Genomic DNA, 144,179 nt, shown 5'->3' on the forward strand with positions numbered 1-144,179 from the left:
ATTTAAAATAAATACAACCTTCACTTACATTTTAGAACTTGGTAACAATTTTGGACACCAACATTCAATAATTCTTTAAATCTTGCTGTTGTAACATATTGGAAGCACTGATAGGTGAGAAAGCAATATCGTTCCTGAAATCCTGTATTCTATTATCACATTGGGCAAGGATTTTTCTTTTAGATTTTTTTTCAATTGAAAAGAAAAAAAAAAATCTAAAAGCAATTATTCTCACTACCAATACCAAACACTTTCCATTGGTTTCATACCAAACTCAGTAAAGTAGGTAAAGAATGAACACTTCAATTCACAGTTGCAGATTTTAGTATTATTTACTTTCCATTGTTTATTCTTACTTTACTTCATAATATATTCATTGGGATTTCCATAGTGATTTCACAAGGATTCACTATGATCATTATTCCCAAGAAATTGCACTAGCCAAAGGTGAACAGTTAGCACTCTGAAAGACCTCCCAAACTTCTCTGACTACTTAGTCTGTATTTTTATGTAATATGCACATATTCTTCTAAATATCCATTCTTCTTCTATTGTGAAAATTCAATACTAGTACCTAATAGCCATAAGCTGGGATATAGAATAAGAACCCTCTGCCGCACAATTGGTCATTTATTTTTGCACTTAACAGATTGATTCTTATGGTGTCTACTTCATGAAAATGCTTTAGACCCCACACCCACGACCAAGTATCTTACTGTAAAGCACTTTGTCACACGGATTTTTAAACACATCAAATAACACCCTAGACAGTTCTCTGTTTGCTACCATTTTACTGACGAGGAGTTATAGAACATTAGAAACAAGGGTAGATGTTTTTCTATGATAATTATCTTTAAGAGGTCTTCCAGAGAGAGAAAAATCCTAAATGCAGAAGTGTCCATTTCTAAAGTATTATGATTTAGACTTAGAAACAATGTTTAAAAAAAATGATAAAGAATGTAAGACAAAAATTTGAATTCCTTTCACAAACATGTTGTACATGTATCCTCTTTTCTTCATATGGATATCAGTTCCTAGTAACTGCAACTAGGGCAGAAACATTTATATAAATTTGCGGTGAATGCAGTATTCAGAAAGACAATAAACAGTGAACTCTAGTTATATAAAAACATCTTATTTAAAATGTTTATTGTATTCAGCACCAGAATTATGACTGATGTCAATTTAAATATATGCATCACACGTACACAAAACAATTGCTAATTCTAGTCTTTGGGCGTTGCATTTATCTTATCCAGTATATTCCTGACATTTTGTATGCAAACCTCTTCGTTCTGTTGTTTCATACAGGCTTGCTTCCATATCTCTTCAAATCTTTCATCTGAAACATTCATACCAAGGTTGCGGAGAATTTGTGCAACCTACAAAATAATACAACTCCAGTAATTCCGGTTGGCATTTTCTTTAAACTATAGAGTCCAGCTTTTACATATATTGGCAATCTATTTGCCAAAAAATATTCTTCCTCTCTTAATTAAAAAGTACAGACCACATCCTGCATCCTTAACAAAAGGAGTTCCCCCCATTTAAGTGAAACAATCTTATTGGGATGAAAGCTGTAGTATACAAAACTGAGTTCACTTAATAATGTTGAAACAACTTCAACATTGAAAAATAAAATATAGATAACACTGTAGGGACCATAAAGAACTACATGTTCTTGTAACTCATTACTACTATATTAAAATACAACTCTGTCCCAGCTCATCAACAGCCATAAAATAATCACTAAGCCACTGACGATTGAGTGCACAGTCAGCTTAATCTGACCCTTACCTATTATCAACATGATCATGTTGAATATAAATTACACGCTACTACTCAGTTAAATAACTTCTATTCTCTTCAATAGAGTACGATGAATTCCACTGAAGAAAACAGAAGGCTGTTCAGACACCCTGACTACAAAGCAGTTTCTTTAAGCACTCTATAAAGCATCTCTTCATAATACAAAAGAAAAGAGTTCTCATTCATTTCTACAGGTCATTTCAAAAACTGATAGTATGACATGATGTTGGATTTTCAAATAATTTAGTTAGCTATTACACATTTGAAAACATTTAGTTAGCTACTACATATTTGAAAATATTAATGTTCCATATCAAAATACTTCAGTGTCAGCGATAGTCTTTTGATTTAATCTATTTCATGAGTATTGGGTGATTTAACACACTCAAAGATGGTTCAGTACTGCACGCTGTATAGCCTATATAGTCTACAATAGAGTATGACATCTCAGGCCACACTATAACTTCAGAGAAGAGCTCTATCTAATGCTTGACAGGTATAATGGGCTTCTCAATGAAGCATGAATTCTATTTACTGTTAGCTATTTTCTGCATGCATGGATTTCCTGCTTCAGAGCTGGGTTATAAAATGGTAAGTGCTCACGTTCACGACATTCTGACAAGCCATTTTACAGATATTTATAGAACATGACAATACAACTTTTACTTCTTCAGCCACTAATTAGCAACACTCTTCTGTAAAACATATACACAAGTTTCAGACCCATTTCCTTATGACTGAATGTTTATCTAATAAAATGACTAGTAGAGATGGAGAGGTTGTCACGGCTTCTTTTTTCATTTTAGGTTGGAATTTATTTTTTTTTAGCGTTGTCTCATAAATCATATTTCAAATGATGAATCTTATAAATCTTATATATCTTCAAATAATGAAATCTCTTAGTATTTTTTTTTCATTAAAAAGCATAGAAATAAAGAAGTCAAGCAGTAAACAATACTGAATAAGGAGCAAAGTTCCTTCCACTTATGATTGAAGAACTCTGGGCTGTGAGATAAGAGTGGTAGCAGCCCACAGAGATATCAGATGGAAAAAATTTAGTAATTCGCCATCAACAAAACTTGGGAGTTTGAGGGAAGACAGCCTGGGTAAAATTTTCCACTGAACATTCCTGTGTGATAGAAACTAGTTTTATACAGGTGTAAAATTCTTCCTTTGGGGCTTTTTTTTTTTTTTTTTTTTTTTTTTTAAGACTATGTATTCTATCTACTTGTAGAATCATACAATAATGTCTGTTGAAAGAGATCTCTGGAGTTAATCTGTCCAACCATATAATCAAAACAGGACTAACTTCACCATTAAACTATATTACTTAGGTCATTGCTCAGAAATTTGAATATATCCAAGGATGGAAATTTCACAGCTGCTCTGTTCTTCTCACATTGCAAAAATAATGGAAGACAGGCTGTGAAGCCCTAGATTAATTACCAACCCTCATTCAACACAGCATTTGAGCATGTGAGTAACAACTCAACATACTTCCTTCTATTACTTAAGGAAGTCTGATCTCAATAAAATGAAGATCAACCATCTTTATGAATAACTTCAAATGTGAAGAGTATATATTTTTCAAGTGTCTGAATGGGTATAAAGAAAGATGGCAATGTTGGAACAACAAGTTTTACAACTTATTTAATAATACAGCTTTCCACTCCCACATAGCTAGTATTACATTTGTCTTGGAAGAACATTCTGAAGAAAAGTACCATACCTCTACCTTTGGTCTTGTTTTAAAAAAGTCTTTTTCATACATTCCCTTTTGACTGAAGACAGAAGGGAACAATAATGCATAAGCATTTGCCTCATCACCATGATTAGTTCTGTCACTGATGCGACAAATTCGAGGAGCAGGAATATCTGAACGAATAATTGGAATGCCACACACTGGATAATCTATGGAAATCAATCAATAGATAATATGGAAAAGCCTATATGTAAAAATACTAACAGGGAGGATATAACATTTTGCATTAGATGAGAGCAAATTTGATGCTTTGTCTACATAGCTTCAAGAGTTTCCTCCTCTTCTCTTTTTTCTTATTTTTAGAATTCCTATCTCAAACTACATCATGTAGCTTGAGAACAGGAAATACTGCAATAATATTGGAGTACTTCAGTGAGAAACATTTTTAGATGATTCCAAGATGATCTTATCCTAAAATTACCACCTTAATTTCTCAAAAGCATAGAATCATGGAATGGTTTGAGTTGGAAAGGAGTTTAAAGATCATCTAATTCCGCACATACACACAACGGGCAGAGGCACCTTCTCCTAAGTCACACTGCTCAAAACTTCATCCAACCTGGCCTTGAACACCTCCAGGGATGGGGCATCCACAACGTCTCTGGGCAGCCTGTTCCAGTACCTCACCACCCTCATAGTAGAGAATTTCTTCCTAATGTCTGATCTAAATCTACCCTCTTTTAGTTTAAAGCCCTTTGTCCTGTCACTACTCTCCCCATCTTTCCTATAGGCCACCTTTAGGTAGTGGAAGGCTGCTGTAAGATCCCCCCAGAGCCTTCTCTTCTCTAGGCTGAACACCCCCAGCGCCTTCAGCCTGTCTTCATGATCAGAGGGCTAGAGCACCTCTCCTATCTTTGTGGCCTTCCTCTGGACTTGCTCAAACAGGTCTACATCTTTCCTACATTGGGGGCCCCAGAATTGAATACAATACTACAGGTGAGGTCTTATAAGAGCAGAGTAGAGGGGAAGAATCATTTCCCTTGACCTACTGGCCACACTTCTTCTGATGCAGCCTAATATACAGTTGGCTTTCTGGGCTGCAAGCATACATTACCAGCTCACATTCAGTTTTTCAATCAGTCAACACCCCAAAGTCCTTTTCTGCCAGGCTGCTCTCAACTCACTCATTGCCAAGCCTGTTCTAGTGCTTGGGATTGCCCTGACCCAGGTCAACTTCAAGAAGGCCAAGTAAAATGTCCTGCATAAGGTTCATATGGGCCCACTTCTCAAGCCTGTCAAAGCTCTAAATCCTACTGTCCTTGTCACCAACAAAGATGTTAAATAATACTGGTCCCAGTACTGATCCTCTAGGAACACCTCTTGTCTCTGGTCTCCACCTGGTCAGAGTCATCGACTGCATCTCTCTCAATGTGACCAATTTCTTATCCACTGAGCGTTCTATCCAAACCCATGTCTCTCCAACATAGAGACAAAAGATGTCGTGTGGGACCGTGTCAGAGGTTTTGCACATCTAGACTAAATTTCAAATTTTGAATGGATTATCCATGCCAAACATACATACCATGGCAACTTCCAAGCCACAATCCTAAACAAACCTAGATTAGATAAACTATTTCATTATTGTGCATTAGTAGTACCAGCACCAGCATACTCTTCAAACCTGTTCCTGATTTTGCCTTAAATAACGCTTAGAAGTGAGAGGTACAGTCCACTGTACTTACAGGTTGTTGGGAGACCACCTACTACAGCATTATACTGAGAAGTTGTTTGATAATCTGCAAATACACTGTCTGTTGGTCTTGTAAGTGTTTTTGGTGTCTTCTCTGAGCTTCCTGGTTCTTTTAATACAAGATCTTCCTGCTTCAGCAGTGGTTCATCATCTGCATTTGTGCCAGCCAGAGCAGGAACATTTATTTTTTTCCCTGTAAGCAAAAATTATGGAACAGCCAGGATTTACTATCAGCACATTATAAAGGAACAGATAAAAACAAACAAATAAAAAAAACAACTTTGCTTGAATCCTTGAGAAACTATAAAGTAGATGACATAAAATAATTAATCTGCATATTTTATAATGATTCTTGGAAATCTTTACTTTTTCCAAATGCAACAAAACTCCTGGGTTCTGAAATACATTTATATCTAAGGTTCTCCTATCTCCTGCTACCACTGGCTGGCAGGAAAGGACTCTCAAAATCCTATTCTTCTAAAGGAGCACCTACTCTACTTCAGCAGGGTCCTTTCAATAGCTGTTGTAGGAACAAGATCATCCACACAGTTTTCCAGTATTAACTCACCTACCTTTTGTAATTATTTTTTCTTCAAATTCTTTAACAGCCATTTTGTCTTTCCAGTTAAGAAAGTTTGCAAACTCCAGATAACTGATCAGACCATCTTTATCCAAATCACAATAGTCAAGTAAGGAATCCAAGAGCTCATCATCTAGGTTCAGATTAAGCTGAAAACAGGACTTCCGCAGGTCATCTTTGTCTATCATTCCATCACCATTCTATTATAAATAAAACAGTTGTTATAACAGCTATTATAAAAATGTTCCAACATACATATCCAGCTACATTATTTTAGACGAGTAACATTGCTGGTTTTTTTACACTGTCACACTAACTTCTTTTTAATCTCAAATCACTATTTGCATTGAAAATTATTAATTATTCTTGTGTTCAGATTTTGAATTTAAATTTACTCATGGTTTCTTTTTGTGCTCAGCAATCTAATCGTACATCTTGAGGCAAAACCAAGATTCCTTTTGAAAGTCAGGCATCAACCATTCCATTATTACTATGTTTCTTCATGTCTGTATCTCCACGACACAGAAGAGCTAATGTCAAACTTTTTTTTTTTTTTAAAAAGCACTAACCTTATCATAATGCCTAAATGCTTCTAGCAACATATCAAAATTTTCATAGTTAGCTTTCTTCAAACTTTGCCGAACTGCAGCTAGCACAGCTCTCTCTCTGTCTTTACCACGGAGGCACTCACTTGGAGCCCGACAGTGAAGAAGATCGCCAACTCCTATAAAAAATACTTCCTCAATTAGTTGCACACATACAGAAAATGGACATTTTTTAAAATGGCTTGGAGTCTTGAGGAGAAGAACTTCAGTTTCAAGACGCTGATTTTCAACACTGAACATTTGATATGGCCATCCAAAGATCAAATGGTCCACATGATGATTTCACTACTCACATGCAGTTAACCTTGAACATTTTGAAACATCTTGATATAGCTTCACAAATCCATTCATTGCTTCCAAAAGTTTCTGAGAGAAGTAAGAGTTATTCTATGTCCAGGTAGCTGAGAGCAAAAGAATATATATTATTAATCTACCATTTCAAACGTGTCATGTTACAAGATACTTGCATGAACCAATGAAAAATTCAATGTAATATTTCAAGTACTTATATATCAGTGATTTCTAAAAAGACAAGGTACTATTTTTGTGTTATTCTTCCCATTTCGTATGTATCCTAATACTGTTAGGTACTTTCAAACACTTTGATACACTGATCTACAGTTTTTATCCAAGTCCTCACCATTACATTGAAGTCACTTTCCGGAGCACAATAAGTTAATTCAGAGTCCAGTTATTATATAGTAGTAGTTCATCTAATCCCATGCAAACAGGAATATGCATGCATTATTTTCTACTTGTTAAGAATGAATTTTAGCTGTCATTCTGCCTTCTTTTAACTTTGTTTGATCAGTTCTTCTGAAGGTCCTTATAGGGCAAGCATACGTACATATTCAACGTATTTAACTTTATTACCCTGCATAGTAAAGCATGTACACAGGCTTATGTAGAATTTAAACAAAGTTCTTTGGACTTGACTAATTAAATAATTTTGAGCCACTTACATTTTTTGCTTCTTAAGTATTCACTGCAATTTCCAAGTCATTAGTAGTTACATTAAAATATCATCAATTCCAACAATTGCTATTTGAGTTGAGTAGCTTTCAAAGTTTCACCATAATGAAAATGAATCTTTTTTATTGTTTTGTCTCTCTACCACCTTCAATAAACTCTTATTTTTTTCATTCATTGCTTGTTATTTTTACTCTTTTTGTAGAAGTACTAGAAAAATCATTATGAGGAAAGACACAATTTAACTTTGTCACTTAAATGTCAATATGAGCTTCCTGCCTTCTTCTTTGCTTCCTGTTTCATTTCCATTCAGATACAGGGGCTTTAAAAAAAAAAAAAAATCCCCACACCAAATTTTCTTTATTCCTTCTCAAATTGCCCCTCCAAAAATTTAGTGTTACCTCTAAGATTTTAGGAAAATTATTCACTACAGAATTAACAGTAATTACTTCAACATCATTTCATCAACAAGACAAGATTTTATTCTGCCACTACAAGACTTACCACATTCATCTGGATGGAGTAACATTCCAAATGTATTGCCTGAGGGAACATTCATAGTTTCTGCTATACTGTCAACATGCACATTTCTTTGTTAATTGTAAAGTAATTTATTAACAGTAAAAATAAACCTTAAGCTATTAGTAATGTGATTATCTGTTATATAATTAGGAATGATACATATAGTTCACCTGAAATTTTTTCATCACTACTTGAAGTTGCAACTGCAGAAAAGCATCCCTTTATAAACCTACTTAGAACATTTGCTGCTAAACACAACCAAATGTAAACATTATTAATTAGAAATGTTTAAAAAAGCAAAAAGCAAAAAAAGAAAAAACATTCTACTGCTAAAATATTTTTTCTATGAAAATGGCAGAAATGAGGAAAAACCCTTACAACACACCTGTCACATATTAATAATGTTTAGGACAAACCAGATCTCCAACTGAAGCAATGCCTCCAAATAAACTACTTTTGGCTCCAGTGGGAATGTTTAATCACATCTCTGCTTTTTCATATGCAAGGTTGTATCTACAAAGAATAGCAACCAAGCCAATTTCCCCTAGAAAATTTGGCCCCATCTTTTTTAAACAGAAAATTAAAATGCTGCTGTTAACATTAAAAACTTATTCCTTAATTTGAAAAAGATTCAATATTCATTTTTTTCTGCATGTTTAATAATTAAAGCTTTGTTACATGAATCAGAAACCACCATCAAATTTGAAAAGTGTTCTTGCTTACAAAAAAAAAAACCCTACTGAGAGATGGAAGCACAGTAATCTAAATACTACTAGGTACAATCTTCTCTTATCATTATACATTATATCATGATGTAAAACTCACAAAACAAACTGAGCTTTGTATCTAACTGGTAATATTAGTGCTGGATTTGAGCTTGCACTGCAACCTAGATTCCCTGACTGATTACACTGCCTCACGTTGCTCACAATCCAGATCTCCTTCACATTAAGCACACCATGAAGGACACGGGAGAAAGTGACTCTCCCTACAGAAAGGGGAAACATTCACCTTCTATAGGTACCAAGGGCATAGTCTCCAGAGTCACTTAAGCCTGTGATCTTGAGCTTAAAATTAAATTTGGCTACCAAAGTCAGTAACGTTTTTTGTGGGTCCCAACTATACAGAAATACCAAGCAACTGCAAAGACAGCCTTTGTATACATTCAGTATACATTCAGCAGTACAGATACAGACAGATGGTATACATTCAGGAACCCCAGACTTATAGCACTGCTGGATCCTGACCACCATTTGCCTTAAGACAACTGCAATGCTCCATAAACACTGTTTTGTGAGCTTAAAAAACTGTTACAGATCACCTGAGGTTCATGAAGCGTTGTAATGACTCAACTGAGATTAAGACATGCTGCTAAAGTTACAATTTAGCGTCATGTCCTTTTCCATATGAATACAGGTGATCTAACATAGATCACCAAATCTTCTATCAGAGTAAGGAAAATGGTCAAGTCTCCAAGCAATACATGAGACATTTCAGTTCTTTCAAACCTTCCTAACTGCAAAAGACAAAAGTGTTATGGAAGGTTTGCACTGGTGCAAATCTGAAAAATTCAGATATAGACCATTTAAACACTAAAACAACTTTAACACAATACAGCCTTTGTTAGTAACTTCCACACTTACTGGTCTACTTTGGGCAAGAAGAGTCCCCTCCTGTAACTGAGTGCTGCATTGGAAGCTCTGAACACAGTTATATTGTTTATCTAAGATCAAAAAAAAGACATTGGAGACCTCACATATGGGAGTGAAATTTTGTTCTTGGAAGGTATCTTTGCTTACTTACGGATCAAGGACTTTTCCAACCTGAGGCTGAAATTTTTCCTTGAAATCATCACTTCTTTTGGATACAATTTTTGCTGCTTTTTTCCTATGAAATTTGAAAATAATTCTCAAACAGTTGTTTAATAGTACTCAATAACTGCTCAATAACATTCAAAAATACTATATGCTAGAAGAAAACAGCAACTCTTTCACATGAAAAGCAACCTGAGTAATTGAGAAGTTTTGCTATTTCAAAAATCAAAGAGTCCTTTAAGTAATGTTAAAGAAATGCCAACTATTGTGCTGCCATACTATGGTAGAACTGATTTGGATAAATTATTCTGAAAAATACTTCTTGCATTTTCTATTCAGCTCAATATGGCTAACAAACCAAAGGACAGGATTGCAAGATGTAAAATTATATTCAAATATGAAGACTATTCTTTAAAACTCACACCTCTAACTAGTTAACTCATGGCGACTTACCATTGCAGATCACAGAGCCAATTTAAGGATTTGGATACATTTCGTCCATCTTTAAAGTGAGGGGTTTCTATTCCATACACAAAAGACTTGCTGAAGTTTGGTGAGTCATACTTCCTATTTATTGCTTCCCCTGTGGTGAGGCGGTGCGGGGGGGGGGAAGCGGAAGGGAAACATTTTGATTTGTTTAAAATACTTCAGCAATAAAAATATACTAATACACTAAAATAGATACCTTCATTCATAAAACAATAAATAAAAGCAAAAAACTAATTAACAATTGTTTTCAAAGACATAAAATTTGTGTAACACATGCAATACTTATTAAGTATTTAAGATTAATTTCATTGTCAAAAGAGAGGACAAAAGGCAACAAAAAAGCCTCAAAAACTATCCAAGTTATAAAATAGCTGGATATCCATTACACCTTCTTTTATGTCTGAATAAAAGCTAAAGACAAGTCCAACAGAATTAATGAAAAAATACCAGGTTGCCTAATCGTGCAAACAAAAGCACCTTATCATGTCTGTACTCAGGCAGAAACATACATATATCATCAAATTTATTATTTGTTAAAAAAATAATACTAAAAGGAAAAAATATTTTTGATCTGCTGCACTTTTAGATATACTCTTGTTATATTGATTTCAATAGGAATATTTCCACTGACTTCACAGTAAACAAGACGTTGCCCTACTTGCTTATGAATCTATTAACACAGCTTTGCCTGTAAAATGAAGTTTCACGTACTAGAATGTCACGTGCTTGTAGCTTGCTTACACGAAGTACTTATTTTTCCTATTCTTTCAATCAACTTTTGAAAAGAATTGCAATTAAAACTTTCAAAAAAATATTATTCATGCACACTTTTTAATAAAGGCTTCTTCTGGCTGGATTTCAGCATGGGATTTTATGTTATTGTTCAAAACTGGAACACATAGTTGAGGTATTTTTTCCTTCTACATAAACAGTCTTTCAGCTGCTCAGTTGGCTTGACCTCTCCATGATCCTGTGCGTAGAAGTTATGAAGGAGTCAGAAACAGATAATTCCACTAGAACACCTAATAAAGTTGGGGAGGAGGAGGGGAAATAACATTACAAGTTTCACCAATTTAGAGCAATAGTACCATATTCTGCACGAGCAGAATTTCTCAGTGAGAGAACAACGTACCATAAATTCACTTCTCCATAAGAACCTCCATATGAAGTTTACATTATTACTACTGAAAGATTTGCATCACAGTTTCTTACTGGTTGGGCCACCACCTACAAAATTGTTGATAATAGCAACAATGGGCAATTTTATTGTAATGCCAATTTTATAGACCAGCATCATAAGTCTAGCAGTGTAAGTGGAAAAGATGGAAGTGGGAAAAATAGAAGTGGCAGCAAAAGTAACACGTCCTGCATATTTGTCACTGTGTTCCCGTGTAGACCTATGAGATAAAGGGTAACCTATAGTGAGCAGACCACTTCAAGTAAGTATAGCCTCCGAAGTCTGAAGCAGTGGAGGTAAAGACCGCTGGAAGGGCAGAGACCAAGACTGCAGGACAGATGTGCAGGCACTATACTGCAAGCTGAGGAACTTGCATTCCAGAGAGACAGGCAGCAGCCTGAAATTCCTTGTTGTAAACAGAGCTTGATGCTGAGCTCCCTGTCAAGAAGTCTAGGTGACCTGAAATTTTGTTTGGAACCTAATAAAACACAAAGGTATAAAGTACTGGGATGAGTTGGTCTTACAGTCTGTGGTCTAAACCTCAGATTGCTCTCCAAGGCATAGACAATGGCAAACTCACTAACCAACTAGAGCATAGAGTTTCTTCTTTCTTGGAAATAGTCTGCTTTTCAAATTGCACCCAAAAGAAATCAGTATTTCAACTCCACTATTAATCTCTTACACTACCTACTAGACCCACAATGAAGTGACCTACCATTACAGAAACAAGTAGCATTCTTTCAGCTATATATCTGACTTTTTTCACATCATTACTTTTAAAAATAATTTATATTATATTAGCAAAGAAGTAAAAAGTAATAGCTTATATCTCAAAAAAAAGTAATGTCCAATAAGTTTTGAAGACACAAAGAGGTTCAATTAACATTATTCATATTAGGTCTTTTTATAGGACTTCCTACTAGCCTTTGACCATACCTGCATAATAATCATTGTGCGACACAATGTACAGGTCATGTCCTTTTCTGGTTTCTTTATCTACTTCCTCAAAAGTTTTTGGTGGATTTATAAGCTCTCCAGCTGGTGCATCTGAAAAGCAAGGAACATATATATATGGGCTTGTTTGTTTTTAAATTTTAAACAATATCCTGTTAGAGAAGATGCTAATAATGTGGAAGTATGATGCTTCCACCAAACTAGAAAAGCAGTATGAATCTCACAGCATGATGACATGGGACTAGGTGTAGAATCAGAGAAACTGAGAGCCTAACTGTTGCGAGGAGACTACATGGTCAACACATCCGTTACTAGCTCCTATCTGTGGAGGAAAGTTTCGCAGGTCAAGGTAATATCTTTTATTAGACTCAGAAAAAAGCCCTACTAGTTACAAAATGTTTTCAGTAGCCTGTTTGTTCATCATTACTGAAAGATACTAGTATATTTTTATCCATTTCAATACCTGTTATAATAAGCTTTCTATTAAACCAGAACTGTTGGAAGCATACAATAACCTGCCATTTAATATTTAGCATATATCTCATACTTAGGAGAACCATTTTTAACACTAAGTTTTCCTACCTTGGATGATTTTTGTTCCAAATGTGGTATTAGTTATATCTAAGCCCTTAGGTAACATAGGAGATTGATCATGTGATTTGCCCAAGGGTGCTTCACGGTTACTAAAGTAGATTGCTTCTTTTCTATCTTGTATTTTTTGTTGAAAATTAGTTTTAGGAAGTGGATTTATCAATGAAGCTGCCTAAAGAGGTCACAAACAACACAAAAGGCAGAAAAACAAATTTTAATTGTTCACACATCAGTACGGCTACCCCCTCAAACACACACAAGAACAGCAGTTTGATATTAAGAGCTGCAATGAGATCTTAGATGATCAGACTGACCTAATTTTATCTACCAATTTGCAAAACAGAACTACATTGTGAGGTAAGGTCACTAATAATCAATGCTATGTTAAATCTCCAGAAATAAAGTACATATTATAAAACAGAACTTTTTGATTTTGTGCAAGTTTTTTCCCCTTGTTGATAAACAAAATTTCAGACTGCAGCCTCTCAGAAAAAAAAGCGTTTAAAAAATGTCAAAACAGGGAACTTTGATCTTCTCAAGTCATTTTATTTTTCAGACTACCCATCAAAGTAATGGGGATCCAAAAGAGGGTTTATTATTAACCTGCCAAAATGAATCAGCAAACTGTATTTACTAACACAATTGTTATTTTTAGAGATCAATTATTTGAACAATAATTATGAGATAAAAATCATCAATGAGCTCTTTGGTTGTTTGATTACATCTTAGAAAAATAATTTGTGTGGACTACACACAAAATTGGCTGCCATATCCAAAATGGCACTTTTTATCTAACAAAATCATTTTCAACCCAAAAGTTAGAGAATACAGAAAAATTATGCTGAACTATAAGTATATTCTCAGATCATAGTTCTCTTGCTAATAGCTCAACAGATTTTACCTCTGTTGTTAGGAAAGAGGGAAGCAGAAAAATTGTGGGTAGAAGACAGTTAAATGCTGAAATGAAATGAATAATTCAGTAGTCATTGCAAAATTTATTCAACAAAAGTGATTGAACTTCAACTACTTTCCTTTTTCAATTATACTAACTAAATCTTATGAATTGACCTCAGACTTCAGATAATTCACAGCAGCAGTGAAATACCACAAAGTGATCACTCAGCTACAAACCTTTGTCCCTGATCACAAAGAAATCAGTTGCTTTTACTAAGTACATTCTTAAGCAGTTCATTCTCAAACAAAAGGAAACAAGACACATTCTTACACCAAGTGAAGAACATGACTGTATGCCATGTGTCAAGTGAGCTGCAATGTCAGGATCATCTGCTCTGCCACAGAATATTCTTTCAACACCAGGAGCTGGATTTGTCGTATTTCAAAACTTTCGCACAATAGTTGGAGTAACGGGCTATATATAAGGCAAGAAAAAACAGTTTTACAGCAGTTTTCCATAAAATATTAATGAAAAGAAAACATACCACAGCCAATTCAGTGTGATTCCACAGACGTAAGAGCAAAATAGAAAGACATTTTAAGACAATAAAACATGCCTGCATCCGTGCAGATGTTAATATTCTGAACACAAGGTCTACACAGCCCAGCTTAAATTTAATCACACCACCAACAGAAGTCATGAGAGAATGCCTAGGCTTCACATTTCTGGTTTAGGCTTTAAGACCAATAACAGCTTCTTTACACGTGTTATGTTACAAACTTCAGAAACATTCAATATAATTCACAACAAGTCCCTCATCAGCGAGTCAATTTCAGAAATGTTTTAGAAATGTTTGTTTATTAAGCACGTTTAAAGGGAGAGCTGACACCAAGGGGATATTTGTGTTTCAAAGGCCTCTAACTCTTCAGGGACACCAGGAGGGCCAGTGGGGATCACAACTCTAACAGGGCAGCCTTTGTAAAGCAGAAGGTACTCCATCAGAAGTCATATATATATATATACTATACTATATATCATATACTATAATTGTATGAACAGCAAAAAAACAGTAAAATAATTCTCTTTAATCCTGCCTAAGGAGGCATGTTGAATTTTGTAAAACATGCAGATGGAAAAATAACTATCAGAAACATTTTAGAATCCTACTAGCTTCTTTAACTAGTAGCTTCTTCCCTTTAAACAAAAACTATTAACATCTAAAAAAAAAATGAAATTAGCAGTTTCTAAAGAGAAGGGAAAAAATTGCCGAGATTTCACTGATTAGTTATAAAGACAGCACAAACAGAAGTAACAGATTTAGGGCCTGTCTGTCATATAGGCACAATTAGTCATATGAAATCATTACAGAAGCTTAACAAGGAGCATCTGAAAAGCAAACTCACCCTGGGTACAATCTCAGTGAGGCAATGCGCAGCCGTATCGCCAGTTGGAAGCAACTTCCCAGCCTAAGCAAAACAACCGAAAAATAAGGTGTAACCAAGTCAAACTGGTCAAACTGGGTTGTGACACCTCACACGAGGTGTTGGCGAGCATGATGACAGAAAGGAGCCCGTGGCTTTATTTTGGGGGCAAGCCGGGACCGCAGTGAGTGCAGCCCACCGGCTGCCCCCGCTGCAGCCCTTTCCCTCAGCCCACAGCCAGACCGTGGTCCTGGCAAGCCGCAGAAAGCGGGCGGGGGGGGCAGCAGCTAGGGACCCCCCAGCCCGGCGCTGGCACTCACGGCCGAGATGTGTGGAAACCTGTCTGTGAACCGCCCCTCGTAGACCGGCCCCAGCGGCCCCGCCATGGCGGCGCGGGGCCCTCACCGCTGGCCTGGTAACGGCCGCGCCCTGGGCAGTACCGCCAGCTGCTACCGAACCTCCCTCACGGCCAGCGCCCGCCAGCGGCCTCCTGGCCCCGGCCCCTCAGGGGGAACGCTAATGCGAGTGTTAATTTGCCTTGTGGAAACGGACAGGGATTAGCTCAGAAAAGCAGCTTTGGTAAACCCGACCAACTTTCACTGTCGCTTAGAAGCCCAGCTGCTTTCAGAAAGCCTAGCTCGCTCTCAGGTGACGCTTAGTAAGTGCTCACTTCCCTCCCAGCAAAACATCTAAATTTAATCACATCCTGTTCCATTCTCCATCCTCCTACGATGGCAAAGCTGATTTCAGGTAAACATACAGATCTTACCCGTAATTAATTAACAAACATTACCAGCTGTTGCCATTTTAGTCGCAGCTCTAACATTTGTTTGATCAGGATTTTACACGAAGGCGGCTCAATGACTGCTGAACTCCCTGGAACCTGCCCTACAAACACAAGATTGGAGGCCAGTGATGACTGCTTTCTGGTGAGCTGCCTACCAGACGTTAGGGACACTTGACAACCTGCTGCAACGGTCAGGGGTATCAGCAATACGTGCCTGTGGTGTGATCAGCTTGCACATGTGAGAATTGTTTTATCTTCTCCAGGTAACATACGTTATCTTCAGCTCTTATTTAGCTCTGACCATTGCTGGTGCCCTTTTTCATTAATAGAAACCACTAACATAGAATATACACAATCACTTGGGAAATAAGCTTCAGCAAATTCTTAAAATGTTTGGTTCATTTATATTTCCTTCAATCATTTTTGTTGCTACCTTTAAGTTTAGAGTGCTCCTGCCAAATAATATAGTAATTATTTGTAATTCATTAAGTAAAAGAAAGTGATTGGTTATGTCTTTGCTTGTGACCTGTTATTCTGTCAGGTACCATTCTGTCTTGTAAAGGCTAAATTGTTAGTTGAACAAAACTGCAGGTGTTAGAAATCAGGGACAAATTTGATATGACTGAAAGGAATAATTTGGCACAGGTAAAGCTGCCAGCAGAGGAAGGTACTTCTTCTGAGGAAGAGCAGTGTAATATCACAAAAATTATATGGCGGCAAGGGGAGGGAATAAGATAAAGCTGAAGCCAGGACTTGAGCTTTTATTGTCTTGTTTGTTGAATTTTTACCTAGCTATTTGCCTGTACTCAAGGTATACCACTTTGTACATTATTTGTGACTTTATTTTAGTGTTTTTCCCCAGTAGGTGGCCGCACTTGCTAATTGAAAGAATCCACCCAGCCCTGCTGGAGTGGGTTGTATCAAAGTCAGAAAAACAGCACCTGGCAATGTGAAAGCAATACTTACTGCAGTAACAAGTCAAGCTTTTTCTGTTTTGTTCCCCTGTGTTTTTCAACAGAGATGAGGATTCCTATGAATCAATTTGAAACCTACTAGCAATATACATGCTTCGCTGAGCTATCTTACCTGATCTTAAAAATGCGCTCACTTGCTAGCCAATTTGTGGAAGAGGATGATGCCTCACTGGCTGTTTTCCATAGGGATACAACCATTTGCCAAAGAAAGCAGGAAAACATTTTTATCTGCAGGAGCTGCTTCTATCATAAATTATTATTGCAGAGTCTATGCTATAGAAAACTCACTTCTGAAAAGGTAGAGATGAGTACATCCCTTTCCCCTCCTACAACTAAAAGAAAAAAGTCTTCACTATTAAGTTGAAATAAGTGCATAGATATTTTAATTCCCTGTTAGGAAACACGTATATATATTCCTTAAAATGTGAACCTTGAGGTAACAGAAATGAAACCAAAATAGTTCTAGATGAATATGGAGACAGTTTGCCTTCATATGAAATTAATTCAAGATTCATCCAGGTAGAAGCCAGGTTGAGTGCATTCTCAGCATAATATGGTGAGAATTATGAGTAGATACACAATAGGAGAAAGATGCTTTTAAAAGTGTGTGTGTGTTTTTTTTTTAACCTGTATTTTCTTAAGTTCATTATGCAGATACAAACTGTGAACTCAAAAATTTATGCATATGTATCCAATAAAAGAGGTGCCCCTTCTGCCTATAATTCTGCTTATTTTAGGAATCAGTGTCATATTCATACTTTCATAGATTGAAAGTTAATTGGTGTGTAGGAAGAACATTTGCAGGGTAGGAAAGATCTATAATTTTTAAAGACAAGCTAACAAATTAACAAAAAATTATACTCCATTTTAGGAAAAAAAAAAAAGATTAAATCTTTCTTGAGTCAAATTAGCTTCAGTGTGAAGTTGTCATCTCCTGTGTTAAAAAAAATCTGATCTCCAGAGAACTGTTTTGAAAGAAAGTTGAAAAATATTCCTTTCTATAGAAGTACTTCTTGATAAATAGTGTTTGTCATCTGAATGTTACCACTATTTTCTGACATCCAATACCCACAGTACAGTGCCATCTTGCACCGGCTGAAACTAAGGAATGGAAACTACATAATATGTGTATTTTTCTTTATGAAGCAGAAAGAGCCAACGTTCTGCAACACAGTTCTCATTCTGTGGTCCTGATGTAGATGGCCAACACAGTACTCTCTAAGTTCGTAAATTCTTTGAAGTCTCTTAAGATCAGAGAACTTGATGTAAAATGCTTTAAATTTTGTGAAACTCTTGATGGACACTATCTGTGCTGATATTCTTCGTTGTTGTTAGTGCGTGGTTACTTTCAGTTTGTTTTTATTCAACTCATTTACAGATAGAAAATTATGGCTTTTTGTGTGCTGCATACATTCTATATGCTATGATATGACCAAACCAATGGATGATACGATTAAAGAAAATGCACACAAATAGTGATAGAGGAAAGACAGAAGGGAGGATATTGGAACAGATGGATGCATGAGGGGGAAAAAAAAATGGAGAAGTGAAACCAATAAGAAAATTCAAACAGAATAAAGAGATTCTGCACATCTTCTAAAGACAACTTCATTTATTATTACACATCTATATTTAGATTTAAATACAAAGAGATTGAACAGAACATATTATGAAATTCTCTGAGAAATGCTGAAAAATACAGAAACCCATCTGGTGAAATCATGACCTACTGACATAATATTTTTTTTTAACATGATCCAATGCAAAGTTTCACTTTGGTAGTTTAACAATGACATATGACCCCAGATGATATAAAATATGAAAACATGATCACTGGAATGGCTGCCCTGGTGATTTCAGGCCTTTTTTTACATGGCTATTAATCCAGACTACAACAGAAGAAACTCGTCTTCACTGCTAACGTTCATGGACTCACTGAGCCTGAAATATGGTAAATGAAACTTACTCATTTAATTACTGCTGCATGCTCTCCTGCCTCTATTTCATACATTCACAGTGAATCTCTGCTGTTTTCTGACCAGCTGGCTGACAGCAATTCCTGCTGTCAGTTTCAACCAGCTGTGAATGATTTGGAGTTTCACAGAGCAGGAGAGAGACTGTAGCTCTGTGTTACAGTCATAGGGTTATCCAGCAGGCACCTGCAGCCACATAAGTATTTGCTCTCTAAATTCTATTTAAGTTCATGTCATTCTAAAGATTTACTGTGTAATATTTTGTTTTCATCCAAAACTGTTTATGTGCATGCTGGGTCTGCCTAGGATGAAAAGAACTTTTTCTCCCGTGGTTGAACTAAAGTGTATTTTAAGAGGGCAATAGTATCAAATTTTGATTCAATATTCCAGTGATGGATTATCTAGACAACTTTCATTTAATGATACTTAATCATTGGTACAATTTTGATAAACTTATTAAATTTCTTATAAATTTTGCTTTGGGTTTCCTTCAAGATCTCACAGTTGGCTTTTATTAAATGTACTTGATTGAAGAATATTTATTGCTGCTGTTTTGCTTCTAACACAGAAATCCAATGCGTGGCACCACACCATGCATACCCTTCTCTCTGACAAGGTCAGCAGGTCTTTGCCTCTTCCACTGTGAGGCAAGTTTTCCAGACATTTTCGCCATCCCTACAGGCCTTCCCTGAATCACCTTCTAACCTTTCAACATTCCTCCTGAGCTAGACACCGAAAAGGCACGCAGGACTGCCGAGGCGCCACACAACGCCCCAGTAGCGCGGAACATGGATGATGCGTGCCCAACGCTCTGTTGAGCAGGGTGCGTCACCCAACATCACCCAACGTGTGCGTGTATTACTAGCAGGGGAGACTTGTCTGCATCGGCACCGTGCTCGCTTCAGCTTTAGCACTCGATATTGAGCCTATCTGTGAAGCTTTATTGGCGAGGGCTCAATTTAGAGGAGCTAAATTCCCCGTTGTGATTAGGCATGCCCTGGGTAGCCGCTGGAGAGGAGGCAGGGCCGATGCGTACCCGCCTCCTCAGCGGGCAGGGGGGAGAGAAAATGGAGGGGGGGGGGGGGGGGGAGAGACAGACAGGGAGGGCGGGGCCACGGGACGCGCCGCGAGCCGGAAGCGCACGCGGCGTGCGGGCCGTGACGTGAAGGCGGCGGCGGAAATACGTGTGAGTGTGCGTGCGTGCGGGTGTTTGGGTCGGGGCGCAGGAGGCGGTGGCAGTCGGCGGCGGGCTCTGGGTGAGGCCCGGCTGCGCCCCCGCCCCTCGCCCCCCACCGCGGGGCCGCCTCCCCGCCTCCCCCTGCCCTCGCACCCTCCTCCTCCTCCAGCCCAGTCGGCCGGACAGACAGAGGGACGGGCAGACAGACGCCGTGCGTGGCCGGGTGAGGTGGGGGGGGTGGCTGCGGCGGCGGCTGAGGAGGGGCCGGGCTGGGCTGGGCTCGGAGGGTGCTCCCCTGCCGGTGTGAGGAGCCGCGGGGCGGCTGGGCCGCTGAGGTGGGCCTGCGGGCAGCGGAGGCCGCTCTCGCTTCTCGCCGTCTCAAAATGGCGCCCCCGGTTCTCCCACTTCCCCTTATCCCTGTGCCTGGAAGGGAGCCGCGGGGGAGGGGAGGCGGCGGCAGGGCCCCGAGGAGTGGGGAGGGGGCTCCTCGGCTGCGGGTTGTCGCCGGCCGGGCTGCCTGCCAAGGCAGGGTCGTGTCCCGTGAGTCCCTTGTGCGGTGTGCAGGGGGAGGTGGGGTGATGGGGCCTTCGCTTTCCCTTTCGCTTGTGGCTGGAGAAGGGGGCGATGAGTAAGATGGGAAGGAAAAGATAGTACGTCGCCATCCAGGGGACACCGGCGGGCCTAGTGTACGGTGTGTGCTCTGCCTAAGGCTTAGCTGGAACTAGAGGTAAAGGTATCCTGTAGGAACACACCTCTGTCCTTATGCGTTTTCAAGGAGAGCTGAATTGTTTAAAGGCTATCAAAATGTTGTTTCAAACAATAGGCCCATAAAAGGCCACTATTTTCTCAACATCTTCCATGGGTTTTTTTTCCTACCTTTGTCTCTTTTATAGCCTGGGGATGGAAGACAGACTGACCTGCTAACTAAATTGAAATTACAGAGCTCTTTCCACATATTATTAAGACTGAATAAAAAGCATGACATCTTTTTTTTTTTTTTTTTCAATTTGGTGGTGATCTCTCAGTGTTGCAGGCAGGATAGATGGCCTGCCTAGGTGGTATTTTTATCTTGTAATAAGAAATGTCAGTAAAAAGTAGATATTAGCTGAAGCAAGGTGGCTAGAAACAATGATAGGACAGTCATCATTGCTTATGTTTCCTGTATAATAAACCAGTTTATCACAAAGCAATTAGTACTATACTTCATTCATATGAGCTGATGAGGTGGCTATTACATTTAATTGGAAAGCTATGAATTTCTTGTAGTGACTGTGTTGATTCAGTTCTGTAATTTACTATCTCATTACGTTTCAATATAAACTGTTTTAAATACAACAAATATTTAGATAGTGACATGTACAGCTATCTTGAATGTTGCAGTAAGATGCCACATTAATTTTGTCAACCCTGGAAGGGAATAACAGAAAACTTCATTAGTGCGAGTGTTTAATAAATAATTTTATTTAGATACCTTCTTTTTTAAAACAGTGAAGGTAGTTAGTATAAAGAAATTATTCAGTGGTTGACACCTCCCTGTTACATGATCTTTCTCTGTTCATGAATTAGAAATTACTACAATATTACTTATGCTCACGATAAGAAACATTGTTATTTGCTCTGAAATATGAAGTCTTTTCAAGTGGTTGAATGTTCCAGTTTTAAATCTATCATGATTTTTTTCTTGTGGTCTTTGTGTTTAATTATGCACTTAATCACATTCATTGTAGGAACAGTGTTAGCTGTCTTAATCCCTTTAGTAGGTTGGCTTTTGACACAAGTGTTGTTTTGATACTTCTCTATTAGCTTTCTTGTTGTTTAAAATAGGCACTGATCTGAATGCTTAAATGGCTGTGAATTATTCCATTAAGTTGTGAGTTTGTAGGTATTGGCTAGGACTGATGGAATTCTACTCACAGACTCAAATGTAAGAAATCTTATGGGATGTTCTATGAATATAATTATGATCCTTCTCTCTCTACAATAAATAAAAATCATTAACAAGGAAGGATTACCTAGCAGAATAGAAATTTCTCTTCTAAAGGGATGAGAGTACACAGCATCTGGTAAATTGCTTGGTAGGAGTACTCGGTAACAGAAGTATGTTCCTAATCGTATGCTGTAAATTTTGTTATTTTGGCATTTCATCACGGAGATGCTATCCCAGTGGGGGATATTCAGGAGAAGAGTGAAAGTTCCTACTCACCAGAAGGAGCTATATATTTGTAGTACCCATGACTGCAAAATGGTCCTTGCCTACTAGTATATGATGGAGTTCTCGCATTAAACTCCATACAAGTAAGACAATCTGTTCCATTTCTATTCATATGAGGACATACATTTAAAAACTTTCATAGTATTTTCCTCAGCAGATTCTTATGTAAAAGTAACTTCCTTACATCCAGATGTACCGGTTGAAGTCAAACTGTTGTATACTTTTTGTGTAGATGAATGAAAATGTCTTATGGTTTTCTTTCTTCAGATATTCCAAACACATCAGTAGATTACGAAATTTACTCAGTATACAAAACTGGCAGGGGCAGGGTTGGATGGGGGCAGTTTGGTGGATCTTTTCCTGGAGACTTTGACTGAAGCTAAGAGTAAGAAATAGGTACAGCTGCTGAGCTCTTGAAGGAAGTGTTCAGAGTTGCCTTGAAAGCAATTTGTCAAAAAAGAATTAAATTTGTAGTTTGTGTTTGTAGGGTACTGAAAGTAGTATTCCTGTCTTCTGCGTGGTGCTTTCTTATGCCTCCTAAAGCCAGTATTTTACAGATGACTTGAACTGGAAAATAAGTGTGGCCTGAGGCTTGGAGCATACGTGGGGTCTGTAGTATTGAAGTCTGCTTTTACATCCTATTTCCTAGTACATTCAGCACACCAGTCTAAAAAGAAAGGTCAATATCATTCTGTAATGGCTATGTCATACCTGTGCCACGTCTCTTCAGATTAAGAAAGTATTCCTCATTTTTCATGTTTGTATGATGATTTTGAATTTACTGAACAGTTTCAATATAATTTGAAACTTTAAAAGGTGATGACTTCATGCACTCCTATAGAAGATGATAGTGACTTTTATATACTGAAGTCAGTTGGGTATGCTCTGTCCGATTTTCAGTCTTTTTTTTTATCCTGAGCTGTTAAAAACTGTGTGGTACAACTGTGGTAGGTACGTTTTATTGTTAATTTACTAGACATATTGATGCACCTATTGAATGAAGAATGTTTGCAGTATGTTTTCAGGACTCAATGGCCTTGAAGTAGTGTGATGTCTGTCAGCTTGACAAGTGGATATTTTTGCACAATACCTGAGTGTCCAGAATGATTTCTGGTAAAGGGGGGAGGGGTGTGTGAACTTTGAAGATTTCTGGTTGAACATCCATAAAAATTCAGTATTTGTCTTGACAACTTGTTTCATCTCTAGGTCCTGAAAGAGTTTTGCAAGGGGTAGTAAAAACTGCTTTGTAAGTGTAAGATGCATAGTCAGAGTAACGAAGGGCTTTAAGTGACCAGTTGAAACAAATGTGAGTTAAATCAGTCTTGCCTGTTTTGTCATGTCTCCTTTTCTTCCTAATGTGCAAGGCAATGAGCAAAAAAGTCATCAGAGAGAGTAACCAGTGTGGTAGGTTGATTTCCTCACTGTATGTCATCTAGAAATCATTCGCTCCAAAGAGTAACTCAGTCGGTCACTGGATTTAGCCCTTATGTCTTAGTCAATGCTCCAGAGTCTAGAAAACATGAATTAAGATTAAAGGTTTAAAATTATTTGATGGTTACCTAAACATACTAGAATGCTACAGTGCAAACAGTTTCATCTTAAAACAGAAAAAAACTTAATTGTCTTCATTACTTTTCCAAAGGAAAGGATAAGCAAATCACTAACAGGATTCTGGGCTACCTATTTGTTGGCCATGCCTTGCTGCTTCCTGTTGTACCTAATTTGGGAGAGATTAACTCCTTGTTACTGGTCCACTTTTATCCAAGTTGCTCCACAACTTGGAAAAAAAATCTTGCCTGAGAACCAACACACCAGCTGTGCATGATTTTTTTAATGTTATAAGGATGAAAGGTCTGATATTGTTTTGAAAATAACTAGATCCATTCCTGTATTCTAAAATATTAAATCAATACTAATTTAATGACAAAATTTTAATGTGTAATTATAGGGGTTAATAGTAATGATGGTGGAATATGCAGGGGGTTTTTTGCTTACTATAAAATTTTTCAATGTGGCACACTTCTTCTGTGTGTTTGAGAAAATGTATATCTAAAAGTAGATAGTTAAGTTGTGCAACCAAAATAAAAACCTGTTGATTTAAGGATATCATAACTGTCAAACAGGTCACAAACTCAAGGCAGACAGGGATGAATACAAGATTGGAATATCCTACCTGGAAGAAGTTAAATTATTTCGAGGTATGGGAAAAGTATGGGAAAAGGAACAACATGACCAAACAGGAGCATCTTAAAGATGTTGAAAAATATTTTGTTTTAGGACCTATATTCAAGTTCTGTTTACAATGATAAATAAAATCAGTTTATTTTAAATGTTATGTTAGTGAAGAAATTATGCTTTGATTTCTTACATAATGCTTGTGAAACTTGGGTATAAGGGAATATTTAGTGGAGGATGGGGTTCTGCTAGAGCTGTGAAGAAGTCTATTCCTCAGAACTTGTCCTGAGTTTTCAGAAGGAGAGTTAGGAAGGAGAATGAAGGCTTATTGTCTGAGGTAGGTGTATAGCAAACCGGAATCCTCAGCTGCCTGATACAGAATTGTTTTAGCTGTCCTTGATGTTTTGAAATGGGAAGATAGCTAATGATTAAGGCTACTACTTGGTTCAAAATGTAGTAGCTTTACCATAACAAAGAAGGAGGAAGACTTTTTTGAAGGTAGTAAATTTGCTTCATTTTGCAATATTAAAACCATTCTCTGCACTGGGAGAATATGCTCCAAACTAACTTGCTTGTATCCTAGACGCTAGAAAAGCTGTATCTTCAACATGTGTATCCAGTTCAAATATGTAACCATCTACAGTAGGACAAAGTTGTAGGCCAAGGGGTTTTTAATAAATGAAGAAGCTTTTTTTTTTTCTCCTGAGAGTTGAGTAACCATCGCTTGAGTATTCTTCCTGCAGGCTTGCTTGGAATTTTGTTTTGGGAAGTGAGAAGAAAGGGAATATAGAAAATATTATTCCAGTCTTTCATACGTTAGTGTCTACATGTGAAAAGATTTAATCTCCACTATTAAGTGTGTAAAAGCATATGTCTTTGGCTTGGAAGCGAGAACAGCAGAGACTAAAGGCTTCTTTGTCCATATGAATAAATACTGTGATTTTTTTTGAAGAAATTTACAAGGAGAGCAGATACACTAAGGAATACACTGTTAACACATGTTCTTAACAAAGATCTCTTATACATATCAATTGGCTAGGATGTAGAAATTAGTTCTGGAAATTTCAGTTTATTACCACTTGATGCTTCTCTGGCTTGCACAAAGTAATCTGGATTTCTTAGTGGTCAAAAGACTAAATTTTTCTGCATGTGCAAAGCGTTGTGGTTTTACTTCTAAAAGTACATTTTTAACTAGGAAAGGTATTAAAAAGTACAGATCTTGATGTTCAAAGCATTATCTAAGGAAATTGCATTCGTTATAAATTATAAATATGAATTGATAAAGTGTACTTGCAGAGAACTTGGTGCAGTGATTGGGATTTCCATAGTCTCCTCACTTTTTTTTTGCATTCTTTACTGTTACTGACTTCTGAGTATTGCTTAGCATTAGTAAAATGTTATATGTAATCCTTGGTGCATTTGGTGAATTAGATTTTTCTTGCTTGTTAATACCACTCACTGTCTTTTCATAACCAGGCTGTTACCAGCAGAAGCACCACTGAGATCTGAATCCTGGACTTGCTTTCAAGAACTTGAAACAAAGGACTTCTTTCTAGTTTGGGCATGGCTAATCGAGGAGCAACAAGACCCAATGGGCCAAATGCTGGAAATAAAATTTGCCAATTCAAATTAGTACTTCTAGGAGAGTCTGCAGTTGGTAAATCAAGTTTGGTGCTTCGTTTTGTAAAAGGACAGTTTCATGAGTTTCAAGAAAGTACAATTGGAGGTGAGAATTTACCCTTTTTATTTTTTTCACATTGAATTTATATTCTTGGCATTGACAACCTTGAATGCAGTGGCACTTCGAGAATGGGTCATTGACAGCAAGGATCAAATCTGAGCCCTACACCTCTTTATTGAGAACTGTAACTTACCAAGATAAAAACTGTAGTTGGCACAAGGCTGTAGGAAACATGCATGTCAAAGTGGAGAAAGTAAACGTGTGCTTGAACTGCATAGTTCTGAGAAGTGGACTTTTATGTTGAATTTTGTTTGTATGTGGCTCTTTTAATTGTTCTGTATGCATTTTTTCAAAAGATTCTGGTGGTATTTATGCAGCCTGGCTTTGCTTTTGAATTGGGAGAACTTGCTATCTGTCTACATACACATTTCTTTGTCATCAATCACAGGATTTAATGTGCTATTTTTACATTTTACGACATGAAAAAAACCTTGTGCTGACTGTAAGAAGTCAAAAAAAAAAGATTGTTTAACTGTGAGCCGTTTTCATTTTTTTCCCCGTTTTCTTCTGCTAACTTATGTATTGAAGTTGTTTGTGCTTACTGAGCTTCCTTTGATAAGTTTAAACATATTCTTAAAATGGCATAATGGCATACAGATTAAACAAAATATGGATTGGTCAGTATTGTCCTGTAGCTCCTGTTGCTGCTTGCATGAATCAGGTTGTTTCACTATAATATTAATGGCAAGCCCTTTCAGTCATCCATGTCTTTACATATGAACAGTTGTCAAAATGTTAAAATCTACAAAACTTAGAAAAATGAAGACAAGCTAAATTTCATTACATCACCTTTTTACCCTGTTTCTAGGTGTTAGATGTATTTATTTTGTATATCTGTCAGCATAAATGGAGAACCACTTTTTTCTCCTTTAGCAGCCTTACTAATGCTCAATTTTGTCTTTGTACTTTTTATGATGGTTTGGGGATGGGTGTTAGTGTGAAAGACTTATGTATTATTTTATATATTATGTGGTAGTATAGAGAGCATTCCCAATGATATATTGACAAGCTAATTCATTATATCAGTTTTTTTAAAATGGAAAAAAAAAACCCAACACTATATTCAGTGAAAAGTTCAGTAATGTTTAATTCATTTAACCTCCTTTTTTTGTTTTCTCTTGTTTTAGTGTCTTGGTAGAATTAGAGAGAACTCAAATTCTATTTCGCTGTTTAAAAGCTATACAAAGGTTAAACAAGACTGAACTCCAAGCTCAAATATGTGCACGTTAGTGTAATTTCTGTATTAACTTATTCCTCTTCTGCACGAAACAGAAGCAAGGAAATGCTGAAATACAGTTGAGAGATACAAAGTGCAGCCATGTTGGGATTTAGAAAGTTTTCTATAGAGAAAGCTGTGCAACTGTAGCCTGTATTTGCTTTAGGCATAGTTTTCTTTGTATACAGAAGGGCCTTTTAACAAAGGGAGGCTTAGGTGCATTGAGAGTCTGAATAAGAACTTCTGAAGGAGTGCAGTTCAAGGCAGACATGTTGGACGGTGGTCGTGTTTGATAACTGGACTTCTCCACTTCAGACTAGTGTAGCGGTGCCTGTTAGCTGCTTAAGACGAAAGTATTGATGTTAATTATCTTGAAAGCCTTATCATCCTTAACACAGTTGATTATCAATTAAGTATGGCCTTGCAATATAGAAGAAAGATACCTTGTTTGCTGAAATTAATTGACATTTTTGTGGTGGTTGAAAGCTTCCTTTCAACAAAAGCAAGAGGGTGGTCCAGAATAAAACCGGTGTTTTAATTCTCTTCCTGAATACATCCCTTCATTTGTGGAGTGTAAGTACATTCTTATGTTGAAGAGAATACCTTTAAGAACGTCAAATTTCACTCATTTAGCATTCCTGTCTCTGCCTTGGAGAAATATAACATTCAGCTGGTTGAGGAGAAAACCCTTAGTATGGTGCAGCGTGTTTTGGTTGTGGTTTTTTGGTCTGTCTTCTGGTTCTAGGCTGCTTGGGGAGCTACCAAGAGGAGCCTGTTTTACCAGTGCTTGGATATTTAGCCCTTAGAAACTTAGTGATTTAACATCGGAACATCAAAGCCTTTCCCTTCTCCAACCTGCTTGCTCATCTCCAATGGATGCTAATGCCCCTGAAGCAGGAGCATCTGACCACTGACTTGTCAGCTTCTCTATGGTAGTTAGTGTCCTTTGTGAAGCAAGACTGACTTGCTTTTGTTTTATTGTAACAAGTTGAGTCAAAAGTTGCAGCAGTTCCGGAGTGATTCATAGGCTACAATGGCTTGGAGTGCTTGGGACAGGCTAACATCTGTTGGTCCATGCCACTTCAGGCATTTGGTTTAAACTGGCTGCACTCTGTGAGTATGATTAGTGATGAGTCCCCCATTTCTGCCAAGTAGGGGGCTTCCCTTAGCGTTTCATTGAGGTACTAGCTTAATTTCGTTAATGCGGTTTCTGTAGCATGTGTGTATTCACCCTTGTATTTGTAATATGTAACTGTAATCTGAATGGAAAATACTGCTAGGAGTAACTGCTTGAAGACTTGGTATCCGTTACGCACTGTTTTCTGTAAATAGAAGACCGTTATTTAGGGGCAATGACAGATCCAGGTTTTAGGTATACAAATATATTCAGCTGTAGTGGCAATGGATATAAGCTTCCCTGAAAGTGAAGGCTGTGAAAATTGTGCTTTGAAAGTAGTTCTTGAGATGGCTTGGTGAAAAATACACCTGTATGGCTGCTTTACGAACAAGGACTTCTCAGAAGTGATTTTTTTCCACAATCATTAGCAAAGGTGGAGTTGTCAGAGCTGCAAATCAAGGTTTTAACATGCTATTCAAATAATGTAAATGGAGTGTAGAACTGTAAATATCTGAGCTGTTGGAATATATCATGAAGGAGTGCTGTCTGTTGTATCAAGATGAAATGTACCTAGAAGATATGAGTAACCATGACTTCTCTCATATTCACTATTAGAAAAAAAATCTTTCGAATTATTGCTTTCTTATGTCTTTAATGTGAAGAAAGGCTGGTTGTTTAAGGAACTGTTCTCTGTTGATCAGTTCCAATCTACCAGCTTCAGAGCTGTTATATTTTAATAATAGGCTTGAACTGTCAAGGAAATCATGCCTGATGCATCTCTGTGAGTAATATAATTTTATATGAATATGTAGATAGAAGCAAATTTATGGTTTCAGCACCTCTATCTTTTTTGTAGCTGCTTTTCTAACACAGACTGTGTGTCTTGATGATACAACGGTAAAATTTGAAATTTGGGATACAGCTGGGCAAGAGCGGTATCACAGTTTAGCACCCATGTACTACAGAGGAGCACAAGCAGCTATAGTTGTATACGACATTACAAATGAGGTAAGTACAATTTTATATTGTACAAGAGGGATTTGGAAGTTTAGTGCTCTTGAGTTTCTTTCCTTGTTTGTTTTTTTTTTAACTGACTTGTCTGTATCAATTGATCATGTAATGTTGGGCTATGTAATGTTAAATTGTCTGGAAATTTTTCTTGCCAAAAGACCATTTCTAGCATTTTTACATGAAAAAAACCTTGCAGAGGTTTCTCAAACCTACTTTTACATCATTTCATCTGACTCGAACTGTTACCCTCACCACACTGCTAGTGACAATTTATTTGTGAAAGAAGTTTTAATATATTATTCTGGCAAGTAATATGTAAGGGTTGGAAAGGCAGCACAAACCATTGAGACCATAACCTCACATTATTTGATTTCTTTTTATCTGAACTTAGATCAGATATGCTTCATTTGCTTTTGGTAAAATGAGACTTAAAAAACCGAAACCCTCAAAAACCTGGCATCCTGTTATTGTAGTAGCCAGTTCTTATTAGTTAGAAAATGTTTGAGACTCTTCAAATATATTCATAAACCTGAATCTTTCAGAGGAGAAATTAAAATTCCTATTTTCTCGCTTAACTAGTTCTTTCCTTACTTGGGCTACATAAATCTTCCTATCTTTACTTACTTTTTCAGCATTGTCCCATATAAGCATATTTGAGAACTAAGCTAGGAGTATATTTTTTAAAAAAATGTGACTGTTGGCAAATTGGAGTTTGCCTATTTGGACAAAGGTAGCAGCCTTGCATCAGTTGGCATTTTGCTGGAAGTAGAGATAACAGATTAGGATAATGGGTGAGTACAAAAGGATGATAATACTCAAGCTACATCATTTTGCAATCATTTACAGGAGTCCTTTGCCAGAGCGAAAAATTGGGTCAAGGAACTTCAGCGACAAGCAAGTCCTAACATTGTAATAGCTTTAGCAGGAAACAAAGCTGATCTAGCTAACAAAAGAGCTGTGGATTTTCAGGTATGTACGTAACTTCTGTTTATAGAAATAGCATTTTGTTGGAGTGGAAAGTAAATAAGCCTGCTGAGGAGCTTATTTGCATAGGCTAGCTAGTTGTTACAGAGGTCATGCTGTTAAATATAAGCGTCAGCTGAGACTAATTGAATTCTACATACTATTGAAAAGTCTATTTCTGTACGAGTGATATGTACCAATAGACTTATTCTTTTAAATAAGCAAAGTTTGATTTTGAGGAATAACTAATTTATCTGCGTATCTTTAAAGGCTAGTTGAATTTCTATTCTCCTGCCTTCTATCCAAAATTACCAGTAACTAGAGTGTCAATGGATGAGATAGTTTAGGAACAAACTCTATATGCAAACCAATTCTCTCTGTCTTGTCAGCAGGGGAATTTTGATTATTGTATGATACAAAGGTGATTGACACACTTAACTTGTTTAGGGCATATTGTTGAAGCAGTGTTTCAACTTCTAATTGTGCTTTTTATGGTATTCTTTTTTGTTACAGCTGATATACCTGTGCACTCTCTTCCATATTTGTTTCCTAAAAAGTTTAACCAAGTCATCAGAAAATGGCTTGCAAAGCAAATAAAAACTCACTAGAGATGTTCTGGTTTATTCATGACTGATTGAATTTGAATCAATTTTTTTGAATCAATTTTCTTAAGATCATATTTATTAGTCATTAATTCTCTTACTGTTTTAATCCTTATTTGGTGTCATTGTGTGAGATACTGCTGTGTACAGTAATGAATCCTTTCATAACTTTAGAATTATTATTAATGAAGATTAGCAGCAATTTTAGGTATTTTTTGGCCAGAGTTTAACATCTAGGGTTTTCTAATTTTATACTTCCATGTCAATTGTACCATAAAACTAAATCATGGAAAAATTTGGTGAAAAATTGTGGTATGTAACAAATCATGTACGTGTACAGTCCAAAAAAGTAATCAAATTTAGTTATCAACATAGAACTACCTTTACTGTTTTTTATTCTTAGTTGCATTCTTAATGTTTTTTGAATGTTAGGTTTTTTTGTTAACATGGATTCATAGTCTTCTCATGGGCTTGATAATGTTTTCTCACTGCACGACACAATGCAGATTTCTAGGTGTTGGTCAATGTGTTACTTCAGATACAGCTACATGGGTCTTAGCAGATGTTACTTAATTGGATATAGAAGCCTGCAGATGTTGTTCTCTTTTTTCATCGTAGGTATTCTAGTTTGGCTTTTTACAGATTTCCTGATGAATTCAAAGGCAATTACATAATCATAAGACACTAGGGATTCATAGTTGAACTGGCTAACAGGAAGTGGCAAAAATAGGGAACTGAAATACAGAGTGAGTAGATGAAAATCAGACTAGAGAAAGAGATAACGTGGCAAGACACTTGACATTCCTAACTTGTTTTATTATAGTGAATTTCTGTCAGGTTAAAGAAACTGTTCTGATCAGTCTGCCTCGGCTGAAAGATTCAAGGTGCTTCAGAAACTGCGTTCTTTCTAGGGGTGATAATAGACTTCTTGACATTTGATGGCCCTTCCTAGAGCGTATTCATTCTTGCTATCACAGCTAGTGTCTTGAATCGGGGCTGTCTTTTTAATAAATACTTCTATTATTATGTTTTGCGGTAGGTTTAGTCTGGGATGTTTTTAAGACAGGTAGGGTTTTTTAAGATTGCTTTTCTGAATGCTTAATTGTTTGATGGGGTCATAACTTCTTCGTAGCTAACGAATAAATTATCATGAGTGTTTCAACAAACCTTCTTTCAAAAATGGAATAGAAATTGTCCCTTATTAGAAGTAAAAGTACAGTGTGTAGTAACTGAGTTTCGTTTTTTAATTAACTAATGCATTCTTATGCATTCTTTCTACATCCACCGATAAGGAAGTTGTGGTGAGCTGGGGGTCAGCCTTTTCTCGAAAATAACTAGTGATAGGACAAGAGGGAATGTACTCAAGCTGCACTGGGGGGGGAGGGGTGTGCAGGCTGGAAATTGAGAAGAAATTTATCTTAGAGAGAGAGGTTAGGCATTGGAACAGGCTTCCCAGGGAGGTGGTGGTGTCACCGTCCCTTGGCGTGTTTAAAGAAAGGAACATGGTTTAGTGGGTAATATTGGTGGCAGGGGGACAGTTGGATCAGGATCTTGGAGGTCTTTTCCAAACTTAATTATTCTATGATTCTTATTTTATCTTTCAGGAAGCACAGGCTTATGCAGATGACAACAGTTTATTGTTCATGGAGACATCTGCCAAAACATCTATGAATGTAAATGAAATATTTATGGCAATTGGTGAGTTTATGAACACACTGAGAATTTAAGGGAATTGTTTTCTTGAGATTTGTATCATCACAAGCTCCTTCAGTCTTCCATGTAAATCATTTTTCTTTGTGTTACTGAAGTTTCCTTAGTCCCCTTCAGCTCCTTCATGATGCTGATAAGTCAGAAAAATTTACTTGAAGCGCGTTTGCAGAAGTCTTCTGTCAAGCACCTCAACATTTGGATTAACTTGCAATAGCTACGCAAGGTTACATTGATTTTAATTCTGTCAGCAAGTTTCGTATAACTGTCTTGACTCCACAATTGGTGGTACTGCTTCAAGTTTGAGCAAAATTAAGTTGTAGTTGCTATTACAGACAAAAAAGAAAGCCAAATATACCTTTCTCATGGTATACTTAACCACTGAAAGTTTCAAATACCTTGTCTTAATCATAAAATGTACCTAGGATTTGTTTATCAAATTAGTATAAGAATGTAAGAGCAAATATACAAACGTGCCTCTTAATGTTACATTTTTTGCAGCGGGTTGCATACTGCCTTGGGAAGGTGTGGAACTTAGAATAACATACCTCTTATGCGACAATGATAATTGAATCTGGAAGCTAGAATCTAATGCTGCAGTGTTGTGAAGGCATTTTTCTACTGATGCAATGTCTGCATACTGTTTCTGCAGCTTAATGTCACGTGAACTCTTGGGTTCTGTTAACTGAGTTTATCTCATTTGATGTGCTAATTTTCTTACTGCTGCCTGTTCTTATAGTTGTATTTCATTCCTTTTAGGAAAAAGTTCTTTAAAAAGCTGGCCGCAGCCAAATTGTAGAACAGGAATGGTGATTGGGTCCTGATAACACGGGCAAAACAGCCCCATTTAAGTCCTCTTAAGTAGAACTTACCTTTCTGTCAGAAAATTGCTAGAAAGACCTGCTGCTTATAAGGGTAGTGCTTGTCAGCAATATTTTTCATGACTGACTGGGAAGGTGCACTTGAGCTACAAGGACAGAAAAGAAGTTGGCACAGTCAACTGACTCCTAAGAACAGAAGATAGGGCACAGCTTGGGGGGGGGTCAGGGGAAGGGGGAACACAACTTGGTTTAGTGCTGAGGACTACTTATGTTGTAAGCAATACTTACTCTGTCTAGTTAGCTGAGCAGTAGCTTGACCAATTTCTGTCTGTTTTATCCCTTTTCAGTCTTTCTGTATCTTTCAGCCCTAACATCCTGATCTTAAAGCAAGAGCCATCGTTTACTGGCATAGCATACCTGGGCAAATATTTTTTACTGCTCAAGGTACTAAAGCATTTCACTTCTAAATATCAGATAAGGTAGTTAATCATTAAGAAGTTAAGTGTCTTAGCTTCTTTTATTACCAAAACGCTGAATCAAATCAGATTTTATAGTGATTATATTGATATGCTTATAGAGTAATAAAGTGCTGACTATTCGTGTACTCAAATGATTTAACATCAGAACAATCTCAGCTTTACCTATTATTTCTTGTTGATTTTATAGCAAAAAAATTGCCAAAGAATGAACCACAGAGTACAGGAGCCAACTCTGCCAGAGGAAGAGGAGTAGACCTTACTGAACCCACACAACAACCCAAGAGTCAATGTTGTAGTAACTAAAACATCAATTGCTTTAAACTGTTCTGAATATTCTTCTGCTTCCTAACTGTTAATAACCATGGAATTGGAGTGCTTAACCTGGCCCAATACAGCTTCCAAACAGTGAAGAGACTTACAATAATAGTCAAGTTTATGATACAGAATTTCCTTTTGACCTAAAATTTTAACATGCATGTATCCGCCACTGTCTGTAATGTTTCAGCAGTAGAGGAGTGATGGAAGCGGAATAAACTTGCTTCAGTTGAAAGGTTTTAAAAATCACTCACCATTAGGGATATAGAAGAACTACTTTCGATGGACCTAATTGGCCAGTTCCTGTAGCTTCAATACTGATTACTGTTAAAATGAATAGAATTTGAACTTTTCATAATTCTCAATTGTGCTTTAAAACAGTTCTAGAAACAGGATCTAAAAATTAAACTTATTCACAGTATTGATGCAACCAGTTGTTTTTGCAGGTATCTACTGTTTAGTTATACATTCCATAGTTTAATAATTTAATTACAAATACTTGCATTAACAATTTTAAGAACCCTATGCTTGCAGGAAAGTGGAGTTTTAGTTGGTACACTGTATGTAAATTATATCAACCCAGTTAGTTGTCTAAAGAGGATAGTGATAAATCAAGTTTAACTTCATTTCTAATCTGTTCAGAAGGTACAAACCAGTAAATTCAACTTCACAACATAGGATTTTTTTTCCTTTGCAAACTGTAAAGAGCTCTTCAAGTAAAACCACAACAAACTTGGTGTCTGTGACTTCTTTCTTGTTTTTGATCATTGCTGGCCATTACAGTTTGTTTTTCCCCTAAGGAAAAAAATAGTGCACTAACAATTATGGACGTCCAACTTGATTTTGAATTTGGATATTAATGTACTGTAAATAGGTACTCTGCATTGTAGTCTACATTTGTTTAATACTTTCTGTAATATTTAAGAGTTGCTTAAAGGTATACAGAATGTACAGTTACTTTAAAGCTAACTTTTTTCCTCTCTAATCAAAGGGGGTTCTAAGTTCTTCCTTTACGGCTAGAACAGTAATAAATGATGCTCCTGTATCTGTAACATAAGTACTGCTCTCTGTCAGTAATGAACTTTGCAACTTTGTTTTCCAAAGTACATTTTATTTTGATCTGTCCAGTATATTGCACTAATTCTTTTAGTTATTTTCATTATATGAAATCTACCAAGTGTGTCAGAAGAGATGAATTAGTCTATTTAAATGTTGAACTGATAGCAGAAACTTGTGCAGATTTTAAATTTGCAGTAATCTGGGTTTAGCAAGGAAAATGACAGTTCACCAGTGTTTAGTTTTATATTGAGGTGCTCAGGTTTGAATAAAGTGGTTAAAAAAAAAAATTTGATTACTCTTTTTTACTGTGAATTTCAGAAGCTTTTATTGTATTTGTACAGTTTGAGAGAAGATGTATGATTAATTCCCCTGGTCAGCAGTTAAGATGATTTTGTGTAACTTCATGGCTCAGCTAAATGTAAGCTTGTGCTGTATGTACTGTGAAACTCCACTTACCATATGATAAATCTTCAAATGTTGAGGTAGGTAGGTATCTTATCGCATCCATTTAGAAGTACAATCAGAATAGTAATATCTCTTGAACCTGCAGCTAATGCAGTCTTTACCAGTTGTTCACTGATGTAGCTTGCTGCTTTCTCATAGAGCCTCTCAGAGGTGACCCAGCCTCTTCCTGCAGCTTGTGATTCACAATCAGACATACATTTTTGTGTCTTGTTCAAAATTTGTTGGTGCTTTACAATCCACTGGCAATGTGGTCTTTAACAGTTGCTGGCTAGTATAACTTGCAGGTTTGTCACAGAGTATCTTGGAGTCCATTTTTTCTGTCAGGTGTGGGTCTGAGTCATAATTAGATAGGTATGCTTCTGTATCTTTCTGAGGCTGTTTCATGTTTGTAGATCCTATTGTTGGTGCATTCTTTTGCAGCTGTTTATGAATGTGACTTGGATTGGTTGCACAGTGTCAGTGTCTGTTTCTTCTTGAGCTGCAGTATGTGAATGTGGCTGAAAACTGTTACATAGACAAATTGTTCTGTTCTCTGACTGTGTCAGTTCTTCAGAGTCACCTTGTGTGCTAATATGACTGTTTTGTCCATCTGTTCTGTGGACCTATTTCATCATTACTGAAGAGAGACAGCTCTGGATCAGCTTGGTTTTTGTGGTCATCAGTTTCCTTAGGAACTTTGTCTTCACTTTGCAAATAGCTACTCCTAGAACATTTTGGCTTGCTTTGTGTGAAGTTGCCTTTTGACATGCTGAGAAAAATGTCTTGATTGGAGTACAGCGTCTCTGTTCCATCTTGCAGACCATCAGTGACCTCTGAACCATTTAAGTCCTCTTCAGAGAGGGTCATCAAATACTGACACTTATACAGAGAGGCCCTGTTTCGGTGAACATATTCATACATTCTCAAATAATGAGTGAATGTTGTTAGTGTTAATGCACATACTTAATTATAATCCAAAACCTCCCAAAGCCCATTAGAAGCTAAAACAAGAAATTGGCAAGAATTATCAATAGGGACAGAGATGCTATGAGGTACAGGTATAACAGATTTTTTTCAGTACTGGATCTCCATGATGTCCAAGACCCCTTGTAGTTCTGAGGTGACCCTCTACTAATCCATCTGGTTCATTAGTGCTGATGTTTTCCACCATTCTGAAGTATGCGTTTTCTCTCACATACATTAGATGTGCTGTGCTCTTCTGAGAGGCAGTAACTCTTGCCATTTTTACATAAAACTGCATGCACATTCCCTAAAAGTGAAATAAATACTTTGAGTTATAGCGCACTGGGTTTTTGGTGCTATTATATCAATGATTAGTATTTTGCTAAGGACTGGGGGGGGAGAGGAAAAATAGAAGCTGAGATTGTTCTATTTTTACTATCACAGGTAGCAATATGACTATCAATCCAGTTCCATTTTTACAGCAAGGTTTTCTATGGTGTCTTTCTCCCAGTGTCCAGAAGACTATACCAGATTCTTGTTCTTCTGACTACAGCTAAACTTCTGTGAGGAATCTGACATTTCATTCTGCCTGAAGTACAGTCTGATGGAAATGTTGTACCTTGGCTGGTGTTTAAGCAAGGGTGCATATGGATGATGTCTAGTGCTCTTTCTCAAATACTCTTCTAGGAGAGTGTGTGCTCTCTAAATATTACATCTGAACTAACCCATCAAAAAGCTTCAGGTTCAGACTACATTTAGCAATACATAGTTTCTAGTATTCTGAAAAATAATTTGGATGTTATTTAGGATTTACGGTTTACTAACATGCCTTAAATCTATTCCTTGCATAGGGAACCCAAGGGAGCAGGAGTTCTTGCAGTCTTTTTAGACTAACTTCTTTCCTTTAGTAGGAATAGGTACTTTACCTTTCCATCAACACTCCTGAAATCCAAAGGGTATGAGTGGAAAAAGTGTTGCAAATTACAACACTGTGGGTGACTAGCCTCATCAGTCTTGAATGCAGACCATAAAGGAAAGCGTCTCTGAAAGGCAGTATTTGAGATCCCCTGTGGCTTCACTGGGAGGAGACCATTTTTGTATTGGGGAATCTGTTGGTCTGTTCCCATGTGTTAGCAAAAGTGTTGTGTTAAAGAGAACTTGGGTGGGATGGCTGCATTGCAGATGCTAAGCTGGCTACAGTGTGTTCATTTGTATTGCATAATTAATATTTTCTGACTAGAGCAGGGCACAGATTTACTTTGAAAATTGTTTAAGTAGGCAGTGCTTACATAGTTGTATTCCTTGGAAAGTATTGGCATTATCTCGTGTAGGGGACAGCTCCAAGTATAGTCCATGTGAAGGCATATTTCTCTAGAAGGTTATTCAGACTATCAAACTGAAGAACGCATCTTTTTTTATTGATTATATAATGTAAATATCTTAAGTTATCTGTAGTGTGAATGTATTCTTGCTCCCTCCCCCTTACTCTGATTTCCATGGAGAGCGAGTTGATTGTCTAAAACTTCCTTTGATCCCTCAGTAAGACCCCCAACTGAAACCCTAACAAAGGGCATAATATAACCCGTGTGAAACATTTTGCAAGGAAGAGTAAAATCTAGTTTGCTTTTGGATGATGCAAGTTCATCTGCAAACCAGAGACAGGGCAGAAAAGTCAACAAGAACCAGCTGACCTATTTACATGGTATGAAATAAAGCAATGCTGCCATCTCCTGCTCTGCAAATCTGATCATTCTCTTAGTTCCTTATCTGTTTCTGAAGGAACATGTTTATGCTGCTGTAAGAACACATTCCTGGGGGAAAAAATGAAGTTTGTGCAAATCTTTTTTCTTCAATATAATGCATTGGGTTGAAAATGAATGTATTAGTTCAAATGAATGTTTATTTAGAAGTGGTTCAAAAATGTGGGCTTAATCATAAAAGGCTTGAAGCATCTCTGATCAGTTTCATGCATTACCTCATTTACAGGGCTTGAGCTTACAGTATCCTTAAATGAGGCCAGCATAAAATTTCATCTTGGAGGGCAGGATGCAGGCAGGTAATTACAGCTAGAAAACTTAAGTTGGGCAAATTCTCTAATAAATCTAATAAAAATTCTCTAATAATTTTTATGTTCATCCTATGTCTCAAGCTTATTGTAAAAAAAAAAAAAAAAAAGGGGGGGGGGAGGTGTCTTCCCTGATGTGAAAACATGCATTTGTTAAATCTGAAAACATTACAACTTTTATCTGAGTTGCTGCTATACTCAGTTAAAGGTAAGAGTGCATCTCCTGCAAGAATGTGATCTGGCACTAGATTACAGTTCTATTACAAGTAACAGCGAAGTGCAGGTGACAGCAAAAAATCTCTGTTGAAGGTAGAGAAAGTATGGATATAGCAACAAGTGTTGGGAGAACTGAGGAGAGGAAAGGGACTGCAGTTAAATATTTCAGTGTCAGTGCAGGTTCAAGTTGTTTTATAGCATTCCATAGATTTGTGGAGAATAGCATATATTTGCTATATTTTTAAAATATGGGTCAGTTTTATCCAAATGTGGATTTTTTTTTGCCTCATAAAGAAGCATCTCAAAGCATTGTCCCTTTCCTGTTGATCTTTGTGGCAAAATATAGTGGCACTTAAGTCTGACTGAAAAGAACAGAAAATATTTTAAGCATGTTCCAGTGACACAAGGAACTTATCAGATCTAGGATAAAGTTCGTGATTGCCTGTCCTAAAATGATGACATCTTAAGCCTCCTAATGACTTTAAATAAATAAAAATTTCTACTTTTACACAGATCACTTGCATAATATGCAGTGTTTCCTAATTGTCTTTCACATTAGTAAATTTACTACCTTAACTCAAATATCATATTGAGGATTCTCATCCAATAAGCGTCATACTTATTGCCTGATGCTGGTATCAATTACAAGGGAATTTGTGCCTCCTTCACACTGTCAATTTAAAGCAATTGCAGCTTTGTATTTCTAAATCTTTACTGCCAGTAAACCTCTGAATTAGCTTGTTTTTCTCTCTTTATTAGGTGGAGAAAAAAAAATCCAATGTGAGATGTACATACCTATGTTAGCAATGTGCAGTAACCCAGCAACATCCTCAGCTGTCCTGGTTAATGGACTATGTGTGCTGTTTTCAAAGTGTTTTCTTCTTCATTACTGTCTGTATTTTTGCTGGGGAGTCTTTCCATCAAACAGGTAACAGCTGAGCAGCTGCTCCATCGAACTTTGGAAACTTCATTCCTTCCCAGTCGTAAAAGTTTATCCATTCTCCAGAAGGATTTGGCATATGCTTTGTGAATCCATTCGTAATTATTGGTCTTGTTGATCTCACCATTGTCCTGTTTATCAGAAAAAATCATCTCCTTTTTCCTGTAGTCTGCCTCGATTACCGTGGCAAAAGAATTTAGAATTTGCTCAGTCTTTTTGTAGGAGGAATCTGTTTGAGCAAGCTGATCAAGAAATGAAAGTGGAAGCTCTGCTGCAACCATTTCTGCAGCTGTCACACCGTGATAGCCATCAACTAGCCCCAGAAAACACGTATCTGACCTGTTTCTATAGTTGTCCACCACAAAAAATCTGTCTTCCATGTCTCCCTGCCATGTGGAATTTTTATCTTGGCAAACTGATAGTGCTTTTATTGACAAATTTTTTATTTTTTTAAGAATACTGGGACTGGTGTTGAGATCACAATATGATGTAGGACTGTGATTGTCCATAAGGAACTCAAATGAAAAATGAATAATCAATCTTTTGCTTATGTCTTTCAGAATATTTAGGAAGCTTGGTCAATTTTGAAATTAGCTTCTGCCTCTGAGCTAAAAGTGTTTCATTGTCCATCTCTGTTTGTGAGCTATTGTAGCCCAGCAAAGTTAGGGCTTTGTGGTTTTTATTATGGTAAAAAAGATGGTGTGGATATACTGCTTGTTGACATGCTGAGCAAAAAATTGAAGTGCACTCGGCATCTTCATTCTCAGGTGCAATTGTGACCCCAGCAGTGGTGATACCTGACAGCCACGTTGAAGTGTGGCAAGACCATCCTGCTTTGACCTTGTCCATCGAGTACTGTGTTCAGTTTTGGGCCCCTCGCTACAAGAAGGACATGGAGGTGCTCGAGAGAGTCCAGAGAAGGGCGACAAGGCTGGTGAGGGGTCTGGAGAACAAGTCTTATGAGGAGCGGCTGAGGGAGCTGGGGTTGTTTAGCCTGGAGAAGAGGAGGCTCAGGGGCGACCTTATCGCTCTCTATAGGTACCTTAAAGGAGGCTGTAGAGAGGTGGGGGTTGGTCTATTCTCCCATGTGCCTGGTGACAGGACGAGGGGGAATGGGCTAAAGTTGTGCCAGGGGAGGTTTAGGTTGGATATGAGGAAGAACTTCTTTACTGAAAGGGTTGTTAGGCATTGGAATGGACTGCCCAGGGAAGTGGTTGAGTCGCCATCCCTGGAGGTCTTTAAAAGACGTTTAGATGTAGTCCTTGGTGATATGGTTTAGTGGAGGTTTTGTTAGTGTTAGGACAGAGGTTGGACTAGATGATCTTGGAGGTCTCTTGCAACCTAGACGATTCTGTGATTTTCTGGGGCTCTGTCTTTAAACTTGATACAGACACACCTTAAAGCAGTTACTGTGCAACTGTTGCCTCTTTGAGGACTTCAGCTGGGAAGGACACTTCCTTCTTTCTTACTCGTGTCCATCACCTCTGGGCTTTAAGAATCTTAAAGAATCCAAGTACCTGTGAGCAGCTGTGGTAGAGCAATATAAAATTGTAAAGAGGAAAATCTCTTCTGTAGAGAGTGATACCTGCTGAAGTATTAGTAGAACTATTTAAAAACAACAACAAAAAACAAAACTTTTGATGCCATCGTATACGTTGTCCTTACCGAGGTTTGCTTGCAAGCAGCTACAGCTCTCATCTGCTGTAGGACCAGTTTAGAGGAAAGTCCTTCTCTCAACTAGAGGTGAGCATCAGAAATCCTCCAGATGTGCTGCACCATTCAGTGGGGCAAAATAAGTAGGTGCATGGTTGAACTATCAGCAGAAGACAAGCTTGCACGGATCTCTCTTCCTTTACTTTGCAGTCTGAATTTGAGCACAAGCCTTTTCACTGCTGTCTTCGTAATGACGCATTCATGTCTGAGAAGAGTTAGGGCTAATATATACAGAAAATCTGGCAAGCTGTTTTCAGTCAGCCTTTTAAATATGAACCCATTTTACATGTGGTGTATATAAAAGCCCTTAGAATTACAGCCAGGAAGTTGAAAGTTTTCAACAAAATGTTAATTTGGCCTCAGGAAACTTAATTCTTAACACTTGCACACTCTGTAGATGTATATATCTCTGTAAGTGGGTGTAAGTGTTAATAAATCACTGTTTTGGAGCACAAAAATGGTCCTAGTTTATTACAATTTGTAAATAACCAGGACGATGTATATAATAATTCATGTAGAATAACAAGATATACTACAACTCTTCAGTTGAAATCATTTTGCTCATAGTTGTTAAAAGGACAGCCTTGATGTTAGATCTGTTTATAGTATGCATGCATTATTTATGCATGCTTCATATATTTTACAAGCTAAAAACATGGTAAAAACAAATTTAAAAAAAAAAAAATCCCTTTAACTTTTCATGAATTGAAAGATTAGTTTGCATTTCCTTCTCTTCTTGCATCTCCCTCATCAGGAACAGATAAAGACTTGCAAGTGTTTTGCTGTAGGGTTAAAGGATAACAGTGAAATATTGCCATCACAATATATGAAGCCAAAGCTCTCAGAAAGGGAAAAAGAAAATGCAGCTTTCTAGCTCAGTGCAATTTTCCTGTGCCTATTTAGGGAGCCTAAACCTGGTACCATTTAATGTTCTGAGCTAAAAATAGAGGTGCAGGAAAAAAAAAAGTTGGAGAAGAATGGGGAAGGAACCACTGTTTGAGATTACATGTGTTTTCAAGGGCAAAAAAATCTTATTTACTGTTTATATCCCAGCAAAGAGCCATTTGATCAGCTCTCAATCTTGCACCTATGGAAGGGAGGCTGCTGTGCCATGCCCATCCGCTGCCCTACTTGTGAGAGCAGCAGAACAGAGGCAGACCACATAGCTGTGGGCCAGGGGCTTGTGTGGCTGAGAATACCATTATCTCAGTAAATCGGGTATCTCTGGCACTTGGTACTGCTTGCTGTTCATATAGCAAGGAGGGGTTATTTTCTGTTTCTGCAGTTTGTCTCCACAGTATGTTTTTTTTTTAAGTAGTGAAGATGTCACTCATGGAGTTTTAACAATCCAGGATTTGATTTGTGGCCAAACAGAAGTCCCACATGCCCTCATCTCCCTCTGACACATGCCGTTCCTGTCTCCACCCAGAGCGTGCTTCTTCCTCTCTTACCTTTGGCAGTCAGCAATTAAATTGTACAATCTCCAGTCCAGAACACCTTCCTCCTTGAGTTTTGTATTATTATTATTTGCTACATGTTAGTGGTCTTAGAAAACTCACTATTTGAAATGCTGAGAGCAGCACCAGGAAGGTGCCTGCCTGCCTGCAGGTGACAGGAGGAGGTAGGGAAGGGATGAGCGATGTAAAATGGAGGTCACAGTCTTGCTGAGCTTACCGTCACAATATTACCAGCTAATATGTATAAACAGGCTGCACTACTGCAAATTCTTGCCGAACAAGCAAATGTGTCATACCTGTATACAGAAATGGTGACAGGGACTCAACATTGCTGGGACTGCCCTTCCCTGAGCATGATGTGCCTTGTGCTGCAGGTCCCTGCCAAGGAGGCAGGGGTGGCCAGTGCCTTCCACCAGTGTTAGGAGTGCTGGGCCTCCCAACCCACCTGCAGAGAGGATGGTGCAGAAGGAGCATGACATCTTCTCCCAGGTGAGTCAGCCTAAGTCAGCATAGCACCTGACTTACTGTATTCCCAGCAGCAACAACACAGCTGCAAGGAAGTCCTGTTGCGAAAGGTGTGGGAAGAGATACAGGTGAACCTGGTGAGTCATGAGCTGTGCCACGGGCAGCTCCTGCCTCCGGGACTTGGGAACACTCCCAGCACTGGCCTGATAATAGGCAAGGAAGGAGGAACTGATTAATAATTAAAATAATTGCGGAATAAATTAAGATAATTAGACTCCTCATTTATCTTCCTAAGCGTTGTCCAAAACTGGAATCATGAGATTCCTGGCCTATTGGTTTCATGTCATCTTGAAATTGTCTCTGTCATTAGGTCGTCTTAGTCAGAGCTGTAATTTGGGACGCTGTCCACCTGAAAAGAGGCACAGCTCCTCAACCAAGAAGAAGCACTTGAACTGGGAAATGGGAGAAAAAAAAAAAAGGGCAGAGTAGTTCTTCATACACCACAACTATTTTGCACCTGGTGCTAGCTGCTGGGTCTGTGTGGTGGGGCAGAAGCACTGGTTTGTAATCCACTAAGGACCTGCGCAGGGTGATCATCTTACAAAATAAAAGGGATTTTTTCTGTGTGGCTTTATTGTCTAAATCAATGTGGTATCAAGAGTGTAGGCTGGCGATGGCTTGAGCACAGCTAGGAGGTGTGAGGCTGCTTGGCACCCACCTGCTGCTACTGGGGCTGTGAAAAACCCTCCCCGTATGATTGAAATATGCCGAGTGGGGTACCAGGGAACTGTGGAGATCTCTGCCATGTATCCGGTAGCAGGAAGGAACAAAAAGGATGTTAGAGGATGGAGTACACAAACACTGGGGAGGCAGAAGGAGGAGGAGGTAAACGAAAAATAGGTGATATGTCCTATGTCTACATGAAGCAATGGAGAGCTCTCACCACTTCGAAACTACACAGTGTAAGGCTACACAGTGACTGCAGGTGAGTAAACAACATCAACAGCTTCCAAACTTGGTTTGTGTGTACTTCGTGTTGTATTGGTGAAGGCAGTGCAGCGCCCCTGCTGCCTGAGTCCAGCCACCAGCTTCTCGCTTGGTTTTGGTCCCTCAAAACTGTGACTGCAGTCGTAAGTAGCATGCTCGGGGTAAGAAGTGGAAAAAAATGGCAAATTGCTTTGGCACTTGCAAGAAGTTTGTGTTGCTACAACAGTCTTGAGTGTTGCAATGACATTTTCTCCATTTTTTTCTCTTTTTTTTTTCTTTAAAAATGGGGTGACTGGGGTGTGAGATTCTCTGTAACAAAGGCCTACTGGTAAGGTTTGCCATCTACATTATTAATATTGCATGTAAGCAGCATGGGAAGCTGACAAGGTGTTAGAGAGGGCATAAGGAACAAAACTTTTGTACTCTTAATACTTCCAGTGGTTCATAAAATATTGATAGCAGCCCTGAATGCCTGGTGGCCAAGAGGGAGGCCACTTAACCCACAAGGAATGTGCTAATGAAAGAACACAATGGGATTTTATACTTGGAGAAATTCCCCAGAGGGGGAAGAGCTCTGCTTTCTCCATTTGCATTGAATGGCATGAATAAAAACAGGTGGGAGAGCAGGAAGAGTCCTATCTTGAACAAAAGGAGAGGGAGAGAGGTGTGGGGTCGGGCACAGAGCCCTGCCTGGGCTGGGAGATGGGGTCAGATGGGCTTGTGGAGCTGGGCAGCAGGCAGGGAGGCTGCTCTCGGAGAGGCAGCATAGTTCAGCGTCAGGCTGTTATTAGCTGAGTCACTCTTTGCGTGGCCAAGATAGGCCCCAAAAGCTCCTGATGACAACTGGGTAATAAGCAGACACCAGACACACCCTAAATTGCATTTTAATTTTCCTCTTTTGTTGCATCAAGTGCAACCGTCTCCTTTGCTGGAATACTGTGCAGGTTTTTGCATTTAAGCTTGCCTGGTGTTTGGGGTGAATTCAGGCAATGGCAGCAAACCTGGATGTGGTGGCTTCTGGGAGCACCAGCTGCGAGCAGCAGCCTCATCAGGGCCACCAGCAGCCTGAGAGAGACCTGAGAAGCACAGGAGCTGGCACGATGTCTCATTCAGCTCCTGGCTGGCTGTGGGGCAGATGAGCAGGTTTCCTGGGATCAGAGGCTGCTCACCTGAGCTCGGGAGCCAGGCATCAGGGGCAGGAGGCAGCTGGGTTCACCCTCAGTTCTTGCTAAGCACTGCTTTTGGACTCAGTTCCTCTTGTGCAAACCCAGTGACGTGCCCCGAAGGACAGAAACTGAAAGATGTGGTGAGGGCTTTTCAGACAATGCTTTGAGTTTGATTCTAATTTAGTATCTTCATAATGCATACTTAATGATAGAAAATAAGCACTGGAGTGATTCTGTTGTGCTCAAACTGAGTTATGCATGCATTACAATTAGAAAATGAATATATGCTAGCTGGTAAATTCAGCCAACAGAAAAACTCAGCTTAACTATATGAAGCTGCGAATGACATCTACACAGTCATATTTTTCTGCTTTCCGAATGTAGTATAACCTGTAATGGCCAAATTAAATTCACTGAAGCTACCACAAGTCAACATAACCCAAGTTATAGTTGTAAGTTTCTGGCCAGCAAATGAACTATTCCTTGTTTACTCTTGCCAAAAGTGCAAATGTAGTATTTTAGCTGTCACTGGAGCAGTTTCAGACAAAGTAAATCCTTGGAATTTGTTTTGTTTTAAATGATAATAGTAGCACAAGTTAAAATGAGAACAATGATTTTAAACTTGCTAAAAATATAAGCATAAAAAATAAGAGCAAGTCTTACCTATTTTCAGTTTGAGTGATTTCTTTTTAAGTTGTTCCTCCGTGATAGCAGGCAGTACTGCATTTGGAGTGAAATTAGTGTTTATAAATGTTACTATAGTAACTGTACCCGTAGCCACAGGCTGGCAGACTTACTGTTCTGGCTACCTAGTGAGCAGCAAGGTAAAAAGGAAAGAGAAGAGGCAGTGTTGTAAAACAGCCATGATCCTGAGGCTTCTAGAGGGAAGTGTTGGAGAAGTGTTTTTTGCCTTTACAGTAACCAGTGTGCTGCTTTACGCTATGCCTAGAGCACAATCTTGTGAACTCTGCCTGTACGGTTGCAGACATAGAAGAGCACTGAGTAGCCCTAATAAACCTCAGTGGGGTTACTCAGCCGGTAAAAATTGTAACAGTTTTTTCAGCATTGAAACTTGTAATTCATTTGTATATAGGTATGTAACTGATTCTGGGTTAAACAGCATTAGCTTACCCTTTAGAGGTAATTATTTACCTTTAAATAATTTACCTATCTGGGGCTGGTGATTAAAAATATATATATATATATATAAAAGAGAGAGAGAGGAAAATGACACAATAGGAGAACGGAATGGCTACAGGAACTCCAAGCAAAGCAAGGAGCCTGTGTCTGAGATGGGACACCCATAGGAGCCCATATACTGTTTCAGACGGGCTATTCGCTGGTAACATTTGCTGCCGAAGCGGAGCGGTGGGGAAGCTGAAAGTGAAACCAAGTGATTACAGTTTCGTTTTCAGGTCCGGGAGGAAAGTGGAAGCCTCCCCGGCACAAAGCAATGCAAGCGCAGAGGTGCAGAGAATTATTCTTACACGGTTGTTACCACACGGCGGCTATTTGCTATTCCAAAACGTCATCCTGCCACTTCCACTAATAATACCAAAGAGTTCTCCAGCAAATGTAAAGGAAACTATATTATCCCCATGCCGTTAATTCTCGCAAAGCCGGCGGCTGAGGCAGGGTTGCCTTCCCCGCCGCCTCCCGGGGCAGCGGCTCCTCCACCTTAACAGTCCGTCTTAAGGCACCGGGGATGGCAGCAGCCATCTTACGGGTCACTGTCACAGTTGCTCGGAAGCCCTGCACCGGCCCCAGCCTCTGCCACGGCCTCCCCAGAGCCGGGGTCCCCATGGGGAGGCTGGGGTGTGGGCAGGTGCTGTGCCCCCCCCCCTCAAGTTTTCCTAAAGTGGATGAGGGAACAGAGTGGTCCCCATCAATCTTTTGTTGATTTTAAAAGCTCAGCCAATAATAACAATAATAATTTTAAAATCGCCCTTTCCCACAAAAATACCCCAGTGTTTCATTCTGAAAGGGAGCTTGGTGTGTCCTCCAGGTTTTGTTGTTTGTTTCATTTTTTTTGTTTTCCCTCATTTAATGAAAATGTCAACTCACCATATAACCTAATTCTTCAGAATATCGCCAGTAGCAGGGAAAATGGGGGCAAGGGAAGGAGGAGACCACAGGGAAAGTGTTTTCTCACTCCTCCTGCCCCCTATATGCCCCCTATACATCTCCCCTAACTTTGCAGAAGTCCAGAGTCATTTTTGCCTGCTCTGTGCAAGGCACCAAGGCCTTGCTGCTGCAGGAGCTCCTCATGCCCTGGGATTCCCCTTGCTCTTAATATTGCTGCCTCGGGTTTACACATCAAAGAGCTGCAGATCCCACACAAACGCCCAACCTCTCAAACCGTGGTGCCCTCCTATAGAACTGCCATTTGTGGTTTCTCACAGCTCGGCCGCATTTTTACATGTGTGCGGCAGAGCGCAGCTTCCTCTGAGCCGCACATCTACCTCCACGCACCGAGCACGCTTGCTGTGGTGGGACCATTTGCTTAATTTTTGCCCTCCGTTAGAAGGCAATCCTTTCGAGACATAGGCTGACTGCTGTCAACACTCCTTCCGGGACGAGGTGAGGCATCGAGCAGCCTCCCCAGGAATTATCCCGTTTTTAAAACTGACATTTTTACGCTGCCTCAATCAGAAACCACCTAAAAAACCCCGAGCCGCTCAAAACCGGCGGCACTACAGGGGTGCTGAGGCGGCTCTAGCACCCCCCGTTCTCCCCCCCAGCCCGGCTGTCTCCCGCGGGCGCTCAGGGCGCCGCCCGCACCCCCTCGCCCCCCTCACCCGGCGCGGGCGGGAGGCGGGTGCCGGCTCCCCCCTGCCGGCGGGGCCGGAGCCGCCCGCGGAGCGCCGGGGCCCTCCTCCCGCCTCCCCCCCCGGGGAGCAGCCGGCGGCGGCGGCGCGGCGGAGGGGAGGGCCTAGGGCCGGGCGCAGGGCGCCGGCCGGCCGGACGGGCGGCTGCCGCCGCGCCGCGGGCATGGCGGAGCCTGGCGGCGGCGCCGGACCCGGAGCCGGAGCCGGGCCCGGGGCGGCGGGGGGCGGTCCGCAGCAGGGCTCCCCGGCCGCCGGGGGGGTGGCGGCCGCCGCGGGTCCGGCCCGTACCGCCGCCGACAGCCCCGCGGGGCCCGGCTCGGCGCGCACGGCCGGGAAGAAGGCGCAGCTGCGCGCCGCGCCGCGGGCCAAGAAGCTGGAGAAGCTGGGTGTCTACTCCGCCTGCAAGGTACCCGGCCGCGGCGCCCACCCGCCCACGGAGGGTGGGGATTGACGGCGGGGAGGGGAAGGGCCGTGCCGGGGCGAACCGAGCCGGGCCGGGCGGGGACGGCGGCCCGGTGCTCCCCGCGGAAGTGGCGGCTCCTTCACCCCTCCCCGGGGCTCTCTAGCCGCGGGTCGCGAGGATAAACCCTGAGCCTGCCGATGGACGGGGCGCCCCCACCCCCGGTGTCGCCCCCTCCGGTGCCCGCGGCACGGCGGCAGCCCCGGCTGGCACCAGCCGCCCCGGCGGGGCGCGGCCTCCGGGCTCCGGCAAGCCCTGGCCTCGCCAGTCACGTAGCTGTGACTGCCTGCCTCGCCCTGCCCCTGCCCCTGCCCCTGCCCCGGGCATCCATCCCTCCCTCCGCACGCTCCTGCCCCGGGCATCCCTCCCTTTCCACGCTCCTGCCCTCCACCTGCAGCTCGCTGCTGGGTGGGATGAGCAGGGCTCGCCCCCGGTGGTTTTGGAGGTGGAGGGAGCGTGGTCAGAGCGGCTGCTCCTGCCCTCGAAGGCTGGTGACAGCCGGTGGTGTCGTCCGTGCGTGTACACGTGCAGTGCAGGATGCGTGTGGTCAAAGCTCGGGCTGCTGGCCGCTCTGCTGCTGCTGCTGCATGGGTGACTTCTGGATGCATGGGGAGACCGACAGGTTCAGGCTGGCAGTGCTGAGGTAAAACCCTCTAATAACGCTCTCTGTGTTGGAAATAATTGGGCTGTTTGTGAGAAAAGTGGTTTTTACTCCCTCTATTCCCTTACTTTGGAACCCCCAAAAAGGCACACATTGGGTCTAAGTTGGGACTAAAAGCTGACAGACACGAGGAAGCATCTTAGTTTGGGTCCGTAACCCATTCTGGTGATCTGAGGAGCTTGAACCGTCTGCTGAAGGCATGTCGCAATGCCGTCATGTGAAGGCAAGTTAAGCAAGCTGCACGCTTCAGTTTCTTTGCTGTTTACAAATGTGCAGGCATCTCTGCTTCAGCTTTGTTGCACTTGTGGGATGTGCAAGATTACACAAGTGTCAGGAAGATAAAAGAGCAGCTAGTGCACATGGAGCTGGTGGCCCTTGTTGAAGGCTGGGAGACGAGGTTTGAAGCTTTCCTAGTGCTGATTCCACTTTGCATCCCCAATACTTTATTGCTACCAAGACGTGCTGTTAAATGATGCTGGATGCGGGGCATGTGAAGCCTTCATGGGTGTGTCTGTGTGTATGAATCACTTTTTCTCTTCCCTGTTTAGTTCTTTTTCCTTCCCTTGATGTACCTCCAGCTGATCTTCATGAGGGTTGAAGCCTTTTCCCCAGGTGCTTTGTCCTGCAGAGGTGGCTGCGCCATGAAGGAGTGCAGGCAGCCTTGTCTCTACCAAACCACTCTGCTTTTCTGGGGACTCGTCAGCCCCAGATGTGCACTGTCATGGGTGCTTGGTGGCAGGGAGGTGAGAGCTGTGAGGGAGGGGAGGCAGCCTGCTGCCAGCCCTTCTGTCCCTCCCGCAGGGCTCCGGTGGTGGGGCGCAGCATGGTGACAGCTCACGCCGCCTGTGCCCTGCTGGGGTGTCCTTGTCGGCCCTCGAGGTCCCGCTCTTCTGCGGGAGTCCCAGCTGGCTGTGTCCCTCTTGGCACTCCAGTGATGGGGCCAGACATATGGCTGGGGGCACCGCGGGACTTCATCCCCCTCCCCTGCCGGGAGCAAGACGCAGCCACAGCACTCAGTGCCGCTACAAGAAGATTAAAATGCAAAACCAGCCTTTTCTACCTGATTTTTCTGAAGTAATTCAGCAGCAGGCAGCATTCTTTCAGGTCTCAAAACATCAGCAAGTGGACATCCTTGTAAGCTAATCAGGCGCTGTCTCCTGTGGGGTACGGCGGAAGGATGCAGCTGGGTGGAAGGATGTGCTATATTTCTTCCTGAGCACCTGGCAGGAGCTTCAAAACTACACTGCTTGGGTCGGAACATTAGCGGTCTGCAAGGAGCTGTAGCGGTGCGGAGAACTTTGAACTTTTTCTTGCTCCGGATTGCAACTTCTGTGCCATTTGTTTTGTGTGTTCCTGTGTGTGAGTGCGAGAGCTCAAACACTCGCACCATCTCCGAAGGAGGCTTCTGTTTTCATTCAAGTGGCAGCCATATGCTAATCTTGTGTAGATCCACGTAGAGCTGTATGAGTTGGAGTGCAGAAAATACGTGACGACATCCTTAAGTGCTGATAACTTTTTCCCATATAAAATTCACCGCAAAATCCTACTGCTTCAGCACACAGAACTTATTGGAAACTTAACCCCAGAGATGCTGGGAGTAGTAGAGGTTTACTAAAGCTGAAGAGCAGAAGTCAGAGGCTGTGTAGAGTGCAGGTCCGTCTGGTGACAGCAAAAATATGCTGTGCTGGAGAGGGCACTGTGAGCGGAAAGGGGTGTGAGGCACTGCTCTGTGGTAGGACATCCAGTCCCCAAGAGGGAACACTCTTGTCCTTCTTTAGCTGTCTCTCCGCTTCATCCCTTGGGAAATATGGGCAAAGATGTCTTCATTGTGCACATATTCTAAGCAGAATGAGAGCTGAGTTTAGGGTGCTCTTGCCCTGGCCTGGGACTAAAGAAATATGTGTACTTGTGTTTTTTAATGGTTTGGTTTTGTTTTTCTGGTAAAGAATTGAGACAGGAGAGTTGCCACCGTGGAGCTGCACCACTTGACTTTTTCTCCTGTAAAATGAAAAGGGGTGGAAGGGCAAGAGCAGGCTCTTCTGTGTAAAACAGCTTTTTAAACTCCTGGGTTTGTGTGTGGGGAATGCATATTCTGAACAATAAGATATATATTAGCTGGCGCAGTTTTCATGATTTTCAGAAGTACACAGTAGTGCTGTATTTGTGGAGTGTTTTGTATTTGGCACTTACAGCTGTGTATGTATGAATGGCTGCATACATCGTTTTGGTTTTGTCCAGTGTGAAACTGAGTATTAGGCACATGAGCGTGCCGCACTTTAATATAAAAGCAGCACTGTGTGACTTCATCCTCCATCTTCATTAAATATATTTATGTGTGTAAGTCTTCTAGGCTTTCTTTTTTTCTCCCTACTGGTTTACAGTATGTAAAAATACAACTCTCTCTCCAGCCCATAGGGAGTTTTTCTTAAAAAAATATGTTGAAATGTGTACTATTTTAGTAAACTAATTTTTCTGTAAAATTGCTTGTTTCTAACTGTATGCGTTACAGTAATGCCTGGATGCTGGCTGATAAATGTAATTTGAGCCCTGTAGCTTAAGGCATTTGCACAAGTAGTGGAGAATAACACCTCCTTGAAGACCCCGTGCTTTAAATAACCAAAACAAACAGCATGAGCAGGGCTAGATGAGAAGATTTGGCTGAGACCCCACGGCAGGTGAGTGGCAGAGTCTGAAGTAAAATCTGGGTCTCCCAGGCTCCAGAGCAGCTGCTGACCCTTGGTACGGGCATTTTCCCCCGCATCTGATCCAGCAGTGAACTCTGTAGTGTTTTCGTGCTCCCACACATTAAAAATAGTTCGTGGTATGATTATGTACTGTGGTTTCCACAATTACTTTTTTTTTTTTTTCCCTGACTTGTATAAGGCAGATTAAGATGAGGCAGACTTGACTGCCTTACTTGTTTCAACTCTGTATTGTAGGAGTACAGCTCCTTGAAGCTCCACTGAAAATGTATGAATGTTTTCTGGAGAAATTGAGGAGGTATATAGGAGACATACAGGACATTAAACCTTTCTTACAATCATTTTCATAGTGGGGTGAATCTGTTTTGCTATGTGTTGCAGGCCTAATTAAGACATCTTTCTTTAAATTAAATAAGAAATCTACCATTAACATCACAAGGTGGGAATTGGATCCCTGCTTTTAATAACAAATATTATGTGGTAGCCTACATCTATTCTGTAGTTGAGAGAAACCTGGGGGTGGGGTGGGGTAGGGGGAATACAATACTTGGATTGACTAATAAAGGAAGAACACGTCCTTAGAGCTGAACATTAAATTGATTTCATATTGTTAAAGACAAATGGGTCAGATCCCTTCCTGGTACGTATGAGTAGATCTCCAAGCAGTATCTGACTGCCTGGTTGCTGGGTACTGGGTGTTTGAGTAGGAAAAACATGCATTTTAAATTCATCAATGTTTTTGTTATGCCTTGTTTGATGTTCTTTGTTAAAAGCATCATTCTGAGATTATTGCTTGCAGGAGAAAACTTTACAGTAGGGTTTTTTACTTGGCTTTTCTGTTGGGAGGGAAAGTAATTTTTCTGGAGTAATTACACTTGTCAGAAACAAGACCTGTGGTGCTGTGTGTCTATGATCTGTTGAGTCTGCTTGGTGTTGCAGTTATGAGACAGGGCAGACTGTATGGCTTTGAGTTGAAAAGAGCCCAGTGAAACAGCTGTTTTGAAAGTCAGCTTTAAGTCTGTTGAGGTCTTTTGCTTTGTAATCAAGTTGCATTGAAACTTACCTGTTCCTATGCCCATTTCACCACCGGAAAGGGGAAGGAATGGTTTAGGCAGTATGACATTGTAACAGTATTTACTTAGTCATTATAATTTAGACCTGAAACCCACTTAACGGGCATAAATATAACTAAAAATGTATGTTAAAATGTGCTGTTATTACACTGTAGTACCATACATGTAGTACATGGAAGGTGTCAAAAATTTGATCGAAAATATACCACGCAGTGCGGAATGTATGTAATTTCTGCACTGGTTTTGAGGGGAGACTAGGCATTGGTGTGTAATTGTTGTGTTTGATTACATTACACTCATCAGTTTTATTAAAAAAACATCCTTTAAGGTACAATGTCTGTGATCCTTGGGCCTGGAAAGATGGCATTTGTGGCCTTGCAGGGTTCAATAAAGCAGAAGTCCCCAGCTTTCTGCAGTGGCTTTATCAAAGCTCCACAGATGTCCCAGAAAACTAGACCCCAAGGACTGGATGTGCTAGTTTAAATGCTTCTTTTCCTCCCTCCCCTCCAAACTGTTTTGAACTTAAATTAAGTTTTTGTGGAGGTGAAGTCATATTTTATTTTCTAATGAAAAGCAGATGACTGACATTAAAAAAAAAAAAAAAGAAAAAAGAAAAGAAATAAAGGAAAAAGCTGAAGATGGCCAAGGAAAGGACTGAATGAACAAAACAAAGACAATTGAAGACTTGTAACAAGTAGGCAATTTAAGCCACTGAGTAATGCACATTGCACATTCAGCACAAAATACTTGCACTATCAACATCGACAATGAAAGCTTAGTTTTTAAGAGGACCTTTTCGGGCTGTGTTTCCCCTTGGTTAACAGAACTTTTATGCTGATTCTGGTGTTCTATAGAAAGAATTAAAAAAAAAAAAAAAAACGAAAAGAAAAAGAAAAAAGACCCACCCTTAATAGTTGCTTGAGAAAGGTCTCTAGAATATTTTGAACAATACAAATTAACATCTGCTTTAAAAAGATCTGGCAAGCAAGTACTACAGAGGGCTGACAAAAATCTGCCACTGAACACACTGTTTTTATTCTGCTGTGGGTGGGTTGATATTTATTTTTGGCAGTTTAACCGAGCTGTTATCACAATTCATACATCTGTTTGTTTGCATCTTTGCTGTTAATTATTGTGTGACACGAAAGTTTGTGTAGTTACTCACTGTTTATAGCTTTCTAGGCTTGATTGTAAACATTGTGTGGTGAGCTTCTGTGAAATGCTGGTTCCACTCAGAGAAAGATATTCTGTAAATGCTTTTGGCCTAGTTTATTTTATTTTTTTTGTCATCTTCCACGGTGGTATGATTTAAGGCAATTAATAATAAGCATTATGTTATGTCTGTAATTTACAAAGTTGAACATTTGTCCAGACGACTGAGTGGGAAGAATCAGACCCTAATTCCCTAACCTAATAGTCAGTTATTTTCTTGCTGTTGCTGTTCGAGAACTTCTTTACGATTCTATCTTGAATTTTCTTTGGCAATAATCTCATTTTCTGACAGTCTCTTCTTGTTTTAACTGCAAAAGCTCTCATGGCAACATTCTCTCCTCTGTGAAGCAATTGCGAATAGCTTATTTGGCGTTGTTTTTGTCTAGCTTGAGGTCAAATCATCCTGCAGATGTCCGCAGTCTCCACAACAGGGCAATCCTTGGTTCGCAGGTGCCACTCAATCACTGGCTTCTCTTTCTAGTCAACAAACTTTACTAGGTCCTGTAGGTTTGGATAGCAAACAAAAATAAAACTGGCTCAATGCCTGTGAAATTGTAAGAGACAGTTTCTACTGCAGAATAACATCAGGCCTGCTTGACTTCTCTGCCAATCATATTACTCATAGAAAACATGATAGAAAAATAACATGCAATTCACTGTAAGTCCTTCCAGGTTGCATTTTCTGAGACTGTATGTATATAAATCTTCCCCAGATTTCCTGTGTTTCATATAGAAATCTCCCTGGTGCTACACTACAGACACATGTTGTGGTAGACAGCCACAGCACAGTGGCCTACACCCACACAGTGCTTGGAGAGCTGGTGGGTCCAGGGGATGCAGCTGGCCCCCTTTCCAAGGGAAGTATATGTGGAAGTGGTTTTGCTGGGCACTTGCAGGTGGGTTTCTGAGTCATCCTGCTGGTTTTGGCTGCTGAAAACACCACTTGCCCCTTCCAGCATGCCAGACCGCCCCGAATGTCGTCTGACCCCATGGCCGGGAGTCCAGCTGGATAAACACTTAAGCAGAAGAGATGGTAAAAGCATCATGTGGCGCTCAGCAAAATGCAGGCAGCAGTTGTCGCAGTGCTCAGGTTGCTGAATATTGAAATTAGAGTGGAAGAACAATTTACCATCAATCTACGAAGCTGTCAGTCATAGGCACTGTCGAGCTGTGATCTTTTCTGCCTCTCTTGGGTGCTTCTTCCGTAGGTGAGATGAGATTTGGAAACATAAAAGGAAAATGAAATAGGTTCCTGAAATAGATTGCATTAAATATATTCAGAATCAGTTTGAAAAAATGACACATTAGTGCTGGATATATTAACACCACATTTTTCCTACTAAGGTTGTTTCAGTCATAAATATTATGCAGCAGTTGGCATACTTTCCTCACAGAGGTCTTGGCACTGCAAATTCATGAGTATCTCATTACAGCCCAGTGCACAGATATCTCTGAATAGCAGAAAAGTATGCTTTTCTTCTAACAGAATTCATATTCTCATTTGAAGATCTAATCAGAACTTTGCCATCAAAATAAGTAAGAACTTTTGGATGTGCAGAAAAAAAATATCACTCCTATAAAGCTGCTCTTTGGATAACAGGAATTGGTACTTTGAACTTCTAAATGGTTTGAAATGGGATTACCTGGATCACCACCTCCCCCTTCATGATCTTCTTTGTTAGCTGTAAACCACTGGTGTTGTTTCTCTGTCAGTGACTATAACTACATTTTCCATGCTGTGTGACACATTTCTGTTGGCAGGGTTGCTGTCGTTGGCATTCACTGCTGTTGGTGATGTGGCCAAGCCTTGCTTTGGACAACTTTCTTGACCAGTGCAGTTATTGTTTGCTTATTTCAGTGTTTGGTTAACTTTGCTTGGCTGGATGTGTGCTTATTTTTAGTTGCGCGATTTCTTGTTGTAAGTGTAGCTGATAAGGTAGTGATAAACACATTGCCTGTTGGATGGCCTGTTTGTGTTTAAATCATTAAAACTGTCTTGGTGGATCTGTACGTGTTGATAGGATCCGTATGTGCTGATATAAATGTTTGAATGCTTCTTTCATGCAGGACCTAGAGTGAGGGCTTACTGTAAAAGAATTAGCCAGAATTTGTGTATTTATTTTTTTTCTGAGCACAGCTTGCATACCAGAACCAGGATAATCTCTCTATTTGCGGTACTATTCTATTTCTGATCATATCTAGAAAATAAGCTCTAGCAGTGTGGTAGATTTAAAAATAAATAAATAAAAATCAACAGCTTGTTAATAATGCTACTTGTTATTGCTTTTGAAATAAGGCAGATTCAGTAAATTTCTGTGGTTTTGTTGTTTGTTTGTTGTTCACGCTATTGATTGCTATTCCTTTACTTTGGTTTCAGGCTGAGGAATCTTGTAAATGCAATGGCTGGAAGAACCCCAACCCACCTCCCACTCCCCCTCGGGCAGATCTGCAGCAGGCAGTTGTCAGCCTTACTGAACCATGCCGCAGCTGCAGCCATACACTAGGTAAGATTTTGGCTTTCTCCTAGTATCCACGTGCTTATACCCAGAAGTCTGTACTCTTGCAAGATGAAATTCAGGATGCTATGCTAGAAAAGGTGTTACAGTGGGACATAAAAGTCAGTTAACTTGGATGAAAATATGTTAGAAGTTCCCCAAAATGAATTTCAAAGAAATTGAATGAGGTACGACTTCTAATAATCCAGACATTTTAAGTTGTTAAAATATAAAAGCTACCCATAACAATTTTAATACTTTGTATAACATGTGAATTAATATCACATTATTTTATCTTTCAGCAGCCTTATTTACAACATGAATGATTCTTTCTTACAATTAAATAAACTGTATTCTTGAACATTGATAAAGCAGGAACTCTCACCTACAAAAATAACCTTGCCTTCTCTCTGACACACAAAATAATGCTGGAGCTGTACATCTCATATATATCTCATGTATATATATATGATCCAATGGTAAATATTTTTTCTGCAAATTAATTATTTTTTACACACACCTCCTGAAAAAAGACATGAAGCACTAATTTTTATTTAAAAAATTGTGCTTATCCAAACTGAAATCTGGATAATAAAAATTGAAATATAATAAAGTTCAGAACTAATTAAAAAAAATAGTTGTTTTTTAATTTTTTTTGGTGTGACCCATAACATAGGACAGTGTAATACAAAAAAGGAAACCTAAAACCTTCACAATTAATCATTTATTTATTTTTGGAAATATGTATTTGGTGGTTTGTATGGTACACTTTTTTTTTTTTTGGACATAGTTTTTTTTGTTCCCTTTTTTATGTCTTCATTACTTTGATCTATTTCTGGGCTTTCCAATGTATTCCTTTCCTAATACCCCAAATCTCTGGTTTTGTTTGCAGGAGAAGATTAGCATGGTATCACAGAACTTTTGGTCTCTTTAGCCAAGTTAGTTTCAACCTTTCATCATCCTGCTTATTTGTGCCAACTTTAGTTATTCAGCCAGGGTAGCTTATATTACCCATCCCTTTCATTCCATCTGAAGAAAGAGGCTTTTCATTTTTTTTTTAATTTTTTTAATCTTTTGAGATGTTTTGCCTGTCAGCTCCCTGTTCTTCACTGGAATTTGTGGATGCTATGTATTTGGTAGAAAAACTCAGCTCTTCCAAAGGCTGAGCGTGATTTTGTTCTTTTAAAAATCTTAAATGGCTCATTAACTAGGGAACCAGGGAAAACTAGTACTGTAAAACCAGTACCAGTGACAGATACTTTATGAAATAAAGTGTATTTTTATTTATTACTGCTTTTAGAAAAGGTAAAGTTTTTTTTCTTTTTTTTTTTCTTTCTGCCAGCTGGAGCTAATGAGGACAATGTTTCATTTGAAATAACTGAAATGAGTTGCCGTCTGCTTCCTCAGAACACTAGTCAAAATCTGTCTTTCAGTGGTGTTTTCCAAGATAATTTTCCTATTCATCTCCTCTAAATTAGCGTGTTCCTGCTGAATGCCTTTAAAACCAGACTGACCACAAGATGTGCAGGCTTCAGATTATCATCTGTGTTGCATTTTCTTTTCCTCAGGGAGCTGTTGAAATAGAAGTGTATAAATTTCTCTGTTGGTTAAAGCCATACCTGATCTAAGATACATTTTTTGATGTTGTTTGATATTTTTTTTTCCCTTTTTTTTTTTTCTTCGGAAGATTATCCTAGGCATTAGTCTTGTTTCAGGCATTTTAATTTTTTTTGGAGGGGTGGGGTGGGGTGTGGGGAGGAGGGTATTCAGTCTTCAAACCAGTCCAGATATTGGTGCACAAGTCTGTTTGACAGTAAGTGATTTAATTTATGGTTATTTTTGTCTATTTACCTACAGCATGTATTTTTTTGTTTTCACCAAAGCAGCTAAAATGGTTTAGATGCACATCTCTTGTTGCATTGTCCACGAGTACCAGTCCTACTTCTGACTTAAGGCTTTAAATTTGTCATGGCATCAATATATTTTGGCTGCTGATTTGCCATTTTGCTGTTGTTCTTCACCTTGTCTGACTCCCCATGACCCCCATGACCCTCATCTACACTTTTTGCTTTGGTGTGCCACGGTTTGCCACCAGCCACTCTGCTTCTCATTTCCCTTTATTCAGGGTTGGAACTGGCTCAGACACTCAGCTTGGCTCATGCCTGTATTTTTAATGAATATTTCTTTTGTTTGGGCAATGTGTTGAGTCACTGATGTAAAACTGTGAACTTGTGACTGAATTGTGTGCCAGGAGACTTCACTGTCCACCAGCCTCAAGAGCAGGTGTTACATAGTCAGAGGTTCTCTTCTCGTTTAAATTTAATTGGTTTCTCCCATATAACAGTGTATTTTCCTGTTGGTAAACATTTTGTGTCTTGAGAGTAATGCGCTTTTAAAACTGATTAAATAATGTGTTAGTACACTATGTACACAATCAGGAACCCTTTTTTCCCAGTCTTGTCTTTAGTTCCTTCTATGTACCGTCACGTAATGTATTTGGATATTTCTTGGTTTGCCTGCCTTATATACATCACTTGTGTTTTTAGATAAACATTGATTTTGAGATAGATTGTAGACATATTCCTCCTTAGTCTGTTTTCTAAGAGCTTCTAATTCATGCATTTGAGTGTTTTCATAATGAACTTGCATAACTAATTTAATTAACTTGTTATTTTTCAGGTCTTCAAATCATTGAAATCATTACATTGGCCTTGTTCTTTCTGTTTGCTTTCTTCTCATGTGCTGTACCAACATATAGTCATGATATTTTTTCTTTTTTTGTAAGCATAATAGCAACTGAGGTACCAGTAGGGTAATGCAAATGAATGGGACTGTAAAACTCTAGTCAGGAGAAACACAGAATTTGATGTCAGTGTACTAAAGCTTTGATTTTTAAACTATTTTAAAAGTATTTTTACTATTGACCACAAGAATTTGTGAACAGGCTGTTGAACATCCAAAGCCAGTTGGCTGGATTGATGTGCAAACATTGGATGATTCTGTAGTAAATGATTTACTATAGTAAATACAATCTAAAGTTCCTTTTTAAATTCAGTGTATGGGTAATAGTTCTGTAATATAATATTTTCAAATCCTAAGTAATCAAGAAGACTTTAGGTACTGTCACTGAAGATAGGTGGAAATGGCTTCTTATGCTGATTTTCTTTATTCCATTTATTAGTTGAGTCTGAGGTTTCTGTACTCCGTTATCAATTTCTAATGCAGTGCTCATCTATGAGAGAATTTGTTACTTTTACAAGATCAGAACAGACATCTGCGAATATTATACTATTGAATCTGGCTCAAGGACAGAAATGAAATCCCTTTATTCTACCTAGATTGCTGAATGTTTTTCCTTAAAGAAAGCCTGTGGTGGTCACCTCACCTTTAGTTAGAATTTGCTCAGGACTTAAGACGCTCTATTATAAATGTTCATTTAAGTGGAAATGAATGCTGGCATCTTTTTAATGTTCTGAGCCAAGGTGTCCTTTTTACTTGAAGCTGCACAAATTTGTTGAATTTAAATGTTTTGACAGCTGTCATACTGAACTACAACTTTGCTTGGTGGCCAATAAATATGATAGTTTTTGAGTCAAGTGTTATTTCTGCCCACTTCCTCTCTCCTTAAGGTATTGGATTTATGTTCAAAATTTCCTACCAGTCCAATAAGTAAATATTGACAAAAGTTACTAAAAGACGTAAAAAATATGCTCAACATTTTAAATGGTTTTCCTTTCCATTTGAAAGGTATCTTGTCCTTTCAGAGGAAAGGATATGCATACCTTTCAGGTACATTGGCCTGGAGTCAGCTAAGATTGTTTCTTTTTGTAATGCAAATACCTTCTCTTTTGGGAATTGACTTTTTGTTTTAAATTGCTCTTCCTGGAGCCAGTTGTTTAAACCAGCTTTACATGAGTGTTACACATAGAAACATCAAGCTTTCAAAAATTACAAATGTGGAACTATATTTACCTTTGGAGATGATAAAGGAATTTTGTCACTTGAAGATTATGATGTTGAAAGGTGTTTTTTTGCACACTTCTGAACAAATGAGCACGTGCAATCTGCAAAATCTTTGTTAAAATAGTGCACAAAAATCATAGCTTGAATTTACATGATATAAAATTATGAGATTTGGCCAGTATTATTCAGTTTAAAACAAAAAGCCTGTTTATGGAGTCGATATGTTTTTATCTTCACAAAATAAGGTGCTACCTGTATCAACACCTGGTTACCTAATTTAAGGGTATTTTTTCATGAAACTTTCTCAAAAGCACAGTTCTTGGACAAAAATGTATGTAATACTTCTATATTGCAACAGATTAATACAGACAGACAGGACTTGTGTGGTCTGTTTTAAGTGCTAACACAGACTGTGATTCCAGTCAGCTGTCTTCCCTCTGCTTGTGGGAATTACCAGCGAGGGGCTCCGATGTGGCCTATATTTCAGTAGGCTCTGATAAGAAATTCTGTTTAAATAAGGTTATTGCAGGATCTTTGCCTTCACAAGCAAAGCTTAGTTTGAGACATCTTGGGGAATACTTTTGCTATCTCTCAATAGGCTTTTCACAGATTTGGATTTTTATTTCATTTAGCTGCTCATGTTTCTCACCTGGAGAATGTGTCTGAAGAAGAAATGAATAGGCTACTGGGGATTGTACTGGATGTGGAGTATCTGTTCACCTGTGTCCACAAAGAAGAAGATGCAGACACCAAGCAAGTTTATTTCTACCTGTTCAAAGTAAGCTGAATTTATGCAGGATTTTGTCATTTTTTTTTCACACTCACACATAAGCCAGTTTCACTGTTCAAAATGCCGCTCACACATGTATTGACTTTTCTGGTGAGAATCCAGATGATTCAGGAGCTGACCCCAACTCCCATCTATAAACTGCTTCCACGTGCAATTCTTACCATCTTCACTTACACGTTGGGAAAAAGCAGTTGACATAAATGCTAATTACGCAGCCTACACATAGTCAGAGAAGCTTTTTATGTGCATTTCAAAGAAGATACGAAGCAATTCACAGTGAAGTTAAGTAGCTATAAATTTAGATGACTGAGTAAGCACATACATAGACAGGGGATTTTCAACACTGCTTGCAATGTGTTGTGTTCCAGTGAGTTCCATTGACCCTATATAAATTTGCAAATTTATTATTTTTCTTAAATTTATGTTTTAACAGCTTTTGAGGAAGTGCATATTACAGATGGGAAAACCTGTAGTAGAAGGATCTTTGGAAAGTCCCCCATTTGAGAAACCTAGCATTGAACAGGTAAACAATCAACTTTTTTAAATTTTATTTCTTTTATAAACACAGACACTTTTTTGAAAATCTGGCATTTCATGCAGTTTACAAATGCTTCTGTGTATCACTTTAGGAGAAGGGCTGAATCTGTAGGAGACTTCTGCAGCTTCTTCTCCTTTAGCATTGGTATAATAGCTACTTCATTTAACTTCCCTCATCATTCATCTTATGCTTTACTGAAACTGACAGTTTTTTTGTGGGTTTAGAGAATGAAACTTAAAATACTACTTTTATGTGTGGCAGTTCTAATCTTTCTCTGTCTTGAGTGATGAAAAATACTGTCAAAGTTTTGAAATCCAATATTAAAATGACTTTTGTCTTCAGTAAATCAATGAAAATGCTACGATCCAATTCAGTGAGATCATAGTCTTCTCTTTCAAAGGGCACACAACAAAAAACAGCCCAAAACAAAGAATAACTGAGGCTTTTATAATTCCTAGTGGATAAAGAACATATGACAAATTCAGATTTTGGTTTAGCAAGCTCCTCAGAATGAACTTTTGGCACAAAAGTGGGCCCATTAACTCCAGTGAGACTATGCAGAGGCTTACATACCTCACTCAATCAGGAGCTGAATGTGTTCCCACTGGTGGATGAATGGCTGCTCTATTGTTAAACAGGACATTTTAAATGTGAAGAGCATTATGTGTAGTAAGTATTTCCTTACAACTCTTGCTTTTTACAGTTTAGTAAAGTCAGAGTTCTTTATTGTTGAATTTCTTGGAAGATTTCACCTTAGGTTCTCCTTTAGTTTGAGTATAAACAAGAATAAGCATATGTAAGGCAGATACACTACTAGACAGGTTTTGCAAAATGTATTTTTTTCACATTCTTCATACTATTCAATTTGCTTAAGAAGGTAAAGCACAGTAACTCTTTTTACAGCTTATTTTGAAAGAACTTCCCCTTAAAATAGAGCAATAATTTCACCTTTTTGTTTTTAGCAGTTCAGCAACTCAATCACACAATTATTTGCTAAGCAGCAGTATTATAATTGATTTTTACTATATATGTATTGCAGCAGTTATAGTCACACATTTTAACTATTCTCAATATATATTTTTAAAAAGTAGACAGGTATACAAAGTGCACTGAAGTGACATACTTGTGAAATGCTGGCACTTCTTGAAGAAATAATATGCCATGTAGACAAAAACTTGAATAGAAGTCCTCAAGCCCAATTTTACTATTTTAGGTGATGAAGAAATATATACTTTTTTATAGAGGAAATACATAAATCATGCAACATGGTTATCAGCAAAATTGTGCATGTATTAAGGAACAGAAGAAAGCTCTCTTGATCTTTCTCTGTTCCTTGACTTCTTTTTTTTTTTTTTTTTTTTTTAACTTTGAAAAGCAAGGAAAGCAAGGTCTCCCTCTAAGTCAGCAAGTCAGCTGCTGGAGAGCAATAGAATAAAAACACGTGGATGCACCTGATTCTCTGCACAGGAGAATCAGTTTGTGGAATCTGACTCAGCAAGGAGTTCATGGTCTCTGGTATTTGTTTTCTTTCCTGTACCTTTTCTCTTGTACATGGTTAATAAACTTAAAGCGAAAAGTGTTTGAGGACAATCCTACAAAAAAAAAAAGGGTAAATAATTAAACATTCTTCTTCTGTTTCAAGGGTGTGAATAATTTTGTGCAGTACAAATTTAGCCACTTACCTTCAAAGGAAAGGCAGACAATAGTGGAACTGGCTAAAATGTTTCTGAACCGCATTAACTACTGGCACCTGGAGACACCTTCTCAGCGGAGACTAAGATCACCCAATGATGATATTGCGGGATATAAAGTGAATTACACCAGGTAATTGTGCTTTTGCTTATTTAACGACTTGCTTACAAAAACATGTACACATAGCACACATACATCATAGGTTCACCATGTGAATTCCTGCAGTCACTAAGCTTATTGAAAACATGATGACCTTAGAGAAATTATATCAGAGTTGCATACACATCATTGTGTTTTGGAAGGAGTGCTTTATCAGCCAAGAACAGGGATTAGTGACCTGTGAGCAGCTGTATCTAACAACCCTTTTACAACTCTTGTATGTGCAAAGTTGCTCTCAGTCTGATTAAGATAAGAGCCTTCTATAAGTTCCTTATTTCGTGTACTAAAAATTCAGGCAAGTTATTCAGCTTTTTTTTTTTTTTCCCTGAAAAACCTCAGCTCCATAAAAGAGAAGAGCAAAAACCCGTGTAAGTCCAGACTGTGGCTGGTGATGCTGCTCTGTGTCTGATGTGATGCTTTCAGATGACAAGTCCTGAGATCGTGTGAGGCAGGGCACTGATCCGTATTCTGTCCCTCTGCCAGTTCACACCTCTCCCACAAAATTGGAAGGGTTTTAATTGTTTACTAGCATTGTTATGCCACAATTGGTAGACCCTGACCTGCCATAAAGCCTGTCCATGAAGAGTTCTCTCGTCAAGATTTGTCTATGCACCGCAACATGAAGTTGCCTTCCATTTAGTAGCAGAGTGTCCTAGTTGGTTTGACTGAGACATTATTTTGCCCAGATCACACCTGTACCACTGGGAGACTTGACAGTTTACCGTCTCGTCTCCTTGAACAACTACCTGACATAAAGGAGAGGTGCTGATGATCCATGGGGCTCTTAAGGTTGTATTTGGCACATCTTCACCCTCAGTTTGTTTCTGATAAAGATGTAGTAACCATGGTTGGCTGGAGTCAACATTTTCGGGAATCAATAGCTAGCATTGGCTCTGGTTGGTGACTTATATTGTTAATCGTTTTGTCAATGGCAATTTCTCAAACCTTCCTGTCCACAGTCCCTAAGGCTTTCTCAGACCCAAAGTGATGGCTCTTTCCATCTAGTTCCAACTTCTCAGATTAATTTTCTCCCTTCCTCTAGGCTCACTCCCTGCCCTGTCGCTAGAGACACTGCTATGGGTGCTGAGCAAGCAGAACCTGTACACCAAAGGCACACCATGTGAATTCTTGCACTGAATTGAAAATGGGACGATTTTAGTGTACCGTTATCAGTTTCACACATGTCCTTGTGCTTTGAGAAGAGTGCTTTATCAGCCATGAACATAGAGCAGAGGTGTGTGAACAACTATATCTAACAACCCTTATGCATCTCTTATGTTTGCAAAGTTGTTCTCAGTCTGACTAAGATACGAGAGCTTGGCAGAGGGTTTTGCAAGAAGCTGTACTTTAGAGAATGAGACAAGCAATGTAGAAGCCAGCACAATCTGTTTATGGCCATATATCCAGTTCTTGACTTTTTTGTTTTCGTTGTTGGAGTTTTCATAATGGTTGTGGTCTGATTCTGTTAAAGGTACAGATACAATTGGCTGTGTTCACTTACGCGCAGATATTGAAGCCTTGATTATAAAATTAAAATTATAAAATCATGATCTACATAGTAGGTGTGGTCCTGAATTATCTTTTCAGTACCGTAATCCCTTTTTCCAAGAACAGTAACATGACAAGCTATATTTTAATATGTACTTCTTAATGCAAAACTCTTTATGGAGAGAGTTACTGGTAAATGAGAGTATTGAGTCAGGGCTAGTGCAAAGAAGCCAGCTGGTGGGAGACCAGGATGGGAGTGCAGTTGGTTTGGGGTGGAACTGGTTAGAAATGTCACCTCTTTTGTGTATATGTAGGGAAATGTAGAAGTTTAAAGAAGGAAAAATGGGACAGGCTAACGGTGAAATCTTTGGAGTCACAGGCAAGAGATGCAAGAAGTTTCATTAATGACTTGTGGAAAGAATCCCTGACATCAACACAAATTTTATGTGATATATGGGTATTGTCTGGCACAAGCACTTTGTGGAAACTGGGGCACAGACAAAAAGAATATATGGAGACTTAAGAGGACTTGGCTGTCATTTTTCTTAAATAAAAAAAAAAGGAGAAAAAAAAAAGGAAAAAAAAAGGCAATATAAATGCTGATTAACTCTGTCCAGACTTGATGTGGAACTGATTTATACCTTCATATAGCTCTCGGATGCATTATAAATGATGTAGGTAGTGGTTTTATTGCATTAAGTTATTAATTCATATGTTAGATGGTGGTAATTATCTGGCTTTTTCCCCCTTACAGGTGGCTTTGTTATTGCAATGTCCCTCAGTTCTGTGACAGTCTACCTCGGTATGAAACCACACAGGTTTTCGGTAGGACGTTGCTTCGCTCCGTTTTTACTGTAATGAGACGGCAGCTGCTGGAGCAGGCCAGGCAAGAAAAAGACAAGCTTCCTCAAGAGAAACGAACACTAATCCTCACCCATTTCCCGAAGTAAGGGGTCATAGTTTAACTGTGTTCAAGGCTAACTGCTAGCATGCAACTTTGACATGGAAATGGAAGAGTGTGAATAGGTTTCTTATCTGCAGCTTAAAATCATTTATTCTTTTATTCAGTAACAAATAGATGCTGCAGCTTTTTTCCTGCCATAGCTCGAACTAGTGTATTTTATTTACACAACAATTTGCTTTAGTTTGTTCTAGAGCTTTTCTTTTTAAGTAGGATTATTCATCTTGCCAGGGGACTGAATTCACTATTAGAATTTATTGTTGGTCACTTACCTTCTTTTTTGTAGACCTTGGAAGCAACATAGGTCCAGCTCTCCAAAAACACATGCTTGCTTCTACTTTTGTGATGGAGCAGTAAAACAGTGGGGTGTGGCACTGGAGTTTATTTACAGTTAAGCATTTCAGTTTAATGCAAGATAGTAGCAGGGAAGAAAGTAGTCACCTCACCTTCAGAAGAGATGAAAAGAAAAGATAAAACATAAAAGATGAAATATAAAAAAAGAAAAGAGCAGATGGTAGTCAATGTAAAGCTGCATCAGTGAATCTTAAACTCATAAATTTAATATTGATCACTTGTTCCTGTACTGGAGTATTGATGACAATCTCTTATAATTAAACAACAACAATTGGATTTGGGTGTATGTGGGAGAATGAGTTTTCCTGAAGCACACTCAACTTTGTTAGTCCTTTTTTGGTCCATTTCAAATGAGCTTTTTAGTCCATTTGAAAAGTTTTACTGGTGGGTAAGGGTGGTGGTTTCTGGATCATTCATCACTTAAAAGCATCCTTATTCTGCCAAAGTTGGCTTGGATCTGCATCCCATATTTAAAAATCCTGTCCTTCCCTACAAGTAAGGAGCTGAATATACCAGCAAGCTGGTGGCACTGATGTTGTGCAGGCTACTTGTCTGGGGCTTAAGAAGTTTAGTGCTCAGGGGATTGAAAAACAACATGAGCTTTCCAAACCTGGGTAGATCCCTGTTTTTTTTTTTTTGCCCCTACTATTTTTAGTAGTGCCTTTTACTGCTCCGGAGAGTATAAATTGTCTCTGGGTTAAACTGTTACAGGAGTGCTTGGGTATATCTGAGAATAGGCTCATAATCTGGCCCTGAAATAGGTGTAAAAAGGATTTTACACCACATTGGTACAAGGAGCAGATACGTGGAGAAGTATGCTGTGCTTACAGCCCTAAGTTTCCAATGCTTTTTGCAGCATAGAAAAGTAATTTGGACGGCATTATTATTCACTTTAGTTCTTCTTAATATTCAGCTCTGAAAAAGAAGGAAGAAAAGGACTGTCTAGTGATGGCCTGGATGAAACGAATAGTGTTTTAAATCTTTTACAGGCTGTACGTGTCTGAAGCATTTGCCTCTCCCATGGCTGGTGTTATGCAGCATGGAGCACCTTCAAAGGGTCTTCCTTGCTTGCAGGAGAGTCGAGCAGCTGCAGTTTAAAATAAATATTTTTAGGAACTTGTGTTATGATACAACTGTGAGTGTGCAGGTGACCAGCAGCCAACAAATAAGAATGAGAAATGTTAACTGAGGGGGCTTTCCAGGACTGCAGTTTTCTGAGTCCCTTTGGTACAGCAATGCTGATGTGAGCACATGCAGACTGCGTCTGTATGAGCCTAGGAAACAGTCAACGCAGGGGTTGAGTGCAGCGTTGCTGTGCTGCCTGTAAATGCAACCTTTGCCGAAGTGTAATTTGTGCTTCTGCTCTGTCACGGATGGTCAAGTAGCTTTTTAGCCATTATCAGTTGTATAGATAGCAGCTAGCACCACATATTGCTGTGCTTAGATATAAATGTGCTACATATAAAATACATCAGCAGGACTTGATCCTGAAAATCCTTACCCTGTTCAAGAAGGTCTTACTCAGCAGTCCTGTAGCTTTCAGCTGGACAGTTTCTTTACATACAGAGAGTGAAAAAGTGTCAGGTAAACTTCTGGTCTGAAAACCCCTTTTGTGCAAGATAGGATAAGCGGCTATCTTGCTTCAGAAAGGGAATTGATGTATCAGCCACGTGAAGGTAGGATTTCTGGGTACTCTGCTCTGTGGAATTTCTCTCTTGCAATAGTACTGAGAGAGGTTTAAAGTCGCATAATTTCTATAAGCGTACTGAAGTAAGATCAAAAATACTGTTACGCAAGCACAAACATGCAATTAAATGTTTCAGTAACACACTTAAAGAAATGGAAATGTCTTCCTAAGAGCATTGTTAGTAATTAACACTGGGATTTTATAAATCTGTATGAGGCAGGAGGTAAGTGCTTCTGCAAAACACCAGTTTATCAAGCTAGACATGATTTGTCATCACTGTATAACATCAGTATCTTAGCATCTGTCGACTTATAGTTCTTTTATTAGTGCTTAATTTTGTTCTGGAAAAATAGTTTCCTCCTGTTTCTTTCTGCATTTTCAAATTATATGCGTATTGCTTATAATTAAAGATAAATTTTCATAGGTAAAATCTCTCTACTGAATTAAGATACTAATGTCTGTTCTGGTTTGTGACTGTGTGTGTGGTTTAAAGGAGTTGGCCAACATTTTCTTACAGAATCATTAAATATTTTTAATTTTAAAAAGTTGCAAATGCTTATTCTGAAAAGTAACCTGTTTTGAATGCTCCTATTAAGTTAATATTTTGTCTATTTTTGTGCTTAGGTTTCTGTCAATGCTGGAAGAAGAAGTATACAGCCCAAATTCGCCTATTTGGGATCAGGATTTCATGGTGTCTACTTCCCGAACTGGCCAACTGGGAATCCAGACAGGTAAGACGCATTTAGTGATGGGATTAGGCAGCACTTGGTATAAAGTACAATATACCCATGCAGTTGATGAATTCTAAAGAGTCACAATTAGATATGCAACTTTATCAATAGCAGGCTATACCAAAATCAGTCTGCCTTGAGTAAGCACAGGTAAAGTTTGACTCTCTGGTGCTTCTTCATATAAAGATCCCATCCTGATGATGGAATCTGGCTAGTCCAAGGTGCCTGTGGAGCAGGCTGGATGCTGAGGCATGTCTCCTGGGTATGCAAGTGGCAGAAGTGCTCTCATGATGAGCGAGTATGAATGGTTGGTGGGTAAATGGCTGCAGAACAGCTGTCTCCTTGCATGAGGACCCCACACCGGTCCTCTGGCTCCTTAGCAATATCTTACCTTCTGTATCAGATGTCCCATTGCCTTTGCACATATGCACATGATTTTCAGGGTTTTGTATAGCCTTTCCTTGCTTTGTTTCCTTTTCATGTGGCCAATCAGCTATTCTGCAGCTTTATGCACCCCTTCTCTGTTAGGGTGCCTCAGAGGTCCCTTAAAATTGCAGGAAGACATTGACAGTTTTCTTTCGCTTTCCCCTTCTCCCTCTCTTCTCTGCTCAACACTATTTAAAATCTGTTTATGCAGTTTAGGGGTTGATTTGAATTTTCAGTCTTGTGAAGTGAAGTGAAGACTGGAATTATTTAATTCAGTATTTTGTAACCATTGCTGATTATCAGTTGATGAAACCATCGTGTCAGGATCTGATAATGAATTTCTGAGAGTAATAGGGAAAATTCCACTGTGACAGAGGCAGACTTTTTTTTTTTATTTTTTTTTGTTCAGAAATTCCTAGTTTGCTTCATGAACTGGAGAATTATGCCTTAGGCACAAGTTCATTACAAACCTAAAATCGTCTTGCTCTCAGAGTTCATTCTGTCATGTACATTTCTGCAGTGCTTCGTTTTAATTTGCACCTCTTAAGCACTGGATTCTTGGCATGAATATGGCACAAAAGAGCTGTTGCCGGTGATGACACCAGGATAAAGGCATGCAGAGAGAAAGACTGCAGGTGTCCAGATTATGAGCTGGCACCTCATTCCCCCTTCCCCCTCCCCTGTTGGCTTTTCTGCCAAAAATCCTGACACAGATGAACGTTGAGTGATTTGACACGGATGCTTTTTTATTGTTGTTGTTGGCCGTGGTATTTTTTATTTTTCATTTAGAGAGAGGTTATTCTGTGGCTTTCTGAAAGAGTAGTTTCATTCTCTAAACTGGTGCCACAAGTTCTCCCTTCACTGAGTTTGATTTGTCCCACCAGCCTTTGAATGCTGTTAGAGTGGACAGCTGAAGTTGAATGATGAGTTTTTACTTTTCAATAGACCCCTACAAAAAGCCTTTTCATGAGGCTGAATGCCAGCAGCCTTGGCAGGTATGTGAAGGAAGCTTGTTTTCTTAACTTGTGCTCAGCACTGCGGAATAATAAAGCCTGATATTTGCAATGAAGTAAAACTAATGCTGTCATCCAGCATTGATACAGTTCCTCATTAAGGAGAAGTTCAGAAAAATACGTTGAGGTAAAGTTCTAACACCTCTGCTTGCCCACCAGTGTCATTGGTCTGTTGCGTGTTGTTAGTGTTATTTTGCAGGTTGGTCACTGTGAAGCTGGGTCTGTCATCATGACAGTCATTTGGTCAGCACCATAATGAATTTCAGGTCCTGATTTTATTTATTTATTTATTTGTGTGTGTGTGTTTGTGTCTTTTATACCATTGCAGTTATTAATCCTCCTCCCGTTGCAAGATCTGTTTCATACAGTGCAAGTCCTTCATCTCTGGACCAACCCAACAGTGGAAACATGAGTCCTGCTTGCAAAGTTTCTTCTGTCCTTGACCCAAACCTAGGTAATGAAGAGGGAGACTCGCTTTTTTTCTTTCGTTGATGTTATCAATAGTTGTAGTATATGATGACCATTGCCTTCACCCTGCAATAGTGACCTTGAGGTGTTCTTGCTAAAAGACACACACATGCAGACACACAAGGTTTTTCTCCACTATGGTAATGTTTAACTAGCAGAAATGGCAACTGTATTTGGAAAAGCAACAACAACAACAATCTGTTTAAATTCTATTTAAAATGGGAAGAGTTCTATAGGTGACAAAGGTTGTTGAAAATACTTGGCTTTACTTGGAGTACATGTATTACAACCCATAAAGATTTTATTTAAACAGAAAAGGCAGAGTAGAAGGGGCCATTGCTTCTTATTTATTTATTTATTTATTTATTTATTTTTAGTCTTTCAAGGTACTGAAATTGCAACTGAGTGATAAAAGTAAAGAACACACACATGCGAGGTTAAACATAAGAACTGAATGAGGTCAGATTAAAAAAAGTTTTCTGGGGAAAAAAAAATGATGAAGGATGCATAAATTCTCCTTTTTCAAACACCTCAGGATTAATGAGCCTGTCAAGAGTTTGTAGGTCAGAGGGATGATCGGGAGCTCATGTAAAGTAAGTCCTTAAGGAAGCTGAAGAAGCTAAATGAATCGTTAGCCTCAGTGTTTGCTACAGAGGAACTTAAAGAGGCTCCTGAACTGCAGCTTCCTTTCTGAAGGACGAGTTGGGAAATGGCCATAAAAGTGGGAATGAGAAGATTTTTCTATTACAGATCAGTAAAATAAGTAGTAAGTAGTCACCAGAAAAAGAATAATATATTTATCTATATATTATTTTCATTTTGTGAAACGAAATATGCAATTAGCAAACTAATTAAATTGTGCAGCTGAGCTGTCATTTGATTTGCCCTCAACACTACAGAGCTGAAACACCACAGATGCAAAATTGTTTTTTTAAAGGCCTTGCAAGAGAATTCAGGAAACTGTAAATTGTAAAACTCCTATTTCAAACAGTTAGAAGAGATGATAATATGTGAGTAATATGATGTGGAAATTTGGTATGCATTTTGTAGAACTCATGAATTGTACATATCTATGAAGGAGTTGGTGAGCATTTGGAAAGTGTTTTGAATGACCTTGTGTACCTGGATTTCCAGAAAGCTTTTGATAAATTACTTAAATAAATAAATAAATCTGATAACCTGACTTGAGACAATAAATTAATCTGTTAGGATAATTAAGAAAAGTTCATTCACATGAATAATTGTTTAAAAAATAGGAAATAATAGGAATTAAAGTTTCCACAATGAAAGGAGGTTAACAATAAAATTATATCACTAAGGAAATACTGCTTGAAAGTGAAAAAGGGAATGAACAACTTGATCCTCGTATACTTAAAGCACTGTGTCTGTTGCAAAACAGTCTGTACAATATCTGAAAAATACTGGACCCTAAATTATCTGGCTGTTTCAGAAAGGAGATCTCAACATTATTTTGGATTTTGCTAAGGAGAAAACAATAAAATAGCTCACTAAGTGCTGTTCACAAAGTCAAAATTAGGTGTGCTGGCTCTGACAAGGACCAGTAGCAGATCTTTAGGGGAAAAAAATGAGGAAAAAGGTAACCATAGAGTGATACTCCTGTTTGTGTGCTTTCCTATATTTGACGGTCTGCTGCTTCGATAAATCTGGATCTAGCAGATGGCTTTTTGAGTATTATTGTATCTATTAGTCCTTGGCGGATGTTTTTTCACAAATTTGTTTAGTTAGTTGCTTTTGCTATATTACATGTTGGTTTGCAGTTCGTAGTGCAGTTAATAATTAACATGGTATATTTTGATTTGGAAACTTCATATGGATTTTCTAAGTCAAACATGTATGATGTCAGACTGTATATGCTTCTTGGTATACAAAAACGATGAAAAAAACCCTATAATGGATACTTAATTCCAGTGAATCAAAAAATGGGATTTCATATTATCTGAAAGTACGTGCTGTAATATGTATTGATCCCTGATCCTCCAGTGCTAATTTTGCCTGATAGACTATACATGTTATGCATGTGTTGAGTTCTAAGTGTTATCAGTAGCTAGTTATGTATTATAACCGCTCAAGGTAACAGTAGAAGGATGACACTTTATTAATATAGGGCAGTTTGATGGAAAGGCAAAGGTTTTCTGTATTGTGTGTGCAGCAGTAACATTGATCTTGCCCCAGCATTCATCATAACAAAGAAATGGAGTCTGAAATGACTTATGTATTGCTTAGCGCAGTACTTCTTCACCCATGATGCTTGCCTTGTTTAAGACTTTGAACAGCTGATGCTGTTCAGGTGTTCTGCAGATATGTACTAGCAGACTTCCTGGCATATTAGTATTTAAGATGCAAATTTCTCTCCTACCCATAAAAAAGAACTGTAAATCCTAGCTCCTTATCAGAAAACAAATAATTAGGAAAGCAATTAACCTTCTGCTTATGTCTGAGAACATCTAAACTGGTCCACAGTTGTCCTCTGCTTCCTCATTGCTGGTTTCACAAATACAATGATTAAGCTGTCTGTGACAGTTTGGTCATTTCTAATTTGTCCTGGTTTTGTTTTATAGGGGAAAAAAGAAAAAATAATGAACCTTATTCTCTGGAGGATTCAAAAAGACCAAGAATTGTAGGAGATATTCCTATTGAGTTAATCAATGAAGTCATGTCAACAATTACAGATCCAGCGGCAATGCTTGGGCCAGAGGTGAGGAATGCAGAGATCTGGTCTGTCTGTAAATGGTCTATTTAAAATAAATGTTCCATGTGAATAAAATATGAAAAGCTAAAAGTCCACAAAACTTACCATGCTGTCAGTAAGAGAAATACAGACTTTGAGAGGATATGTTTAGGTAAGCAAGAAGTATTGATGAAATGTATCGTTAACATGAAGAATAATTCTACATTTTTTTTAATGCTTTGTTACTGTTTTTAAAGAGACTTGGAAACTAGTGATACTGTTTAGCTGATCCCAGTTTATTCTGTAAGGTACTTTTGTTGCAGGACAATTCTAGAGTATGCTTTTTGTTGTTAATCATAGATGTAGCTCATCAGACAAGGTAAGTTAGGTTCAAATCTTGCAGAAGAATGAAAGACACAAATTCAAATCTTCTGTCTAGTGCGGGAGAGCCAAGCTAAACAGTTATTTGCTCTTTCTTCCACAGTTGCTCTTTTTTTTTTTTCTGCTGGAAGAGAAAAACAGAATTGCAGAATTGTGCCATGTACAGAATTGCTTGCTTTTTTTTTTTTTTGGCTGGCTTTTCCTCCTTCTGTTCCCTTTGCCAGACTGTTTTGCCAGCAGCTCTTGTTTGCCAAGGTTTAGCTAGTGTGATGAAGATTTGGATCCACCTACATTTCTTGCTCAAACTATATAACGTGACTTATGGCTCTGCATATTTACAAGTGCTATGCCAGTCTGGATGTTGAGACTGGCAGTGACTAGAAACCCAGCAGCCAAACTTTGCTCTAAAAAGTAAACAGTATGTGCATGCGGAGATGTTTTGGCATTCTAAAATGATCTTGAAAAAAAGTTAAATAAGTTGTCTGTATGAATTTAATCTCCATGCAAATATATGTATGCAATTGCCAGATATGTAACAACAAGATCAGTAGGAATTAAAATGTTCCTTTTTGTTGTTGTTGTTCTTATGACAGTGGTGTAGGTAGTGGAAAGCTCTGCTGAAAGGAAAAGGAAATACTATGCCTGCACTGCTGTTAAAATCTGTGATTTGCAATATGTGTAGGCAAGTCCATTACTACTTCTGTCCAAGCTAGCTAGGCTAAAGAAAATGTGAAGACGTAGTAGCGTAGGCTTCAACTGGATGAGTTCTCTCCCCCATCAAGGTTTGGAACTTGTTGAGATATAACCATCACTTTTGCTAAATAATCATGAAAAGAAGCTTAAATAAGCTTTTGTATGCTGTAGTGAAGACTTTATATCAGGCTTATTTGGTGGTGTCACTTCTGCTGCTAAAAAAAAAAAAAAGTAATCGTTGGCAGCTCTATTTTTGTAAAAAGACGGCTTGGGAAAAGAGGGGTTTTGTTTGTTCCTTAAGGCTTTTCCATGAGAGGATGTGAAATCTACAAAATGTGATTGTGTTCCTCTTTCATGTCATATAGACCAACTTCCTCTCAGCACATTCGGCCCGGGATGAGGCGGCGAGGCTGGAGGAGCGCAGGGGAGTGATTGAGTTCCACGTGGTTGGGAACTCCCTGAACCAGAAGCCAAACAAGAAGATCATGATGTGGCTGGTTGGTTTGCAGAATGTATTTTCTCATCAGCTGCCTCGAATGCCCAAGGAGTACATCACGCGCTTGGTCTTTGATCCGTGAGTACCACTGGAGAGGAGTTTTGTGGGTGAGATGGAGAGAGCACGGTGCTTGTTGAAGGCAGCAGTGTAGGAATAGGCCAGTCCAGGTGATGTGGAGGGGACCTTTTCCCCATTACACTTGTCCCACCTCTTCAAGCCACAGTAAGTCCTGGCTAGTCTAGTTGGTCCCTAAATACCATTTTGGTGGCTGTATTAATGACAAGTGGTGTGTCGTTGTGGGAAGTGGACTCCTACATATGTTGTACTTATGAACGTTAGAACTGAAAGTCAGAAAATAGTTGTGGTGTTCATTAGTGGTTTCTGGGTCCATACTAATTTGCAGACTGCTCCATCCTCTGTCTTTGGAGATTGTGAACCAAATGGCAGAGAGATTGAAGGCTTTTCAATGAGAAGAACATAAGGGATTTATGAAGAACAGCATTTATGGCAACATGGGAGAAAGATTAGAATCACTTCTCACAAGAGTGCTTTGCTTTTCTCTTTATTAGTGCAAGCTTCCCATCTTGCTTTGGGTACAGCTCTACACCACAGGCACTTGAAAAGAGATGCATTGGCTGTAGCAGCATCCACAGGTTGCATGGGGTCCTTCACCTACCCTAGTGTTCTGATGAATTGTGCTCAAGGAGGAAAGGGAGTATCTTTTCCAGGTTCTTGGCTATTTAAGCTCTGCCCCTTCTGATTTTTATATTCCATTTAGTTTTTGCCTTATGTGTTTTTTCTTTTTTTTTTCTGTTTACAACATTCTTTTGCTATTGATTTTAACCCTTTGCAGTCTCAAGACGGTCAGGTATCAATCCTCTTCTTTTTGCTCAACACACTGAGGATCTTTCTTGCCCTGCCATTTACTTCACCTTCTCTTCACAAGTGTCCACTTTTTCACTATTGTGTTTCTTGCAGAGCCTATGTCTATTTACTCCCAGTCAGTTTGTTTTCCCAGAATTTCTGAGTGTGAGTGATCCATGTCCAACAATAGCCAAGGGGCCCGCTGTGCTGACTGCAGCACTTTGCAGTGGAGCATGCCTGTAGGCTCATTGTTGTATGTCAGCAGGCACCTCAGGAGGAGCTCTGCCTGAGCCGATCTCAGCCAGCTGCCCAGCCTGGTTGTTGGTAGAGCCTGCCTCCACCACCAGTGATATCAGCTGCTGTCTCTGTGCCCAATATTGTAGCTGCAGCAGTTATGAAAACATTTCTGGAACCATTTCCTTTACTTTTAGGCTTGATAGCATTTCCCTCTGCGTTATTCTCTCAGTGCCAACAAACCGCTGCTGCGGGCTCCATGCAGTCCCTGAAGCCTAGGCAGCCCAGTGCTGGGGACTGTTGGCCAGGACTTCAGTCTCCAAGCACAGGAGGCCAATCCTGGGGCCTTCTCCTGGGCTCCTCAGACAGGAACAGCACTGTCCTTGTGAGGGCCAGTGCCAGTCCAGATTCTTTTCCCCTCTCCTATGTTGGGGTAAGTGTTGCTCAGCTGTGAGGCAGAGACAGCACTGGGATCTTAGTTTAGGAATCTTATTAGCACTGTGATCTCAAGCAGAGGCTACTGGTTGAAGAATACAGGTTTCCCAATGACTAAATGTCAAGACAAATTGTGAAGTAATGGTGTAGAGCCATGACCTTCTCCCATATTTCTCTAGCTCCTCCTTTATTGGGAAAGACTCTTCTCCTAGACTGAGAGGAACTGCTGGCAATTAAAGTGCTCTTCAGTACAGATATGTCTGGAGAGCAGTCTGTGCTTGAGAAAGAGTTATGGATATTGCTACAGCAAGAAAATGCCATATGTGCCTTTGGTAAACAGTTGACCCAAAGGAAGCAAAGCACAGCCTGGACACCTTAGAAACCCATTAGCTGCCAAGATGTTCAGGGACACATGCTGGAGAGCTATACTAAGTAGTGGGTACACACAAACCTGCATCAGGTACGAGGTACTGGAGTCCAACAGTTCTCTTCCCACATTAATGTACTTATAGTAATTAATAAATAATAGGTAATAAATAATTAATTACTTAATTACTATATTTATTATTATATCTTATTATTTATTACTTATATATTTTACTACATACTATTATATTATAATAATTATGTATTTATTATCAGTTGTTAGTGTACTTACTATTGCTTTTGTTCTTATTTCCAAAGTGGCCATCCTTACTGAATCTTGCTGCTTAAAAATTCAAACAGGAAGAAACAAAATTAAAAGCACAAGCTCCTATATTGCTGCTGTCATTCCGCAAATAAATAGCACTAAATAAGTACAAGAAGAATGTATACAGTGTATAAAATCTGCTTCAACAGTGGCTTACTGTTGAAAATATAACTACTTTTCAGACTACTGTTTTTTGGTGCCAACACCCCTCTCCCCCCCCCCCAAGATGTCTTCTCTAAATTTGCTGTATTGATTATATAATTTATATGATACTGTGTACTGTGTCTTGAATAAGCTGGAGAACAGGTGCCATGTAAATCTTTCCAGACCTTGATGATGACACTAAAATTCTTGACCCTTGACATAAGAGTTCAGATTGCACCTTGTATCTTTCCTGGCAGTAAGCGTAAGTGCAACAGAAATGGATATTTATTCTGGTCTCGATTCCACTAGGAATGGGTGATTAGAAATATGAAATATAATTTCTTGCTTGATTAGCTGTGTTAGAAACTGATAGCTTTGCTATACAGACTTCATGCAAGGAAACAAGAATCCCTTAGAAAGGACTTGCTGTCCTGTAACTCCATTAATTTCTAATTTAGTCAGGCTAAAAATCATCCTGAGAACAGCTCAATGGCACAACTGTCAGGAATAGAGTCAATGAAAGCAATGCAACTCATATTTATTGGCATTATCCTAGTACCTAGGAGTACTTGGCAAGACTAGGGGACCTTGCTACATGAATGATGAATTTTATGGTAAACTCAAAGCGTGATATTAAATTAGAAACTCTTTTTTAGATACAAACAGCTAATGTAAAGGTGACATATACAATTACAGTATCATCATGGAAAGAAGTGAATCAAGTTTCTGAAAAAAAGGACGGTAATGGCACATGATGTACTATGTACATGAATTAAAGAGACTGTTATTTTTGTCTCCTCAGGAAACACAAGACCCTTGCATTAATAAAAGATGGTCGTGTTATTGGTGGTATCTGCTTCCGAATGTTCCCCTCCCAAGGATTTACAGAGATTGTTTTCTGTGCTGTGACTTCCAATGAACAAGTTAAGGTAATAATAACCCTCCACTACAGTTTATTAAATACATTTGAGTTCCATTCACCACTGCATATTCTCCTAATTTTGCTAGTCACATTGGATATACTGAGCTACCAAACAGAAATAGGATTTGAAAGATATAGTGATTTTGAATATACTATGGAAAACCTAAACAAATGTGCAGATTTAGAATCATTACAATAATAGTAGGATTATTTGCTAAGAAAAAACACAAATAAAATCTTCCTCAAAACAGAAATAGTGTTAGTTTTTCTGACATTCTTGGACTATTCACTCCTTTGTCTTCAGCAATTGTCTCTCAGTGTAGAGTAACACCTCATGGTTGGCTGAAATAAGTGCAGTTTGTATGCGATTGTAATTTCTGTTCAATCACTTTATTGGGTTACACAACTTCGATGAAAATGTGATATATCAAAGAAATTAGGTATAGTTATGCACCTCAAAATAAAATCACGCTATTCTGTAGGCTCTTTTTTGAGTCAATTTCACAAAATATTCTCAGAGCTGAGCGTTAGCTGTTACGTTGAAAGAATGTAGAGCACTATAAATATATAGGAGATTAAACTCCATTTCCCTAGGGCTACAGATAGATCTACTGTAAGTATCTCATTGAGGATTTTGCCTTTAGATGGTGCTGTAGCTACATGTTTTTCAGTTGAAACCATTACAGCTGAGATATGGATTAATTTAGATTTTGTGGCACTTGAACAGGTGGAAACTGTGTGCAAGCCTGACAACTTTTAGTTCTTGGGTTATATTTGATTTTATACAACTCTAGTGTTAGAGAGGAACATTCCCATGTACATAGCAATCACCTGTCATAAACATATTTGAAGTGTTTTAGCAAATATGAACAATAACAGATCTTGCTTTAGGTATGTCTATTCAATGCTTAAATAATTCGTAAAAGGTGTTTTCATTAAATTAAAACAATGAAACACGCTATACAAGTTAAGCTGCCAAAGCTGTATTTTGATTCTCAAGGGCTAACTTTTCAGAATATAATGGAACAAAAAATCTGATTCCTCAGAGTGCCTGGCTAGGTTGCAGATGCACACATAATTCACAATTTCTTCTGTTACCTTTTGGGTGCCTCATGGTTTGTGAAGTTCAGTTGATTACTTCTGAAAATTGGCCTTCTCACATTCCTTTCTGAGCAAGATGACCCCCACCAGCAGAAAACTGAAAAGAACAACAAAACAAACAAACATGTTCACCCATGGGTGTCACTGCAAATTCTTGGGAAAAATAAACTCATACTTTAATTTCTTTTGAGTCTGGAGCAAGAAATATGGATCAAGTTTTGCTTTATATGTAATCTTTAAAAGTCAAATTGGTTTTGAGAAAGTCTGGTATCATGTTATAAAATTGTTTTAAATTTTACCATACCTGACTTAGTTTCCCTTTAAAATTGTTAGATTTTGGCAAGCATTTGTGAGAATGAATAAATCCTGTGAAGGTTGTGGAAATAATAGATCAATTGAAAATATTTGAGTTAATTGTCTTTGTAATTGCTGGAATTTCTTAGAGGTAAAAATATGACATTTGCTGTTAGAGCTTAGCAGTCTTAGAATTACTGAAATAAATTGCAGTGGTTCAGGTGTAAATAAAAGGTCAGTCTCATACACTGTTCCTTTCATCCTGTTGATGAGAAGGGAAGTGAAATGCTTGAATGGTTCAGGAACTTGCATTTAAGGAAAACATTTTTCATTAAAATTTTTCATTCAGACTTTGTCCTCTTTGAGTTCTCAAATTTGCAGTTAGAAAGCCTGTTCATTGTCTTGAGCACTTCTGAGTTCTAAGAAAAGCTGTGCCATTTAACATGTCATCAGTCATCAAAACACTTCTTTGTATTTGATGCATAACTTCTGCCACTTTAACAAATGAGCATATGACTGTAAGAACTTCCTCAAATTCAGAAGAACTTATTTTTACACACACGAGGCTTCATTTTGAATATGAGGTCTGAACACCAGACGTTCCAGACACTACCTGGATTAACACACCAATTTTGTACCTAGAGAGGTAGGCTTTTCAAAAATATGTAATTATGAAATTTTTGTACTGAGCTTCAGCACTTACCTAACTTGCTTTTATCTGGCTGTTTCCATGTTTGAAGCTATTAAATTGTTAATTGGAAGCATGTATTTTCTAATTTATTTTTCTGTTTTACATGCAGAAGTAAAAATTTCATACAAAGCATTCCATGTATATTTGTATAAATATCCAGTCATTCTCCATGATGTTAAAATTTGAATATATGCAGGAACAACACATTATTATGCGTTTTCCTGTCTGTCTTACATTTCTTAACACACAGCAGAAGGGCAACACTATAGCTTACTTGGAACTGTGAATAAAAGGAACCTTTTGTTTACTTTGGGTTGAATGAAAATGGAAATTATTCTTGTGTACAGTCAGAAGGTATAGCTATTTATTTGATTGGGGACTCAATAAATTTCTGCTGCTTATTATGGTAATAACTGTTTCACAATTTCATTTTATATGATCCATTCAGATGATGAAATCTTTGAGGCAGAAGCTTTTTCTGCAGGTGCACATAACTCAGAAAAATAGAGACCTCATGTCAGAATGGGTTCCCTAAGAAGGACTCATTCTGACAGTCCCACTGCTTTGTGAATTTGAAGTGATGTGGCAAAGAAAGGATGCTTTGTTATTACAACATACACAGTCCTGTTATTGGTGAAATATGTCTATTAGTAGATGATAAATAACTTAAGAAAAAAATTATGCACATTGAGTTGCACCTCCCAGGGCAATGCATCCCTTTAGATGCACACTTTACCCCTAGAGAGAGTCTAGGTTTTGGTCTCTCTTATATTAAAAGTGAGTCAGGCAGTAGAAGCTGTGATATTTTGTTCCTTGTTGGGTCACAAAGATACCTTTACAAGGCTGAAAACAGTTTGATCCTGAGTATAGCTTACCAAGTTACTTATGACAAAATCTTTACAACAGGATCTAGAGGAAATGCTGCATTTTGAAAACCAGTCTGTAATAACTTAGTCCACAGTTTCTAATATGTGCAGTCTTCAAAGGCTTCATGATGGATTTTTGCTCATATGTTTCACACAGGGTTATGGAACTCACCTAATGAACCATCTGAAGGAGTACCACATCAAACATAACATCCTCAACTTCCTCACATATGCAGATGAATATGCTATTGGCTACTTCAAAAAACAAGTAAGTCAATCTAAGAAATTACTTGGCACAAGAAGTCAACATCTAGCAGTGACTGAACTGAACAAATAGATACAGTAACGTAGTTGATTAAAAATTCATAGTGTGATTTTAAGTGTATATTTTAAGTCTATAAAATGTACGTGTTCATTTTCTATAATCATATTGGCATATAATGCACTTCATTTTGAAGGAATCATCTGAATATAAGAGTATTGTATCACTACATGATGTAGTCTATCATTTGTCAATAAAAACTTAGAAACAGTCAGATATAGGTTAGCTGCTTCTGGACTTCATTCACTTTCTTCACTGATTCTAGAAGTATAAAGAAGGACCATACATACCCTCAACAAACTAGAATTTACCCGAACTCATGCTCATAGCTGCTCCTGCTGGTATGAAGCATGACGTTCAAGTGCAAGAAAGATTGTGATGTCTAATCTGTCAAATAGGTTTGATAGATAAAACAAGCATCAACTGTCTAGTCAGAGGATAAAGCAAAGTTGGAGTAAGATTTTTCTCAGAGAGAAAATCTTACAGCAGTAGGACTAGGGGCAACAGACACAAGATAGATCGTGGGAAATTGCAACTAGAAATAAGGATTTTTATCCTTACCTTTTATACCATAAGGATGGTGAAATGGAAAATGCTGCCTAGAGAGATTGTGGAACTTCCATTCTTGGAAAGTCTTCAAAACTGAACACAGACCTGAGCACGCAGATCTGATGAGACCTGCTCTGACCAGGAGTGGGGCTAGATGACCTCCACAAGTCCCTTCCAGTCTGAGCCATTCTATGATTCTGTTCACAAAACTGGTACAATTCATTCTTTACACATTCAACATGAATTAAAGGATGGTTTTTGATTCTATTATCATACCTGTGCAGACAGACTCCTTTTAACCTGTGAAATGTCCCTTCACAAATTTGAAGTTGCTTAGTCTCCGAGTAAGTCTGAAGCCTCTGATTATAAACAGTGAGGCAGAAATCCTGGTTGGGTTCCTTTTATTATTATTATTATTTGTTGCTGTTGTTTTTTAAAACGGAGGTTTCATAGATATCACTGCAACAGAAGAATAAAATGTAGCCCAAGTGAGAGTCTTACTATGTATTTTAGTGTCTTGATTAACACTTTTGTCTCTTTCTTATTCTAGAATTGTATGAAGACTCTAATAAAACTTTGGAACTTTTAATAGGATGTGTTATTTTTTTCCATTTGGAATACAAAAGTGAAAATTATATATATATATATATATATATATTTTTCTGACACTTTGAAGTTACTGTGATCTTTGGACAAAGGTTTCATTGACTTCAACATTGACTTTCCTTGCTTAATGACTTACAGGACTGGCATACTTTAATATTAAAATGCCAAAGTTTTGGAAATGCGTCTGCAGTAAAAATATTTTTCTTCATCTCTTTATCTCCCATACCTCCCTCTTCTTCCTATATATATGTGTATATATATATAAGCAATTAACTGTTCTTGTATAAAGTAACTTCCATAAGGAGGTGTTTGCAGCACTGTGAGCCTTGATCTGTAACTCTTTCCAGTATATTGTCTGTATTTTATTTTAACATTATGATGAATTTAGTTCTAAATCATCATAGCTTTCTAATTAAAAAAATTTTAAAAGAAAATGGCATAATAATAACTTAAGTTTATTTCTTCTTCAGGGTTTCTCCAAAGATATTAAAGTACCAAAAGCAAAATATGTTGGCTACATCAAGGATTATGAAGGTGCCACATTAATGGGATGTGAATTAAATCCAAGGATCCCCTACACGGAATTCTCTGTTATTATTAAAAAGCAAAAGGAGGTAAAGGCTGAAATGAAGCACTGAACATAATCATCTGTTTAGATGTTTAGAAATACTGTTTAGAAACAGTGTAGCTAGTGTCAGGTTTTCTCTATTCTTCTCTTAGGTGCTGTAAACATTGGAGTGCATATTTTAAATTTTAGTAATACTTTTAATCAAGTCTCAATGCCACAATTTTGCAGTTTAAGAATTACATTCTACCTTACTAGCTTGGGGTAAGAAATGTTGAAAAGTAATGATATTTTGAGTAGTATTTAATAGCTAATTTTATTCATTATAGATAACAGATTTTTTCTGAGACTTCTTATATTTGTTCTGCAGTTTTCTGATATTGTTGACTTCTTCCTGTCCCCCCACCCTCTGAATCACACTAATGTTCACGAGGGTAACTTTTGAACAAGGTGTTTGTACTATGTCCTGTATTTACTTGAAAGAAAGTCCCTCCCCCCCCCCCCCAAAAAAAAAAAAAAAAGTTCCAGGTTGTCCCTTTGAAGCTAATGTGGGGTGTCTTTTATTTATTCTGTCATAATTTTTCATATAATAACATAATTTTCTAGCAAAATAATTATGACATTTCCAGTTGTGTTTAAATACCTTCCTGTTTAAATACCTTCTTGGGTATTTAAAGAAATTGAAATTACAAGTTTAACTTTATTCTTTCAAAGGTTATTAAAATTCATTTTTTTTTTCCTGTGAAAATGTTTATTTATATAACAATCATTGTCCAGTAGAACTATTCAGCCCATGTTAGCAGAAAGAAAGTATCTGAGGGCTATGCGTTTAGTTTGCTTCTCTCTGGTGACCAAGGATAGGACACAATGGAATGGCATGAAGCTGTATCTGTGGAAGGTCACACTGGGTATTAGGACAAGATTCTTCATTGAGAGGGTGGTCAGGCATTGGAACAGGCTTTCTAGGGAAGTGATCGTGGCGCTGAGCTTGCCAGAGTTCACAAAGTGTTTGGACAATGCTCTCAGAAATATGGTTTAATTTTAAGGTAGTCCTGTGCTGAGCCAGGAGTTGGACTTGATGATCCTGATAGGTCCCTTCCAACTCAGGATATTCTATGATTTTAGTTTACAAGTTTTTTTTTTTAACTTATTAGGTTGGCTTTAATAACTAAAGTCCATATAGCACAGATCATGATTTTTACCTCTCATTTCTGCTTGGTTGTGTTACTCTTCAGATCCCAGTCTTCTTCCAGACCTATCACGTTCCCTTCAGGGATGGGATGTTGTTGGGTGGGCACGTAGTGGACTAGTAGTCTTTTAAAGTGGCTTGTCTGAGGCATACCTAATGGCAGTGGAAGCATGTAGCTTCCAAAAACTGAAGTTAGTTTTGAAGTTACAACACATTCTTCACTCTCTTATTTGGTGTGCATTCCATGTTGTCCCAATCAGTTGGAGACATTCTCCTTGGAGATGAAGTGCCTTGATCCTCTGGACATCCCATGTCTACTATTATCAGAAAGCAAGCTGTTATACAGTGGTCTATGACTGCTATTGTATCTTCTCTGAGAATAACTATACAGTCCTCTGAATTGTATTTTAGGATTGCTTGTTTGATACTCAAAACACAGATCAGGCTTTATTATTCTTTCTGTTCCAAGGAAATTTAGAAATAGCCCTCATAGTGTGCAGTTTTATCATGTTCACCTTTCTAGTCAAATCAAAAGCAATGAAGATGATTTGTGGACATACAAGTTTTGAATGTTCCCAGTCTGGATTATGCATTGATTTGTTTGGTTGGTGGTATTGGCCAGTACTGGACATTGGACTTTATTAGTCATGTCTCTTTTAAAAATCAAACTTTTCATGGGTTCTAAGCTTTTATTTAAAGAATTAGAGTATATGCCTATGGCTGCTATGGCTGCCATTGGTAAGTTTGCCCTGTCTGATTTGTAGCTAATTTACATTCATTCTGAAAAATATGAAAAATCCCTTTACACAAAGCTTTGTGACCTGCTGACTTTTAAGTAATCAATGTTACTGACTGAACAGTGCATTTTAATCAGGAAGAGCAAGGAGTTCTTAAATTATAAGATGAGTTTAAGCTGCATTTTACAACTAGTTTGAAGGTATTTTTATGTTATGCTAGAATGTGGCCATGGTGCTGCTGTATGCTGTAGGCCCTTAACATTTGTTACTTCTATTACTTCTGTTGAAGGTCTGATTTTTTCTTTTCATCTTCTTTGAGAGAATATACTATGTGTATGTGAGTAAAGGTGCTTAACAATACATCCATCTTTACTATTTCCTAAGAAAGAATTCTCTCAGACTCTGTGGTGGTCTGGACAATTTTGCATTTGTTTACTCAGTTTTAAAGTAAACTATATTGAAAATGACATTTTCAGGATACACAAAACTTAGGTAGATGTCTAAGTGTATATCAAAAGCACCATCTCAATGTGCTTAAAATTGAGGTAATGAGATTGCAGAGCCGAACAGAGTTTACCTCAGGACTGGGGAAGCCTTTTCTGTCATTTACAAGTAGAATATTGGTTACAAAGAGTGACATTGATTTTGACTTTCTAAAGATAAAATCTTCAGTAAGAGTATCTCTGACTGATATCTAAGCAGCTCCTACGATTATATAGAGGCTTTGAAACCAACAGTTATTTCTAAAACTTCACAATATGAGCATATATGCTATTGAAATATGTGCATTCAGTATGTTGCCTTGAAACTTCAGACCAGGAGGTGCAGAAGCAGTCCAAAAGTATCAGCTGTTGCAATTAAAGCCAGTTCCCCAAACCGCTTTCAGGAAATTTCCTTCCCTACATGTGCTGGCACCTGCAGTTTGTGATCAGTACAGCAAGCCATGACTCCTTTTCTTCCTGATCTGTGCCTACGTAGGCATCTGGGAGACTTGCTAACCTCACCTACAGAATCAGTGTTTGGCCAGGTAGCTTGCCCCTGTTACCAGCTTGGATTTATAAGGGACTATAAGTTCGGGATGTGAATGTTTTCCATTACAGTTTTGCTTTAATCCTCTGGGTTGCTTCTGAACGAATCAACTCCTTTGTGTTTTCTCTACTGCTTTTTTACAGATCATTAAAAAGCTCATAGAAAGGAAACAAGCTCAGATTCGAAAAGTTTATCCTGGCCTTTCTTGCTTCAAAGATGGAGTACGACAGATTCCTATAGAAAGCATTCCTGGAATTAGTATGTATTAACCTCTTTTAATGTAGAACAGAAGCAGAACAACCCAAGAAAGGTTAAAAATAGAAATACTAATATAGTCACATATTTCTTTTTGATTAATATGTAATTGTTTTTTAGTCTGTCAATTTGATACCTGTGAAGGTTGTTGCATTTTCATCACATTTGCTGTCTTCAGTACTCCTGTAGGCATCCCAGGGTGATGATTCTTTATGTACATGTGTTTAATTTTATTTACATAAGATCCCTCTTTGATTTGTATCACAATATAGTCAGCAATTTCCCTCTGTCACCACTGATGTGCTGCACTCCTGTACAAGAATGAATTCTGTGCTAAACATGGACGTAGAACAGGACAAAACAGAAATAGAACATCTAAGTATCTCTTCTTTTTTCCTCAGCTGTGTTTTTTCTGCAGTTTTTTCTGTGTCCATAGGGAATCAAATGGAATAACTTTGCCATCTTTATTCTTTATAGAGGTTGTGGTAAAATACATGTTGAATTACTTCTAAAAATGGGTGTTTCATATAGGAATATTTTAGAAACTTTTCTGCAGTGTGGAGGGAGGGCCATGCAGGAAACTGAATGGGGCTGTAAGCTAGATTGTAGTGTTTTTTATTAGGACTACCTTTTGTGAAAACAAACCCAATTGACTTTGTCAATGCTGAAATGGCTTATATTTTTAGAGTTGCTATAACTCAGTTAATGTTTTGGCCTACTGTAGTTCTCATGTAATCTCTCATGCTGTTGGTATACAGGAGAGACTGGCTGGAAACCAAGTGGAAAAGAAAGAGGGTAAGTGCTGAACGGTGAAAAATGGTGAAGTGGACTTGATATTCTTTTTAGAAAAGTTGTTAAACAAAGTCATTTGAAATTTCCTCCCATCTGTTGGAAAATAGATATACAATCTGCCAGGGATGTGTTCTTAAGTGTTTTGTTTATTTTATATATTTTTTTTCCATGAAATGCTTGAGTTATGGAATTGCTTTTAGTTAAGATGTATATCCCAGGAATGAAGATGAGGGATTCAAGCTAATCTTTTTGTATTAATATTTTCTTTCAAGTAAAGAGCCCAAGGATCCAGATCAACTTTACAGCACATTAAAAACTATCCTGCAACAGGTGAAGGTGAGTGTTCTGGTTTATCTTCTGTAAAGATTTTAAAATGATTTCTAATATAGAGTTTCCATATTAGATACCTTACTTTTTTCTTTACCAAAGAGCCATCAAAGCGCTTGGCCCTTCATGGAACCTGTGAAGAGAACAGAAGCTCCTGGATATTATGAAGTTATAAGGTTTCCCATGGGTAATTCCATTAACATTTTTTAAGTATAGAGTTTAAAAATCTTTATAACTAGAGACATAGCAGTCAAATTGTAGTCTGATTGTTTTATGTTAAAAGATATATTACTTGCAGCTGGGTAGCTTGCAGCACCGAAGTGCCAAGAATACAATGCTGTCATTTAAAAATTTATGACTAGTTTGTGACCTTTGTGAAGCATTCTTGGTGTATGCATGTGAAATCTCAGTATACCCTAGAAAGTCCCTAGCGAGCTCTTAAATGATGTAGTCAGCTCAAACTCTCTGGTATTTAGCTGGTTTATGAGTTGTACAAATATGTGGGGTAACTGGTGATTGCATTAACTACTGGTATGTTAAAAAGTCTCTTGGCAAACTTTCAGGAACATCTGAGTGTTTGAATTGCTTTGAAAAATAGATTAAAACTTTCTAAATCACATAAAGAACGCCTTTTCAAAAGTACCAGGGTTTTCTATTTAACCCTTAACAAAGGTCTTGCTTCAATTTAAGTTCAGGAGAATATTTTGTTCAACAGATTATATGAATCATTTCTTGTAACTTTTATCTTTGTATTTTAGATATGCCAAAGTTGTCTGTATTCTTTTTTTTTTTTTCATACAGCTATTTTTTATGCAAGGTTACTTGCAAAGAGAAGTACACAAATGCTGATAGCGTTTTTCTTTGCTTTTGATGTCTGTCATGTAATTTCTGTAACAATTCAGTGCTGTTCTAAACAGATACTTGTTTTGATTGTTATTGCAGCAGGTTTAAAACTGAATCCTGGTGTACCTGCATTGTTTATAAAATACCTCCATCTTTCTGATTGCTTTTAATGTTATTAGAGAAGGAAACACAAGTTCATTGCAGACTTCTATCAATCTATTTTGTGAAGGAGTGTTCACGTTGCTTTGTATAGACTCCTACCCTGCATATACCCATTTATGTACTTCATAAAATAGCAGTTGGCTTCCTGTATCCCTGACACAAACATATTTTCTAGCAATGAAGAAAAAGAATGTTGATTACCATCCCTTGGCAGAGTTTTCTTTCTCTGCTTTCCTGAGCAGAGACTAGATCTAGATGGCAATTTAATCTGAATGTATCTTTCAGTAACCACTGGAAAAAATACAAAGAAATTGCTGCCTGGATTGACAAATTCGAAGTAGGAATGCTATCTATCCTATTCTGGCTCAGATTTATTACATTGGATGTGGGGGAAGCAGCTCTCATTTTAGAATTAAGTTGAGGTCGTTGGGTTTAGTTTTCCTTTGTTTCTTTTCCAGCTAAGGAACCCAGCACAACCTGCATTTTGATTCATGATCAACTTCTGCTTTCTTTCTGCTATCACTGCCAGCATACAGATATTGTACAAAAATCACTCAGACATAATTTCAAATAGGAAAACAAACAAACAAAAAGAAAAAACCACAACACACTGTATTTAAGTGTTCTTTTAGCTGCTTATTTTCAATAAGTACTGTGGGGTTTGTTTTTTTTTTTACTTGTCCATATGCAATATGAAAGTTGTATTTGAGAGGAGGAGCCATACTTTACAGTAAGTAAAGGAGAGTGGCATAACTGATCAGCCAGGCAATGTCTGCTTTAGGGTGGGCTGAACAGCCTTTTTGGTTCAAGACTATGGGCATACAGTTTAGATGTAGGCACCTACATTTCAGACTTAATGGCAGCTGATTAAACCCTTGCTTTTGCAAAAAAAACATGCATCACTAAGTGGCAAGTAAGTGGCAAGTTATATATCATTCAAAGAGGTATCTGAAAGCATTCAGCAAACTTTTAATAAAAGCTCTTTTGTCAGAGGTATTGCAGAGCATCCAGCAAGCTCTTTTGTCAGTATGACAGGGTTTTCTCTATTTTACCAAAGTGAAATCTCCTTTTAAAAAAAACAAAACCACACCTCATGGGAAATAATCAGGACATCATAATAACTCAATAGATCACTTTTATAACTTTACTAAGTTGTAAGGTTTAATTCCTTTGCACTGGAGGTCTTTAGTCTCTGCTTCCTAGCAGTATCTGTTGGCAGAAATTCTCTGTTTCAGCTGTTTCTGTACTGCTTGTAGTACAGACAGATGTCTGTTCTCTCCTGTGTTCGCACAGAAACAGTTAACACATGTTTTGCGATGTCTAAATTCTTTGCTTACATATTCCTCCAGCCTCTTCCAACAGAGTTCACAACAGCTTTGCCTCACAAAGCAGTTAGAGGAGAGTTAGGGACACCTGATACCCACAGGAAACTCAAGACAAATATGAGAACAGAAAAGAATGAGTCTTTAATCTTTTAAAGAAGGAAAAATAAGCTCTACACAAAATCATTTTTATAGTAAAATATTACTTAGTTCCAGGGGCTCAACTGATGTTTTTGAAGCTAAAACAGTGACCAAACCATTAAAGCAATTAGAAATTCTAAACCGTAGCTTTGCCATTTTATGTCAAGTGACAAATCTATATAAAGGGATATTGCATACAAGAATATTTGAATCAAACATTGTTAATCTATTTTTTTCCTGTACAGATCTCAAAACAATGAGTGAGCGACTCAAGAATAGGTACTACGTGTCTAAGAAATTATTCATGGCAGACTTGCAGCGAGTCTTTACAAATTGCAGAGAGTACAACCCCCCTGAGAGTGAATACTACAAATGTGCCAATATACTGGAGAAATTCTTCTATACAAAAATTAAAGAAGCTGGATTAATTGACAAGTGACACTGTCTTTTTTTTTTTTTTTTTTTTTTTACAACTAATCAGTGTGCCTACATCATGGGCAGAGGAAACCATTATATATCAGTTTTGGGACTACTTTTTTTCAAAAAGTTTCAAAAAACTTCTGTTTAATAATTAGCACTTTTAAAAACCCTTTCAGTTTTGCAAACATGTATTATACTGAAGTTACAAAAATTATTTTATTAAAATGCTTTTTAATATATTTAATTTTTGAAAATTTTTTGTGTGTCCATTATCATATGTTCATATGTTTACCAGCCACAGCCTCAGAAAAATCCTTAAAGTATGGGAAATTGCAAATGTTTGGGAATATGAAGAAAATTCCAGGGCAATGAATGTTATAGCTTACCTAATGCAGTACCTGTTTGAAAAGTTTTATTATTTTTTTTTCCAGTAAAAAAGAAAACAGTCAGAAAGAACAACAGTGGGGGGAGGGGGAGGGAACATCTGAAACACTCTTTTCATTATAGAGTCTTTTTATAATATATTATTTTTTAAAATAAAATACTCAGCTGGTTGAGCAGCTGTGAGATAAAAGTAGCCAGTTCTGAAAAAAAGAACCTTTGATAGATGCAAGTTTTTCTATTTCTTTCTTTTTTTTTCTTTTTTTGATAAATATATAACCTGCAAATTGTAATCTCATAACCACTATTTAAAAACTAAATAAAAATATCTGGCTAGAAACATAATGTCATAATGACTTGGCTTATGCAGGACATAAGTACGCAAAATAACTTCAGAGACTCCAATGTAATTATACTAGATTTAATTTTAATTGGTTTAAGAAGATTTAGATTATGATGCACTTCATGATCCACCCCATTTACTACTCTTCACTGATAAATTCTTTAGGTTATTCAACAAAGATAAGACTATTGTACACAAAAGTCAGTGTATGACAGCTTCTATCCTATATACTTGCTTCTGTGGTAAACTGGATTTTCTACCAAGCTTTATTGTAAATACTTATTAACTGTGATTATTTAGACCCAGGAGCATATTAACATTTTACAATTCATGTTAGCATCTCTTCAAATTGGGCACGTTATATATATATATATATATATATAAAATATATATATATTTTGCTGCTTACACTACATTTTAAGAGGTACACCTAACTTCCTAATGAAGATCGTCAATATAGGCCAAAAAGTTGTCACTTGACATTTTCTAATTAGAGTTTGTAACTATAACCTATAACTGTTTTTGTGAAAAACAAAATTAATTCTCATTCTTGGTGTTTTATATTTACAGATGATACACTGGTAAAACTCAATAATTATAAGGCTGAAAAACAAAACATCTATGCTGCATCAAGGAATTTATTCCTGCAAAAGGCCTGTGCAATGTCAAGTCATAAATCAATACAGCGAGTAGATGTCAGAAACTACCTGGAAGTAGTAAATGTAGTATATAAGGTATTCAAAAATGTTAACACTAGAATTGCAACAGTGTTTCACATGAGATTAGTCTGACCTACATTTGGATCTATAACTAAGGTACAGTGAGTTTTTTTTTTAATAGCCAGTACCAGATGCTATGATCCTTTTTTTGTAGATTGGGCCTACAGATGCACCTGTTAAGCTTGGTATCCTGTGAAATTTTGTTATTTTCAGAGTAGATTTTCTTATTGTCTTTCAATCAGATTGTCTCTTCTATATTGAAACGTTTTCTAATTTAAGAGTTAATATTTTCATAGATACTGTGCAATAAAGTTACAGTAGGATATGTGGTTTTGCAAATGCTTTTAACAGCTGATGAATTTTACATTTGTAAAATTAATATATTGTATTGGTACAGAATAGTTTTAAATTATATATGTACAAAACCCTACTTTATTTTGGTCTCTTTTTTTTTCCCATTAGTTCTTCCATTATAAATATATACACTCAAACAATTTCACAGTGGAGCACCATGAAGCTGTAAGACTGCAATCAATCATTTTCCACACACCCTTGAAATTATTCCATAAGTTCATTGGGAGCACTTAACTGGCTACGGTGTACCACGCTGAGCTGGCAAAGTAGGGAAAGCTGTGAAGATTCCAAATATTGCAAGCAGTCCCACCTTCACGTTAATTGAACTACAGTGCTGTTATTCCAGTCTCCTTAACAACTCAAGCAATTTGGGGATTTATCTGTTCAAAAAGTCTCAATGCCCTTTGCTTAGTTTTTGTCCAGTAGGGCCTTTTATTACCAACATACGATACATACAGAAGCAAACAGTCTGTTTTGAACATGTACTTACCTACTGTGACCATTAGTTTACTCAGACGGTAGAATTTTGCATATTGCAATTAAAACCTGCATCTGTCTACTACTTGACAAACAATTAGAAAATGAAAAATTTTTCTTTCCAGTAAGACTGAGTCTTGTGCCACGTCACAAAGTGTACAGTCCAGAGGACAGAAAGTAGCATTCAGAAAAGGCAGTCTTTTTCTTAGAGACTTCCAGGAATATTAGTTAACAGATAGGAGCTAGACTCAGAATCCTTTCTACAATTGTGATTCTTCAAAACTTATCCAAAAATAAATACATTTGCTTTGGGCTGCTTAGCCTATCATTTTTTTTTAATGCCTAGTAAACAGCTGTTGCAGACATTTGTTAAAAAAAAAACAACTGATGTTATTATCATTCTGCTTAAGTTTCGGTAATGGCAGTTTCAGAATGATGATAGTAACAACAATAACTAGAATTTTAGGGTATCAGTAGGAGGTTAAATTTTAATACCAACCTCCAAAGGCTGTTTATTACTTGATTTTTACTGGATGTTCTCAAGCTGCAAGTAGATGCAGCTTTTATTAGAGCTGCTGAGCCAGTCATCTAAAAAGTTACCAGTAAACCAGTAAATCATTATATTTTTATTATAGAAAAGAGCTCTTATACCTATTGAAGTAGGACAGGTGAGACAGGCAGTCTTGCAAAACAAATGAGCAACATCTATTTTCGTACTTCCCCATTTATTTTGAATGCAGTTTTCCTCTTTCTATTGATGCATCCATTAACACTCACTCCTGTTTCTGAAGTGAAAGAAAGCGCCAGTTTAAGTGCTATGCAACCTTGAAATGTTGTTGGATGGTTTCTAATAGTGTTTTTCTAGCTCACTGCCAACTGTTGTACCAAGTGGTATCAGATGTGGCAGGTATTCCTCTTGTAAAGGCACTTGCACATGAAGTCCAGAATTATGAAGTTCCTAACAGCAAAGAGGTCAAGAAGTGTTTGCAGTTTACTTCCTCACTCACCACAACTGAGCAGTCTTTACAACATTCACAGATAACTTACTTTGCTTTGTTCCTATCTAGTTAGCTTATGTTCATAGCAGTACCAGCCAACCCTCATTGATACTTTTGAGAGTCCTAGCTACGTAATCAGATTACAACTGACAATCTTGCTTCCAATCATGCTTATACTGCGTAAGATGAGGAGTACCTTAGCTCACAGTATGCCCACAGTTGACTCTACTACCAACTACGGAAACCCTGCAAAAAGAACAGCCAATTCTGACTTTCCAACAGAAACGCATTTATTATGAGCTTCAGTATGAAACTAGAACCATTACATAAATAAGATCTGTACAAACGTGGTTATTAAAAAAAATTTAGATCTTTAGTGCCTGAGGTTCACACCTGTGCCAGCCAGTCAGATGAAGCAGGATATAAGTCATAAAATTTCATTCACCATCTTTTCCATCACATTTCTGACAATCACAGATTCAGGATGTAGGAATGTTTCCTCCCCAAACAGTTTAAATGGAATCAGCTTAGTTATTATAAAAGGTAATCTGTCTCTCCTACATCACCAAAAACAAAGTTATTGGATTAAAAGCAAAAAGCTTCGTTTTATATTCTTACTATTAGACAACTAGACATAGTTGCATGGTATAATTGTTTCTTGGATGAAAGTGTTCCTTTCTTCATAGTTTTGTGAGCATGACAAAAAATCTCAACAACCAACAAATTTCTCGTTGTATTTTGATAGAGATCTCTTCCTAATAGAGCTGCTTTTAGAATCTTTTTTCTGCTTGAAAATTGGTGAATTCAGAAAATACACATCTGTAAATGGATCTCCTCTTCTAAGTTTCCTGTAAAAAAAAAAAAAAACACGAGTTCTGTTCCCTCCTTTATTAGGAGCATTATCTTCTAACTAGTAAATTCAATGTTTCAATGTCACACAAACTACTTCACTACTACTAATCAGGACTCCTCTTTGAATGTTTTAATAAGAACTTACTTCCAATATTTAAGTAATCCTTTCAAATCCCTCATTTGATCATGAACTTTATATCAAACTGGAAAGTAAGACACCTACCCTGAAATACTTGGTTCTTTATAGCTCACGATAAGAGTACAGCTACGCTTGCGTTTTGGAGATGGTGGTCTTTCACCTTCAGGGACAATAGGTACACTCCCACTGCTAGGGAGTGATGAAGCAGTATTGGTAACATCAGAGAGATGACCACGAGATGGCTCAGAAGATTGCTCTGAAAAAAAAAAAAGTGAGGCATACTGTATCAATAGTTGCTTAAGACAACTCAGACAAATATCCTAAAAGAGAATGTCAATGAACATACTAGATATGAAGAAACTCTCAGCTATAACTATCATCTCCATCTTTTCATTTCTCTCAAATTATACTTTTGATCTCCCTCCTCCCCCCCCAGCTTCAATCCATCTTGAAACACATCTGAAATACAATATTGAGTAATTGTTGAGCAATTTCTTAAACAAAACTTATCTTTAATTCCTGCTTCTGTTGTGAGGAAAAAGAGATGGTCAGAATGAACCAAATGACTTTTTTAATAAATAGAAACAGCATAACATTGCAAAAATAAAAACGAAGAAAGCCTACCCTCCCCAACAATGGTTTATATAAGTGAAACAATTACAGAACACTTTCCATACTTACTAACAGACTTGTCACTTGATTTATTGCTTTCAGTCTCTTTTTCATTGAAGAGTTTCTGCTCATGCTGTACCAAACATCTTTTAGACCTTGGCCTTACATGGACCGGTGACATATCTGTCTTGTCCACTGAACTTTTCCTTTTTTTGCATTTACTCTTATAAGGTACATAAAGGCTATCATCTGAATCTTCTTCAATATCACTTGACTCCATGGTATTAGTTACAGATGAATTTTCTTTGTCATCTACAACAGTATCTGTGTCATTGACCTTATTTTGTCGAAAAGGTGTAACGTGGACACTCTCTTCAAAATTGAAGTCATAAGCATCACTGGAGCCACCCAAGAAATCCAGTTTTTCTTTGGAATTCTCTTTACCCTGTCTTTTCTTTTGTCTTGGTCTGGAAGTATTTTTAGTCCCTTCCACTTTTACCTTCTGATGCTTCTCTCTTATTAGTTGAGAGCCATCTCTGCTTTTATATTTATGTTCCTTAAGATCAACACTGTTGGCTGAATTGACTTTTGCAGTTTCAGAATCCAACTGCCTCAACACCAGCTCTGAACCTACCTCGTTTACATGAGAAATATCTGAATTTGTGTTTTTTATAGTACACGTATATAGACTTTCAAGTCCAATTTCATCCTGTTTAGAAGGCATTCTTGTTGAATCAGGTGCTTCCAAACAGTCCAAGATACCCATGCAAAGTTCATCTTGATTTCTCATCTTTGAACAGCGACGCCTGGTGGACACATTTTTTGGTAACACGATACTAAATCCATCTCCATTTGAAGAATCCAGCTCTGACACTATGTTGTCCACATGAAAATCAGATGTTTTTCCTTGTAATTGAAAGGGAAATCATATTAATGCTAAGTAATAACAATTTGGAGAACTTTTTTTCAAGTTCTAAATGTGTCAAAAATTAAGACCATCTTAGAATTTTCTCCAGAGATTTGATAAGTGATGTTTACTACAGCCTCCAAACAGAAAGCAGTTATACTACACTACATCAGGATTTTCCTTTAAACTGTTTTGTTTGGAGAGGTTATCCCCAGGTCATTTATTTTAAGCGTTTTTCTTTGTTAACAGTTGTTGATTTCTTAAATAATGCATGACTCAAGATTAATTTCTGATCTCTGATTAACAGTTTGGTAGATAAATGAAGCTAGATTGCAGGTATAGAAGAAAAACCATTTTCACATTGCTCCCCCATTGTTATGCATCTTCATTCAAAACGTTTGCCAGTTGCCAATATTAATACCTAAGCTTTACAACATATGAAAATGATTTCACAATTACTTCAAAAGCAGTACTTTTGTTTTAAACTTACACTCACACATTTTTTCCCTGCTTCTGAATAAAGTAATGTCAGACGCTTTGATCTAATTACCTTTGTCTAGAATTACTTCGATTGAAGAAATGGCATTGCCAGGTAACTGACAAGTATCTGTCACAGAATGAGACGGCTCGTTTGTTTCACTATCAGCCATCAGTCTACTTGGAAGTACTTGATCACCTCCATCAGCACACTGTGGAAGCTCTCTAAAGAAAATACCAGAGGTAGTATTTACTGAATAACAATATATTTTATAACAATGTGAACTACTTCTATTACACTGTATTTCCTCCATTTTTCCAGTCAGGAGAATAAGTTTACTGTAACAGGATTTTCAAATATAAATATGTATCTGCAAAAGATACTTACACAGAACTTATTTTTCTTATGACACTGGAATTATTTTCAAGCACTGAAGAAAGCACTCTCTGATTCTGTCGAGAAAATAAGTCTTACTGTAACTAAACAGCTGAAACAAGCTTGTACCATACCCACATTTTAGACAATAGCCCAGTTACACACAGAAGGGCCAGAGAGACCCTTTGCTGCTTTTATTTGTTTACTGGCTGGCTAATGCAAAATGCAGCGGAATCTCACATGCTCAGCTCCATCAAAACAGTAATCACTACCCCAATCATACAAATAGAGGGCAGGATAAGGAACTGCAGGGAAGATACACGGAATAAGACACAAAGCCATAGGAAATCAGGGTAACCCTCCCACCTCATAGCCGAGCCTCAGTCCTGCTGCACACCCCCCAGAGGTACTAGTCAGACCTCCATACTAAGGCTGAAATCTCAAGAACTGCATCTATGCTGCTTCAAAGGAATAAGGGGAAAAAAAATGAAAGAAATCCCCACAGAGAGCAAGAGGTACTTACTACACCTATGGAACACAAGTCCTTTGCTGGGCCAAGGAGATCAACTGACTCCAGTAAGTTCTTAGAAACTTTTGAGATTATCTCACTCAAGGCTGACAGTTTAGTCTAATGAACAAAAAAACCCAACACTGTTACATTCAGGTATTAACTACCAATGTAATATCCTCTCACCAATATTATGAGTAACTAAATCCTGAAGATACCTGTATCAGAAGACACTTCTACCAGGTACCTTCAGCTTTGATTGAAAAAAAGTTAACTTTTATGAAACATTTAAGTTCATAAAGATATCATTGGAATATCTGGTGCAAATTCTAATGGTCAGCTTCACAGAATTATAAGTTATTATTAAAAATACCTCAACAAGTCCTTGTGCTTGCTTGAAGCAAAGATTTCTTTGCAAGGCAAGCATCTGAAACTTCAGATCTTGATACTCTTTCATTAAATGAAGAATGGTAGTTTGGGCATCCCTGAGTTTGAGCTTTTCCTCTTGCAAAGCCTGAGCCAGAGCTTTGTTGTTTGCTTGGATGCTCTTCATTTGCACAGAGCTGTTGGCTACAAAGGAACAGTGTGTATTTCAACTTGGTTAAAAAATAAATTAGAAAAATTATGAATTAGGATATTCGAGCGTCTTACTTGGTCTTTTGCACTTCATAGTTGTGCTCTGGATAGTTTTACCCAACCTTATCCATTTCTGATTTCTCTTCTCTTTCATTCGTTCTTTTATGTCACTCAGGCTGTCTTTGAAGGGCTTTTTCAAGCGTTCAGCCATCTTCTACCTTTAAAAACATAAAGGGCAAAGAGCTCGCTCATTAGGCTAGTGCTCCACAGCGCTCCCCGATGCCAACAGAAAAGGCACAGAGAAGCACAGTTAAAACTTGAGGTGTTTTTAATCAGCACGCACACATAAGAGCCACATGAGAGTCCCACAGTTGCGGAAGGCACCCAGAAGTGACCCTTTGCCATCCAATTTGGGCTGCGTGCCCACCGCCACGATGCCCGCTCGGAGGCCGGCTGTGGGGAGGCACAGCGGACAGCAGCGGAGCCCCAGCGGCTTGGAACCGGCCCCCGGCCCCTTTACACCCCCCGCACCAGCCCTCCTCAGGGTGACGGGACTGGGGCCGAGCAGCCACCTACTCCCCCAAAGAGGCGCTGAGCAGGGACCCCACGCGCTCCCCCCATTCCGCCGGCGGAGGCCGGGCCGGGCCGGGCCGGGCCCCGCCCGCCCCGCGCCCCGCTTGCCTGAGCCCGGCGCCAGCCGCTGCCGCCGCCGCCGCCGCCGTCGCCTGCCCACTGGGTGACAGGGGCAGCCCTGCGCGCGGCCCGGCCGTTAGTGCCGCGTCCCGGCGTTCAAACTGCAGCGCCGCGTTCTCCCATTGGCCGACGAGGCCGCCAAAGCTCCGCCCCCTTCCTCCTGCGGCTCGCGCTGCCGTTGCGGCCGTTGGCGCTGTGGCGGCTCGCGCCCGCTGTGGCCGCTGGGGGGGGCTCGGCGCTGAAGCGGCCGGTGGCGGCCCTGCCCTGCGGGGTTGGGCTTCAACGGGGAGAAAGGGGGGCGGAACGCGAGGTGTTTATTAAACAGCAAAGCAAGGGGGGAAAGGTAGCGTTAGAGCTGTGCGTTTTACGTAAAGAAGTTGTCTCTTGAAAGTATTTTGCTCTCACAGAAGAGTGAGGCGAGCCCTTCCCAGGCTTCTTGGGTCATGCTCCTCATCCCTGACACCATAGCTAGAAATGAAAGTACCGTAAAGTTTGCTGAGGAAAACCTCGTCTCAAAGTCTTGTTTTATGAAAAGAACTGTTCAAAAACACTGTCGATAAGATGCAAACCACCATAACATGAGATTTATGTGGGGAAAGGCCATTAAACATAGCACAAACAAAGTCTATGCTAGGACACCGTCGATAAGATGCAAACCACCATAACATGAGATTTATGTGGGGAAAGGCCATTAAACATAGCACAAACAAAGTCTATGCTAGGCTAGCAGCCTGACCTGGATAGCAGCGTTCGCTGGGGAGCGTCAGGCTTGAAGCCAGGTATGGGGATACGTTGCTTCTCCTGATCCACCTGATCAGGGGAGCATTTTCCTCAGTTGTGTCATTTTGCATAGACTGTACTGGTTGATTATACACTTAAGCTCATTGAGCATGGACTGCTGAACTTTGATTAAACTCGCTCTATTATAGGAGAAAAATAAATCAGCTAAGCTGCAGCTTATTAACAGTGAAATAATTGGTGTTCTTGTATCTGAGAAATGAGCATTTCATAGCTCCTGCACTTTTTAAAACCAGCTATTCTTGCCTACTTGATTTTATTCATTACAGCTTAGATGTAGTGTGATAAGCTGATTTCAAACTGGAAAAATTCTTATAGATTTTGAGAAACCATAGTCCACGATGCACACACATATCCTTTCCTACTTCTTGGAAGATTCTATATTTTTTTTATTTCTCCAGCCTCATCTATGTAGTTTTTATATTAGTGTAAATAAACTTTGCTCACCTTCCTCTCTTATTTCATCAACAGATACCAACAGAGTTGTGTTTGCATTTCCTGTCAGGAAAGAAGTTCCCCCTTTTGAGACAAAAGACTCATAATTTCTTTAGGAGTTAGCGTGAGAAGTTATTAGCAGGTTAAATGCCTTAGGCCCTCTTTTTGAGTTCATAAGGTCACACAAGGCCAGAACAACACAATTTTAGCTTCTCTTTACATCTTTTTTCTCCTTTCTTTCTGCTTGCCTAGTCTACCAAATACTTATCAACCTGTCCTTCCAGCCCCCAAGCAAACCTCCCAAAATTAAACAAAAACTGTCATAGGCTCGGGGGAAAAATGTATCAAATATTGAAAATCACGTAATAGAAATACTGGTTTTATGATATTGTGCAATTAACCTCTCATCTATTTCCTACAGGCCTATCACAGTTTTATGGGCAGTAATTAGGCATACCTGCTCAACAGTGGCTAACAACCTCATCTGGACCCTTGCAAGCAGCACTCTCCAAGTGCTGGATGAAATTATCTAATTGAACTCAGCTTCCATTTTTTTGTTATTATTTGTTTTTCATCTCAGCACCAACTAGTCTAACCAAAAGTAATGCCTTTTCGTACAAGCTTTGCTTCAAGCTAAAACCTGTTTTGCATTTGCCCAACCAGCAATTAGTGGTTTCCAGCAATGCTGGTAAGGTCTTTTAACCATTAGTCATTCATCTGCTTGGCACAAATACACTGACTGTGATTAAATGAACCATGCTTTGATTGAAAAAGAATGCTTTCCTCATTGCTATCTTTGTTTGTTACTCTTGATTACTTATTTTTTTTCCTTGAGTACGCCTATATCAAGATTAAAGAACCTCTGATCACCTTTTTTTTCTATTGTATTTAATGTTACTCAATCTTTTTACATTTCTTTCAGAAACACTTTGAGATGTTTCTCCACTTTTTTTTTTTATGTCCAAATTACATGTCCCAATAATCTGCTTTTAACTGTTGCCAATGTATGCTTATTTCTATATTATTCTCAAGTAATTTGTATTTTTACGAGGTTATTGGCAGGTTGCACCCTCCATGTTATTTCATAATATTTATAGCATCAGTAGTGAATTTATGACACTCTGGTAGTGATTTTTTTCTTGCTCAACTGATTCTTCTTGCTCTAAACAATTTCACATTTTCCTCTATGAGGACTGATGCTATGATTGGTGTCAGCGATGCACTAGATTTGTTTAATACTTGCGGATGTACTTATGTGGCAAAACGGCTGCTACTGTTACTAAAGTTGGTGCAGCATTAAAAGATGTTCTTTCATCTTAGCTTTACTGACTTACACTAAAAGGAAAGAGTTATTTCATATATTTACAGCAAATTAAAGGAATCAGAGCTGTGATTCTGGCAATGTTCTTGATGCATGTTGTCAGAGCTCTAGTCTGAGTGTGGTGTTACATCCTGTTGTACAATACATTTTGTTAGTGATCTATGTAAAGGGCTCATACATAGAAAGTTGTTGTTTTTACCATCTGAGCAAGCAATCAGATATGAAATACCTTATGCAATGTTAATTAGTTCCTTTTATTGCTACCTACATCAAAGTCTTCAAATAAAGGGAATCTTAACATTGTTAGTGGATGCTTATGAGAGGTATAGATTACCCAGCCCTTGCTGGAAAATGTTTTTAAAATTCCTATTGATTTCAATAATGGGATAAAATGTATGTCTCTATAAGGACAGATGATTAGACTCCCCTTTTTGAGTCATTTTTGTTAATGACCATGGGTCATGTAGGGAATGATTGGAACTGAACAGCAGCCATGCTCTGTTGACTGATAGCGAGATTTTGGGGTGGAAACTACAATGTATGCAACACAGTACCGACTGGGAAGACAAAATATATATACGATATGTTCTTATGTGTAACATAAAATTGATTAACACTGCAGAGTGTTCTCTGTTGAAGACAACCTTCGGAGTGGCTCTCACACAGTGCTAATACTTCCCTCCTTTAGATGGCGGGTGAACCTGTTCATAGGCATACAGCACTGCCAGGCTTTCCATAACCCGTGGAGTTGTGGAGGATCATTTTAGCACCACTGGCTTGCTGACTCAGCTGTGTCTTCAAGTCTTGTGACTTGCACACTCCACTCATTCTTCTTCACAGCGCTTTTCTCCTTGATTGTCAGATGACTTCTTTGTGAAATGCCTTCACACTGTTCAGTTCTAATCAGTTTTGCATAGGACGTGTAGATATCATCAGCTTGGAAGTGTCATGTAAGAAGTCTATTTGGTATATGAGAGCTACATGCACCCGCTGCTTCCCAAATCAGAATAAGCAGCAAACATTTTTTGAAGAAGCTGGCACAGACATATCTGAGCAAAAAGTTGTTGTACTAACTTGACCAAGTTTGGATGGAAATCCCATAGAAATAATGAGCCAAAACGATCTTGATGGCCAGCCATTTGATATTTATCCTTCAGCAAGAATGAAAAGAATTGTGTGTCATCCAGGTGTCATTGTTTTTTTAATGTGTGTCCTAGTGTTCTATTCTTTTCACATTTTAGAACGATTTATAAAATTAGGCCCATAAGCTGCTAAAATTCAAACCAGTTCTACTTTGGAATATGTCATTAGTAGCATATTCCTGATTCCGTCCAAATTATCCCTAACCATTTTCTAATAAGAGTTCTTATATCTTTTTCTTTCTCTAAAATACTTTGCCCTACTTACATTTAAAACAACATACAGTAAGAAGAAAACAAGCATGAGTTAACTGAAGAGTGAGATATGTGTTTCATTAAGCTAAAATTAAGAAGCTATAAATCATCATAGCTGTATTAATTGTGTCAATGTCTTTTTGATGTACATATATATTCTAAAATGTTTTCATTTACTCATCAGTTTAATATAAATGAAGATGTGAAAGCTTAATAAGGATCTCAATCCATTTATGAGAGAGATTCCAGAGATGAAAATATATGCAATGATTATTATATGGGTCAGATACAACTGTCCCTTTTACTACAGACATAATTTGTTAAAAATACTGTAACATATACTGGCCTGATTTGCCACAAAATCTTTACTTTCAGTGCCAGCGAAGATCCAGAATCCCAGATGGATGTCTTAATCCTGTTACAACAACGTAAGTAACAGTCTGAAATCTTGAAACTATGTAAGTATAATGAGCAAAGGAGGAATCACAAGGCAATAAGGTGTGCATCAACATTTAACATTTTCTCAATATTTCCATTGAATATATGTCTTAATTTCATTTTGCCACCTGTCAGTTGACTAGAACCCTGGCTTTCTCTAGCATGCAGCAGTTGCAGAGCATGCAGTCAGAAACAACCCTTCCCACCACAATTTCTCTACCCCCAAAACTTGTACCAATATCTGCCTGACATGAATGAAGCAAGACTTAGCACTGGTTCTGAGTTTCTAGGTATTTTTCAGGAAGTAAATTTTTAAAAAATGTTTTTAAAGTTTTTTGGTATATGTTGAATGGAATATTGACTGACAAGACTGGTTTTCTTTATAGTGTTTGTATAAATACATTGCTTTCCACTAATTATGACCTTTTTTCTTTTCCTGGTGAATGATTAAATAGCTTAGATACACTAGTAGAATGGTGACACAAAGAGACAAAGGCAAAAATTTGCTCTCTTATATGCACAGCGGTTTTTGATTATGATGATGCTGTCTAACAATGGAAAGAAACTCATGGATACGATAGAGTACCTTGGTATAGCTTTTTTAATGCTAACACACCTGTCATAATCAGAGGTGAGTAATGTGTGCAGAACCCCTGGGTGCTGTTGAAGCAGAGTACCACCAGCGTCCTGCTGCTGTATGCCTCTATCCCCTCCGTGGATTGTGATGTCAGTGGAAAGGATCTTGATTTATATGGGCAAACCTCGGATTAAAATTGATCTCTTTTCTTCTAGCTCTCTCTTTAAACATGACTACTCTACTAGACATCAAATACAAGTATTATTTTGAGGCCTGTAGCAATAGGTACTGTACAATCCTTCCTAGCTCCTAAAGCCACTGGAAAAACAAAATGAAGGACAAAAATAATTAAAAACATCACTGCATGCACATTGACTACAGCACACTGTCATCAGGCAGGGAAAAATGTGTGGACAATCAGCTCTGTTTCTAGATCAGAATATTCAGTTAAGGAAGATTTTTATGAAGTGTGGAAAAGCAATTTTCCTTCCAGCTGGTGTTGTGTTGCTGCAGTCAGCTCTCAGAGGTTTGGGTCATGGGTGAATGATTTTCAAAGAGCAAATCATTGTTCGTAGGTAGAAGACATAGATATAGATTGACACTTTGTTCTCTCACAGCAGGTCCCACACAAGCACTTTTTAATGACTTCCCTCCACCACAGAGAACAATGGGGAAAAGAGTAGGCATAGTTTATAACTAAGGACATACAAGGAAGCAAATGTTGTTACCCAGCAGTAGTCCATTCAGGCCTGCTCTAGGTACTCTGCCCATATTAACATAAGAAGGTTTGTTTGATAGTTTGTTTTTATTTATTATTTATTTATTTATTTATTTATTTTAAATTACTTAAGCAAATTTCTAGGAAATGCTGTGGGTAATATAAAACCAAAAGTAGAGGTGAAAAATGAATGGTCAGTGCTCTAAAAAAGCAATATACCCTAACCTTCATTTGGAGCTTCTGTTGATAATGTATCTCAGCCCATGCTAAGACTTCTGGTTTTTTTTTTTTTTTTGGTAAAAATGAGGGACTTGAAAGACTAGCACTCATGACGATAAACATGACTAATAACTACATGGCCAAAAGGACTTTATAAAGTTTTGCATTAAAATAGCTTATAAGTGTTGGGGTTGTTTTGGTTCTGCAGCTTAGCCTGCCAGTAACACTCTGATCTTTATTCAAAAGTTAAAACAAATCTGTCACCAGAGAAAGCTGTAAGTGGCATGGCAGTGGTAAAGAGATGTGGAAAGGCAGCTGAACTGCAACTGATGTGGACTTCAAACGTGACATGATTTTTGACTGACAGAAAAGCTGAACAGTGGCAGAATTCTCCAAGCTCTGTTATCTTTGCACGTCTTTCGACTTCTGCCAATTTTAACCTCTCTACTTCTCTATCATTCTCTTACTTTGGGACTGTATTATAGAGACCAGTGTTACAGATTTTCATTCCCTGCAATGTCTTCTGTTATTGTTGCTGTTGTTGTTCTTTCAGTATATTCTCTCCACTCAACTAAAAGAGAGGAGATTTAGATGAGATGTTAGGAGAAAATTCTTCACTCAGAGGGTGGTGAGGCACTGGAACAGGGTGCCCAGAGACGCTGTGGATGCCCCATCCCTGGAGGTGTTCAGGGCCAGGTAGGGTGAGGCCCTGGGCAACCTGATCTACTGGGTGACATCCCTGCCCATGGCAGAGGGGTTGGAACTGGATGATCTTTAAGGTCCCTTCCAACTCGAGCCATTCTATGCGTCTATGATTCTATGAATGTCAATATTGTTATTTTATATTTATATGCAGATACACTAGTAGGTTCTAGAGATTACATTAAGAAAGAAGAAGCATGGAAGCAGCATACTGAAAAAGAGAGTGTGTTTTAAAGTTTGTTTCATGGTTCTTTTGGTTTATTTTGTGTGACTTGAGAAATATTTTAAAATTTAGGAACATTTGAAAAATGAGATATTTTGACCAAATTTGATTTGATCTTTATATTCAACTGCAATAGAGCATAACATTTGACATCACAAAATCTTTGTGAAATATTTAAATATTAATACAAAGAGTGATTAACCTATTTTGTCACAAATTTGGATGTAATCAATGTTCCCAGTTTTTCACTGCAGGTGAGCCATCAATTTCTGGTATAAACAGGCTGGAAGAAGACCTATTAGAAAACTTTCAAAATGCTGCAATACAAAGCAATGTTATAGAAATTTTGTGAAATTAATTAGAATGGAGTAATTGTTTGCTGAGAAACAAACACAAAACTGTTTAAACTGAGTTTCTAAGATGACAGTTTTTTGCATCTGTGGTGCAGAGAAAATGAAAATGCAGAGACTGGGTCCACTCAATGTTCTGTCACCTCCCTACATTTCTTTCCTGTCGTTTCTGTTTTGGAAACAGTAGGTGCAAACTGCCACAGGAGAGTCTGTCTAGTTTCTTATTATATTCATTTAGATAAACCTGCGTCTTTCTGGCTTTTCTGGTTTCATTCCTATGGATACTGTCTCTCTTCGATCAGATATGCTGGCTGCTGCTGCTCCAATCGTAAAAGGAAATATAAAGCAAGATGCACACTCATTTTGTCAACTTATACTAGCTGAGAAATGATAGCTAAACTGGGCCATTTTGGGTAAAACATAAGATGACAAAGAATATATACAAAAGCACTTCAATATGTTCTTCAAAAGGAATCAGTTCATACCCAAAGGTGATTTTCACTGTTATTTTATTCACATCCCGCTGCCCTTCCTCAGAATAATACTAGGACTGAGGACACTAACAGCTTCTATTGGTCTGCAAGTTTGTCTGTTCCCTCCTGTGACAAGATACAGAGGCAAGTACTGCTTTGATGTGGAAATGCCTCAGACTTTAATCTTATAATGAGCTCTCCCAAAAGACCAAAAGAATCTAAACCAAAAAGAAGCCATGCTTAATTTAAATAAAAAGTTGCATTTCTACTTAAGAAAATTTAAGGCAATTTGAAATGACAGGGCAGAAATAAGATCTGTGCACTGTTTCCTTCTCATCTACCATGACTTTGTAGGCTGTTCCTGGATTTCTGCTGCTGTGTAGCCACAATCTCAGTGTAGTCCTGTCTAGGAATTTCTTTCCGTTCTTTCTGGACACCAGGCTGTTTGTTCTTTGTTGTGAATCTCCTGTCTATTCCTTCCTGTGATCTCTCTAATTTTCTCGCCCATGACAGTGCTTCTGGGTTCTTCCTCCTCCTGCGGTCTTCTCAAACGAACACAAGTAAAACAAATACTATCTATGTTACCCTATATCCCGTATACTCCACTATAGAGAGAAACAGTGGCAGAGAGAACTATAATGCCAAAGATACTAATTTTATTTCTAATAGTCTATATGTCCTCTGTGTATGTGCCTATCTGTATGCATGGGCTTATGATAGTTTCCAATAGCTGCTGACTCATTTTATTGGTGTTTCTGGTAATAATTGATTGAAGTAGAACTTTGAACTAGGCAAAAGAAAACTTGTTTAGCCTTTCAGTAGTCTCCCTCAGCAAAACAAAACAAAACAAAATCACACACACACCCAAACCTGCAAGTAGTAATGATAATAAAGGAAATCTGAAATGTAGCAAATACCTTACGGTAGTTTCAGGTTTTAGCAGATCTACTTTTTCATGTTCCTGTGAGCTTGCAAAAGCTAAGCCCAGGATCTCTGTGTGGGTACACAGAACTGATGCAGACAGCATCCGAAGCAATCTTGGTTTCACTGTCTGTGTGTGGCTTTTTCCTGGCCTTCAGCCTCTTCTGGAGTGCTTTAAAAATGTTTCCTTTCAGAATATCCTGTCATTCAAAAATAGTATGCAGAATACATGTTAAAATAGCCTTCCTTAAAACTGTGAGTTTCAGCACTTTGTTTTGAGCCTTCCAAAGCATCTTCTTTCAGACCTTTATATTAAAGTCTGTATAGTAAGCACATTTACACACATTCCTCATGTTCCAGGAGCCTTTCTCTTTTATCTACCTGTCCAGCATCCAGAAGACTGTGGAATGAATGAATTTCAAGGACATAATTTGCTCTCCTGCCTTGTTTCTGCCCTACTAAGATTATTCTCATAAGTGTTAGTGTTGCAGTTACTAATAGTGTGGACACTTGTAAAACCAGATTTCAACATCATCCAGTATAAGTGGGGCAAATAAATTCTTTCCAATGTTTCAGTGTTTTCACTTATCATCTACAGTGCATCAACCTAATCTGCTTAAAATGCATAAATTACTAGAGTTGAAAGCTCTCCAACAAAATCCTGACATTACCAGATTAATATTTAGTACCCAATTGTGTAATTTTAGGTCCAGTTGTAGACTAGCAATAACAGCAGTTGTCACTTGGTGGAGCCAGATTACTCTACAAATTGAACGTGCTTTACAAATAGCTTGTATAAAAGGTCTCAAAGGCAGGATTTATAAATAGTGCATTGGAGAAAGATAATCAAAAATTGCAGGATTTCAATAAATCCTTGGAGGAATCAGAAGTTTTATAGCTTTGCTGTTAATTACTCTAGTACAGGAGAAATAAAGGACTTGCTGGCTGAAGCAAAGACTATCTCCTTTTGTTGGAATAAAATGGAAATGCACTGTAGATACGTTTGGTAATGTATGTGCAAATGTGTGAGGATCAGGTGATAGCTGTCATTCTTTTCTTGGTACAGTTTAAAGAAATTCAGATTGTTAATGCTAAACTTGTTAACAGTTTATGATTTCTTTTTTTTTTTTTTGCTACCAATATTTTTAATTCATGCCATTTTAGTATCTAACTTTTACATGTTCTGTGTAAAATCCAGAAGGACACACATTTAATTTCTAGTGTACTGTATAGAACATCCTAAGAGGGAAAAAAGGGGAGGACACAAAACTATAAACACCTTCTCTATATTCTGCTGAGTATATTCTTCACAATTTGTTTCTTTTCTTTTCTATCCAGACATAAGAGATGCTATTTAGAGAAATGTCAGTAGTAGAAGCTCCCACTGATTCTGCATTGTATTTGTTGAGCACACTGCAACAAAGGAGTCAGGGAATTTAGGGCTCTCTCTGCCATCTTGATATTCAGTGATCAAATAATAGAATATGTATTTTCTGACTTTTTTTTTTCCTGTTGCTTAGTATTTCTTTTAATTGAATTGCTTCAAGACAGAACGGTAAGGATAGATATTTTCGAAGAGGTGTGAGGACTAGCACATGAATGAAGTCTTATACTCTGCATATATTCTTTAGACTAATTGAGAATTTATTGGGAATGGATTCAGTCGGTTGGGCTCCACCCTTATATTTTTATTCATAATATATTGAACACATGGCGGAGAAAGCTCTTTGCTGGTTGGTGACGCCATGCACCAGAAGAAGCTGGTTGGCCCAATCAGACAGCTGTTGACGGATATATCTATTAATAAGGGTTATAGAATAGGGAGGAGCCACAAAATCAGGAGAGTGTAGCTTAGGATTTGCCAGGTAGAGAGGTTTGTGCTTGAAAACACAGCTTAGAAGACAAAATGCTCGGCGGCATAATAGCATCCTAGTTCCAAATGCCTTGATTCACAACTCTCTCACGTCCATTGAGAAGTGCATCTTTCATGCCTTAAGGTACTGGCAAACCTGGCACAGAGTCTACTTGAAATTGTTCCTCTTCTGTTATATGAAAAAGTGAGGAAGAACAGGAAATTCTGGTGCATCCTGGACTCTGTATACAAAAGCATATTAAGGACATTGCTAAAAACTACTAAGATATCCTAAACAATTACATTTCCTCAATTATTTCTGTGTAGAACCTATTCTTTCCAAATGAATAAAAACATAAATCATGAAAGCAAACAATGAACATCTTGATTTGTTACAGTGGACAGCAACAAGATTTATATCTTACGTAGAATTAAAAACTACAGTATTATTCCCCTGCAAGAGATGAAAAAAAAAAAAGGGGGGGAGGGGGGGAGTGTATGAAACCTGCATGTAAAGAACAGATCACAGTTTATGGAAAGACATGAAAGAAATTACTGATAAAGAAGAACAAAGATCAAACAGAAGAAATGAGACCACCTGAAATAAATAAATGATTTTCACACATGAAGAAAGACATGATGGAATCTCTTAATGCTGTTGGAAAATACAGTAGGGGCAGCGTGAAAATAAAGCATTGGTTCTATATACCCTGAGTAGCAGGGAAGAGGCCCTGCGTTGGTCTATTTCTGGATGATTGTCCTGAACTACTGTTGTTCAGCCAAAATGATTATAAGGGTTAAGTGTGGGATTATTTTATTATATTATTATTTATATTCTAGTCAGTGAAGGCTACCTGAGCTCTTTTTTATATATATATTTAATTTTAGATTTGGATGGCTTTATTTTATTTTATTTTATTTTATATTTTCATTGGCACTCTGGCAATTTGCATTGGGTTACATCCCTTTCTCTCAGGATAAGCAGTACTTTAATTATGTCAGGTCATATAGGATATTTGACCTGCATGAACAGGGCACACCAATATTTACTCTCTTCCTTTTTCTGATTTTGTGATTTTCCTTAGCTTTCTTTCTGTGATGCCATTTGAACAACTGTATCCAACTCTGACAACAATGGAGAGGTGTTCTTAGCTGGAGGGTTTTAAAAGTTTATTAATTTAATTTATTCTGCCTCTGCAAAGGACACTTGCATCATAATTAAAACAGCAGCTCTTACTTGTTCTTTTTTTTTTTTTTTTTTCAAGTTAGAGATTTACAAATAAAATTCCTAATTTAATGTATTTTCTAACTGGTATGCCTAGTTTCTCTCTTTCTGTATAAGCTACTTGATTTTTTGTGCCCTTATTTCTGCTCAATGCATTTTTCTCTTTTTTACTGTTATCCCTGTGGTTTTGTATCATCGGGAAATTTCACTTCTTACTGAATGCATCTTCTTCCAGGTTAAAAGGGAGAGACAGTCAATCAGTCAGCAAATCCCTACTCTCTGAAAACATAGGCAGCACCAGCTGTAGCTCAATTAAACTCAACACTTGAATAGTTCACAAGAGAACCTGCACTTGTATACACACATTAATCAAATAAATCCATTTTCATCTGTAGATGTATTCCAAATTTTCATTTAATAGCTTGGACAATAAAGTGTGGGTTAGAGATATGTAATGGAAAAAGCAGATAATTAAATCTTCTCAGCATAGCGCTTGAACTTATGGTGTCCTTACTGACATGCACACTGAACAACGTAGGCTGAAGGAACCTAAAATCTGTGTTCTTTACATACTTCGGTGTTGACAAGCACTTTTGCTGAGTAATATAAGCAATTCAGCTGTTCAGAATTGTTTGATGTGTTCCTATTTTGAAAAAAAAAAAAAAAAAGTTTTAGCTTTTGATATTTTCCTCCAGGATGGCAAATGGACCAGCGTGCAAAAAGAATGTAATTTCTATACGTATTCTTAAATCAGCTTTAAAACATTGAAGATAAATTTATATATATATATTATTGGGACTAAAGCCCCATGGAACATCTATTTGCATTTCTTAGTTCTACACATATTAAAAGTAACTCCCAAGGAACACTGAGGTCTTTATCCATACTTAGAACAACTGGTATGTAACAATATGTGCTTAAGTTCCACCCATTTCTTGTTAAAGACACAATTAAGTGCTGCCTTGATTATGGGGCTACTACATAAAGCACTTCAGCTACTACATAAAGCATATACTACATAAAGCACTTCAGATTAAAAAAAATTTCTGTGGCCATGTCAGTCTGTAAGTGTGGGACTTGAAAATTCCTCTATTTGAATAAAGCAGAGTGTGTGCGCGATTCCAGAATGACTTTGGATTATGCACAAGTAACTGAAATTATGTAAGAAGTTTATTCTAGCAAACTCAATGGGAGTGGTAAAGAGTCTGCGGCAAGAGGTATTTCATCCACTGACCCTGTCACAGAATAGTTTAAATTCTTACTACATACATCTGTGTGTTTTTTTTTGTTTTGTTTTGGTTTGTTCTTAATGAGTAATTCTAAATGAAGTTAATCTGGAAGCAGGTAGGGAAAGGGAAAAAATAGAACTTTTATTGCAAATTATACCCATTTATTTTTTTCAAATCTGAGATTTAGAATAAAGTCAAGCTAGCCAAAAGTTGGTCAAAAGAGGGAGAACATTTCGTAGTTTTCTGGCTTTCTAATATTGTGTTAATTAAAATTGTTCCTAGCAGATTTCAACAAGGTCAAATTGGCCATGCTGAATTCTGTGTAGAAACTGTTCCAAAAGAAGCATTTTTGCCACTGATTGGGAATTACTGAAACTGCTTTAGTCATAAAATGTTTGGTCATCACTAGTTTTCAAACTGAAGTACATTGAGCTTAGTTTGGAACAATTATCTTAGCCCCACACAGAAGAACCATAAAGATGGACAAATAGTTCTAGTCCCAAACCAGAACAATTATAGTTCATAAACTCTACTGGTATGAAATCCTACCTGGAGTGAAATGTTTGAGTGTTTGTAGATAGCATACATGTGTAACAGCTTTAGTGTTGAAGAATAAAATCCATGCTAACATGGATCATGATACATTAGAAAAAGGCCTAGCCTTACATCCCTTGTTTAGACCAGGTTGTAGAACATGCTGAACCTGATCAGGGAATGCCAGGGAAAGCATGCTTTCTCTTTGTGAAAACCTTCAAGGGACTTCACACCAACAAGGAGTGAAAAATGTTTGAAAACTAGAATTACACTGGATGAGAAAATACTTTTTCATTGCTGTAGTTGAAATGGATTGTTTGCAGTGATGGGGAACATTTTGATGGTAGACTAGTACAGACAGTCGAGAAAATGTTCTGCTTGTCACAGGCTATCAGCAATAATCCTTCCTCTGGCTGACAGCAATGATATGGACAGACCACTTCCCTCACCCTTTGCAGTAATTGAATTAGTTTGCTTGAAATGAAATCATGTGCTGTTCTGCCAGCTGTTTCACCTAGCACCCAAAAATTCTCAGTTCCAAGTAGGAAAGGTTCAAACCTGGGAAGCTATCATTACCATTTGGTAATGGTGGCACCTTTCCTTCTTCTGTCTCATAATCTGAGTGTACTGGCTTTAATAGACACAGAAATTTGCTCCACATCTTACGTCTATCAGTGGGATTCTTTATATCGTCTTTAATGTCTATAGACCAAGTCCTTGTAGAACTTTGGAAAGAAAACCTTATTGCTTTATAAAACATTATTCATTTGGTGATGAAAAGATTGGGCATATAATTGGTAAATTACAGGAAAATTTCCAATATTATCTTAAAACCTTTACCTTACTGATACTTTGCTATGTGCTCCTCCTAGCTCCAAAATAATGCCTATATTGCCTTGTAGCATCTCATATATTTGCTCTAGGTTTTGAAATCACCAGTGTATTCTTTTGGGCACTCTTGGATATCTGCTTGCATTTGAAAGAGAGAGTTCTTAACACTGATTAAGGCATGATTTATGATCTGAAAAGCTTGAGCATCCTTTGGTGTACAGGAAAACTTTATAAAATCTGCCTTCCAAAGCCATAGCTCCAGTTCTGAAACTTGAATAGTTATATTACTCATGTTTATTCAATTTAACTCTAAATAGAAGCACTGAAAACAATGCCACAGGCAACAGGGTGGCATTGCTTTGGGGTGGCAGTGAAATAACTTGTGGATATTTAGAAGTGCTCAACAGAGCATAAATTACAACAAGGATTGGAAGACAGGAAAAACTCAGATGCCTACAAATAACTGAATGTTTCCCTAGGGCATAAACATTAATGACTTTAATTAGATTATAATTGCTCATGGAAGCATAGCTTGCACAAGATAAAAATACCTGACATTGCATTTGCTACTAGGCAACTACATCAGAAGCACAAGTAGGTTTAATGTTAAACACAAGTTATTTACTAAATATAAGGTATCTGATTGCACAGTGTATAGTCTGTTCTCAGGATATCCACATGTACTTGTAAGATGGCAGCAGTGCTTTATAATTTCTAGATCTGATACTGAGTTGCAGTGTTGGAGTTGAAGGGTTGAATTAACAGAAAGGATGACAGAATGAATGTTTACATTTAAGTAAATACGTATGATTAATTGAAAGTATTCGTGTGTTCCTCTGTTTTCATCTTTACAGTTGTGAAAAGCCACCTCAGCAAGGATATTTTGAATGCCCTATCCTTGTGTTGAGTGAGACTCCCAAGTCCTCAATACAGAGGATCTAGATATTCACACAATATTTATAGCTCCACAGATTAAAAGCCAGATTTAGATTCAGTAATTGCGTTTCAGCTAAACCAGTCATGTCACGTTACAGGAAATTTGATCCATAGGTTTATCAGGCATGGGTGCTACTTGGACATATGATGAATATGTCCTTAAGAATCTCAGAAACCACTGTTGGGAGCCATATGCTGCTGGGTGATGCACCACTGCAGCGGAGTGCAGCCTGTTCTGGAAGCTTTTTGGTTGCCGTCCTGTAAAGCTCATACTGGGAAAGTATGAGGTAAGTTAAAAAAAGTGAATCTATTCTCAGTAGGAGAACTGGCAATCTAGCTAATTAAATGGACAAAGCAATCCCTAAGTGAGAAACTTTAACCCTTAGAAAGAGTTTTGCTGAAACATTGCCACAAGGAATCTTTGTTCTCTGCTGCACAGTGGCACAACCACACCAAGAGTGCAGAATATCTCCTTTCCCCTTTAGTAACCTGGAGGCAAGTGACTACATTTCCTGGCAATGCAAGTCTTAATCCCCTGAGGTAAAAGAAAACTGCATCCCACTCTCCTCCTCCCTGTTTAAGTGTACTAGCCTCTAAGCAACTGAAAGAAGAATAGGGCCATAACAAAACCACTTAAACTGAAAAGAGGCAGCTGCTGTGTGTTGATGCAACATCCTGTGCAGTAAGACCTCTCAGTGAATCCCTGCTAAATCAGGTCACACAGGGAAGGTATATGCCAAGTTTCCTACCCCATGTTTCTCACGTAACAGACTGATCTGCTCAGCAATGTTTGCTCTGCTAAAGATAGAAGCATTCACCACTATTAGTATCTGTTCACACTATTAACAAGATGATTTTGTGTGTGTGTGTGTTGACTTTCACAGGAAGTAGTTACTTGTCAGGATGACTTTAAAATTAGGCAAAAATATAAAAAATGTTAAAAATATGAATCTCATTTATTTTTATTGGCTATAAGAACATTCAAGGGAAAAAAATGTATTATAATGTCATAAAAAAAACTAATATTGTATCTGATTTTAAATTGTCTGAAACATAGCCTGAGGAAGCAAGTATATATACATACTGAGAAACATTTCGTGATTGACTAACAATAAGGTATTAGCTCTATATCATACAGACTGAGATCACGACCAAGTTCAATTATAATGTGAATGGTTACAAAAGCATTTGGACGCTGTTATGGGGAGACAATCTATGCTGTGGTCAGATTCAATAGATCTGTGAGCAGACCTATATGGAAAGCTCAGCTAATGTTGCCTGTACTGTAAATATAGAGCTGTCGAACACTTGAATATTTAATGCAGTTGAGCACACGCAACTCAAACAAAGGAAACATAAAAGAATAAATGTAGGTGATAATGCACCATTGGACGTACAGATCCCATGATGGTCATTCTACAGAGACTTATCTGTGTTATTACTTACGCTAAAATATTCTTGTAGAGGTTGTGAGTCTTTTATTTTTATATTTTAATCTTCAACTTTAAAAGCAACAAGATCATTTCTCTATCAAGATCGTTAACTTTCATATCATTGCTTTCTGGATTAGGTTAGTGGCGTTGACCACCTGGTCTCAAGAGTAGCTGCAGGTGTTTTCAAGAAGGACAAACACTGCTACAATTAATTTACTTCTGCAAGTATTTGACCTTGCTGGTATGGCAAATAAAGTGTTTCAAGCAATTCTAAGAACGTTAATTAGACTTAATGAGAACACTATTGACTACTACTACCCAGATGCTTTACCTTTCTAACATCAAACTGTAGCTTGCTGGTAATAATATGAAAAATAGGTCAAATGAAAATGCTAGAGGCCAAATCCAGAGATATATATTTAATTTTTATAAAATTTTTGCTCCTTTTGATTCTAGATTCCTTGTGCTCCTTGATCCTAGATGGATCAAGCTTTCATCAGAGAGATTGGTTAGGAAATTGGGAGAGAAAAATGACCTTTAGCTCAATACTCTCCACTGATTTGTATTTTATGTAGCTGTATTTCCTTGAAAGAGTGTTGATCTTCTAACCTCCTATTATATACTACACCATACCTATTTTCATTTGTTTCCTCTAATTATTTTTTAACATAGTTTTCTTTTTATACTTCTTTGTCTGCTTTAACACAATACCTGCTGTAACTCTTGACTTTACCTCCCCAGCCTTTAAACAAAATAGATCCAGGAGGACAGGATGGGCAGTGTCACGCATTTAATGATCCACTTTTGTGATAAGTCATTTTCCCTTGCTTGCAGTTATCTTCAAAGATTAAAGGTTTCAAAGCAAGATTTGTCTTCTTCCATTTGTTTCTATGGAGTCCTAGGAAATCTTTGGCTCTAGCATTGTATAAGCAAATGTCAACTTACTGTGAGGGGAAGGGGTGTCCAAAGCTTCTTCCTCCTTCCTCCCTAATCAGTGACTCCTGAGCTCGGTGTACCCTGACTTGTAGGTAAGACAGTCCTTTTGTGTGAACGTCCAGCTCTTCTTCCTCTCTCCCTGTGAAGATGGAGGCTATAACTACCCCTGATATGTGATAAGTAACATCATTTTGCTGTTTCAGTCACTGTATTTTTTCTGTATATTGTATGCAAGTTAACAATTTAAACAACAGAAAAAAGTAGTACTTTGAGGAAGTAGAAAAAGCAGGAAAATGAGTGTAAGTACTGTATGTTTTGAATAACAGAGTTGATACTGGAGGAAGAGCCATATTTTGAGGGAAACCTTGCTTCATTAATGTTGTGTCAGTGTTTTTTATTGTATTTTTTTTAAAGAAAAATATTTTTAAAATGTGATGCAACCACACTTTAATTGTATGCTGAAACAGACTTCACCAAGGAAGCATTACTGGTAATTGATTAGTTCTAAACTCAAGCAGTGTTAACTCACTCCTTATTTCAGGGAAAATTTAAACAAATGTGTAACTTTAAATGCTCATAAGTTTACAATTACTGAACCATTTTTCATTAGCCATGAATAATTTTTCCTTCCTCTAAGAGGATTTATAAAACAACCTGGACCAATGTGTGGAGAATTAGCCATTTTTAAGATTTCCATGCTTGAAAATTTCAATCAGGACATATGGTGAAAGTGCAGTTTATTTTTCATGCTAGTTTAACTCAAGTGACTGAATTGATATTACTCATGCTTTCCAAAATAATTCAGCACTGGGCTGAAAACAATCACAGACATTTTTGGCTTGATAGATTTTTCTGAGAAAGTTAGGAGCCACTGAAGTAGGGGAGGGTTGACCAGAGGCTGGAATTCCTCTTTACTGATAGTGGTCACTACCAGCTGGATCCCAAGGAAGCTCGCACTCCACACTCTAGTGAGCAATAATGGAGAATTCCAGTGGAAAATTAATAGACTGACAAATACTTTTTTTTATGCCTGATGAACTGTAATTGCATAAGAAGGCCAAACGCTAATGGTAGAACTTAGCCTAACAAAAAAGATTTATGACATGACCAGGGGATTATTATTTGACTATCTTCTCAAAGCAACAATTATTATTTGAAAAAAAGCCTCTGACAATCCCTACCAAATAAAGGTAACAACGATGAAAAACTAACCACTGCCTATGCCCTCTTCTGCTTTTTGTTCCAGTGTAGTAAGCTACAAATAGAAAATTGCAACCAATAAAAGTCAAGCAAGTAAGACATTAGGAGATTCATTTCTGGACAGAATTCAGTCATGCAACTCTACCCTGAAACAGTTATGGCAACTCTACCCTGAAACAGTACACAACCCAATACATCAATAACTCATATTTAAAGAAAAGAAATATTCTTGGCCTATCTAGGTTTAATGTCTGCTCTTGTTCTGTCCTTTATATAGTCTGACAGAGGTGTGATGGTTTTCCTGTTGGATAAGTTAGCCAAGTCAGATTTTGGCATGTTCTGTGGAAAGTTTGTTATACAAAAAGAAACTAGGGATATGTCAGCAGATCCCAGAAATAGCCAGAACACAACGGTCCATCACAGCGGTGTGTAGACAGAACAGTACTGATCTTAAAGGCAGTGTTAGTGCTAGCTCAAGGGTTCTCATCATTGTAGGTTAAATTTAATTCTGTCACCTGAAGGCTGAGAGGAAATGACTACGTTGCTGTCACTACAGAAAGGCCAGCCAGGGGAGGGAAAGGTAGAGGAACAGCCAGGCTCATCTAACTTACTAGCCCAATCAGTAGTCTACATATTCCAATATTTCCCTCAGAAAAATTTATTAGCTTGGTTTTCCAGATGCCTGACATAAAAAAAAAAAAAGTAGGCATAGTATTAGGTCTGTTCTGTAACTCTCAGTAACTGCCTACTTTGCCAAGGATCAGAATTTGTCTTGAGGCAGCACGGGTATGTTAGCTGAATTCCTGGGCTAACGAGCAGTGTTTCTCAGCAGGGCTAATTGCCTTAGCTGCAATACAGTCTTGATGCAGTTATATTGTTTGTGGTCAGCTGTTGCCAAGATAGTGATTTCTGCATCTCAATAAATAAAATGAGTGGAGATAAAACTTGTGAGTTTAGATACATCATAGAGAAATAAATAAATAAATATATATATATAAAAAAAGAAAAAGAATGATAAGTTCTAACATTAATATAAAGGCAAATGAATAAAATCTGTCCAGAAAGAAAAGTAGGGATGAAGCTTATAAAGACTTCTAACTTGCTACAAGTGGGTTTTAAAACAGAATGCTTATGACAGCGGGGCAAGCACAACTCTGTAGGGGCCTTGAAGTGGAACTCTTGAGGTCTCAAAAAGAAACTGTATGATACTGTCTATGAGTCTAAGCATCTGGACTTTAAGGATCCCTTCCAGAAAACCTCCCTAACTTTGTACCTCCCTTTGTAATATTTCTCTAAATACAGGTAAAGCAAGCAGTTGCAACTCAGACTTTGTTGTTGTTGCTTGCCAACTCTTAATGCTTTTTTTCTTTCTCCAGCTGATAAGTGTTCAGAGTTTTGCTTAATCCTTTCTTATCTTCTTTAAGAGCAGTTAATTCAATTTCATAACTTCTGCTTGTTTGTTTAGGAAATAAAGCAACCCTCTTGCTATTTTGTGCTACAGAAAAATCTCCCTGAATTTCAATTAATGAACTGATTCATTGAAAACTGTTCACCATTCACTGAAACAAAATTATCACTGTTAAAGATATGGCCAGTTTTAAGATATCACCTTGGACACTGAATGGAGTGGAAGCTCTCTTTTCTGAAGAATTCTGGATTCAGCCCTTAGATATATCATTGTTATGGGATAGAAAAATTAGAGGAAACTGAAAAATGAGCAATATATATAAAGTACATTGTTCTTCTGGGGTTATGAATTGTTCTTCTATATCCTGTCTTTTTCTTTGCTAATCCACCATAAATGTGCAAAGCTATATGAAACACCCTTTTTTTCCTTTTCTGAGAACAGTGAAGCCTCCTTGAATTAATAAATGAATCAAAGGTAAATGAACTCTGAAAATGAATAATGAGTAATATCTCTGTATAACAAACCTTTTTATATGCCTATCAAGAGGACCAGCAAACTTTAAATGAATTACCTTTAAATGAATACAATGTAACAAAAAAATCTTAAAATCTACTTTATTCCTTAAAACATTTTAGTGCCTCATTAATGCAGTTCAGATTAGCTAGGTTGTTAAGTGTCCATCACTAAATAATGACAGAGTGCAAGAAAGTGCCTTCTCTTTCAGTAAGCGTCACCTGAATGCAGTTAGAAACTCACATGTTGTTAAGATTATATTGGTAAGATAGAAATTGTGCTTTTATTAAATGCTATTAATTTTTATTCTTCTGAGCCCTATAAATTGCTTATGTGGTTAATATAACTCAGATTAGATTGTTTACGTATTTTCCCTCTCTACTCTGAAAGAAAATCTGGCATTTTCAGAAACATTCTTAAAACATGATTTGTTCATGTTTTGCACACAGTAACCAGACATGCAAGTTTTGGCTGGCTTCCAAACACCACGACAAGCTGAGTGTTTTGATCTTGTCTATCCAAACAGGATCAAAACAAGTTATGCTGCCACATGGACTGCTATGTTAACAACACTTTCTTCTGAGCCGATGAAATAGCCTGTTGGGTTAGGCTCACAAACTCTGCCTGAACTACCAACGAGTGGTTTGTGCCAACTCACAGTAAGAGAGCAATTGGATCAGTGCATAGCATGTTTTATTTTCAAGGTTGCTGGCCAGGAGTTTTTGGCAACATGTTAGAAACTGGAGCTTAAGTTTGAAATTCCAGCTGAATCACATGCTTGAAGAACTAGGCAGATTTTAGTGTTTGTAGAATTCATCACCCCACAGAAAGAACGAGTTTTATGATGACTTGTAACTTAAAATAATTTCTGCACTGTGTCTGTTCTGTCTGGTCACTTCTTTCTTAAGTACACTGTATATTTATTTCTTTTTTATTAGGGCCTTTGGTCATGAAATGGCTCTTTAAGCTCCACTGACAACAACTTGGCATTTCAGAATCTGCATGTAGTTTTTTTCATGAGATTTGTTAGTAATTCTGCACTTCTGTAAGCTTCTACTTATAGTCCTTCAATTTCAAGCTTCTTATGCTCTTTTAGTTATGGTAAATACTTGTTTTAGATAGCTGATTGACTAGCTAGGTAGTTTATTTTTTAATGCAAGCTTTTCTTCAATTAGTTTTTACCAGTATTAGTATAGTCCATTACTTCACAAAGTGATTCTGGGATCACACTCCTTGCTATTGTAAGAAACAGGACGTAAATTAGAGGTAGTGTGTTAATGCCTGCTAGGGATTGTGGGCAGAATGTTGTCCGAGAAGGTGACAAATAGGTGATTTTGTATTGGTATGGATGGGTTTGTGCTAATCTTGAATGTGAGCAGAAACATACCTAAAGGGAATGGGGCGGGGGGGGTAAACAAAAGGTTGGCTAGTCTCTGATGCTTGGTTACTCTGCTTACAAAATCAGATTCTGAAAATTATTTTACAATTCTCTTCTGTTAAATGATCTTTCCTCTTCTTATGCCTGACAACTTGCAACAATATCCATTTTAACTGACTTGATGAAATATTTAATATTAATTATACTGAGCTGTGAGGCTTATGATCTTTGTTGTGTTCCCACTCGGTCTCACTGTTATGAGGACCATGGCTCTGATGGGTGGGTGGACAACCAACCAAATAAAAAAACCTGCAGTAGCACTTCATAGTAACAGTCTCCAGATTTAAATATTTGATGGAGAGGACCGAAGTGTTAATTTGCCTCTTCTGCTCCCTGGCCATAGTGTGGAGTACAAAAGCAACACTTAAGGCTGCTTGGTTCTCCTAGCTGTTTCCATACTCTGCAGACAAATCGCTGTCAGACATCGTACTGAGATGAAGGTGTTCCTTGATATGATAGAAGAAACTCTTTTTTTGATGCTTCCCCCCCCCCCCCCCCCCCCCCCAATTATGCCAGGACTATATTCATGTTTATAGACAATTATGCAGATTGAATTAGAAAATAGAAAAAAGATGAAAATGGGACTAGAACTAAGACATTTAAATTAACCATACAGTGGCATTCTGAAGCCTGCAGACTTACCAGGAACAGTTTAATTCATCTAATTATGCTTTATGAAAAGCCTGCTGAAATTGCATTTCTCAGACAGATATTGTACAAGTACCATCAGCATAGTGGTTACTGATGATCATGCATGAAGATGAGTATGTGGTCTGTTTTACTAATAGCATCAGAATCGATCTTTCTTGGATCCTCTCACTTTTTCTTTCAAATTCTAGGATAAGGATCTAGGGACTACTAATTGGCCTATTACACAGAAATCTCTTAGGAGGGCTCTGATGGCACTTGATGTGTTCAGGACTTATATAATTATATCTTAATTAGAGAGTGGCATACTTGCTCTCACAAAAAGAGAGCAGCTTCAATTCCTCAGTGTTTACCTACTTCTAAAGCAAAGTTTGTACTTCTAGAGGATATATGGAGGTTATATTCCTAAGGGCTAGCTGCCTTAGCACAACAAGATCCTTGTAATTTGAATGTCTAAATATTAAGGCAATTTGAGGAGTAATTAAAGCTAGAGCCAGAGCAGAAGGATAAATGGCGCTTCCCCAGACATCCAGTCCAAGCAGGGAGAATGGAATCCATTAGGCACAGTTTGGTAGCAATACAAGCCACCATCTCCTCAGGCAGGTACCATCAGTGGTGAGCTTGCTGCATACTTTGCACCGATGGAGTTTGAGCTCTCTCTGACTAGATGCTGTTTAAATGCATGAGGTAGAAACATGTCAAATCCTTTCTCAAGAAGAGCTTCATCACTGCCTTCAGCATCCTTCTCCACCTGGACCAATTGGTATACCCTTGTGGGGGTACCCACACAGACCCATCTCTAACCGGGAAACTTGAAATAAATGGAGGAATCAGCTTGAAAAGAAGTGTAAAAGAAGCATGAAAAAAGAAAGCATGAGAGGGGTGAGAGGAGTGAACTGACAGCAGAGCAGCAGACAAAACCTAGTTTGATACTGCCATAAGTCACTCATTGGCATCATGACCATTGTCCAGGCCTAACAGAGCATCCTCTCTGTCAGAGGCCATGAACAGCCTGTGGTCTGTGCATCGGACTCACAGGACAGGGTACAAAAACTAAAGACATGTGAATGTCAACACTTGGGATTGTTTCTCAACCACAAGGACATTTGTAGATGGCAGCCTGGGTTCACAAAAAGCTAGAGCACCTGCATTTCCAGCAAGATGTGGGTGCAAGGAGGAGAATCTGTACTCCCAGATGAGAGTGGTGAGGGCTTGTAACCCTCACGCCCTGAAAGAGGATGGTATATGCAACTGTGAGTGTGCGTGTGTGAGGGTGTTGTTGGGGGGTGGAAATCTGAGATTACTAGTAAATACATGTGGTTAGAAACTTGTACGTATTTGTTAACATTCTGGAAGTGTCTAATATTGTGGTTTACGTGCTGTATTGCTGATCTTGACTGTTTAGTTGACTGATGTTAAGTCATTAATAAATCAATGGACTGCTTTCTTCCTGGTTTGATTTAAACCATGCAAATTGATCAGTTTCTCCATGTAACACACCCTAAGAAGAAATCTACTGTGCAGCTGGGAAAAAGGTGCTCCTTACTCAATGCCTTCAGCAGGCTGTTGCCAGCTTAGAGCATGGAGTGGAGTATCTTAATATGTTCATGTTCTGAAAAAAAAGACAAGCCCTTTTGCTGTCTCCTTGTTAGCAGTTTTCTATTTACATGTGAGCAGAATACAAGATATTCCATACAAATTGTTGTTTGGGCTCTTTATACAATTGTCTTGTTTGGGATTTTAGTCTTCCAGATCATCTTCTCCTTCAAGGAGACTAGACGAGCAAATAAAGTAGCTTTTGAAAGCAATAATCATAGCAAAGTAGATTTAAAACAAAACAGAAACTCCCTATGTAATATGGCTTCCTCTAAACCTTGCGGAACAGAAAGTTCAAATTTGTCTTCTATGACAGAAAATATTATGTTATTTCCATCTTTGCTGCTTTTAGACTTATTAGAAAGTAATTAAATTTGGTGGTTTTTTTTTGTTTGTTTTTGTTTGTTTTGTAAACCTCTTGCAAAATCTCTTTCCACAATAAACAAGTGCAGGAAGTTTGTAGGGGGTGTGCATTTACAGGTTTGAGTAGGCATGAAATGGGAAGCAAAGAAGAACGTAAGCTATTGTCCCTGCTTGGTTTTGTGGTTTTCCACTTGGTATGCTCTCCAAGCTGATGTCTGGGTTTCAGTATAGTCTCTGGCAGAACAATCAAATATACGGATCATAACTGTAATAGCAGGTGGAGGACATCTAATTAAAATAAGCCAGGCAGGCCATGTGATAGTCTCTTTTTTCAGGGCTACTATTAACACTAGATGAATAGTCTAATTACATGCTCCCTACTGTCCTCCAAAAATACTGTGCCATCCTACACAAGAGTGTAGTTGCAGATAACTCCTTTTTAGAAGGGGTAAATACAAATAATCTTTGGAAAAAATGATCTCTGGAGGAATCATTGCCTTGCCACTTAGCATGCTGCAAAGCTTGATTAGGAAGACTCAGTACCATCACAAAGCTTGTTTGCCAGCTGCTGATTTTATCCAAATCCATGTGCCTTAATGTGGATAAGAGGTCTCACAGGCACGGAGGAAGTATATGAATGAAACTGATTTCTTATGGTACCAGTGCCACATGTGATGAGTGGGGAAAATATTTACAAGGGAAAACCTGAATCATGGAGCATGTTTTTGTTCTGTCGACTTTCAGCAAGCCTAGTAATTAATCAACACATACTTAATGTTTACACTCCATTAAGTGTAGCAGTAGTCAGTGCTTTTGTTTCATGTAGACCCTGACATATCATTTGGTAGAAGTCTAATGTAACTCACTTCATGGCTCTTTTCTTTTCCTTTTTAAACTTCCAATGGAATTTCTAGTGAATAAATTAGTAAATTTATCATTTTCTCTATAATAGTGTCACATGGACAGTTTGATGAAATAGCTCATTACAGTCAATGAAGTGAAATATGAGTTCCATCAGCACATTTTCATCAAATAGAGTTATAGAAATTAGTTTGCTGTTATCAAGGACTGTGGAATACAAAAATAAAATTAAGCAAGCTATTAAAGGATAGATTTAGGGGGGTCCCAACTGAGTTGGAACACAACTGCCACTGTGAAAAACAGAGGACTGCTGTATGCTTAAATGAATTGTGAAGCATCAGTATTAATTGTTAATTATGTACATTAGGGAAAAAATTAAATTCGGAACCACCTGAGTGTACATGAATACTGCACACCGCTCAACCAGGAAAGAATAAAACCAAGAACTTGCCGTTCTCCAATCAGTATCAAGGTCTGAAACTGCACTAAACTGTCTCCAGCATTATTACTTCTATGACTCCATAACAGAATACAAATTGAAGAAAATCCTCTACCATTAAAGTTATTCTTTTCTTGCAGTACTTTCCAAAGTCAGAACTGAGAAAATCAGCCTCTCTCGTGCTCAGCCCATGAGAAGCAAGTACTCAAATCACACCCTTGCATAGTGGGGCATAGCTATCTCCTGCCAAACTGAGAAGCTGTTGACAGAGAGCATTAATTCTTTCAGAATTATTTATTTCAGCAACAGTCAATAATCTTGTGATCAAGCATGATGTACTTTAGCCTTGGATCTTCAACTGACATTTAACATTTTGTTTTAATAAATTATTATTAGACTTTATTTGCTGTGTGCAAAGGGAATTACTTCAGCTGTTTCTACTTATTCATGTTATTTTTGCATGTGGTCTCTTTCTAATTTTACTCCTTAACTAGATTGGGAATTAATTCTTAGTGTCTTGGTACCGGTATCACACAAACTAAACATGCCAGGCAGCCAAATACCAATTTCACATTACATTTCTGCAGGTATCATGTGTGCTAAAGTTCTTATATATGAAAGTAGAAGAGGCAGCCTAAATCCTGCCAGGCAGAAACTTTAAGGAATTACCACAGTTATTAAAGCTTGGAGGCTGCCTGACTTTGTACTGAGATGAGAACTGGCTCACTGTCATACTTATTTTTACTTGAAGGTTATTGTCCTAAGTAAATTCAGTTTCACAACCATGACTCAGACTCTAATGAATTCTAATAGACTAAACTGCCCGCCCCATTTAGAAGTTTGCATGTGTAACATTCTCTCCTCTACTGAGTCATAGGACTTGCCTAATTTTGGAGACTAAAATTAAGTTTAATTTGGGGATGGCATTTCCCAAACGGGAGATGAAGCTATAAATAATGGAAAGCTGTAACCAGTAAAAACTGTTTGCATTTTGATTGCTCTGTCATTTCTATTATGTAATAGTTTCAAAGTGCTGGAACTCAGGCAGTTTTCTGATTGGGGAATATTGTATAGTCTATCAATTGACAAAATTTATCCATAACTGTAAAGTCACTTGCTTACAAACGTAGGATGGTATTCTGCAGTTTTTGCAGTTTTTCCACTGAATGCATAGGCACAGCCATTTCTCAGATCTCATTCTATACTAATAATGAACTGGAAAAGCAAGAGAGGATGCAAGAGATGTGATATCAGTGGTGTTCTTCCCCTGTCACCCTCCTCCCACATCAAAGGAAATGGCACTATCCATTTCAAAGAGGTCTCTTTCTATACTGGAAGGAAAGTATGAAAGGAGTCAAGATAGAGAGGGATTAAGATAAGTAGTCCTTCGGTTCAGGCATAATTCAGCATGAGATCCAAATATTTCTACATGTAGAAACTCCTTTTCCATCCAATTTCATGCCAAATTTTTAGAAGCAGCTTAAATGTTGTCAAGTTCCAACTCTTACTTCAAGATGTTAAAAGTCTGTTGCAAGCATACAAGTCTAGTAAACAGATACTCATTTTTTCTTGACGCAAACATCATTAGTAGAGAAGATGGGCCATAAGACTGGGCATGAGGTGCAGGTAGCCTCAGGAAGAGAAGAAATTTGTCCTGCAGTAGCAAAGTGTGATTTATACTACTAGGTGTAGGTCAGCATCTGAATTATTTTTTCTGTTGTCACAGTCACCTCTTCAGAATCCTGTCCCTGGAGATGGGCACAGAAGAGTCCTCCACCCCAGCCTGCTAATATATATATATATATATATATATATATATATATATATATATATTTGTCACAGTCTCCAGCATGACAAAAAGATAATAACTTTCTGTGTAAAGAGATAAAAAGAGCATATACTTAGTGTCTGTAAGCAAAATGCAATTTAGTGTTGAAAAATTCTGAGAATATCTGTCAAATTCACATTCTTGTCCCTATTAGAGCTGCTGGTGTCATGGATCTGCATTATAGTTCCCTGAAGGTTACTGTAATGAACAAATCTAGATTCAATTATTCAAAAGTGCTGGAATTCTGCCTGTACAATTTTCATTTTACTAATGGCCTGGACAGATTCTGATTTTTCTCAAACAGTTCAAATGAAGCTTAACATCATGTTGTTAACTGCTTTTATTACATTTCCCATACATGAAGCAAAACATAAATTTTCAATGCAGGAAAATTAGAAAACAGAACAAATACAAGCCTGAGGTTTTGCTCAAAATATTCTAGTGTCATCTCTGACATTTTTTTAATCTCAGTTTAAGTCATTTTAACAAGTTTGCATTTATGCCTATCTATATGACTGGCAGGTTAGGAGAATGCAGGCTAGGAGTTGATCTGATTTACTTTCATTTCTTTCAGTTACCTGAGTTCTGGTTAATGAATCATACGTGATCATGGAGGCAGACAAAAAAGCAGAAGCTGTGATTCTCGACTAAGTTGTATCTCACATTGCTACCTATATCAAAACATAGCGTGCATGAAGACACTACATCATATCAGTATAATTTGACACTCTTCTCTCATGGGTATTAATGGCTTTAGAGACTTGAATACAGAACAGGGCCCAAGTGTCATGCTCTGTGCCACAGCCTTGTACACAGTACTCAGTCTCTCTTTTTTTTCCAGCTCAAACTCCCCACCGGCTCAGGGGAACTTTAGATATCTAAAGAAGGATATCTGAACTTGTCTTCCGTTTACATATCCTCAATTTACAGTCTCATTCTTGTGTCTTTCAGACCAACTGTTCAACTTTCCTCCTCTATGACAGAAGATATTTGAAAACCTGTCACTGCACTGAAATTGTAATGGACCTTAAACCTTGATCTTGCAAATGCTGCAGTATGTGATTTGAGTTCAGTAAGACCTCTTTTGGATAAATTAACTTGACTGCTGCAGTAATGTATCAGGACCTGGGGCAAGTTGCCGAGGCAAGTGCTTCCTAATGTGTCAAGTGAGTAAGGCCCTAGTAAAACTAAAAAGTAACCTTTTAAGGGGCTGCAGTAAATTGTTTGTCTTGTTGGCTTAATTCCTCAAGTATTAGGCAAACAGTTATGAATTAGAACTTGAGGAGGAATCTGAACATACTGAAGGTTAGAGAAAATGTCCATAAAGTTAGAATATTAAAATTAGGATAATAAAACAAATCCAAACAATTAAGTTGGGTGATTAAGCAGTAAGAACTCATTTTTCCCTCTGCTATTCCAGTAAAGCATCTAATGCTATGTTCACTTTAATGACATTCTTATATCTTTTTGGGCTGTAGAGAGTTCTTTACATCTTTCTGTTGATGATAAGAAGTTAAGGGTATGCAGCAGAATTTTAAATGACAGTACGATAAATGGAAGCATGTCTAGATCTGTTGGACTGGTGATTCATGAGGGGCCTGGGGCAGGAAGCTGTGTTTCTAGAGCCCAGTGCTTGGAGGATGATGGGCAGGTCAGGAACATCGCTGCTCGTCTGCTGCAGTCTCTGGTTTTGAGAAACAGAGTTACTGCAGGATTGCACCAAATGGTAATTCAAATTATGAGATCATCTTGGATGTTGTGGATTTCTCTTTTTACAGGATCTTGTCCTTCCCCTTGGCTTGTAGAGTGCATATGGTATCCATTGATCAAGTACGGTGCCTAGGACTGAGTGATACAAATGCCTTTGTTGAGGGAGGTATGACTGTAATTCCAGTGGGGGCTGTAAAGTTTTGGAGAGCCCAGTCACTATTCTCATTTACCACATCCGAGGAAAACTTAAAGGTCATTATACTTGCCAACCACGTGCAGTAATCTCTGGGGGAAGACCTGTTAGGGTGTTTGTATTGCACATGGTTAAAGGAAGCCACAGTGTTTTTGTGGTGAGGAATTTTTGATGCAGTCATGTGAGACTGGTTTACAACTTTCATGGATTTCCTGATCTATCATTACAAAACAATCCTTAAGAAAAGTCTATAAAAATATTGTTAATGTCAGGACTGAATATCATCTGGTACAGTTTAGGAACTTTTTGTTTTAAAATAGAGGTTTCAGACTGGTTTGCAGGCTCAGGATTATCTTTGGGTTTCTGTGTCAGTACAGTCAATCTCCCTGAACAAAAGACTTCTGTGTAAACCCTCTTTTCCACCATTCTATAAAACATTGCCTTGGCCTTATTCTAATTTGGACATGTAATTCGGTCCTGTGCTTTCTTTCTTATCCAAAATTTTTGTGTCTCTAAATATAGCTGTATACACTTTACCCATGCATTCCAATGCCAGAAGTGTTAATAAGATCTTCAGTGCAAGACTACTGAAGACATTTACTGTGCCTTTCCTAAATCTTATCTGTTCTTTAAAATAAGTATGTTATGCGGCTGTTCATCTTATTGAAAAGGGTAATGTGACTCTGATACTTAAATTGCTCAAATTTTCCTCCTGTAATTTCAAGACCTAGTTGCAATTTCCTTTCCTTTAAATCCTTCTTGAACACTTAAACTGTTCTATTTATACATATTTATAACAATACGTTTAATAACTTAAACATGTTAATTCAACAGCATGGTTATTCAACCTGTTAATTTGGTAGTGCAGTTATCCAAAGAAAGAGTTATAGCCAGAGAAATAGCCAAGGACTAATCCAGTGGATGAGATTCTCAGTTTTTTCTTGACAATTGTGGCTGACACCCCTCCCCCAATAATGGTTGGTAATATTTGCTTACAGAAATCTTGCTATTTTTTCAGGCTTTCTGAGAACTGTCCTCAGAATATTAACATCACCAAGAAATATTTGACAAAGCACCACAAAAAAGAGGGGAAATGATTGAGTAATGAGGATCTGATGAGCAGAGATTGGTATGAGTTGGGGAGGAGGGCATAAAAGGATGTTAAGGGAATGAAAGATACATACCTCCTATCTATAAAAAGTTATAACATGCATGAAGGACATATTCTCTTTTCTCCTCAAAGTTAGGAAAACAACTGCTTGGGAAGACAGATGTAGTGAAATGTCCCAGAGGATCTATGGAAAACGTGCTACATTTCATTAGTGGGTCTGGATCTTATGTTCATAGCATCTTCAGTATCTTTGAAGTGAGACATCTCAAAAGAAATCTCTTGAGAGAAACTTGATGAAACAGAAGTTTGCTGATTAATGCCTTATACTGATACTTATAACTATTATATATATACTATATACTACTCTAAATACTTATAACTACTGTTTCCTCCAAGAAAACTCTTCCTTTATACCTGAGATAATACTGGCTTTCTTGTTAGTTTGAGGCAGGCATATGCCATTCTGGCAAGGAATCCCCTTGGCTTTGCTGAACTTTGCCTGCTGTTTTAGCAAACCCAGAGTTTCGTTTTCCTAACATAGCCAGAAACCAAATAAACATTGTTGTCTGATTTGGTGTTTCCTTAAGAAAGGTCCTCAAACTTCTAAACAGCCAAGTGGGACTTTGGTCTAGAGCAGATATAATTAGGCACGTATGCACGTTTGGCTGGTGGACTTCCTTACAAGTTAGGAGATAGCAAATGTCAGTTTCCACCAGAAACAGGGCTAAAATCACAGCAGATCATTTGATACAAGTCTGATCAATACAAAAATATGCGGACTTTGAATTGCCCAGTTTATGGTTAATACTCTCTCTGACCACTTTTCTAAATCTTTTACTCTGTTTTGCTTTGCACTTGGATGGTCTTACTTTAGAAAGACATACAAAAATAAATCCCCAAACAGAGAATGAACTGTTTATATATGACACTGGAGATTGTTAACATTCTTTGGGGCTGGGTATGAAGACAGGTTTTCAGGAGCTTTGGCTTCAGCTCTCCCCTTTTCCTAATTTCATGTTTAAGTATTTGAACCAAGTATGACAATTGTTCACCTGAATTTGATTTCTCCACGTCCATGTAATGCTGTTCTGCTCTGCATGAATTATTGAGCACTCACTGTGTCAGGAACAGTGAGGGTGATGGGTAGCATATTCTTTCAGTGGAGATATGAATATTGCTGTTCTATCGACATTTGATATTAGCTAATGTTAAGTATAACACCTTCAACAGGAGAGAATGGACACCCTGGGTCAGACTGTTCTCATGGTTTGGTAATTAGGCCACTCCACTTGTACGTATGGGTGTCTTGAATCAGATACTTGCTGTGATTTGGGCAGAGGAGAAATGAGAATTTAAATTAATCTCTGAGCAAATAACTATTCTAATAACTAAGTTATAGGATCTTGTGGGGAGGACAGGGGCAAGAGGAAGGGGAGGAAAATGTATAAATATATTCACCATGTAAATATATAACTTATCTGAAAGCATTTGCTATCACCTATGCAGGTCTATGAATAATGTCAGATCAACTGAATAAACACTTTTGGGAAAAAATTACTAAAAAAAAAAAAGTTGCTCCAGTGCACAAAACAGACTTCAAGTTAGATGACAGCACTATAACCAGACTGGTCTTGTTCTATGTATAAAGTTGCCTTTTCAGAAAATCTTTAGCAAGTTTATACCCACACTCTCAACTGATCTCCCTGTTTTATATCTTATGTGTGTGGTTATCATTATTATAGGGAAGTATTTTTAAGCACCTCATGATAAGGCTCCACAACTAAACACCAAATATTATGGCTTTTAGTTAAGTGTCAGTAAGCAGATCAGAAAGAATTAGGAAAGGTCATAATTCTTAACGAAAGCCTCATAACCAGAGGCTTTGATCTCTTGCTGTTTTCTATATTTTAAAAAATAGTCTTTTGGGATAGTGTGCAAGACATTTGTGCAAAAACAGAGTGAAATGATGGATGATTTATGAAACATTTGTTGACTGTGCCCATAGCTATGCAGATTTGAACAGCATTGTGTGAGGTTCTGTACAGATCTTTAGTGAGCGATAATCTTTGTCTTAAGTCATAATGGAAGTGTGACATTTACATTTTTAGGTTCCAGCTTTATATTTAATTGTGCCTGAAATATGCCAGTGTACATTGCTATGCTATATGTGAAAAAGAAATTAGAAATAATGGTAACATACAGTAACTTTTTCATATATTTTTTTTCCACAATTAAGAATCTTGGAATGATGGAAAAGTCTAGGTTGGAAGGGCCTTCTGGAGATCACCTGTACAAGTTCCTGTTAAAAGTAGGGCATTGGACTTGGTTATCCAGCGCCCTGTCAAGGCAAATCTTGAATGTTTTCAGCAAGGGAGATTCCACCTTTTCTCTGGGAAACCTATTCGTATGATTAACTGATCTCATAGTAAAGAAATTTTATGGAATTTCCCAGGTTGCATCTGTTGCTTCTTGCTCTATCACTGTGCTTCCTTCTAGAGAGAGTACCTCTGTCTCCTCTATAACTACCTTTTAGGTAGAGGAAAGCTAGTTCATACTGGTACTGCTCAAGTCCCATTTCAGCTGTTGGCTTTTTAACATGATGTTTAAACATCTAACATAATTTAATCTAAATACAGCAGATTATTAAAGATCGCATTGTTCACTAAAAACAAAACTATTAAATAGAGGGGAGGGTTAGTGACCCCTCACCATATATGGGAATAATTAATTTCCTGTGGTAGGGAGTAAAACTTCAAGCAAGCAGAAAGATGTGCTCCACTGCAGCATCTGCTTTCCAGAGAGAAAAGGAAAAGTTCATTGTAAGTAACACTTGCTTCCATCTCTGAATTTAAGAAAAATTCTAGTTCATAGAGATTATTCTTGCAGACACAACAGCATGACAAGTGACTCTGGCTTAGTGCTGCCCATGTCACTTTGCATTAGGAAATACAGCGTGACTGACATGAATGATATAAAATGTCAAATAAGACACTTGTCAAAAATGGTACTTTTTCTGTCTAAATGTAGTAAAAGAAACTGTGGCTTAAAAACAAACCAGGTGGCTTGGGCTTTAAGTGTCATCTGCCCTTCTCTCCCTCCCCCCCCCCCCCCCTTTTTTTTTTTCTTAAAGGTAGGATGTGAATATTTAATTCTAAATGGTAAGGTTTTCTGAAAAGGTATTTCTGAAAACATACACTGACAAGTTTTTCTAGTGGTCATGAGAAGCGGTCTTCCCAGAATGGCAATTAGAAAGGGGACCTTCACTTACTTTTGCTCTGTGTAGCCCTGAAATCCCATTCCTCTGCCCTGAAAGTGCGCTTGTGAGGTATGTTTTTATCCCTGTAGAAGAACTGTGTCCTAGACTTCTTACATATAACTTCTTCTTATATATAACAAATAGATGACAAAAATAAGTTAAAATTATACTTACAAAACACTAATAGCAGAATAGATTTAAAGTGATTAACAAGTAAGTTTTAATATCTTGAAAATATGTATTAGCTAAACAACATCCCTTAACAGAGTTTTATTGTTGACTTTGGGGAAGATGGAACATGGCACAACGTACGTCTATAGGGAACTTTCTGTTTAGATACTCTGGAAAAGAGCTCTCCATGACTGCTCCTGCTCTGCATCGAAGATGCATTCTTCAGTGCATCCTGTGGTTCTGTCCTACTTTGCTCTTAGGGATCAAGTCCAGACACACTTCTTCTTTCAAAACCCTGCATTTTGATGGATTCATGGACACAATGGTTGAGTTCCAAAGCAGCAGCAGAAATGGTTACCACATATTAGGTCACATGCACTCCTCTTCACACAAAAGTACATTTTACCATTTTAATTTGTGAATAATTTTTATACTGCATTAAATGAAAAATAGACCTTGAATATCTTTGCTAGATTAGTTAAAAAAAAAAATCAACAAAGATGTCTGCTTTCCCCCAGTGCTTATGAACACACATACAATCAGATTTGTTGAATTGGGTTGAATTGCTATTTTATTTTATTTTATTTTATTTTATTTTATTTTTTAAAGAGACAAGCAATGAGAAATTTTATAGCTAATTGATAGAAAAGAAATATTTCTTTAAAATTAAATTTAGTTTCTGGAATGCTTTCCAGATAATAAGGTCTTTATGCGCTGTGATATGGCTATATAGAATCATATCAAAAATTTACGAGGAAGAAAGGTGATCTGTTATACTAGGGCTTTTATGTGGCACTTGAATGGTTCTGGTGTACTGCTGATAACCAGTCAACCACAGAGAAGACTTACAGATCTTGACTCTCCCTCTAATGCTTCCCTGCTTAAGACACTTCTCAGGAAATAATGGGAAGCCAGATTTTCTCAAAATCAGTAAATAAGGGCATGTATTAATCAGGCTGTCATCTAATAGCTTATTACTAGTACAGCATAGGCAGGCTTATCATACTCAAAGGCAAAATGGACAAAATGGGAGAGGATCTGGCCAACTATGATTGAAATTAGGCAGAACTGTTTCAGTGGTGAAATTTAAGTTGTGCATTATAAAAGGAATGTTTATTTCTGGCTCAAAATAAAAACAAATCTTGGGGGAGGGAGGAGTTTTTTGCAATGCAAACACCACTACCTTCTCCATTTGGGCTGGCAGATGTTGACTGATGTGGACATCCTTAAATATTTCATGCTGCTATACTTCAAAGCTTGGTTCTCTTCTTTGCAGCTTCTTTTTTTTGTGCCTCTTACCTCCTGGATATCATTTTCAGTAAGCTTTCACTTGCCTTTTTTGCTCTTCCCCACTTCCTCTGAGCAGGGATTTTTTTTTATAGGTCAAACAACATAATGTATTGTGGTGCTTCAGCAAACCCAGCTGTGGCTCCATGTGTTACATAGCCTAAATAAAACATGTAAGGCAAGTGCTTAGGTCATCTAGTTGAATATCTGCAATCAATCTTTACCAAGCTGGGGAGTATCAGTCATATATAACATTACAGACCATGGTAATAGCCAGCATGTTTCAGCAAGGATTACATGGCAAGAGTAATAAAATGAAGAAATACATAATTTTTACTTCTTGCCACAAACACATAAATCTTTTAAGGGAAACAGCATAACATTCACACAACTTGATGTATGGAGTAACTTGTAAGATACGGTATTTAGGGAGGAAAAATAAATTATTTTTCTCTTAACATGTGAATGGATGCTGTTGCTAATAACTTTATAGAGAGATTACAAATCTGCTCAGTGCTGGAGCAAAAAGAGCCAGCATTCTGGGCTGCAAGATCTTCATTTTACATGAATGCCTTTTGCAAGAAGAGATTGTGGGATGGTGAAAGGGGTGGCAGTGAAAAGATTATTTAGGGAAAGGGGAGGAAAAAGTGAATAATTTACATTCTGTTGTAGAATAAGCTTGTCTCTAAATCCTACATTACAAACAGCTGTTTGTCAGCTAGAGCAGTTCAAGAAATTAAAAAGTGCTCATGCAATCAGATTCATCACCTAACTATAACTGTTCACTAACCACGAGCAAAGAAGAGAAAGATAGCTGATGAAAAACATCAATTCTTCAGTCATTACAGATGCTGAATAATCATATGTTTTTGCAACGTATGTTCCTGTGACCTTTGCAGAATAAATTGAAGAATATTTTCAGAGGATGTCAGAGTACTCTCATAAAAGAAGTAGCATATTTCCAACCTGCCCCACCTTCTGAGTTAGGAAGCAGCAAATCATTGTATAGGTAACAACACAAGGTACATCCTATACATAACAGAAGTACGAATCCTATTTGTCATGAACCTCTTTCTTATGGAAAATAGATCTTCCTTAAATATTATGAATAGGGTTCTGTAGAGCTAGTTTTATCCTTCATTTTGCACCTGACTTAGTCCTTGTCTTTCAGCAACTCATTCTATTTCTCAGTGTTCAGAAGTCTACAGCCATGCTGTTCGGTCATCCCTCAATATCCCACTAACCTGTGGCCATCTTTTACTGTATGCTGAGGACCTAGCACAGTGTATTCCTGATTTTGTTTGGGTCATATACATGCTACTGCAACAGTTAACATTATTATTTCTGTATCTGTCTTTGCTAAAAGGACAGGCATTGGCTGAAGGTATAAATATTAAGCTTATGTGAAAAAAGGGAGGGCTTATTTTGTAGATCTGAAAATAATTATGCAATTATATGTGAAAGATAAGGAAGATACAGGAGAATGAATAAGAGAGGAAGGAGTTTGAGGGCTCAGACTGATGAGCTATACTTCAATTCATCCAGTACTACTGCACCAGCTGAGTTTCGGTTGTTGGCCACAGTCACGCACTTGGCTTTTAGACACTGGAGTGGTGAATCCATCTTCTGGATTATAGGATTCTAAAAATACCATGCAGTTTCATGTGATCAATAACTTTGAAGAAGTAGAAATATTTCACTCAGAACTTGAAACAGCAAAGAAGAATAAAAATATCTTCATTTATTTAGGTTAAAATTAAGGACTCTCTACTGGAAACTGTGTTTTGGATTTAAATAACATATTCATTAGGAAAGCTTATCACGTCAGTAAAGAAAATAAAGAATGTGTATACAGTGGAAGAATAAAGGAAGCAATTTTGACCTAGATTGGACAAATACAATTTTCACTTTTACATAATGCTTTTATGGAAACAGGAGGAAGAGGAGGTATTTAGTAGTTTGCTTCTGACAGTAACTTCAGCAACTTCAACCTGAAGAAACATAAATTATGCTTGTGCCTTCTGTCAGGCCAGCATTAACTGGTGATCAATACACTTCTTATGTCACGTGTGGAAAGACAAGAGTCTAGTTCTTCATTTTGAAAAGTAAGGGGAGAAAATACGACGAAAGGGGCTCAAGGGCTGAGATAAGGACAGGGAGATCACTCAACAATTATCATAGTAGGCAAAGCAAACTCAGCTCCCCCCAAGCCCCCTGCTCCTGTGTGGGCTCCTCTCCATGGGCTGCAGCTCCTGCCTGGGGCCTGCTCCTGCGGGGGCTCTCCATGGGCCGCAGCCTCCTCCAGGCCACATCCACCTGCTCCACTGGGGGCTCCTCCACGGGCTGCAGCGTGGAGATCTGCTCCGTGTGGGACCCATGGGCTGCAGGGGGACAGCCTGCTCCACCAGGGGCCTCTCCACAGGCCGCAGGGGAACTGCTGCTGCGTGCCTGGAGCACCTCCTGCCCTCCTTCTGCACTGACCTTGGGGGCTGCAGGTCTGCTTCTCACTCCTCTCTCCCAGCTGCTGTCGTGCAGCAGTTCTTCCTTTTCTAAACTCTGCTCTCTGAGAGGCCTGATCAGTGTCACTCCCTGGCTCAGCTCTGGCCAGGGGCAGGTCCCTTTGGAGCTGGCTGGAGCTGGCTCTGATCTGACATGGGGCAGCTTCTGGACCCCTCTCACAGAGGCCACCCCTGCAGCCCTCCTGCTACCAAAACCTTGCCATGTAAACCCAATGCAAATATATTGTAAGAGACTTAACAGAGTTAGTTCCGTATTATCATTGATTTTGTTTATGTGGATTATCTTGGTATCCAATGTAATTCAAGTGCACACAATGGATGATGTTTGGTTTAAAAAAAAAATCAAGACAGTAAATTGTGAATGTTTCCTCAGCTGTTGTCAGTAGAGTAGCTGAAATGCTCTCCAGTAAGTGTAGGACATGTCTTCAGAGAAAATCCCGATTTTTTTTTTTTTCGTCATGATGGACAAGACAAGAAACTGATGTGGTGATGAGGCTGTTTTTCTTTCTTAGTGTCCTGACATCTTATTCTAGACTTTTGCCCATATCTATGGGTGAAATACATAAGCTTCTAATGGGTGGGAAAATTTCTCAATCACCTGAGAGTTAGTCAGAAGCTAAACAAGCTTCAAATTCATTTTGGAGATATAATTATGCAGCATTTCACTCAGGAACAGAATTGCTATATATATTTTTTTCAACACTGTTTCCAAATTATCAAACGAGTAATCTTAAATGTCGCTGGACTTGCTTTGAAATTAGATAAAGGCTTGTAAAAACAGTGTGAAATTGTACTGTTGGTCACTTTTGTAAATGAGAATGTTCAAACTACTGTCAAGCTGAACACCAAAGCTAATTTCAATGTTTTAATCCTGGTCTTATTCCGGACTCTAACAGAACTATCTTCTGTAGTTGCTTTCTAAGTCAGGTGGATCTGTTTTTCTAGTTAGCATCTACGGAACAGGTGTTCCTTTTCTTTTCTCCCTTTTTTTTTTTTTTTCTTTTTAAATTCTTTTATGGAAGTATGATCTCACTGGAAGACTGTCTGAGGGTTGGAGTCCAGAAGTACCTTTGCTGTGTTACCTTCCAAGGAAATGTGATTTCTGATTAAAATGGTGCACGTTGTTTTTCTTGATGCCTCTGAGTTTCCAGTACAAATCACTCTACCAGACAATTTCTCAAGCTACAAGTAGGCTTGTAGATGGTTTTTACAGTTAGTCAGAGAGTAACTATCGCTGTATGTGAGACCTTCTAGGACTGTCTGAAGAAGTAAGAGACTTTGTTTTTCTGGAATAAATAAATAAGTTAAATCTCTGACTAGTTTGAAGCTGGGTGGAACATAAGGTCACAATATATTTGGCTTTCTCAGTGTCTGACTTGCAATTATCATGCAAGCCTGGGACACTGAGAGACACTTTGAGCCAATACCAAAAAACAGATCTGTGAATGAGAGGAATTTATGCCCAGTATGGAGTGACTAGTTTCTGCAGTCGTTCCAAGATTAATTTCACACTTCATAATTTCTTGTGGAAGAGTTGTCCAGAAAAGGTTGAATCAATGCAGTGGGAATAGGCTGTTAGCTTGAATAGGAACTCTGTTCTTACTCCGGACCCAAACAAACCAGCATTCACTTTGCTGTAGTCTTGCTGAATTCTGTAATGGTGTGTGTAACTTCCCATGAAATTAAATTGGGCCAAAGCTGACCTTGTGGGGTTTTTGTTTAGAAGTTTTGCACCTTCTCATATTTTAAAAAAACGGGCACAAGTCTACCAGCTGAACCCTTGACATTGACTGGTTGTTACCTTACTTCAGAATAAAACCTCTATTAAAAAAATGGTAGTACCTTGTGCACTAACACAGGAGTAAAGTATTTTCAATATTAAAACTGCATGAAAGACATCTGCGTTCCTTTTATTACCAGCTTGATAATCTGATCCACCATTCATGCCCTCCTACCCTCCTCCTCCCACTATCATTTTGCCATGGGTTTCATAGCTAGCACACCTGGCTAAAGCTGTGATTTCTGTTAGAAGATTAATCATGGGGAGAGACTAGGAAATAGTTGGCAACCAGGTTTGACACAATTAATCTGGTGCTTCTTGATGGCCATATTCAACTTCTAACAGCAGAAACATCAAAAGGCTAGTCTCTGTTTGCCTGGATAGTAGAGCAGGAGGGCAATAGATAAAACAGGTTTTGAAAGTGTGCCTGAATCAGCCATTAAGGAGACTGCTGGAGTAAGGAATAGAGAGTGGTGCCATGGAGCCCAAAGATTTTTCTGTTTTCAAAGTCTGGTCCAAGGAATCCATGCAGCAGGATGAGAGTGACTGTATTTCTCCGTGAGTGGGTTCCTGGAAAAGACGATCAGCCCACATCCAGTGGAGAGAACATGCTAATGGCAGGAAAATTTAAGGAATGACTGCAGAATACTCTTCCACGATTATAAGTGAAGGTGGATATTGAATTTTTTCCTTAGTCTTCTTGTTCTGCATCATTTTTTTTTCTTGGTGAGTACTGAGGATAACTGATCAAAGGCCAGTGCAGTCATGCTGTGATTCCCAGGCTGGTTCTGCACAATCTAGCTTACACCTGAGGCAATACAGCTATATTAATGCAGTACTCTGCCCAAGCTAATTAACTGAGCTAGCTCACGTTCCTCAAAGTAGCACAGTAAATCTGTATATATACTTGGGAGGAAGAAGCTGGGAGACTGAAGGGCCATAGCCCCACTTTTCTCCTCCCACTGACACCATCCAGTTTGCATACCTTTTCCTGAGCACCTGGCACAGCTGCTTAGCCCACTTTTTTCACTTGGGAACTGTGAGGATGAAGTTTCAGTAAGTGCTGTACAAACAGTGAGCTAGAGACAATTTGCAATGTAGACAGACACATAGCATATGGATAGACAAAACAGATGGTGTGTGAGGGAGGAGGAGAGTAGAAACAGAAGCACAGAACAGTGAGCAGATTTCCTCCCAGTTGTCCAAGTCTAGTACAACTAGACTAGGGTCAAAATGAGAGTCCAAATTCCATGGCCTGGAGGCCAATGACTTATCAGTATTGCCTTAAGTCGGGGAGTAATTTTTTTATTCCCTTAACTCATGCTCACTTTGAGTATAGCTATTACCTTCCAGAGAACTTGAACTGGAGTTTGTGTTTATGTCCAAACAGTTTAGAGATTTTCTAATCACAGTGGTTCTCATCAGGAAAGGTCAGGAGGAATAACATTTTTCATAGTCAGTCTAGTTTAAAACCTGGCAATGGTTCATGCATAACAACAGCAACAATTTGCATTTATATAGCACCTTCCATCCCTTAGGATCCCGGAGTGCTTTATAAACCATGTGTGGGAATAACTTCACTGAAATGACTGTTAAAAATCCCCCTTGAAGCCCCTCAGACAGGGGTACTGTGAAGCTCTTATCTAGCAGCAAGCAGTTGAGCATTGCTGCGCAGGCCACAGAGAAAGGCACTGAGAAGTTACTGTTTCTTATCAGATGAAACTGGTAGATGAAGGGAAAACAGTCAAACTGCATATCAGAAAATTTGGCTTGAATTGACTTTGAGCTGACACTATCCCCACAGACACAGAGTAGTAAGAAATTTCAAGATCACTGATGATCAGAGCTCTGGTTTTGTGCCTTTCTGCAGGACACATCTGACAGTACAACTCATTGCGCTGGCTCAGAGTGAACAGATCTGTATACTTATTGCTCACGTTCTCCAGAATCATTATATACTGGCTTAGAGGTTTGTTAGTAAACTAGATCTAGTGGTATTTCTGTCCAAGTATCATGTGAAACTGTCCCTGCTTCAATCTGACAATATTGGTATGCAGTTTTGTGGCTACAAAGGGCCTTCTAGACCTCCAAAAATCCCACAACGAAGCTTGTGTATATTCTACTTGTTTAGAGAGAAGAGATAAAGCTTCTTTATTAGTACAGAATGAGATGAAACTGAAGATTGTGAATTAATGGAGGAAATTCAGTGGGCTTGACTTAATCAGATAAAAGTGGGTATGTTGGTCTCGTGACTAAATTAATCACTTCAGTTAGTGAAAAGTAAGTTCTATACATCACCATGTTGCCTTTTGGAAGTGCCTAGCAGTGACATAACAAAGGATACAATGATAGAGAGTCTTTGTACTATCTGAACTTGTCTCAGCGTTTTCTAAGGTGAGCCTGAGGTAACATTTATTTATTTTTTTTCACTGAGTCACAGGAAAAAATTAATTTAGAGATGAATATAGCCTACTAAATATGCAATTAAATTTGTTTTTCCTAAGTACTGGACCTACAACTCTTATTAGGGAACAGGCAGACTGTTAATACATGGCTTGAGTCAGAAAAAGGGCTGTACCCTATAGCACTCAGTGAAAATAGCAGTTGTACAGCATCTTTTGAACATCCGGATCAGCTCTAAGTGTTGCTTTTTCCACAGTCCTCAAGCAGATCTGTGACTGTCTGATTGTCTACAGTAGGAGTTGAGGGGGCTCACGTTGTCTGTGTGTAGTGCTGTCCAGGCCACTCCAGCAGTGATTATTCATCACTGCAGTCTTTGCTGTGGCACTCGTAAAGGTGAGGACCAACATTTCTGTGGGGAACTGTACACTGAAGAACTGTGTAAATGGTAGAGCTGACTTTAAAGGCTGATCCTGAAGAAAATGGAACTATTAATGCCCATAATGATGACATAAAAATAATATTCCCCTGAGGACATAATTTGTCTTATGTGAGAGGAGGGCTGACAAATGCCCCCAATAAAGCCTAGTATTTTTACTGTTAAAGTGCAAAATGTTGTAATAACAGGCTGAGAATAAACTGACTGTTTCAATAACAGGTTACCTCAAAGCTTCCGCCAGTCATCAAGTTCCTTCTTTTTTCTAATATTTCATATTTTATTTCTAGGACCAGGGGAACTCTTTGTAATAAGGCGTTTGGTTCTTGTGACTAATTTCCTCAAAGAAAAAAGTGTCTGTAATCTACTGTTACTCAGCACTGCTTTACTTAAAACTTAAACACCTGGAAAGACTTTTTTCTCCTCCAACCCTGTCTTCATCTCAATATTTGTTAGCATAGGCGTGCACTTAGTTCCTGAGTTGTATGGGATTGTTTCACTTACTTAGTTGGATAGCGGAAAATACGGAAGTGCATGAGAAGACTTCAATCTGGAAAAGTGATGGCTGAGAAGGGATAAGATACATGTCTATAAAATTCTAAGTGATACAGAGGAAAACAGGTTAGAGTAGTGGAACTCCTTGCCACAGGATGTTGCGTAAACTAAAAGTTTGTGTGGGTCCCTAAAGTAGATGAACAAGCTCAGGGGGATAAGAAATCAAATGCTGTCTGCGGTTCATGAGGTCCCTGAGCTACAAACGACTGGGGGGTGAGGGAGCACTATGAAGGGTTATCGCTACAAATTTACACTGCTCTTGGCCTCTTCCCTTGGTTGGCCAAGTGCATTGTTCATCAGTCACTGGATTTCAACTTGCCCAGACAAACCATTCCAGCCTGTCAAATTTGCAGGTTCATATTGTATGCAAAAGTCCAGGACTTCCTGAAAATGTTAAAAGTAAAGGAAAAAAAGAATAAAAAAAAAAAGAGAGATATTTTTTTGTATGCTTCACAGAAGGAAATTGAAAGATGGGGTATATTCTTCATACTTCGATCTTACTGCATTGTGGACGCCCAGGGTTCCTTCAGAAGAGGTGAGCTGAATCTCATGTCACTTGCAGATAGCACAAGTGTCCTCCCATGCTGAACGGTCTTTTGAGCAAAAGTGGGAGGAGTGGGTGTCCCGAGGCTGGGTCCTGACCTGGAAAGCACCTCTGTTGTTATTTCTGGCTGTGGAATAGAGGCAGAGCCCCCCGACAAATCAGCATTTTGGAATATGACTAAGAAGAAAATTCCCTTCAGCTTCCTTGCTGCCTACCCAAGGGATCTAAATGCTCTGCCTAGCTCAAAGGATACCCTGGGGCAAAACATTGTTTCTGATTCTTGGACTTGGTGGCACAGACCTCCAGATTTCTCTGGGTCTGGAGGTGTTCAGCGTTTCTGTATGTAATGAAATTCTCCGTATCAGCCTCCTTCTTCCTCCCTTTCTGCCCCTTCCTCTCTCTGTTTAACTGAGGCTATGGGGCCCCAGAGCTCTCTGTGGCTGTTCTGTTCATAGCTTTAGCCCCTTTCCTAATGCAGCAGC

The 144,179-nt window shown here is 38.3% G+C and overlaps 5 protein-coding genes across 11 annotated transcripts; 2 read left to right on the top strand and 3 right to left on the bottom strand.

The window, feature by feature from the left end:
• Positions 1-1,226: 1,226 nt before the first annotated feature.
• EFHB (EF-hand domain family member B) lies at positions 1,227-15,664 on the bottom strand. The gene is given in 13 exon segments (XM_035556464.1): positions 1,227-1,382; positions 3,539-3,720; positions 5,254-5,454; positions 5,834-6,041; positions 6,411-6,565; positions 7,920-7,987; positions 9,741-9,824; positions 10,205-10,334; positions 12,354-12,464; positions 12,954-13,134; positions 14,188-14,331; positions 15,261-15,323; positions 15,599-15,664. Coding segments are annotated over 13 exon segments (1,749 nt in total).
• Positions 15,665-20,123: 4,459 nt separating this feature from the next.
• On the top strand, positions 20,124-35,291 carry RAB5A (RAB5A, member RAS oncogene family). Of its 6 annotated transcripts, none has more exons than XM_035556513.2 (7): positions 20,185-20,412; positions 24,525-24,599; positions 26,053-26,302; positions 29,507-29,658; positions 30,508-30,630; positions 32,831-32,924; positions 34,421-35,291. In XM_035556513.2, the coding sequence occupies exons 3-7, from the start codon at positions 26,140-26,142 to the stop codon at positions 34,534-34,536; spliced, it is 648 nt and encodes a 215-aa protein (XP_035412406.1). In that variant the 5' UTR covers positions 20,185-20,412; positions 24,525-24,599; positions 26,053-26,139; the 3' UTR covers positions 34,537-35,291. The 6 variants fall into 6 exon arrangements, with proteins under 6 accessions (XP_035412405.1, XP_035412403.1, XP_035412406.1 ...); XM_035556515.2 differs by having other exon boundaries at positions 20,186-20,400; XM_035556512.2 differs by lacking the exon at positions 24,525-24,599 and having other exon boundaries at positions 20,124-20,198.
• Positions 35,292-35,877: 586 nt separating this feature from the next.
• On the bottom strand, positions 35,878-42,602 carry PP2D1 (protein phosphatase 2C like domain containing 1). Its single transcript, XM_035556517.2, is given in 9 exon segments — positions 35,878-36,264; positions 36,266-36,447; positions 36,510-36,648; positions 36,650-37,125; positions 37,127-37,213; positions 37,215-37,321; positions 40,091-40,177; positions 40,180-40,768; positions 40,770-42,602. Coding segments are annotated over 9 exon segments (2,169 nt in total). The 5' UTR covers positions 41,085-42,602; the 3' UTR covers positions 35,878-36,077.
• A 2,021-nt stretch (positions 42,603-44,623) lies between these two features.
• KAT2B (lysine acetyltransferase 2B) lies at positions 44,624-91,695 on the top strand. The gene is made up of 19 exons (XM_035556463.1): positions 44,624-44,755; positions 48,676-49,257; positions 57,337-57,463; positions 62,050-62,195; positions 62,641-62,730; positions 64,388-64,569; positions 66,839-67,030; positions 69,711-69,817; positions 71,585-71,710; positions 74,304-74,440; positions 75,853-76,061; positions 79,154-79,280; positions 82,383-82,493; positions 84,173-84,316; positions 87,366-87,480; positions 88,236-88,272; positions 88,542-88,605; positions 88,699-88,783; positions 91,310-91,695. Exons 1-19 carry the CDS (start codon positions 44,624-44,626, stop codon positions 91,501-91,503), a joined length of 2,907 nt encoding a protein of 968 aa, XP_035412356.1. The 3' UTR covers positions 91,504-91,695.
• Positions 91,696-94,347: 2,652 nt separating this feature from the next.
• SGO1 (shugoshin 1) lies at positions 94,348-100,012 on the bottom strand. 2 transcript variants are annotated; one of them, XM_035556450.2, is made up of 9 exons: positions 99,547-99,673; positions 99,279-99,421; positions 99,001-99,197; positions 98,643-98,747; positions 98,132-98,196; positions 97,817-97,968; positions 96,429-97,265; positions 95,832-96,003; positions 94,348-95,604 (listed from the first exon to the last, which is right to left on the bottom strand). In XM_035556450.2, the coding sequence occupies exons 2-9, from the start codon at positions 99,412-99,414 to the stop codon at positions 95,466-95,468; spliced, it is 1,803 nt and encodes a 600-aa protein (XP_035412343.1). In that variant the 5' UTR covers positions 99,415-99,421; positions 99,547-99,673; the 3' UTR covers positions 94,348-95,465. The 2 variants fall into 2 exon arrangements, with proteins under 2 accessions (XP_035412343.1, XP_035412342.1); XM_035556449.2 differs by lacking the exon at positions 99,547-99,673 and adding an exon at positions 99,885-100,012 and having other exon boundaries at positions 94,349-95,604.
• Between the last annotated feature and the right edge of the window lie 44,167 nt (positions 100,013-144,179).

This window comes from Cygnus atratus, chromosome 2 (assembly GCF_013377495.2).
Source record: "Cygnus atratus isolate AKBS03 ecotype Queensland, Australia chromosome 2, CAtr_DNAZoo_HiC_assembly, whole genome shotgun sequence".
NCBI lineage: Eukaryota > Metazoa > Chordata > Aves > Anseriformes > Anatidae > Cygnus > Cygnus atratus.

Bases quoted from the DNA above. Each gene is read 5' to 3' on its own strand.
- RAB5A (XM_035556512.2), top strand. From the start codon at position 26,140: ATGGCTAATCGAGGAGCAACAAGACCCAATGGGCCAAATGCTGGAAAT. The intron at 26,303-29,506 runs GTGAGAATTTAC...TCTTTTTTGTAG, and splicing joins TCAAGAAAGTACAATTGGAG to CTGCTTTTCTAACACAGACT. The intron at 32,925-34,420 runs GTGAGTTTATGA...TTGATTTTATAG, and splicing joins TGAAATATTTATGGCAATTG to CAAAAAAATTGCCAAAGAAT.
- KAT2B (XM_035556463.1), top strand. From the start codon at position 44,624: ATGATTGAAATATGCCGAGTGGGGTACCAGGGAACTGTGGAGATCTCT. The intron at 57,464-62,049 runs GTAAGATTTTGG...TATTTCATTTAG, and splicing joins CAGCTGCAGCCATACACTAG to CTGCTCATGTTTCTCACCTG. The intron at 87,481-88,235 runs GTATGTATTAAC...GTTGGTATACAG, and splicing joins AGAAAGCATTCCTGGAATTA to GAGAGACTGGCTGGAAACCA.
- SGO1 (XM_035556450.2), bottom strand. From the start codon at position 99,414: ATGGCTGAACGCTTGAAAAAGCCCTTCAAAGACAGCCTGAGTGACATA. The intron at 97,969-98,131 runs GTAAGTATCTTT...TATTTTCTTTAG, and splicing joins ATAAGAAAAATAAGTTCTGT to AGAGCTTCCACAGTGTGCTG. The intron at 95,605-95,831 runs GTAGGTGTCTTA...TTTTTTTTACAG, and splicing joins AAAGAACCAAGTATTTCAGG to GAAACTTAGAAGAGGAGATC.